At 38.2% G+C, this 144,179-nt stretch overlaps 2 protein-coding genes across 16 annotated transcripts; both read right to left on the bottom strand.

The window, feature by feature from the left end:
• Positions 1-6,712: 6,712 nt before the first annotated feature.
• On the bottom strand, positions 6,713-8,528 carry GALNT4 (polypeptide N-acetylgalactosaminyltransferase 4; the record flags this gene model as incomplete). The annotated part of the gene is made up of 1 exon (XM_084255465.1): positions 6,713-8,528. The coding sequence occupies one exon, from the start codon at positions 8,526-8,528 to the stop codon at positions 6,780-6,782; it is 1,749 nt and encodes a 582-aa protein (XP_084111591.1). The 3' UTR covers positions 6,713-6,779.
• A 63,732-nt stretch (positions 8,529-72,260) lies between these two features.
• On the bottom strand, positions 72,261-131,803 carry ATP2B1 (ATPase plasma membrane Ca2+ transporting 1; the record flags this gene model as incomplete). 15 transcript variants are annotated; one of them, XM_084255449.1, is made up of 21 exons in its annotated part: positions 72,261-72,572; positions 80,372-80,485; positions 80,868-81,050; positions 82,988-83,095; positions 86,715-86,926; positions 87,662-87,875; positions 88,150-88,341; positions 91,700-91,806; positions 92,180-92,267; positions 92,868-93,047; positions 98,045-98,282; positions 100,730-100,971; positions 102,281-102,523; positions 105,369-105,583; positions 107,684-107,845; positions 108,591-108,629; positions 111,037-111,177; positions 114,925-115,050; positions 115,141-115,395; positions 121,333-121,530; positions 131,596-131,803. In XM_084255449.1, 21 exons carry the CDS (start codon positions 131,801-131,803, stop codon positions 72,261-72,263), a joined length of 3,777 nt encoding a protein of 1,258 aa, XP_084111575.1. The 15 variants fall into 15 exon arrangements, with proteins under 15 accessions (XP_084111575.1, XP_084111582.1, XP_084111583.1 ...); XM_084255456.1 differs by having other exon boundaries at positions 80,399-80,485; XM_084255460.1 differs by having other exon boundaries at positions 72,547-72,572; positions 80,332-80,485.
• Positions 131,804-144,179: the final 12,376 nt, after the last annotated feature.

Genomic DNA, 144,179 nt, shown 5'->3' with positions numbered 1-144,179 from the left:
TTAGAAAAGAAATACTGGGCTGCCTTCTTCAGGGGAAAAAAAACAACTAAGGAAATCTTTAAGAAGGTGTTTTCCATAAGCATTTTTAAGAAAAGAAAAAGAAAATAAAATCCCAGGCACACATCTATAAACCTAGATAGAAGGAAGAAGTTTGCACAATAAAGATAATGTTGGAATTTTAATTAGAAAAACTTTAATATCCTATCTAATACTTTCTGAATTAGTTTGTACTACCCAAACACTATATAATAATATAACTAAGTGATGGCACTAACTTAAAATTCCTCTGCTGCTCTGAATGAGGGAATAATTTATCATGTTTTCCTTTTAGCTGACACTAAGTAATTAGCTTGCTACTGTAAGCACAAACTGAAAGGAGCTGTGGGTGCTCTCAAAATAATCTTTAGTAATAACAATCTGGAGAAATTTAATTTTACTTATTCAAATTCCACATGTCTATGAGGACTGACAATAACTTCACTGAGTTATTAGTATGGGTCAAGAAGCTTTAAGGACTATATAAGCATTCTGTTAATTCTCATAATAGGGTATGTAAGTATCATTACTCCTCATCTATAGATGAGGAAATGAGGCTTTGTGAGGTTAAATAACTTGGTCAAGAGCATGGAGGTGGAAGGGACTAGAGTTCCATTTTCAACCCAGTTCTACCACACTCTAAAACCTGGGCATTTCACCAATTAGCCCAAAATGCTGGAATTTATGGACTATCTCCATTAGAATTCTAAGGGACCTTGTCAAAAGCTCATATTACTAGTAAGTTACATTCTTTGGGTAAGATCCATAAATCTCAATTTTTTTCTGCTTTCTCAGTTCATTCTGTTAGCTATTGGAATTAGAGAAACAGCATACTCTACTAGGGCCATATAGAGTACACACTATATTAGCACCTGGGAGTAATTTTTAAAATTATGACAGTAGGAGAGGATTCAATAAAGCTACTACACAGGTTGCCATCAAAAATCATAATAGAAACAGAACTTCTGGCAATTTTTTATTATGGTTTACTGCAGGGAAAATAACTTAAAAATTCCAAATTTCATTCTGTTTATTTTGGTCAGAAAAAGGTGAAATTCTATTTTCCATCATTTATTCTGCAAATATTCTAATGTTAAGTAGGGATTTAGTCAATGACAGGGTAATCTTGAAGGGAAAAAAGGGGAGGGAGTGACAACTTCAATCATATAATTATTTAATTTTAAAATATTAACTTCCAATATGCAGCTTGAAATCTGCAACCCATGTGAACATACTTTTAAAATCTTCTAATATTTATATAAACTCAAGTATGGTCCTCTAGGAAAGGACTGACCTAGCAGTAAAGACCATGGTTCCAGACCAGGATCAGCCAGGCTCTGCTGCTTACTAGCTATATAGCTTCAGAAGCTTCCAAACTTTCTATCTCTGCATCCATAAAAAGGGATGACAACACTTCATTGACTGTTTTCTCCAATCCTCTTCCCTCTCATCACCTCCCAATCATTCTATGGAACTCAAGAACCCAGCACCTTCTAAGAGACTACTGAGACTAAAACCACTACGTTCTGCCTTATTTCCTCTAGCCATGGCCAGAAGTCATCAAGCATCATGCACACTCACTCCCATAATGCTCTGGGCTGCCCTTAGCTGATATGCATGCCATCTCTTCCCCCACAGCTACTACCCACCAGAAGGACATTCAAATGACCTCCCTTATATCTATGTCCTCCTCTTCTGCACTATTTAAACCTTGACTGCTCTTGGGGACACCAAACTTGCTGAAACTCTCAAGTGAAGATCATTTTCTCCATCACGCTTCCTCTACCTCAGATCAGTCTGCCACTCCATTCCAATCCTGGTATCATCGCTTCATTCAACAAATGTCTTATCCATCTTTGGTCTTTGCATGTGCTATTTATTCTCTTTCTAGTCTTTGTGTAACTAATTCCTCCTTTAGGTCTTGAGTGAAATTGAACTTTCACAGAAAAATGTTCTTTGATCCCACAAACTTAAGTAATGTTGCCTCTGTTCTCTGTCCAAAGCACCCTGCTCCTTTTCTTCACAGCATTCGACTATTTTCCTATTTCAAGTTGTGTCTCCACATGATTTTTGAATTTGCAAATATTTGTCTCTATCACTGGGCCATTAATTCTTCATACCATCCTACAAAGCACACCTGTTTTGTTCGCCTCTGTGTTTTCCCAGGGCATACAATACCTCTGGTACATAGTGGCATTACCAGATAAAGGAATATAAAACAAATTGGGCACTTCCCATTTCCCTTCTGAGAGGGATCAGAGAAATGCAAATAAAGGGTAACCAAACAGCTGAGGACACAGCTGGTCTGCAGTAGACATCTCTTCCAGGCTAGCCTGGGAAAGTGATCAAGCTGGGCACAAAAGGAAAAGCAGTACCCGATGATTAGCCAGTTGGAAGCGCTTCTCTAGTCTCAGTTCTGCCATGGACAACCATACAAATCAGGAATATATGTCACCTTTTATAATAATCTCTACTTCCTATTCCAAAGAATTGAATGAGGTTTTTCTGAAACTTTAGGAAAAACTCCAAATTAATTTCCTCTGCAGCCTTATACTAAGTTAGGAGTTTCATGTACACATGCACACACGCACAAGAACATGGCACACACATCTACCTTTCTTAATTCTACTGAACTTCAAAATGACTTGAGTATTAATAAGACCGTATACACAGAGGGAAATGGAAATATTTCCTGAGACATACAGAATTCCCCATCTCGTCTTTTTCCCCCATTTTCTTAAGTGAGGTATAATTCACAAGCCATAAGTTCACCCTTTTGTAGTATATAACTCAGTGCTTTGCTCAAAGTTGTGCAACTATTCTCACTAATTGCAGAACATTCTCATCACCTCCTCGCCCACCCCCCCCCCCAAAAAAAAACTCATCCTCATTAGCAATCATTTATCTGTTCTTTGCTCCCCAGCCCCTGGCAACTACTAATGTACTATCTCTATGAATTTTCCAGTCTTTTTTTACATTCATGAAAGTGAAACAGAGATAAAATGACCTGCACATGGTTGCAGTTGCTGCGTGAGAGCAAGATTATAACACACGTGTTTACAGTGAATGTTTAACTGTATGAGAAACAAGTGAAGATGTTTAACTATTCATATCCTAAATGTGACTATGAAATATCTGCTGTATAAAGCAGAGTCCTTAGAATAGTGATTTTCAGGCTGTGTGTTGGGCCAAGGAGAGGGAGGGGTGTAGGATGTCAGGCAGAAATCACTTAGGAGGAAGAGAGAAGCTACCAGCAAATAGCATTTAGGGACAGGGTGGTTGATACAAAAGGTTTAGGGAAATGTGAGATCATGTAGTTTATAGGGCAGACAGGGTTCTTTTTAGTCCAGGGTTTTGAAATTGTTTTTAATATGACCAGGGAGACCCACTTGCTTCCATTTATAGTGCACCCAATGGATCCCAGAGATTCCTGATCATTTCCATTTCGCTTATGAGTAGTTAATGTATTATTGGTGTTAACACCACTTCAGAAAACTTGCTGCATTATGACATCTGGCAAAATAATGTAGGCACTAACTTTCTGTTAATCCCACTGTCTGCATTTGCATGTAAGTAAAAGAATTACAAGCTTAACTTACTTCTGTTACCATCAGTAAATGTTACCATCAATAAATCACAGAAACATCACAATCCATTTGCAAAAATAATTAGGTACACATTTTATTTTATCTCTTAATCAGCATTGCAAATACCGTTCACAAAAGGAAAAAGAATGAAAACCACTCATCACAGGAAAAAACTCATCATTGAAAAGATGAATTCTGAACTTTAACAATCTCTGCACTCATTTAAAAATATTAGTAAAACAGCAATTCAAGAAAACAAATCAAAATGAGTATTTTATTAAAATCAAGACTCTAAATCAACTGAGACTGGACAACTTAGAAAATAACCTCCTGTCTTCAACCTAGAAATGTTTGATTCACCACCTATGATAATAAATATCCTCAGGAGCCTAGAGCTGGCAGATAAACAAGTTTTCTTTTACAAACAAAGTCATTTTGAGTGACAGAAATTCTGCAGATGACTACATTATGAATTTTTAAATGACTGCTAAAAATGCCTATTTAGATCGTCAATCTATTCATAGAATTGGACACTAAATGACACAGCAACCATTAAGAGTTGAAACTTCTTGTCTAGCAAATATTTTATTACACTGTTATTAACCAAAGGTTCAACTCTTAATTGTCTACAGCAAAAGAGAGCGTTGGTACAAATAAATTAGAATTAGGGACTCGAAGTCTTTTATTTTTAGTTTTACAGTGTTTGTGGAATTGGAAATGCCCACATATGAAAATGTGAAAGTCTTATTCTTCTGTTACTTATAAAATTGTGAGGAATGAAAGCCCACTTGGAATTACTGATGTAATAAAGCACTAGTTTCATTCCAAAAAGATGGATGGGCCATACACTGCAATTTAGGCAAAAGGTAAATAGAGAATTAAGTGTTTTACTATTAAATGCTCCCTTTCCCTGTTGACAGGAATAGCACAATGCTAGAGTAAAATTAATTCCAATAAGTACTTCCTGAATCTATCAGCTTTAATTTTCCCATTTGATTAGAAGGCTAACAACAATAACAAAAAATAAATAACAAAGACATGGTGATTAAAAAAAAAAAAGGCAGACAGGCAAGGGCAGAGGTTTAGGTGACTATCCATTACCAACCAAGCCTTTTGCAAAATTCAGAGCATTATTATAAAACCTTCCATTACACCCAGAGCCACATAAATGGCACACAGAACCTTAGACAATTCTTTGATAAATTTTAAGGTTACGAGATAACCTACAGAACTATTAACACATCATTTTCATTTTAAAAAGGAAAAAAGAATGTAGTCAAGATAATTAGCAATTTTTCTTTTTGAAATGGTGATACTAAAATTTTTTCTTAAATTCAGATTTTACAAATTTCCAAAGTCTCCAAGCCATCAAGAAGACACCAAAAACAACTTTCCTTATGAGTACTGTGAACTAATTCTTTATGAAGTGTGCATGTTTCACAAATCCAGACGAATGTGAACTTAGATTTCATTTTAAATTCAGCCTGTGACTTCTTGATTTAACACTGGGGGAAAAAAAAAAACAGTAAAAATATTTTTATTGAAATGTTTACTTCTCAAATAATTGAGTTTGGGAAATACTTATATCCTTAGCCCAAAAAATTACTTTTAAAGTCTGAAAGATTAAAAACAAAATTGGTTCAACAATTATCAAAATGAAATGACTATAAATATGATCTCAAGAACTTTTCCAGTCAATCCAAAATAAATCACTTCAGTTGAGCTCAGCTCACTTAATTTTTAAAACCATTTTTTCCAGTTTCATAACTGGACTGGATGTTGCTCAACAACATTACCGACATTAAAAGCAAATAGATATAAAAGTTTTCAAAGAATTGCACAGTTACCGAAGCTGATAAGGGTATAATGTACAATCATTATATTTCAGAGCTTGAAGAGAACTTCAAGACCTATTCCAGCAATCACATCTTACAGACGAGGAACCTAAGGCGCAAACTGAGTCAGCTGGTCAAATGCATTGACCAATGTCACATTCCTTGGGCTTAGCCATTCATTCATTCAGTCATTCACTCACCCACTTGCTGAAAGCTGTCCAATGCCCAGCTTGGTGCTAGGTGCTGAAAACAAAGTAGGAGGCAGCATTCACCACTTTGCCAAGGCAGTCTTTTTTTCCTTGTCTAAAGATAAATCCTTAAATGCCCTATTCAGCAAGAACTCCTAGAAGAGTTCTCCAGCCTCCATAGAGGCAGGCCCACTTTCAGTTTTACACATTTTAGTAAACACAGTTGGGTTTAACTTCAGAGAGGCCTCAATTGTGTTTACTTTAAGTGATTAAGCACTAACAAAGGGAAGCATAGTATTCTGAATGAGTCCCTCTCCACTACATTCATCACTTAAGGAAGTGCAATCAGAAAATGCCCTAGACACACAAACAAGTTCACAGAGAGGACAGCCTACAGAATCAGAGGGATTTGAGGTATCAACAAGATCAGTTAAGTCTAACAGCTCAAGTTTACAAAGTGTGGAATGTAAATATCTCCCCAGTTCATTCAGGTGTGGGTAAATTTTCTGAGATGTCTATAAGTTAAAAAAAAAACCTTGAAATGCACATTCAAACTTAATACCCTCTACCAATGACACAAATATCCAGCGCTTTCTCCTTAAGATCAACTTTCCTTGATTTTGATTTGACTAAAGGAAAATTTAGAATTAAAAAATTAACAAAACCTAAAGTTTAATGTGCTGGCAAAAAGAAATTCAGATTCTATGTACAATTAAACACCAATAGCTCAAACTGCACAGTTACGAGTTTTGTCGAAAAAACGGGATGTGCAGTGAACTTACCCTTGAACATAAACCATCCCTCATTCTGCTTGGACTTTTACATTCTTTAACACCAAGTCTGGCTACTAAACTCTTTTGTAATATCAATTCACAGTCAACCTCTTTAAAGAGAAAAGATCCTACTAACAATGCTCTTAAATAAAACAATCCATATGTAAGGCACTTTGAAATATTTAACAGCAGCTCTAGGGGCACCCACTGTCATTGTTCTAGACCCAACTGAAACACAGCTTTGACAGAGCTCTCACAGATGACCACTGGGTGATTTCTGAGACAATACAATCTTCACAGAGGCTCCTCCGTGGTCCTGATGCTACTGTTAGCTCAGGATGAAAGTGCTGTTGTGCTCTTCTATTTCTCGAAGCTCCAGATTTGATTTTTATCTCCAGCAACACAAGTTCTCATCTGAACATCAGGTCGGCCCTCAGGAGTCCGATAAGCACTAAGACACAGTCCTGAGTGTGGATGAAAAATGGTTCCATCGTCTTTAAAATGCCAAATGATGTTTGCTGGAACAGAGACCCCATCTTTGGGACAAGTTTGCATTCCTATATGGTTTTTTTTCTGAGGGACCTCTGCACATAACTCTGTCACAGAATTAAACCTTATCTCCTTGTTTGAAGTATATTCAAAGAATTGATTGCCTCCTTGACCATGGCATCCAAACAGTGAAAGGTTAGCACCTGTGGGGTTGCTGTCAGGAGAGTTATAATCCAAGCATTCAGAAGAAATCCCTAGACTACGAATAGCCCCGTGCCAGCCTGGTCTGTCCTCTGGCACATGTAAAGTAGAAAACACATTTTTCAAATACCAGTCAAAGTTCTTGCAACCCAGACGTTCTCGGAGTAATTTTCTTTCAGAAATATCGCCATAATCTTCTTTCCTTGCTGGAGGGTTTCGATTATAGAAATGTTCTTTGTACTCATCCATCCATACTTCTGCTGCTCGCGCAGTATTCTGCAGGAAATTGGGCCGAGCATAAGGCGCCCGCTTGGGAAATACGTGGCCCACGTGGGAACACGGGTGGATCTCCAATTTGCCACCACATTGCCAAACCCTGAAAGAAAGCTCAAGGTTTTCACCTCCCCAAACTTCCATGCCAGTGTCATAAGTTCCAAGGTAGTGAAAATATTTTTTGCTGACAGCAAACAGTCCTCCTGCCATGGTAGGTGAACTGATTGGGTCAATTCTTGATTTCCGTCTGTCCTTTTCTTCTTTGGGGACAGAATGCCACTGGAATGTTAAGCGCCAATCAAACCCACCAATCATGGGCTCTCCAGTCTGCATATAGAATTCAAAAGTATTCCAATCAATGGTGTCGATAACAGGACAAACAATGGCTGTTTCATCTTCACCAATCCTGTGCAAAAGAGGTTCCAACCAACCAGCATTACACTCACAGTGACAATCCAGGAAAGTGAGGACATCCCCAGTGGCAAAAGTGGCCCCAATCAGACGGGCCCTAACCAGCCCTTCCCGCTTATTTGTTCTTATCAAGCGGACTCTCTGGAGATTACTGATGTAAGTTTCAAGCTGTGTCTTCAAATAAACTCTGTCACTTAAGTCATCAACCAAGATGATTTCCTTCAAAAGGACCGCAGGAGAAGTTTCCAAAACACTGTGGACCGTGCGGAGCAAAGTTGACCAGGCTTCATTATAGAAAGCAATGATAACAGAGGTGGTGGGAAGTTTCCTATAGTTGAACTTCTGGGATTTACACTCATACATTCTTTTATCTTGTATATGGCGGTGCAGGGAAATCCTGTCACTGAGGTATATATTGATAGCATATCTCTCAATCAGTTCTTCTTGCTGCTTCAGCTCACCCTCGCTGAGCTCGAGTTTGCTGGCTTTCCCCCACTCCCCAAGTGCCCAGGAGTCTGCAGGGGGTTTTGCATAGAGAGGTCGAGACAAATCCTCCGCGTATTCCTCCGGGTCTGAGAGCTGTCTTAGCCCCCGCTCCCTGGCAACGCCAGCTCCTGAGGAGGCATGGAAAGTGGAGACCGAGCGTTCCACCAGGATATAGGCCACTGTTAAAAGCGCCAGCAGCAGGCAGCTTTTGCCTGCCCAGGTCCACCTCACGGCCATCCGGATCCTCATGGCTAGGGCGCAGACGCAGCCACCGGAGTCACCAAGCAGGGGAAGGGCTGCAAGCCCCGCAGCTTAGGTTTCTGGTTCAAGCAGAGGCGAACTTCCCAGCAGATCTCTCCTTTCCTGCGGGCGCTCTGCTCCTTTCCAGCCACAGCGTCCACTACGGGGTCACCTGCGACCTCTAAGTCCTCGGCCTCCGGCACAGACCCTATGGCTCTCTGTCCACTTCCTCCAGCTAGTCTCACAACTTTTCACAAACTCTGCAGCCAACACCCCACCCTCCCAGGGCGGAGGGCTAGCTCCGCCCATTCTCACTCACCCCTCCTGGTGGTTAGCTCGCGAAAGTGGCCCTCCAGTTCCGAACCTAAGCGCTACAATGCCCGGCCGGGTTAAGCACAGGTCCGGCGTGAACTAGGCGCCACGGCTCGGGTCCACTCTGCTTTCCATTGCGCCCCGCCACGCTGGGCTCCCAAAGTCTCCAGCCGCCCCTGACCCCCGCACACAGGTCTCCAAGTATTCTCGCGGCGCCCGGTGTGGGCATCGCGGGCTGAGCTTTCCCGACCAGTTACGCGTTTGCTTTGAACAAAAGAAAGAGAATAAAACTTACCAAGTTGTTTGCCATTGGGACTGAAGTCCACGGAGGTGATCGCAGCTTTGTGGCCCTTAAAATAACGTTCCAGAACCGGATCCTCCTGGGAAGGAAAGTTGTCAAGTTTGGAAAGCAGGTGCAGTCCTCTAATTCGGGGGTACAGGGATCGGCGCTGTCTCCTGGCCGGAGTCCGGCCTGGGAACCCCCGCCTGGGCTGCGCGTCTGCAGGGCAGGAGGGCCGTGCCCGGGCGCGCGCGGGCGCTCGCAGGGGGAGACGCCACGCGCCCACTTTTACGCGCAGCGAGGCCAGACGCCTCCATCGCGTGGCCCAGAATCGAGGCCCGGGAGGGAGCCCCCCGCGACAGCTGGTTTGAAATGCACATCCCCGGGACGCGCCCCCTGGGACGAGCGAGCGGCAGGCTTGCACCTGCCTCCCAGGTGATTCTGACGCAGGCGCTCCACGGAACCCCTCCGAGAATTCTGGGGACCGTGAGGTTGCTCGGCTCCGACCCGAGCTCCGCGATGCGACTGGGGCGCCCGGACGCCCGGCCAAGGCTCGGCGCTCCAGACACCCCATTAGCTGAGGGTGAGAGGCGGGCGCCGGGGGCGGAGGACCAGCCCCTCAGGACCCAGCTTGGACACCTGCCTCCACCTCTCCCAGGTGCGGGAGCAGCCCCGACTTGGCCCCGCAACCTTTGGGACTGGCTCCGGGGAGGGTCCCCCAGCCCGTCCTTACCGGGGCGGAGGCCATGGGGGAAGCGGTCGGCGCCGGGCTTCAGCCAGTGGAGGGGGTCGGGGGAAGGGAGGGGGCTGGGGAGGGGGGGACCGTGCGGCTCCCGGAACGGTCTGCCTAGAGTGGCGGCGCCTCCCGGTCACTACAACAACGGCGGCCCAGTCAAACCCCGCGCTTCAGGCGTGGCCAGCCGAGCCCCGAGTTCCGCCGGCACCCGGAAGAGCCCCGCCTCGGTCGCCTGGCCAGTGGGACTCCCCGGGATCAGGTGTGACCAAAATTGGCGTTAACTAACACAGGTGCTCCCCCAGGCTCGACGCCAGAAGGAGGGTTGTGACTGAGGGGGGAATAAGACCGAGGGGAGAGGGAGGGAGGGAGTGTGTGATCGATGCAATCAGAGTTCGATTACAAGTTAAAGAGACAGCGCCCTTTGCGAATTTCAAGCCGGCCCGCCAGCGCTTGTTTGGTTGGGGTTGGGGGTGCTTTGAGCTAAAGTGGGGCGATTTGCTAGTTACTGATATACGCAAAGGAACTAAACTCTTGAAGGGCATTGTTGGATATGTTTAGGCACTGTTTTTCACATAATGCCCTGCGTGATGGATGAACGTGATGAATGAATGTTGGGCTCTGCTTTCTTTTCTTTTTTTAAAAAAGATTTATTTATTCATGATACTAGAACTGGGGTACAGGCCGGAGATGTGGGGGGGTGAGAGGATGCACGAGAGACAGAGTGGGGAGCAGAACAGGCAAATTGACTGAAATACACTGATGAGGGGAGCAGCAGGTGAGACAGGTGAGGTCTGCTGCGCCATGTGGGTAGCTCCCTGACTGGGGCTCGAACTCGTGTTGCAGAGGCTGCAGGGACAGCTTCATAGGATGCATCTTAACCTCTTGTACCACGGGGAGGTCTGAGCTCTACTTTCTGTTTTCATTTGCGAAAGCTGGCGCAGCCAATATACAGTAGCATATTTAAACTCGCCAAGATTTAGAAAGAAACTTTTTTGCTTTGTTTAAAATATTAGGAATAAAATATTAGGCAACATAGTATCGATGACCATTTCTGCAGTACACTTACCATTTGCACTTCAGCAACTTCACGGAAGTTGGTAGAGTTACAAAACGTTACTGTGGGCCTCCTGGGTGGCGCAGCAGTTGAGTGCTGGGTTGTGAAGCTGCCCGCAGCCTCTGCAGCGCCGGTTTGATCCCAGGCTGCTCCCCGGCCACCCGGTGAGGGTCCCACATGGCGCGCAGACCTCTCCTGCCGCCCGCTGCTCCCCTCAGCAGTGTACTTCGATCCTTCTGCCTGCTCTGCTCCCCGCTCTGGCTCGGTGAATTCTCTCACACTCTTGAGCTTCTGACTGTACCCCGTACTTGTATAAATAAATAATAAATCTTTAAAACAAACAAACAAACAAAAAAAAAGTTACTGTAGGGTAAGGAAAAATGTCAGGCTTTTCTGCCCTCCCGCCATCAGGATAGATGATGGATCCTTGTCCTGAATGCATGCCTGATGGCGGGCACCTGGAATAGGGTGTGGGCATAGGTAGATGGGATTCACCTGGGCTAAGACTGGGCTTTTAAGGTCGGCGTCACGGGGACGCCAGCAGAAGCCAAGAAGCTGAGAACGAACAGAAGCCGAGAGAGAGAAGCAGGGAAGACCGGAGAGCCCAGATAGAGTGAAGACTTGCTGGGGGCTGGGAGGCCTGCCAGCCTCCGGGGCCTCCAGCACCCCTGCCTGCTGTGTACCTGGTAATCCCAATAAAAGACCTGCAAAAGCCACTGAGGACTCTGACTCCTCCTTTACCCAGTCTGCTGGATCCTAGACAACCTGCACTATGTATTCCTGCCCTTACAGTTACCAATGCTAACAAACTATATACTTGATTCTGGGGTATTTTACATGTAATTCTCTGAGGATCACACACAAACTACTCTTCTCTTTCCAAGTCTGTATCCTTTTTTACCCTGCCTAAAGCATGAAGGACTCAAATGAATCTTACATATAGAATAAAGATGTTTGGCAGCAGAGGATGGCATAACAGTCCTAGCCCCTAAGAAACAGCTATGCAAATAAAAGGTATATGACACACTTTAATTACAGGTTCTCTAAATCGTCTAATAATTAAATTTATTTTTAATGCATACTGTACAAAAGAAGGAAGCAGATGGGAAATACAGGATTTCAGTATTCATTTAAATCAAGTATACGACTGTTGAATATATGCTACATGTTTGGCTCTAAGGAATACAAATGTGACATATTTTCCCTTCCTTCAAGAACTCAAAAATTTAGGCTTCTGAGTCTCATTTCAGCATGCATAATAATGATTTAGGGAACTCCATTCTCTCAGGTGCTGATTCAACAGCTATGGGGTGAAATCCAGGGTCCTATTGATTATTGTGGGTCTGTTAGACTTAAGCGTCCTGTTCAGCCACCATTATGGTTACCTGCAGTCCTGCATTCCTATACAAAGGTCGAACTGTCCAGTCACAGTCATATGAGCCAAACCTTACAAGATGCCTTTCATATCAATCAAGAGAAGAAAGCTTGACCACTCTGGGAAGGGTATGCATCAAGAGGTATGACTGGGAACACCCAGGGGTGCTGAGGACAGATGCATAAACTTACTCCTGACTCATATATCATGAGGTGTTACCAGGAACACGGTGGGGGAGGGGATCCCGAGGACAGATGTATGACAAGGGACCCCAGAAGCTGATCAGTGGAATGCCTTGTTGATAAGATCAGGACCATAGCCGGGGGTCTGGGGTCTAGTTTCGATTATAACACTTGGTCATCAAGCTGATAACATGGTCAGCAGACTCATGTCCCCCGATTCGTGTCTCCCAAGTCCTAGATAACATTTCTGAGTTTCACCCATCCTTTTCTCCTTGTCCTCCTAACACACGTAACTGATGCTCTATGATTATTCTATCAATAAAGATAGGCAGGATCTTGCTCTCAGCAGCATCCTGCCTTCTGCAGCTGCTCCACGACTCCCGTGTCTTTGTCAGTGTGGTGTTGCCTGATGCAACAGATTATAACAGCCCCTTAAAGTGATGGTTGTGGGGTTCTCAGCTGTGAATAGTGAGAAACATTGGTCTAAGAGGTAATGTGGGAATACCAGCAACTTGTCAGCAAACTAGCAGGACTCTAAGTTTTGCTACTTAAACCTAGTCGGGTTTGACTTTTTAAAAAAACTTAAAATATTTTAAAATAATGGTAGGTACTAGTGGCAATGAAAATGGTTTAGCACTCTGGAATATAGTCTCACAGTTGTTTAAAAGTTAACTACTAGGAATATACCAAAAGTAGTGAAAGTGGGGACTTGAACAGATGCTGTGTGTACACCGTTTTTGATGATGGAGGCCAAGTACTAGGTAGGGTAAACTGATCTTTTAAGTAGTGGTCCTTTTCCAATCCCCTTCAAATCAAATATTGAATCTTTCCACTTGAGCACTATAAATTATTCTTTTTATATTAACAGGCAGTTTTTCCTAGGTTCATCCCTTCAAAGATGGAAAATTCAAGCATGGCACAAATGTGCCACCTACTGTTCACTTTCTTATGTGGCACTAGAATAAAAATACTTTTGACAACTTATTTCTAGAAATTATAACTCCCTTCTGGATATAACTCCCCCACTGAACAATACTATATAACTTTATAACAATAGGATTGTAGGGTAAGTGATTTTCAGGCTTTTCTGCCCTCCTGCCATCAGGATAGAGGATGATCCTTGCAGTCCTGAATGCATGCCTGATGGCGGGCACCTGGAGTAGGGTGTGGGCATAGGTAGATGGGATGCACCTGGGCTAAGACTGGGCTTATGAGGGCGGCATCACGGGGATGCCAGCAAAAGTAGAACCACAGAAGAACCACCAGAGAACACCGGAGAGCCCAGAAAGAGTGAAGACTTGCTGGGGGCTGGGAGGCCTGCCAGCACCCATGCCTGCTCTGTACCTGGTAAATCCCAACAAAAGCCCCAAAAGCCACCGAGGACTCCAGGACTCTTCTCCTTACCCCGTCTGCTCGGATCATAGACATCCTGCACTGCGCCCATTCCTGCCGTTATAAGGATATAACTTTACCTCACTGTCCCTCTATGAGAGGTTTCTTTGGGAATGTTGTTTTGCTGTCTCCTTTTGTTACACAAGGAAATAAATGCCTTTCTTCCTGCACTTCATCTTGTTTTTATTCAATCTTGCTACCTACCAGAACACCACCATTGAGCTGGGTTACAGTTCTTCCCTTGGCCCCTCTACATGCTACTTAGAGTTCTTAGCACTGCTTCATCTGTGTTTATGTGCCTACCAATTTCCACCCTAGAGAAAGTCCACGAAAAACCAGAGCTGTGTTGTATTTATCTTGGTAGCATTCTGTAACCACCACACTCCCTAACACATAATAGAAAATAAAACTTTTCTGTATCGGGGCCTCCCTGGTGGCGCAAGGGGTTAAGACGCAGCACTATGAAGCTATCCACAGCCTCTGCAGCAGGGAAGGTGACCCACATGGTGCAGCAGACCTCTCCCGTTTGTCTGCTGCTCCCCTCAGCAGTGTATTTCAGTCGGTCTGCCTGTTCTGTTCCCCACTCTGTCTCTGGTGAATCCTCTCACCCATCGCATCTCTGACCTACACCCCAGCTCTTGTATGCATAAATAAATAAATCTTTAAAAAAAATAAAACTTTTCTGTATCGATTGAAGATCTGTGGCTTAGCTAGCCAGCAATGTGGTTACTTGAAAGTGAAAATTTACACTTATGAAAGAAAGAGAAAGCATTATCACTGCCCTAGTTGGGGAGACAAGACTCCATAAATCATGTGAAGCAGTAAATCCATAATAACTATGGAAATGTTACCAAATACATATAGTCACTATATTTTGTATTTTTAATTGTCATTTTTATGATGTGATCGGTCTTCTCAGATGATATTTTTGTATCAGGAAAAGTTTTATAGAAGAAGATGGACAATATTTTAGGGGAAAATGGCACTTAAAAATGGCAATTTTAAAATTGTCAGACTAATTGAAACCAGTGGCTCTCAAAGTTCAGTGGATAGTAGACTCATCTGAAAAACTTGTTGAAATGCAGATAACTGTTCATCAGAAATAGCCTTTATGATAGAGAGTTTATTAGCTAATCAAAGGGAGGATTCTAACACCAGAAGCACATTTTACTCCTCCATGGGAGCTGCCCCAATAAAGACAAGCTTGTATTTGGTTTGTACCTAGGAACAGAGTCACTAACTTTAAGAAAGTAATTATTCTTGATAGGAGGGGCTACCCGTTGTAAATTCTCCAGACCTAAAGCTTGGCTGATGCTAGGGGAAGACAATAAAGGGTTAATCTCACCCTTTCTAAAAAAAAATGCCCTGCTGCGCTGCAAAGTACTCACAGTTAAATCTTCTTTATCTGGCTCCTTGTTCTTCAGTGGACACGAAAAGACGGGCTTTACCTTCCCGCAGCAGATTCCTGCATAGGCTATAAGCTTGTTCACACTGTTAAGTTTGTGGAGGTGGCTGGGGGAGGGAAAGGGGTATCCCTGAAAATATCACCATGTGTTCACTAACTAAGTCCTGCCTCAGAGTTTCTGATTAAGAGGTTTGCAGTGGAGGCCCAGGTGTGATACTTGGTGGCTGACAGTCCGTCTGCCTTTCAGCAAGTTTTTCAAATGATTTTAACATTCATTAATGCCATCAATGGCAGCCAACATACAAAAAAAGTAAAAGCATGGAAAGTTCTAGCCAGGGCAATCAGGTAGGAAAAAAAACAAAGCGCGTAAAAAATAAAGGAAGAAACAAAATGGTTTGTTTGCTGGTGACAAGATCCCTTATATAGAAAATCCTAGATTGCAGGGGTGAGAAGTGGCTGCTGCCGGGCAGAGAAGGCAGGCAGCAGAGCTGCAAAGGGAGCTGCAGGGCACCACAGCCCCATCACCACCATCAAGACTGGGAGGGAGCTGAGCTGGCCGCTGCAGGACGAGCGCCTCCTGCTGGGAGTGAAGAGAGAAAGTTCCCCTGGCATAGGCTGAAACTGAGGTGACCTCGGCCTCTTTAAATCATCACTTCCAGCGGGTTGTGGGGTAACTGACCACACTCAGGAGCGCCTCCACTACCCTCTCCAAGCTGGAGGAAGCTGAGAAAACTGCTGATGAGAGCGAGAGATGTGGGAAGGTTATTGAAAACCGAGTCTTAAAAGATGGAACTCCAGGGCCTCCCCTGGTGGTGCAGCGGTTGAGCGCTGGGCTGTGAAGCTGCCCGCAGCCTCTGCAGCACCGGTTCATTCCCCGGCCGCCGGCGAGGGTCCCACCCCACCCCCCAAAAAAAGATGTAACTCCAGGAAATCCAGCTCAAAGAAACTAAGCGAGTTGCACAAGAGGCAGATAGGAATACAGACACTGGGCTCGTAAGTTGGTGGTTATTGAGGGGGACGTGGAGCGCAGAGGGGAGCGAGCTGACCTGGCAGAACCCCACTGCTGGGAGATGGATGAGCAGGTCAGATCGCTGGACCAGAACCTGAAGTGTGCGAGTGCTGCTGAGGAAAACTGCTGTCAAAAAGAAGACAAATATTGGGACAGCTGAGTTAAAGAAATTGTGCGCTGGGGGTGGGGGGGTGGGGGGGTGGGGGGGTGGGGGGGTGGGGGGGTGGGGGGGTGGGGGGGTGGCGCCACCCGGTGGCGCAGCGGTTGAGCGCTGGGTTGCGAAGCTGCCCGCAGCCTCTGCAGCGCCGGTTCGATCCCCGGCTGCTCCCCGGCCACTGGAGGAGGGTCCCACATGGTGTGCAGACCTCTCCTGCCGCCCGCTGCTCCCCTCAGCAGTGTACTTCATCAGTCTGCCTGTTCTGCTCCCCACTCTGGCTCTGGTGAATTCTCTCACCCTCCCGCGCTTCTGACTGTACCCAGTGCTTGCATAAATAAATCTTTAAAAAAATAATAAAAAACAAAAAGGAATTGTGCGCCGGAGGGATGAGTCACCCCAGTCCTGTCTGAACAGGTGGACTGAATCACGGACTGGCGAGCCCTGGCCAAAGGCTCACCACACTGACCACCAGGAGCCATGATAGATAAAAAGTGTTAGATCCTAATGATATCTCACAGTTTCCTGGAGGGGGAGCTGGCGCCCGTGTGCACAGCTGGAATGTCATCCATCTGAGCAGGACAGGACACCCCAGAACAAGCTATCTACTTCATCTGACGGAGGACGAGAATAGAAAAAAAAAAAAATGAAAAGGAGGTGCGCCACAAGACCAGAAAGCTGCCTCACAAGGAGGTGGGGGTCGAAGAGATAGCCATTGACACAGCTGGGCCAGACTGCTTGTAGAGCCTAGAGGTGTAGACACAGCAGACCTTCTCCTGTCTCCCTGACTGCTCCCCTCAACAGTGTGTTTCCATAGATCTGCCTGTTGTGCTCCCTGCCTGTTGTGTCTTTGGTGAATCCGCTCACACTCCCCACTTCTGGCCTATACCCCAGTTCTTGTATGCATAAATGAATTTTTAAAAATCTTTTTAAAAAAATCCCTGTTTTAGTTTTTTGGATTGGCATGAGATATGAGTTTCTATATCCCCCCCTACTGTTATCCAATCACAGTGGGTGTCAGTTAATGGCATATTATGCTACAGAATAAGTAGTATATTTTACACATTTCTAAGCTTGTAGGATTAAATTCTTGAAATAGTACCTGGGAACATGAAAAAGTAAACCTCCTCCTATATTAGCTGATTTATTATCACCAGTGACGTAGTCATTAATTGACTTTTCTCCTGTCAAATGCATGCTGGTCTCTTTCTATGATGAATATTCAGAATAATAAAACACAAATACTAGCTTTGGTAGAGGTCCTGGAGAGCAAGTCTTTCAATCCCTTCCTTTTAGAGATGGGAAATTAGAGGCCCATGAAGCCTCCTGGATCTGCCCAACTCCATTCAACTCCACAGCAACAGAACCAAGCTTACAAGTTCATGCTCCCTGACACCAGCTCAGGGCCAGCCCTCAAAGAACACCAAAAGTGTACTCTTCATTCAAGACAAGCTCAGCAAACACCCTGTATTCATCTTGTGTGGCTCGTGACATACTCTATGGAATATAATTTTGGTCCTCGGGTTATATACTGATATATTCTATTTGGGACCAAGGAGGACATTAGCTATTAACCACATAAAGGTAAGTAAAAGTAAATACAAGTGTCGAGAGAGCTCTCTGCTTTTCTAGGCCCAAGCTCATACAAGAGTGTGACAGACTAGATTGTAGGGTTGACAGATTACTAAGGGGTAGCTGAATTGTATGAATTGCATAGGGCACACTTATACTGAAAAGCAGTAAAAATAAAATTGCTTTTTATCTGAACTTCCACTTTAAATTAGACATCTTAAATTTTTATTTGCTAAATCCAGCCACTCTAGCTAGGTAGGAATTGAGAATTGGAAAGTGCATGCCTCACTGCGGGGAAGCAGCTGCTGCTCAGTCTCAGTCTCAGGAACTGTGGCCACAAGGAAAGCAGTCCCAGAGTGGCCTGGCCAGTGAGATGATCACAGTTAAGCTAGAAATCCAGCATTTTGTTTAAAATCTTCCTAATTTCATGGGTCTTCCTGGTGGCCCAAAGGGTTAAGTCCCTTTGTGGGGACTTAATCACTGCAACAGCCACTATAGCATGAGTTCAGCAGCTACTGCAGCATGAGTTCAATACCCGGCCAGGGAGCTACCCACATGGCACAGCAGACCTCTCCTATGTCACCTGCTGCTCCCCTCAGCAGTGTATTTCAGTAGATCCACCTGTTCTGCTCCCCACTCTGTCTTTGGTGATTCCTCTCACCCCCCACACCTCTGGCCTCTAACCCAGTCTTTGTATGCATAAATACATCTTTAAAACAATTTTGAAAAATAAAATCTTTCTAATTTCAAAAGTTGTAAATGATTTAGAAAGTCTTTCAAGTTGGTGGGCAAAAGAAAAAAAAATCAAAGCTGTGAGATTTTGATGATGTTTAAGGGACCCCCCAAAATAAGACCTCCTTTTCCCACCCAAATGGAGAGGTAGTTGAGCTCTATAAGTTTCAGGCAGTTGGAGTTCAAAATGTCAGCTTTGAGGGCCTCTCTGGTGGCACAAGGGGTCAAGTCTCAGCACTATGAAGCTATAGGCAGCCACTGCACCATGAGTTCGATCCTCAGCCAGGGAGCTAACCCACATGGCAATCCACCTGTTCTGCTCCCCACTCTGTCTGTGGTGATCCTCTCACCCCCCATACCTCTGGCCTACACCCCAGTTCTTGTATGCATAAATAAATAAAATAATTCTTTTTTAAAAAACCTACCAAAATGTCAGCTTTGATATTTATGATGGCTTAATTATACAGCAGACTGCTGAATTGAACTAACCCTCCTATCCTCCAATGCAACCCTTCACCCCAGCAAAACAGTTTACCAACCAGCCAAGAGACAAAGCCAGAAAATTGTCATTGCGGTTTGAAAGATGCGGAAGAGGGGGAGCAGCAGCGACTGTCCGGTAGCTCAAGCTGCTGAAGAGATGCCACAAACCCCACAGGAAGATGGGCTGCCTGAACCCCAGGAACTGGGGAGGAAACAAAAGTGACACACTGAGAAAAATGCATGACCCACCTCACAGGAGTCCAGCTGAATATTTTCAGTGAGGTCCTTGGAGAACCATGAGAACAGTCCCTCTGGGCTCAGACTCAGGGAAAGTTGGTTTTAAACTTTTTTTTTACTCTCCACACCTGTCACCCTCAGGCTGGGGCTTAAAGGGAACTCCCCCACTCCCCCACCCCCGTGTCCTTTAAACCCCAAGTAGGTACAGAACTCATTGAAATCCTGTGTTAAGTGACCTCAGTCATGGCTCTGGGTAGAGGCAAGGCCCTTCCTCCAGGCTAGCTCCTTCCTCAGATGGGCATTCTTCTTGGGCACAAGATGGTTGCCAGAAGTAGCTGTAACTACCTGTTCCCTGTTCACTCTGAAAGGGAGAGCTGTTTCCTGAACCCAGAGAACAAAAACTTAATTTCCTGTTGAATAAAACATCTACTGCCAGGGACCTATTAGCCTCCTGGCACCCAGAACAGAGGGGAAGGATTGGGGAGTAGTTCCAGAGGGGGAGAAATAAAACCCAGATAACACCCAGCACTGGAGCGACAAACACTTGAAAGAACAACAAAAAAAGTATCTGAAAACTTGCTGTGGGTCCTGGAATTTCACCGAAGGTTTCCAAGTAAGGCGCCTGGCAGGCCTCTAGAGGGAGCGCGAGGATTTCTCTCCTTCCACTCGGGCCTGACCTCGGAGAACGATCCGAGGAGGCTAAGGATTAAATAGGCTTCCTGGAAAAAGCCCTGGAATTAGGAGGTGCGGAGGGATTGTTCCTGGAATGGCAGATTTCCCTTTGCACTTACATTTGCTACATTGGGACCCATTTGTAATAATAACAAAGCGAACACTGAGTAGTTTTGTGCCAAGTTCTTGATTTATTTACTGTAACAAAAAATTTGAGGTTAACACCATTGTTATTCCCATTTTATGGAGCCTAGACTTTAGCCCACATTACATAGGACCACTCTGATCCTTTTTACTTCCATCCTACTGATTTAGCCAGTGAGGTCAAAGGTTGTATTTGCTTAAGAGACCTAACACAAACCAGGGCAGGATCCAGGAAAGAACAGACCTAAAATGAGAGGAAACTTTTGATGTTAGGATTTGTCTTCATTTAACATTTTTAAGCACATATATAATGACTGGGCCTTGGCTCCCTGCCAAACTCTGAGCCAAGTCCCAGGGATACCTGGAGGAATAAGCTTAGTGACACCCAAGTACAGCACCTGAGATTTCAGAGCCTGGCTGAGCTCACTTGACTACTTGCTCCCTGTATGATCCAACGCATGTTACTTAAGTCACCTGTTTCCTTGTCCATAAAATATGCATAATAGTGGAATTCAAAGCACTTAGCCAGGCCTGTTGTTGAATTACGAAGGTGTGAGCTGTTATTCTTACAACATACTGTCAGCCTTTGAAGATTTACAGTAGATGGAGAGACTCACACTAGATCAAGTTTTCAGTCAAGTGCAAAGGAGGCAAAAAGGCCACACTGCCTGCTGCTGCTTAAGCAAAGTCCAAGTTTATCAGGGCCAAAGGAATGCTAGAAGTTCTACATGGTTCAGCTCAGTGTTGGGGTTAGGGGACTAAGCTCAAATTCAGAGGTGACAGACAGGTGTCTGGTATTCCAACACCAGCCCACTGGTGCTGGCTACCTGAACTGCTGTGTTAAGTGGGATTCTCAGATTGCATGTAGAATTAATGAGAATGAATGCTGTGGGAGGTGAGTGACATGTGCAAATGGTAGAGGATTGAGAAGTGATAGCACATGATTCTAGAACAGTGTTCTTTTGCCAAGTATGTCCTTTCAGCAGGGGCGTCTGAGCAGGACTCAGAAATACTGATTATAGCCACAGATTAAAGTACCAGCCATCCTAGTTTTTCTAATACTCTCCCAATTGTAGTACTGAAGTCCTTCTTTGTAGAGGCCCTGCACCCTCAGGCCCTGGGGGCAGAGTGCAAGGCCTCCAGGCTGTGTACAAACAGTGTGTCTTCCCCCACTCCCCAAGCTGGACCTCAGTCCCACACCACCCAAGTTGGACCTGAGTGCCTGGTTTGAACGCTGCCCCTGAAGTGCCGGGTGAGGGGGTTGCTGGGAAGGGAGTAGAGCTGAGTCATTTTGGGAGCCTTGAAGGGGGAGCCGAGGACATGGGTTCAATCTTTTGTCACTGGAGCTGCTGCAGACAGCAGCTGACCCTCCAGCCTGACAGAGAATAGGGTGGCCCAGGTGCTGGTAGCATTTGGTCAGCTTTGCCCGAGGGGCTGTAGGCCTTGCTGTGCCAACCTCTACAGCTGCAGCTCCAGCTCACGCTCTGAACAGAGAGCCACTCCCTCTCCCTCTATCCTGTTAGGCTGAGTTTTCTCCTCCTTTTGGCTTCACCAGCGGCCCTTTTGCTTGTATTTGTGAGAGTCGGGGATCAGGTCCAGAACGGTGAGAGAGATTCTGAGTAGATAACAGTTTTTAGTCACTTTTTCCAGAAACACTCACAGGAAATGTCTCAATCTTGAGCACAGCCCAGCTTTTTCTACCTGACAATCTTTTTTTCTTTTAAGAAGTAAATAAATAAGTAAACTAACTATGAACTCTGACCAACAGAGATTATTACTGCTTTTATCTTCAGCCTAGCTTCAGCCTGTGAAAATGCATTGTATTCTGGCCTGTTGTCATACACCAGCCTTATCTCCTCACATTTCCCTCCACCTCATCATAACTGACCACATAGCTCTCTCCTCACCCAGCAATTTTCTTTGCCATTGCCATTGAAGTCTCAGCAGGAAACAGATGGCACCCTCCAATGCCTTTAACTGAAAAGCATTTCATGCAGGGATCATTTACAGAGGCTTGGACAGGGTTAACAGAACCAACAAGATCTGGGGGCACACCCAGGGATTAACCCTCACCCCAAGTGGAGGGAAAGCTGTTACCAGCCTAGTGTGAACTGAGCTGTGCAAGAGAGGCCTGAGTCTGAGCTGGGGCCCCTGACTGAACTGTGGCAGCAGCAAGGAGGGAGCAGTAAAAATCCATGACCTGACTGTCCTTTCCCTGGCTTCTTGCCGACTCCTCCTTGCCAGAGGGCAAGGAAAAGCAAGTGAAACTGCAGGTTTAGTGGACCTCAGCCTCCTGGGCCCATGACATGAAGGTGCAGAGAAGAGATGTAAGAATAACCCATCCAGGGCCTCCCCGGTGGCGCAGCGGTTGAGCGCTGGGTTGCGAAGCTGCCCGTGGCCTCTGCGGCACCGGTTCGATCCCCGGCTGCTCCCCGGCCACCGGAGGAGGGTCCCGCATGGCGCGCAGACTTCTCCTGCCACCCGCTGCTTCCCTCAGCAGTGTACTTCGGTCCTTCTGCCTGCTCTGCTCCCCGCTCTGGCTCTGGTGAATTCTCTCACTCTCCCTCGCTTCTGACTCTACCCAGTGCATGTATAAACAAACAAACAAAACAAAACAAACAAACAAACAAATAAATAAAATGCCTCTATTAAAAAAAAATTAAAAAAAAAAAAGAATAACCCATCCAGATTATGCTAGCCGAGGAAAGTCAGAAGGAAAAAGATAAATACCGGATGCTCTCACTTACATGCAGAATATAGAGAAACCAAACAAAAGATCAAGAAAAAGATAAAACTTGCAGGCTGACCATAGATCCGAGGCATCTGGCAAGGAGACTCACTCGCAGTCAAAGTATGGGGCATCTTAAACACCTCCTTATTTAGCTTTCCTGCAGTGGGTGTCCCTGGATGTCGTCTTCATGGGGCTCAAATAGCTCTGGAGCCTGTAGTCATTCTTGGAGGTTCAGCGTGCAATCTCCCTTGTGCCAATCTTCCAACCATGTTTTAAAATTATGAAGTTCCTGGTAAAGTTACCAGCCCACTAGCCACTGCCCATGAATCAGTGTGTTTCAGAAAAACCCAGGTTATCTCCTTTTTTTTTCTTTTAAGATGTATTTATTTAAGCATGCAAGAGCTGAGGTACAGGCCAGAGGTGCAGGGAGGGTGAGAGGATTCACCAGAGACAGAGTGGGGAGCAGAACAGGCAGATCCACTGAAATACACTGCTGAGGGGAGCAGCGGGCGAGACAGGAGCGGTCCGCTGCACCAGGTGACTCAGCTCCCTGACCGGCTGGGGATTGAACTCGTGCTGCAGTGGCTGCCCATAGCTTCATAGTGCTGAGACTTAACCCTTTGTGCCACCAGGGAGGCCCCATTATCTCCCTTTTATTTCATGCAGCCAGAGGCAGAGTTCAACGAGCTATAATGTTGGAAATTCTGTCTACTGGGAGATTTCCCTGTGGCTTTCAGAGCCACCCATAGAGATGCACCCCGAAACCAGACCAGTACCCCCTCCATCCCCATTCCCTTGTGTCCTCATTAATTGGTCCTAGAGAACTTCCCATGGGACCAAAGGGAAGGTTTGAGGGAAAGGCGGGAAGCTGTAGAAAGTCTGAGTCATCTGCTTCTGCAGGAAAGAGAAGCACTGAGAATAGAAGTGGGGATGTGAAGGAATAAAGAATAACAGCTCACCCACATATGTGCAAGTTCTATACCCTTAAGTTTAAATGGAATGATTCTTCAGCAAGCTTCCTCTTACTTTATGTGAGAAAATCCTTACAGATAAAACAGCATCCATGTATTATAAGTCAATAAGGCAATAAAGGAATATCTTAGCACCCGACATGTATTTCTGACAAATGACATATTTCCCAGTCTTTCCTAAGTGTATCGGAGGCAGAAGTAGATGCATCTCATATCTATTTTTAATTGAGTTGGCCAAAAAGTCTATCTTGAAATGTGAGCTTCTAATACTTGTGCTTTTTAAAAAATATATGTATTTTTTAATTTACTTTTTTGAAAAGATTTATTTTTATTTATGCATACAAGAGCTGGGGCACAGGCCAGAAGTGTGGAGGGTGAGAGGATTCACCAGAGGCAGAGCAGGGAACAGAACAGGCAGACTGACTGTAACACACTGCTGAGGGGAGCAGCAGGAGAGCCAGGGGAGGTCTACTGCGTCATGTGGATCAGCAACCTGGCCAGGGATCGGGATTGAACTCGTGCTGCAGTGGCTGCTGATAGCTTTACAGTGCTGAGACTTACCCCTTGCGCCACCAGGGAGGCCTTATGCTTTTTAAAAACAAGTTCCTTGTAAATATTATCGTAATGAAAGGATTAATAAAAGAAGTTCCATTTTTAATATTCTTTGTCAGTGAGAGGATATCAGCTCAAATCTATAAAATCTGTTTTATATAAGCATGATTTAAACTGTTGAGATCCCGAGAGGGAGTCTTTAAAAGAAAATGTGCTTAAACTAAGTAGAGACATTAGAAGTCAGGAACAGAAGCAGAAGGAGGTGTCTTGGGTCTGATAATGCTGTGTTTCCTCTTCTGGGTTCTAGTGATATGGGAACTTTCATTTTCTGAAATTAGAAGTTGGGCACTTATGACAGACATACTTTTCTATGTGTGTATTATCTTCAATAAGAAGGAAAAAATGAAATGTGTTTTATGTAATGATGACCAACTTGCAAAGGTTGGCATGAACTAGAAACTAAGAAAATTTCATGAATGGCTGGCAATTAGTATATTCTTCCAGCTACAAAATCAGCCCTTCAAGGTCACTGATTGAAGGCTTAGAATGCAAAGAATTGCATCAGATTTAGCCGACAGATTCATGGAGAGGGCAATATATTTACATAAAAGCATTTCATTTACACCAAAAAATATTTATAAAACACCTACTGTGTACTAGACACTAGTATTGATTGTCCCCTGAGATGACACAAGGGAGCAAAACAGACAGAACTCTTATCTTTGTGGAACTTAAGCTCAGTGAGAGGAGCCAGCAAGCCAATTAACAATAATAAGTTGCATATGTTAGAAGGTGATAAGCATTAGAGCGGGGTAAAGGTGACAGTGAGTGTTGTGCAGGCTGGGGAGGTGGGGAGAGAGTTTGCAGTTTTAAGTAGGACATTCACTAAGAAGGTGATAGGCAAAGACTTGAAGGAGAAACTATTAGCTATGAGTATAGCCTGGATCTGGCAAAGGGAACAATGAGACTAGTTAGGACTCACAAGTTCAAGGCCAAGAAGCCACTGTGATTAGGACAAGGTGAGCACAGTAGAGGAAAGCCTATGTGAGGTCAGGGAATTAATGATGGAAAGATAATTGTACTTTATTGTAAGATTTTGGTTTTTCCTTTCAATGAGATTGGACTCTATTATGGGAATTTGAGTAGATTTGAGCAGTGACATGAATTGAGTTAACATTATAAAAGTATCTGGTTGTCATTTTGGGAGTAGACCACAGAGCAGGGCGGTCAATCCGGAGGCTGTTACAATAACCCAGATCAGAAATCATGGTGGCTTGGACCAGGCTGGTCGTAGTGGGTGTGTTTCTGTCAAATATATATTTTCAGAGTTTGGAGAGATTTTGAAAATGGATCCAAGGACTTGTTGAAGGATTAGATGTATGATTTGCGAAAAAAGAGGAGTCAAGTATCATTTTGAGGTTTGGGGCCTGAACAGATTGGAGATGTCATTCACTTAGAGAAGCAGAGAGAGAGAAACTCAGAAGTGATTGTGCCATGGGAATGTTAGCGAGTTATCTACATAAAAAGGGCAGGTTCCATATTCCCTACCCCACATAATGCAGGGTGGAGCTGAACGGACAGGAGGAGCTCAAAGTGACTTGGCAGAGAAGACTGGAGGAGGAGATACGTGCAGCAGATGTGTAAAGGAGTGTGCACTTGCTTCTTGGTTTCAGACTTGCACCAGGGACTTGGAGGACATGGAAGAAGACATGTGGGGTCGAGACATGTAGAGACACTTGGAAGAGACATGGGTGAGGGGTCTGTGGGGAGGCTGACAGTGGAAGCCTTTTAACTTGACTTATACTCTGACTTTGCTTCTTTCACTCCCAATTGTCTGGCCCCTTCTGCCTCTTTCCTGTGGTTTTCTGCCAGAAGGTGCCTTTGATTTGTGGTAAGTTTTCAGGCCTTAGCAGCCCCATTGAGCCAACCCTGTTTGGCTGGGCATTTACCCATGAAAAACGGGGTAACTTTGGTGTTTGATTGGAAAAATTTATCCTTTCTTCTTTTCTTGTTCTTTAAGTCTATTCTATTAAAGTTCTTTCACACTAAGACTATGTTTGTCTTTATGCAGTGGATGGTAGAACCCAGTTAGAGCATGCAAGTTTGGGGGTACCAGTCTACCCCTCAATCTGCTTCCTAACAGGTAGACAAGATTTGGAGAGGAAGATTACAATCTCAGTGTTAAGTATATTAGGTTTGAATTGTCTATTAAATATCCAAATGAAGAGGTCAAGTAGGCAATTAAGTATAAAAAAGTTTAGAGTCCAGAATAAATGTATGGATGCAAATGTAAATTTCCGAATAATAGGCATAGAGATTCTGTTTATAGGACTGGTTGAGTTAACCAAAGAGAGAGTATAAAATAGAGAAGGAAGCTAAAGTCTAGAATCTGGAGTACTCTATGAGGCATACCAAGCAATAGAGGAAGAAGGAATAACTAATTCTGCCCAGGGCATTCCAAATCTGCAACAGGAAAGGTTGACTTAACACTACCACTGTCATGATTACTTCCCAAGAAAACAAGTCCAAAGACATTTTTTTTTCCAGTTTCTATGTTGATATAGAAACTTGATCATGAATAATTTGAAGTTTGAAACTTGATCAGGAATAATTGCACAGTACCTGGCACATAATAAGAGCTTAGTTATTGCAAGCTGTTGACAGAATTATTTCAGGCCTCTGGGATAGACCAAAATCTCATGATGTTTAAGCTCTTATTTATTTAGACTTCTTCCCCTTTGTAGCTGCCAGGCACACTGAGGACCAGATGGGTTGAGGTAGCTCCTATTGGACTAGGCTGACAACCTGTAGACTGCTCCACCCAAAGCATCCATTCTTCCTCCCTAATCAACTCTATCTGGATTCATTCTTTTTTTTTAAGATTTATTTTTATTTATTTATGCATACAAGAACAGGGGTATAGGCCAGAGCTGTGGGGGTGGGGGGGAGTGTGTGTGAGAGGATTCACCAGACACAGAGTGGGGAGAAGAACAGGCAGACTGACTGAAATACACTGCTGAGGGGAGCAGTGGGCGAGACAGGAGAGGTCTGCTGTGCCATGTGGGTCAGCTCATAGGCCGGGATCAAACTCATGTCGCAGTGGTTGGCAATAGCTTTATAGCGCTGAGTCTTAACCTCTGCACCACCAGGGAGGCCCTGGATTCATTCTTTTTGATCCTTACACATCTGTCCTGCTGTTACCAATCATTCTTTTGCCCAAGATCCTCTGTCTTGCTATTCCTGTTGCCTGTCACTACCAACAAGTCAATAAGAAGAGACTGGAATTGAATCTATAATCACGTATTTTCAGACGGCTGGCCATTGATCTGACAGAACAGTGGGCAGAGCACCCTACAGGAACCATTCTGCCATCTCATCTTCAGCTGGCCATTTTATAATGAATAAAACAAATACAGTTCGTCATCAGCAAGCAGCCCTTCAGAACAGCCAATCACAGTTTTGTTCCTGGCATTTGTCACATTCAGCCCCCAGAACTTGCTATCAGCCTCCAGGTTATCTTGACCCTGGTGCATCTGATGGAGTCAATGCCTGTCACTCCTTTAGGCATCATTGGGGCAGGAATCTCAGTGTAAAGCAAGAGTTCTAGTTTAAAGAAAACAGATCATTAGTCAGATAGGATGTACGGGCAGCCTGTGCTCTGTGTGCAGATTCCTGACCTAGTGGTCAGTGCCCTTCTTTTTCTCCCTAGGCCCCAAACACTCCCTCTATCTGATCCTTTTCCCTGTTGCCTCCCTTCACTGAAGCCACTGCTTCAAGTCACCTCTTCAGAGATGCCTATCATGGGTCAACATCAAACTCATCAGTCACTTCCATTTATTCTCATGATACCACTCACTACCACCTACATATAATAAATATTGGGCCTCCCTGGTGGCGCAAGGATTTCAGCACAGCACTATGAAGCTATCCACAGCCTCTGCAGCACAAGTTCAATCCCTGGCCAGGGAGCTAACCCACATGGCGCAGCAGACCTCTCCTGTCTTGTCCGCTGCTCCCTTCAGCAGTGTTCTTCAGTCAGTCTGCCTGTTCTGCTTCCCACTCTCTGTCTAGTGAATCCTCTCAGCCCCTGCACCTCTGGCCTGTACCCCAGTTCTTGTATGCATAAATAAATCTTTAAAAATGTATAATAAATATTATATTTATTTGGTTGGTACTCTGGCCTGTGTGATAACTTCCTAAAATGTATATGTTAAAGTTCTAGATCTCAGTGTGCTATGCATAGTTCGTGTGAGGAAGGAATTTAGGTTAAACAAGGCCGTGAAGGTGGAGCGCTGATAAAACAGGATTAGTGTCCTTATAAGAAGAAACACCACAGCCCATTCTTTCTCTCTCTCTCTGTCTCTCTGTCTCTCTGTCTCTCTCTCTCTCTCTCCCTCTCTCTCTCTCTCCCTCTTTCTCTCTCTCTCTCTCTCTCTCCCCACCCATGTGAGAACATATGATAAGGTAGCAGGTCAGAATGAGGCCCTCACTAGAAGCCGGATCAGTCAGCACCTTGACTTTGGAGACTATGAGAAAACATTTCTCTTGTTTAAGCCACCCAGTCTATGACATGCTACAGCAGTCCAGTTGACTGAGAACATTGGTTACTTTCTGCCTTCCACTGACACTCTTTAAAATGTGATTTCTTTCCTTCTTTCTCTATTCCCCAGTATCTACATCTAGAACAAAGCCTCTCCCAGAGCAAGCAACTCATTAAATGTTGCTGAATGATGATATTGGATTTCTCAGATCTAGCCAAGATACCACTAATTAAATAGTTAGATGGATCACCCACTCTGTGGGGAGATATTTGCTCAACATGAGTAAAAGTGAAGAAAGCCTGATCTCTAGGCACAAAACATCTGCAACCTGGTTGTTCTCTTCAGCATATAGTAATTCACTTCCCCGAACTCCACATTCTGTCTGCTTCTAAGGTCACCAGAGGAGTGACTGAGTTGAGTAATAACAACTCTCATTTAGCGAGATGCCATGGTGTTTTCTGCGAGTCATCTCTGGGCAAACAGTAGGTTTTAGCTTTTCATTTGGGATGAATAGCCTGTATTTTTGTCTTATAAATCATACCCAGCAGTCCTTTTTCTCAGTCTTGGCCTTGAAGAGTGAAGGAAAGGATGTTTCTTACCAAACTAGTTACAGATGGGAGTTCATTATAAAGATACTTGCAGAAAAGTGTGTGGAGAAAAACCTTTGTCTCTCTTGTTCGAGGGCTCCTAATTCAGACTCTTATATCCTTGGTTAAACTTTGACTTTGAAACATTCCCAAGGCATACACACACACACACACACACACATATGCATGCACACACACACACACACACACTCCAGAATTAATACATTCAGACCGAAACCAGTTAACACAGGGCACATTGTATAACAGCTGATCTTCATTGTGACCTAACTATGGATTATGTGGACATGAGAGCCAAATTTAGCTATTTGTGTGGGAAAAGGTAAGGATATTCTGAATGTACAAGGCTCTGAAAGAACAACAACAAAAAGAAAGATAACCAACAAGCAAAGCTTTCAGTCTCACAACTCAGCCCCCTGTTGGGTGGTGAACGGGTTTTATTTCTGTCCCAAGCGTAGGCTTAGGCAAACCCAAGTGCTGTTCTTTGTGGTGGGCTTATGAGCAGGGTAAATGGAAACAGGGAAATTCCTGGCAAGCTCTGGCTTGGAGATGGTACAAAAAAGACCTCAGTAAGTATAGTGCATTTCCTTCTTTCCTGAAGCCATACTGACTCGCCCAGTAAAACTTTCTTTAGTCTTTTACTGATTCCAAAACTTATTTTAATTCTTGCCTTTCACTTCTTATTTCCTTTCCCACAGATGGCACTGGATAAAATATAAGCCTGTAAAAGTGAAGCTTAAAAGACGTTCTTTTCTTTTTTTGGCTTTAAAATCTTTCACATGACTACATGATAGTCCCACCTCATCCACCCACACTTACATTTTCCCTCTTCCTAGCATTAATAAGTCTAAACATTCGGTTAGGCAGGAAATTTAGAATAAGGGAATTCATCCATCATTCTCTTGCTTCTTAAAGGAGTTTTTAAAAATATTGATTCTAGGTATAATCCTGTAAGCACATCACCATTCACCCTGTCCCTTCTACTGAATGCTGCTATAAAACCTGGACAGAATAGGTGGGGCATCTGAGGACTCTGCAAGTTGATAATAGACAGGTTGGAGAAGAGAACCCAAATGATGTGATTATCATGTTTCCTGCCTCTAGTGTCCCTTGAAATGAACACAACTCTGTCTGAAGCCCAGGGTGGGCATTGAGAAAAACAGCTCCAATTCTAATTGAAAGAGTTGGAAAGGACACACCTAGTACTTGGAGACACTGGGGAAAACCATTGTTTTATTTTTTTCTTACTCACCTTTAGCCCCCTAGTTGTACTGCAGCAGAGGCTGTAAAGGTAGCATGCAGGACAAACTCTGAAACAGAGGAGAAATGGTCTCTAACTACAGGAGCTGTGGTCCCAAGAGGATGAGATGACTCATCTGACTAGTTTGTCCTTATGTTCTCTTATCACTTGGTCTCAGAAGTGAGACAGTGGCAGGAGGTGTGTACTGGAGTAGGGCTACCAAAATCCCAGGTTGCTGGCCAGAATAGTTAAAGGGGAGCCCCTGGTTTCCCAAGTATCAAGGAGATCACAGAAAGAAGGGAGCTCAGGATTGCCACCCCATGAAGTTATCTACGAACTCCTGGTTTCACCCTTGACCCTAAGCTACATGTACCATGAGAACTGAATAAAAGGACTGACCACAGCACCCATATCCTGACTGTAGAGTGGGTGGGGTATCCATGGGACAGATCCGATCAGGACTACAAAGACTTAAATAGACTGACATTGGAATCATAATCCACAGGTGACTCAGCAAAGTTTGCAACTTGAACCCTGCTGTGTCAATTGCCTGCGGAAAAAAAAGTATTTAATATTCTTTGTAGGATTTACCTAAAGTCTCCCAACAAATTATTCAAAATGTCTAGCATAAAATACAAAACTATGCAGCATACAAAGAATCAGGGAGATCATGATTCACTGGGAAAAAAGATAAACTACAGACATTTACCCCAAGATGACATAGATATTGGAGTTATCTGATGAAGGCTTGCTGGTGGAGCTTTTGCAAAAACGTTCCACCAAGTAAGGAAGGAAACTGTTATATGAAAGGAGTGATAGAAGACCTTATCCAGGACATAGAAGATGTAAAGTAGTGCCCTTTGAAAATGTCAAAACTGAAAAATACAACTTAAAAATAAAAACGCATTGGATAGGCTTAATAGCAGAAAGAAGCTAACAGAAAAAAAAAAAAGAACTTGAGGATATTTTCAATAGCAATTATCCAATTGGAACAACACAGGAGGAAAATATTGAAAAAATGAACAGAGTCAGGGATGTGGACAACACCAAAAATTCTAACATTTGTATCATCAGTCTCAGGAGAGAAAAAGAATGTAGTGCAGAAAAATTATTGGAAGAATTAGCAACTAAAAATGTCTCAAATTTAGCAAGAGAAAAATAAACTACAGATTTATTCAAGTTCAGCAACCTTCCCAAAAGATAAACTAAGAAATCACTCTCACTTTATAATCCAGCTTCTCAAAACTGAATACAAAGAAAAAGTATTGAAAGAGATGAAGGAAAAGTAATACATCACTTACAGAAAAACAATGATTTAAATGATTGTAGATTTCTCATCAGAAACCAGGAAAAAGAAAGTGGGCCAAAATTTTTAAACTGCTTCTATAACCAGTGGAAATGTTCTTTAGGAACTACGGGAGGAAAAGACATTCTCAGAGAAGAAACACTAAGAGATTCCACTACCAGAAGGCCTGTTCTAAAAAAAAATTGCTAAATGAAGGTCTTTGGACAAAAATAAAACGATGCCAGATAAAAACATAACTTCAGTAATGAAGAAAAACAAAAAGGTGTGGTAAATATCTTAGATAGCACTATTCTTTTTTTTATCAACTATTTAAAATATGCCTGATGGTTGAAAGCAAAAATTATAATATTGTCTGAGAGTTTTTGAAGTATTGAATGTAATATATGAGACAACTGCAAGAAAAACCAAAGAGAGAAACCAAGTCTATGTGGTAGAAAGCGTTCTGTGTTCCACTTCATTTAATAAAATATTGAACCTAAGCAGATTTTGAAAAGTTAACTAGGTGCACAGAAATTTCTAAGATTCAGCAAAAATAGTGCTTAAAAAGAAACTTACAGCACTAAATATTATTATTAGAAAAAAGAGAGCTTTCAAATCAATCATTTAAAATTTGAATTTAGGGAAGAACAGAAGAGCAAAATAAACCCAAACCTAAAGCAAACAGAATGAAGAGTATAAAAATGAGAGCACAGGGCTTCCCCGGTGGCGCTGCGGTTGAGCACTGGGTTGCGAAGCTGCCCGCAGCCTCTGCGGCGGCGGTTCAATCCCCGGCTGCTCCCCGGGCCACAGAAGGAGGGTCCCACATGGCGCGCAGACCTCTCCTGCCGCCCGCTGCTCCCCTCAGCAGTGTACTTCGGTCTTCTGCCTGTTCTGCTCCCCGCTCTGGCTCTGGTGAATTGTCTCACCCTCCCGTGCTTCTGACTGTACCCAGTGCTTGTATAAATAAATAAATAAATCTTTAAAAAAAAAAAAATGAGAGCACACATCAACAAGACTAAATTAGAAAGAAAAAAAACTTGCAAAGTCAATGAAACCAAAAGTGGTTAAAAAAAGATTATATACTTATTATATAGAATATATATATATTTATATACACACACACCTACCTCTAGCAAGATTAAAAAAACCCACAGATTATCAATATTAAGTATGGAAAGGGATGTTACTATAGACTCTACAGACATTAAAAAGGTTATAAGTTTATAAGCAACTCTCTCTCTAGAAGTTGGTAACTTACAAAATAGACTAATTCATAGGAAAAACTAAAAACTACCACATTCACCCCAGAAAAGCAAAGTAATCCAGATAGTCCTATAAGTAATAAAAAAAATAATTCCACATTCAAAACCTCCCCAAAAGACCTATCCAGGTGCAGATGGTTTCACCGGTGAATCTACCAAATATTTGAAGAAGAAATAAGAGCAATTCCACAGAAATATCTTCCATGGAATAGAACTGTAGGTACCATTATCTAACTCATTTTATGAAGTCAACATTGCCTTGACATGAAAACCAAAGGTAATATAAGAAATTAGAGAAAAATATTCCCCGGTGAAAATAGATGTGAAAAATCAAATCCAACAATATGTGAATACAATAATATACTATGCCAAGTGGAAATTATCCTGCAAATGTAAGATTGGGTGGATGTTGAATAGCAGCCAGTGCAATCTACCACATTAATAGTCTACAGTGTTAAAAAAAAAAATGACAGCAAAAGATGATTCATAAAAGAAGAGACTGATAAACTGGATTTCATCAAAATAAAAAAAAATTCTCGGTAAAACACATTAAGAGCATGAAAAGACAAGCTGCAAATTAGGAAAGAATATTTGCAAATTATATCTCCTACAAAGGCTTATCCAGAATATATGAAGAATCCTAAGGTAACAATAGGAAAACAATCCAGTTTTAAAATGGACTGAAGACTTGAATGGGTACTTTATGGCAAATAAGCCCATGAAAAGATGTTCAACATCATCCCCCATAAGGGAAATGCAAATTTAAGCCATCATTACACATCTAATAGAATGATTAAAATAAAGAATACTGAACTACAAAGTGATGGCAAGGATGCAAAAAAAAGGCATTCTGGAAAATAAGTTTTTACTAAAGCTAAACATGTCACTGCCTATCCAGCAATCTCACTCCTGGGGGTTTACCACGGAGAAATAAACTTGTTTCCAAGGGAAAAAGAAAACAAAAAATGTGTACATACATAATTGTTTATATACTTTCTCATCTTCACCCAAAATTAGAAAAACTCCAAACATCTCTCAACTAGTGAATAGGTAAAAACAAACTGAGGAACATCTAAATAATGGATTACTATTAAAAAAATAACAAAACCAGTGATTGAACCATGCAGAGACTTGAATGTATCTCCGAGTCATTAAGCTGAGTGAAAGGGGCCACTCGCAAAAGGTTACATAATAGGTGGTTCCATTTATACAAAATTCTCTAAGGGCAAAATCAGAATGATGGACAATAGATTAAAAAATGAGTACTGATCTCTTAGGGCCTTGGGGTGAGGGGACAGATTGTGATGGCAAAGGGACAACCTAAGGGAGTTTGGGGGGGCTATGATAAAACTGTTCTGTATCTGGATCCTGGTGGTGGTTACATTAATTTATACATGTGTTAAATGTATAGAACTGTACAAATAGAAATGGTCGATTTTACTGCATGTGAATTTTAAAAATAACACTAAGAGACAACACAGGCAATGGCACAGATATATAAAACAGGTGGAATATGATTGCTTTGTTTTATTTTTTAATAGTTAATTATTTTTGTTACATCATTGTTCGTTTTTATTTATTTATTTATTTTTATTTTTTTAAAGATTTATTTACTTATGCATACAAGAGCTGGGGTACAGGTGAGAGATGCAGCGTGGGGGGTTGTGAGAGGAGTCACCAGAGACAGAGCGGGGACCAGAACAGGCAGACTGACGAAATACACTGCTGAGGGGAGCAGCGGGCGAGACAGGAGAGGTCTGCTGCGCCATGTGGGTTTCTCCCTGGCCAGCCGGGGATTGAACTCGTGCTGCAGAGGCTGTGGATTGCTTCATAGTGCGGTGCTTAACCCCTTGCACCACCAGGGAGGCCCCATCATTGCTCATTTTTAAACAATATTTTCTTCCCCACACCCCCTCAGGTGTAGTCCCCATAGAGTTTCCTTCACCAGTGCACCTGTGCACCATCACCTCAGTCCCCTGTGCTCCTCCCTCCCTCCCTGTTTTGCTCAATTTGCCTCTTGTGTTTATCTGGGGTAGAAAACACTTAGTCAATGTACTTTCAGACTGAATACACTACATGTTTGTTCATTCCCAAATTCCATCAAAACATCCGCGCAGCTTGAATCACTGACTGCAGATCTGAACAGATAGTCGGGGAGAGGACAGGCCATCAGAAAGTTAATGACTTGGCATGAGGCCATGGCTTGAAGGAACAAGGAGGATATTTAAACCTTCATGGAAGTATTCGGGGCATGAGACAAGGAGACATGTTTTGTTGTAATCAGCTTCTTCTGTGATATAGTTCAAGAGTTTGCAGGATCAGCATATGACCAACTTCAAGTTGTCAAGCTCACACCAAAGAGAAACCATTATTTTTCTCTGTTCCTCAGGAGAGAACTCTACAAACAACAGAACATATGTGGCCAGACTCAAAGGAAGACAAATTTGTTGCTTTTTATTTTAGTTTAGACTGACACTCCCTGAGAACATATCTCCCTTAGGCACAGCTGTTCCCAGTAGCCAGCACACAATAGATGTTCACTAAGTGTTTATTGGATTAGATTGAATATTAGAAGGTGGATTTAACTTGCTAAGATTATTTTTGGATCTCTAATTCCACACTAGGTTAGCAGTCATACAGAAAATGAAAGGAAATTACCAGATAGGAGAAAAGAGTCTTGGTGAAATGCTTTTTCTGGTTGGAACATTGTGTTCCAGGTCAGAGAAGGGAGAATCCTTTGATATAAGTCTGGAGAACTGTCTTTGACTGAAGTCTGGATTATGGCTCTCCCGCGTTCACAGGGCAGACAGCCACTGCTGGGTTAGCACAGGCAAGAGTTGGCATCTCCCTGGTGACAGGTGGAACAAAAGGCATTATCTTTTGAAAACATTATGAGTGACTTGGGAACTTGCTTTAGCTTGGCTTGCTTATATCTCAGGTTACCTTGGGAGAAGTGGGGGTTGCTGTAAGAACACATAGGCATTCTTTCTGGAAACCATCAGCCTAGACCAAGATTGTCTCAGTGTTATCTGCTATGCTCAATCTTTTGCATCATTTTCCTCTCTCTGCCTACCACATGCTCTGCCTGTGCATTTGCTACACTTCCCTCTACTATAGGGCAAGCCTCTCAGATCCGTCTAGTTCTAGTGTTCCTCAAAAGAGAACTCTACATACAACAGAATGTATGAGCCGTACTGGGCCATAGTAATACGCCAGAGCCTAGTGAATGGATGGATTGCCTTAGGTCAGCAGTGTACCAAGAACACACATAGAAATGTCACCACAAAAAAGGTGGGGCAGTTCCCTTCACAGTGGGGTGTGAAGTCCCTCTGGAGCTTGGGGCTGCAGCTGGTAGTGCTCTGGTGAAAATCTTCTTACTCACTTTTGGAGGGGTGAACAAGGGCTGTGGCTTTCTTTAGGCTGGAAGAACAAAAGCACCAAGAAGTACTGTAATGCGTGCTTGGGCAAGCTAAGGTCCCACACACAAAGAGAATGTTGCTTCTGGAACTGGAGGTGCCTTGTGCTATGTGTTCCTCTGGACACAGTGTGTGTTGGCTAGGAGCATGAGTGAAGTGTTCCTTGGGTTCTCTTTTTTAAAAAAAAATTATTTATGCATACAAGAGCTGGGGTGTAGGCTAGAGGTACAGGTAGGGCGAGGGGGTGAGAGGATTCACCAGAGACAGAGTGGGGAGCAGAACACGCAGACTGACTGAAATACACTGCTGAGAGGAGCAGCAGGCGAGACAGGAGAGGTCTGCTGCGCCATGTGGGTCAGCTCCCTGGCCGGGGATTGAACTCATGCTGCAGAGGCTGTGAATAGCTTCACTGTGCTTAACCCCTTGCTCCACCAGGGAGGCCCTCTTCCTCCTTCTGACTTGCACCACTAAGCATAATCCCCTCCAGTTCCACCCATGTTATGGCAAATGGCAAGAGTTTATATTTTTTTTATAGCTGAATAGGATTATGTATTGCTTCTTCTTAATCTACTAATCGGTCATTGGGCACTTAGGTTATTTCCATAACGTGTAAATAGTGCTGGCATGAACATATGGGTGCATACATATCTTAGAATTAGTTTTTTTGGCATTATTTAGCTTAATACCAAAGACTAGAATTGCAGGATCATGTGATATTTCTAATATTTTGAGAAACCTACATACTGTTTTCCACAGGAGTTGGACCAAGCTACATTTCCACCCACAGTGTTTGAGCGTTCCTTTTTCTCCACACCCTAGCCAACATTTGAAGTTTCTGGGTTGTTTTTTTTTTTTTTAATGGGCCATTCAAATGGAAGTGAGGTGGTAACTCACTGTGGTAACTCACTGTGGTTTTGATTTGTATTTTCTTTATGATAAGTGATGTTGGACATTTTATTTTTTAACATGCCTATAGGTCATCTGTGTGTCTTCTTTGGAGAATTGTCTATTCAGCTCTTCTGCCTATTTTTTTTTTTTATTGGGCTCTTTGTTTTCTTCTTATAGAGTTGTATGAATTCTATGTAGATTTTGGATATGAGCCTTTTGTTGGATGCACGATGTGCAAATATCTTCTTCCATTTGGTGGAAGTCTTTTCATTTGAATGAAACTCTTTTCTTCGTGTAAAACGTTTTAGTTTGTACATAGTCCCGTTTGTCTATTTTTGCTTTTATTTTCCTTGCAAATTTTATGGATTTTGTTTATTCAGAATAACTTAAAAATTAAAGTAATGTGGAGCTGTTGGATGACTATCACATCTACAAATCTGATCTTATCAGAGAAAAATTCTTCTCAAAAACCCATTTAGATCGAACATCTTCTACAGTCTGGCAAGGCAAAAGCTAATTAAAATGTACTAGGTTGTAAAGATGATAATAAACACATACACAGCACCTTCTGTGTACCAAGCACTCTCCTAAGTACTTTACCAACATTAACTCATTAAACCTTATAATAACTCTATGACGTAAGTGTTATAATCATCTCCATTTACAGATAAGAGATATAAAGAACTGAGAAAAAACTGCTTGCAACTACAAGAAATAGGACTGACTGTATTAGCATAACTTTCTATTCTGGGAAGTTCTTGCTTAAGACGATAAAGTTGCAAAATATTTTTTTCAAGGACATCCTGGAAAATCGTTTATCTGAAGACTAGACAGCTCAACTGGGAATACCACATTGCTTATTAAAGGGTTTACTCATCAGGAATAGTTTCAAAATCCATGCCTCCTTGAGTTCACCAATCTCAAATTATTATATTACAAAGTTGGCCCTGTCACAAGCAGGTCCCCACACTGAAAACCCCACCTTAATATAGACAGTTTAAGCTTTGTAAATATCAGCCCCTGAAGTCCTCTTTCTGAGACATACTAAGATCATGTCAATAAGCTGAATAAGCTCTCCCAGCAACAAGAAATACAGTTGACTTTACTTGAAAAAAGGATTATTCTGGTGATCTTTTCTGGGAGTCAGCAGCTAACAGAACCAACCTATAATGCCTTATATCCAGTGATTTGCTATGTGTTCATGATTTTTGTTCATGAAGGGAAAAAAGGCCAGGATTTACAATGCAAGGGCACACCTACCTCACTTGAGTAAAGAAAAGTTCAGTTTTAAGAAAATTGAGGGACGAATTCTTTGTATCTATTACAGAGTTCAGCATTAAATTGAGTTAAACATCAACCAGAAGCAATGATTAAGTAAATATAGCAAAAATATGAAAAATGGTAGTTGACAAGGATGGGTTGAGGAGGGAAGATTTTAGGTACTGTTAGGCACAGAGATTAAAAGTATTGGTTTTGGGTTCAGAAGCAGGTTTAAGTTCTGGCTTTACCATTTACCAGCAATTTGACTTTGGACAATTAGCTACCCTGAATCTCATTAGCTCACCTGTAAAGTAGGAATAATGTTAGTAACTACATAATAGAGTTAATGTGAGGACTGAATGGGATAACACATGCCAAGAGTTTGTCATGGTGTAATTGGTGGTATTTATTGTTATTATTATAATTCACTGCAGGATTTTAGGGCTTGGGAAGAGAGGTGATAAGATCCATGGTACACTTGAACTAGATTGGAGAATTCAAAGAAAAGAAACAAAATGTCTTACAAGCTGGCATTCAGGATTGAAGTTTTCTGTAGTAGTTTGGTATTTTTCCATTAAGATTAGACCAACTAAACTCTCCATTTTTTTTTTAGATTTATTTTATTTATTTATACAAGAACTGGGGTACAGACCAGATGCACGGGAGGGTGAGAGGATTCACCAGAGACAGAGTGGGGAGCAGAACAGGCAGACTGACGAAATACACTGCTGAGGGGAGCAGCGGGCAAGGAAGGAGAGGTCTGCTGCGCCATGTGGGACCCTCACCGGCCAGCCGGGATCGAACTTGTGCTGCAGAGGCTGCGGACTGCTTCACAGCGTGGTGCTCAACTGCCTGCGCCACCAGGGGAGGTCCCATTTTTTTTTAAAATAGATTTACTTATTTATTTATATAAGCACTGGGTACAGTCAGAAGCGCAGGAGGGTGAGAGAATTCACCAGAGCCAGAGCAGAGAGCAGAACAGGCAGACTGATGAAGTACACTGCTGAGGGGAGCAGCGGGCGGCAGGAGAGGTCTGCGCACCAAGTGGGACCCTCACTCGGTGGCTGGGGATGGAACCGGTGCTGCAGGAGGCAGCGGGCAGCTTCGCAACCAAGCGCTCAACTGCTGCGCCGCCGGCGAGGCCCTCTCTCTCCATTTGATACTAAAATGCTTTTTACCTCTCACTGGGGTTTCCTAAGCAGAGTTAAGGACTCTTGCAGAAGTTTGACCTTAAGAGTTTAAGACCTTAGGGCCTCCCTCCCTGGTGGTGCAGGAGTTAAAGTCCCACCATTATCAAGCTTTCACCAGCCACTGAGGCCTGAGCTGGATCCCCAACCAGGGAGCTTACCCACATGGTGTAGCAGACCTCTCCTGTCTCGCCTGCTGCTCCCCTCAGCAGTGTATTTTAGTGCATCTGCCTGTTGTGCTCCCCATGCTATTTCTGGTGAATTCATTCACCACCCCCCGCACACACCTCTGACCTGTACTCCAGTTCTTGTATGCATAAATAAATAAAATAAATCTTAAAAAAAAAAAGTGTAAGACCTTAGATGCTGAGAGAAGAGATGAAACTTGCCAATGAGAAACACCTAAGTGTTTTCTTAAGGATATGTGGAGGTGAGGACTGTTGTTTTTGAGATGTTATCTCCAGTGATACAAAAGAACATGAGCTCACTAAAGGCAAGGCTGTTCTTTCCAAACTTGCTTATTCACCAACCAAGCAAGTCCTGCCCAGAAGTGTGGAGAGGAGGTGTTAAGTGTGTCCATTGCTGCCATACCAGTTTTATGGCCAGCATCCAAAGATGAATAATCTATGGGATGGAGCCGTTTTTCTCATTATTTGTAGAGCTATAGAACTGGAGTTTATTTTGCATTTACCATGTGCCTTTAGGCACTGTGCTTTGCATACGGTTACCCTATTTAATCCTTCTCACCGAACTTCTCAGGTATTATTACCCTCATTATTGAACTCCCACTTGATTTACTTTTGTTTTCTTGTAAGTACTCAGGACTTTGTGAAAGAGCCCTGGGGTCAAGAAAATTCAATGGTTTGTAGCAGACAGGAGAGATGGGGTGTGGTATGTGAATGTGGGACCAGGGAAGAGGATGGAGAATCAATAATAGCAATAAGAACAAGAAGGAAAAATGGCAGGTTGAGGGCCTCCCCAGTGGCGCAGCGGTTGAGCGCTGGGTTGCGAAGCTGCCCGCAGCCTCTGCAGCGCCGGTTCGATCCCCAGCTGCTCCCCGGCCACCGGAGGAGGGTCCCGCATGGCGCGCAGACCTCTCCTGCCGCCCGCTGCTCCCCTCAGCAGTGTACTTCGGTCCTTCTGCCTGCTCTGCTCCCCGCTCTGGCTCTGCTGAATTCTCTCACCCTCCCGCGCTTCTGACTGTACCCCGTGCTTGTATAAATAAATAAATAAATCTTTAAAAAAAAAATAAAAAATAAAAAAAATGGCAGGTTGAACACAAAGAAGGACTAAAAACCTCTACTTCAACATTATGGCCTTGCGTAGTAGGAATGTTCTCTAAATATAAAAACATTTGCCTTAGAGTTGAGCCTGAGATTATGAGACTGTAAAGGGTAAGCTATTTTCTTACTCTCATGACCCATTTGGAAAAATGGGGTGGGGGACTTGCAGACCCAAAAGAATTCTGGGAGTAAGGTTAAAGTTTGCAAAATAGAATATTATTTGTAAATTTTTACACCTCCAATTTTATACCATGTGACTTGATTTTTCCGTTAATACCATCTCAAGATGCAATCCACGTGCATTTTAATAATTTTAATTCCATGTTTTACCTCTTTATACAAGAAATAATAACGGGGCCTACCTGGTGGTGCAGGCAGTTGAGCGCAGTGCTGTGAAGCGGTCCGCAGCCTCTGCAGTGCCAGTTCGATCCCGGCCGGCCTGCGAGAATCCCACATGGCAAGGCAAACCTCTCCTGTCTCACCTGCTGCTCCCCTCAGCAGTGTATTTCGGTCATTCTGCCTGTTCTGTTCCCCACTCTGTCTCTGGTGAATCCTCCCACCCTCCCACACATCTGGCCTGTACCTCGGTTCTTGTATAAATAAACAAAATCTTTAAAAAATAATAATAATGATTCATTTCTGTGGTAGTTAGTACCTGTCTTTTCTCAGAAACAGTAAAACTATCAATAAAAATTCTTCAAAAGTAACCCAAGGGCAGTAGCTGACTGACCCAACGTTGTAATATAAACATAAATCCTTTCACAATTATTCTAACTTGTTGAACTGGCGTATTTTCAAGTTTCAAGCTTAAAGGATCTATTAAACAATCACAAAAAAAGGCACACCACCCTAGAAAAAATGAGATTTGCCAAAGTCTACATACCTCCTCAACAACAACTTAACAAACATTCCATAGCTTCTTGGGTAAGCAACGGTCTGTGTAGGCCTCCGTAGGGATACAAAGATGAACGTACATGAACCTGGACAGAAATTACAAGATGAAGTTGGAAATGAGTCACCTTCATGCCACACAAAGTTTAAATAAAGCAGAAGAGGGAGAGATTGTTAGAGGGAAGGCCTTGTGGAGTAGGTGAGATTTAAATTGGGTCTTGGCTGGGTAAGTGGGATTCGGTGGAGGGACATGGAGTGGGAGTTTGGACGAAGTAACATGGTTAATAGCCTATTTTGACTGAAGTAGGAATGATGGCTCTTGGGGCCTGATAATAGGTGTGATGCTATAAACTTGCTGATTTGCTCTCTAAAAAGAGTCATTAAAAATTAGATACAGGAATGATTTCCTTTGTTGTTGCTAAGTAATGTAGAAGGATCAATGCCAAATACATCCCTCTGCCCTCCAGCTACCCCCTCCACCTAACTCCTCCTATTTTATTCTCCAGCTGGCAGGACAGCGTGGGCTCTAGTATCTAGTTTTGAATCTTCTTTGCCTTCTAGTTTGGCCAACCGGGTGACATGCAGGAATCCAAAGGTGGGATGGTGATGATGTGAGGACATTTATTTTCTAAGCTGCCTCCTGCAGGGCGATCTTGCCGTGTTTTAGCTTATATAAGAATTTCACAACCTCTCATTCTTCCTCCTCCTTCTCTTCCACTTGGGTCTGCAAGTCAAGAAAGCCTGGTGTGGGCGCTACCTTATTCCAATTGCCTACACCCTGCTGCACCACTGTAAGTAGCTCTTTTACTAAGCTTTCCTCATCTAAGATCGGGGTACTAGCTATTCGCTGCAGAGAACAAAGAAGCACTGGAATTCTCACTTTGATCTCAAGAGGGGTTTATGCTGCGTGGCCCCACACTACACCAAAAGTTTACTGCGAAGCGTAGGCTTCCCTCAGATGTCCAGAACAGGCCTTCCAAAATGTGTCACTTTGGCATGTGTACTATTTCAAACAGGTGAATCAAGGCCCTGAAGACTCAAGAGCAATTTTTTAACCATTCCCTTAACTATGTAGAAGAGTGAAAATTGGGGGTATTACCCAGACTTAGGGTTATCTCTAGAAATAAACTTTCTATGATAGAAACCTACCTTTTTTAAAAAAAAGATTGATTTATTTGTGCATACAAGAAGTGGGGTACAGGCCAGAGGTGTGGGTGGTGAGAGAGTTCACCAGAGTCGGAGCGGGGAACAGAACAAGCAGACTGACTGAAATACACTGCTGAAGGGAGAGTGGGCGAAACATAAGAGGATTGCTGTGCCCTGTGGGTCACCTCCCTGGCCGGGGATCGAACTCGTGAGGCAGTAGCTGTGGATAGCTTCATAGTGCTGTGTTTTCTTAACCCCTTGGCCACCAGGGAAGCCCCGGAGAGAAACCAATCTTTTTGCCAGGGCAAATATCTGGTTTTTGTCATTTGAGTTACCCTCCTCTCTTCTTGAAGCTCCAGGTCCCTATCTCATTAGTTAGCTCAGCTTAAATGTCCTTAGTGTCCTTAGGAAAATTGTCTTTTTTCTTTTTTTAAGAATCTGAATCCATGTAGTTCTCCTCATGTATATAATTAAATTTGTTCTTTTCTCTTACTAATCTGCCTGCTGTTAATTTGCTTGTTTTACACCAAAGAGGTAGGGGAAATTTCCTCTCTGCCCATACACTTGGAACGATACACTTTGGACAAGATACACTTTGGACACCTCACCCAAAGACTAATCAGATAATCTTGATGGGAGATCACATTAAGCAATTTTCCATATGAACTGGAGAGAGAGTAGAGGTAAACTCAGGAGTTACTGTGTGTCATTTTCCCACTAAGAGGACTGTTTCCCACCAGAGGAAGTTATTCTGAGAGAAATTCATTTACTGAAATTGTCTGAATTCTGAGCCATTTCTTAGTCTGTTGTTTTAGCTCCTTCTTGGGCACCAGGTAAATTCTTGTTCACAGGTTCATAAGCTAAATCTACTTTATTACAACACACACACACACAAACACATATTTTAAAAATCAATTTACTCAAGTGTGAGGTGTTTACTGTTACTTGCAGTCAAAGAGACTTAAAATAGAAAATTCAGTTCATAAAAATCACAGTTTCTATGTATGGAGTACCTAGCATGTGCCAGACTTCAAGAGACTTATCTTATTCAATCCTCTCAACTACCTTGTATGGGAGAAAAGCAATATTGCGTTAGCCATTTAGGAACCACAAGAAAGGGCTTAAGCAGGTCCCAGAGAGCTAGGATCAAAGGAGACATTTGAAATCAAATTATGCCAAATAATCCACCATGAAGTCAGGACAATGGCTGCCATTGTCTCTGCTGAGGACTGGAGCAGTATTCCATGTGTCTATCACCATGTGTCTCTTCTAAGTCTCCTTCCCAGCAGAGCCAAGGTATAAGTCAGGCCAGAGAAACAAGAAAGTGCACCACCTGCCTTCTGTTACATAGGTCCACCTGGTCACTCAGCTCCACCCCTATTTCCTAGTAGTCCCCCCACTCAGGAAGTCTGGTCCATGGCATACTGGGATTTATAATCCAAGGTAGGTGCATGTTAGTGGGGGCAGGGAAATGTGATTCTCCTTCATGGAAGTGTATCTGTAACAAAACCAAACATAGTTCCCTTTTGTCCATTAGCTTTATTTTATTTTTCTTAAGATTTATTTATTTATGCATATAAGAGCTGGGGTACAGACCAGGGATGAGGGGGTGGGGGGGCACAGGAGTGAGAGGATTCACCAGAGATAGAGTGGGGAGCAGAACATGCAACCTAACTGAAATACACTGCTGAGGGGAGCAGCAGGCGAGACAGAAGTCTGCCACGCCATGTGGGTCACCTCACTGGCCCAGGCTTGAACTGCTGTAGTCGCAGTGGATAGCTTCACAGTGCTGAGACTTAAGCCCTTGTGCTACTAGGGAGGCCCCTAGCTTTAATTAGATATGCTAATTAGAGCTCTTCACCTTTAAAACCTTAATCTATAATTGTAAGTAATTATAAAAATTGTGACATCAGTATCCTTTACAGTATAATTTTCAAGGTGACATAAGACACATTTTACTTCTAGACAAAAGCTAATTTGTCTGCAATAAGAAGCCAAAAGTAAACCTAAAATTCATTAAATAATATTTCAGAAGAACAATTTAGACATCCAATGAATTCCCATTATTAAATTAAGTAAACTTTAAGTTTCCAAAAGAGATTTGGGAAAATACTTAAGTAATGGTAAAATGAACAGATCCAAAATGAGTTCGAGAATGCATTTCTGTGTAAGGGAGAGGAACAGTGTAACACACTCAATGGGCAGTATTTACCCTGCACCCATGTAAATGCAGCCCTCCTGGATTATAATTCCCAGCATTACACAATTAGGAAACCTCAGACTGACTTCAGGGTAATGTGGTTATAGCACAAACAACTCTATCTCAGGCCTTTTATTTCTTGATTACCAGTCACAAAAATGTCATGAGACCAAGTCAGTTATTTTTCTTGGTAGATAGCATAAGCTAATTTTTTTTAAATCAAAATACAGGTAGAATAATAGTATTATAGCCAATATTAAAACCTTTAAAAATATGCACTTTTCTAATGAAACCATTACACTTTAAAGCTAGTTTTTATTACCCCAAAATTATTCTAGATCATGGTCTCTTCAAAAATGGTTTGGGTTAGTTTCTGAGTGTAGAAATGATTTGCTTAGGGAGCTTTCATAACCAAATATATGTGAAGCAATTTTTAACACTACCATCAGAGATAAAACAATAACACATATAGGTAGACACACACACATATAGACAGATGCAGAGATTTCTTAATTTTCAAAAATTTTGCATGTAAAAATGTAAAACTCAGTAATTTATAAGGAACAGTTGAAAAGCTCGATTTATCTCCTCACATGGTTAAGCTTAATAGCTGAGGAGAAGTTTATTCTGTAGTTTATTCTCTATTCCTGTATTTTCCCTTAAGAAATCATGGCAAGGGAAATTTATTTAAACAAGCCTCTTTTCCTCGAACCCCCACCCTCCCAATCTTGTCCAGTTAAACTCGAGGGAAGCTGCTACCTTTTAAACTTGCAATACTGGTTTTGCAAGGGAAAACCCTTGTCTTAGCAGAAAAAGTTTCAGTCTCTGATGTTTTCTAATTTGGCTGAATTTTGAGTCACAGAGTTATTTGAAAAAGTGTCCTTTCAAATATCTTGTCAAGTTTTAGTTAAGGTGAATAGAAAACATTTCTGGTAATGTTAGAAGACTTCAGAATTATTCCAGAGATATCTGAAGAAAAGACTTAGATAATTTCCCTGAAGGTTGGCGATAGTAAAGACATTTTTTATTCAGTCATAATTTTGTGATCAAATCCCAGTTTTCAGGAGTGAAAGACAGTGCCAGAACAGAGAGGAGGACCAGAAAGGGGATAGACTGAGACCTCTTATCTTCTTTTCAGTTGTTTGCTGACTAATCAGTCCATTTAGTTTTTTTTTTTTAAAATCTGCAATCTTGAAGTTAGAATATCTTTGAAACCCATGAGTCCCCACTAGCTGCTGTAACATCAATGGGCCCATGAGGCTAGAATTTTAGATAGACAGCCCAGTGAAGCTAGAATTTTAAAAAGCAAGGCCATAATTACAAGATGTGGTTTTAAGAAATTCCTTGAGGCTAACCAAAGAGACTTTCCCTTTTTTTCTTTTACCAATTTAATTTTCTCTTTTTTAAGATTTATTTTTATTTATTTATGCATACAAGAACTGGGGTACAGGCCAGAGGAGGGGGTGTGTGTGAGAGGAGTCACCAGAGACAGAGCGGGGAACAGAACAGGCAGACTGGTGAAATACACTGCGGAGGGGAGCAGTGGGCAAGTCAGGAGAGGTCTGCTCGCCATGTGGGCCAGCTCTTTGGTCAGGGATTGAACTCATGCTGCAGTGGCTGCTGATTGTTTCATAGTGGTGAGACTTTAGCCCCTGCACCACCAAAGAGGCCCTTTAATCTCTTTTTCTAATGGGAAATTTATAAGAGTTCTCTAAATTTTTCAGAGATCCAATAAGCAATTAAGTTTTCCAATGAGACAGTGACTTAGCCAATCAGTAAGCGCTCACCATTGCTCCCCAGGAAATCCAAAGTGGTTCTTTCCCCTCCCACTGAGGACACAACAAAGGATAGGCTCAATATGCATCAACAGTTCTCAAAAGCCTAGGAGGCAGAATGAAAATCTATGTGCCTTTTTGGTTTTCGACTTTCAATATTTCCTTTTTTTTTTTTTAAAGATTTATTTTATTCATGCATACAAGAACTGGGGTACAGGCCAGAGGTGTGGGGGTTGAGAGGATTTACCAGAGACAGAGTGGGGAACAGAACAGGTAGACTGACTGAAATACACTGCTGAGGGGAGCAGCGGGCAAGACAGGAGGTCTGCTGTGCCATGTGGGTAGCTCCCTGACTGGGAATTTACTTCATGCTGCAGAGGCTGCTGACAGCTTCATAAGTTGCGTCTTAACCCCTTGTGCCACCAGGGAGGCCCCTGCTTTCAATATTTCTTTAGCAATAGCTTTTACCTTCTTATAACAACACTGAAGACAGAGTATGGAGCTAGAAATACCTGCACCCAAACTTCAAGACTGAGAAAATCACGTGGTGAGGAGATGACAAGAATGGAATCCAAAATCCAAATTTCCTACCCATAGGACAGCACAGTACCTAGAGGAGGAAAGATCTTATTACTTTAAACTCAAGTTGGAAATTAACAATGTAAACCGGCACATAACAATATAACACATAGAAAGCACGGGCAGATCTAACTTCTCCAAAAAAGATTCAGAAAAGACAAGTCCTGCTCCTGAGAACTGAAACCAAGACTCAAGAAGGAGATCAAATGAAAAAAATGGGAAGAAAATACCTTCTCTTGAGAGTGAGAGTCAAGGTTCTGGAAGAAATGAAAAGCAATGGCTCAATCGATATTAAAGACAAAATCCTTAAGGTTGTAAGAGTTGCCCAAGAAATTAGCTTTACCACTATCAAAATCTCACTTTCCAAAGGATTGGGGACAGAAAAGTCCCAGGTTACTCAACCAAGAACAAGCAGTGATGCTTGACAGTAAATTCTTAAGGAACAGGAAGGAAAGATGGAAAAGACACACCTTCCTGGGGTGAGCAAGCAATATTAATGGATAAAATCCTTTAATGTCAGAAATTCGAGGGTCATGGTACCAATGGGCCAGTTCACAAAATATTTTCTTTGTCAACCCCAAATTTAGAGAGAGTAAAAAAATCTCACACTTTTCAGCTCTGTGCTTTGTGGACAGAGATTTGGAGCGTGACTACGTTTTCCTTGGGTCTTTGGGGTTTAGACAAGCACACCCTGTCCAGGTAGCTGTAGGCAATGACTGAGCTTAAAAGGAGGATTAGGGCTTGGCCAGCTCTCCTCAAACCAGGACAAGCTCTCTCCGAGTAGAATTGTGCTGCATAATTCTGTTTAATCCTCCATAGTTCCTAGTCAATAATTTACACATAATGAGTTTCTTTCCTTTTTTAAGATTTATTTATTTATATAAGCACTGGGTACAGTCAGAAGCGCAGGAGGGTGAGAGAATTCACCAGAGCCAGAGCAGGGAGCAGAACAGGCAGACTGACGAAATACACTGCTGAGGGGAGCAGCGGGTGGCAGGAGAGGTCTGCGCACCATGTGGGACCCTCGCTGGTGGTCGGGGATCGAACAGGTGCTGCAGAGGCTGCGGGCAGCTTCGCAGCCCAGTGCTCAACCGCTGCACCACCAGGGGAGGCCCCCCCCACCCTTTTTTAACGAACAAATAGTTTTACATGATGACAAATGAGCAGTTTTAATGTCTTCTTAATATCAGTTCTGGGCAAATGCTGGATCCAAAGGCTCAAAATGATACAAGTCAAAGAAGGCTTTAGAGCATCAGCCTCACTCTCCATTTACATGAGGATTCCTGGATCCACCAAAGATTCTGACTCAGGGGCATGGAATAGGGCCAGGACACTCCGTTTGTGGTGAGATTCTGAGTGGATTCTGGGTCTTCAGGCCATACTTGAGAAGCATGACTTCTGAGGAGGATTGCAGAGCACCCCAGCACTCCTTTTCCACCCCCATGTTCAGTAGCATTGTTGTTCCTAATTGAATCTGGCATATCCCGGGACCAAGATTTTTCTAACTTGTGCATATTTTCCTGTCTGCGTTTAAAAATGACAAGGGCCCTAAGAGTAAAGATTGCCTGGAAACTGAAAGAGACATAGAGGTAGATGGGTGGTGTTACCAGCTGAGGTTTGGGTGTGCCAGTTAGCCTCAGTTATACTATGCATGACAGAGGGGTGAATTATTACGAATGTAGTTTAGTTCAGTCCTTGGTCTTCCCAGCTTACTGCTCTGTTCATCTCATGGTCCCCCTCAAGGATAAGCTCATAATCACTTTCTTATTCTTCCAAGTGCATTTCTGATACTTCCTTCCATGAGAACACATGCTTAAATTGCTTACTTAGGGCCTTCATGGTGGCATAAGGGGTTAAGACATAACCGCTGCAGCAAAAGTTTGATCTCTGGCCAGGGAGCTACCCACGTGGCACAGCAGACCTCTCCTGCCTCACCTGCTGCTCCCCTCAGCAGTGTATTTCAGTCAATCTGCCTGTTGTGTTCCCCACTCTGTCTCTGGTGGATCCGGTCAGCCCCCCACACACACCTCTGGTCTGTACCCCAGTTCTTGTATGCATAAAGAAGTCAATCTTTTAAATAAATAAATAAATAAATTGCATACTTTATGCATCTTTTTGATCCATTCTCCTGGAAATTCTTGGGCAATTAAGTGCGTTTCACTTCATCTCTTCATTCTAATGCCTAATTCAGTACCTAGGATGTGCTAGAGGCTCAATTGATGGAATGGGAGGGATGGATGGATGGATGGATGGATGGATGGATGGATGGATGGAAAGAGTGGGAAGAAGCAGTTACAAAAGGGTAAGAAAGAAGTATGGGAAACAGTGGTAAAAACCCTAAAGGTGACCAGCCACCTCTTTGGGACTGCTTCATTTCACTTTACACACCCATATCCAATATCATATTAACTTAAAAATAAGTGGTTATGTCATGGGAATATATATTCATCTACCTTGTGCCTTAAAATATTCTTTAAATGAATTGAAAATATTTATGAGAACATTTTTAAAAAGTAAGACGAAAAATGTTTCCAATCAAAATGAAATTTTAGATTATAGCAGGTAGTGGGACGTAGAGGACTTTGGAACCAATTCATCCGAGGATAAATTCAAACGTTGTTACTTACTGGTTACGTAGTTCAGTATCCTCAGATGTAATATGGGAAAAATAACATTTATATCCTAATAGTTATATAAACTCTAGCCAAATGCCTGTCGCATAGTAAGGACTCAATAAATATTAATTACCTTCTTTTTCTTTGGCCAAAGAAATGGAAACCAAACCATTGTGGTCTTCTTTTTTTAAATTTCTAAATGAATATACATAGATTAGATGCTCAGTAAATACATGTTAGATGAATGAGAAAATTGTTCCATTGCTTCTGGCTTCTTCCAAATTCTAATTTTAGTTCTCTTCAGTGTTAAGAAGCGAATTTAAAAGCATAGCAACATGACTCAAAAGATTAAGAATTTCTATCCAGACATCTTGATTTAAATCTTCAGTGGTTGACTTTTGAGAAGAGTGCAAATGTTGGCATTATCTTCTTTATTAGCAATTTGTAAAGAACTGGAATCTCACACAGCTGTGTGCAGCTCAAAGCTGTACCAAGCAAAGAATAAATTTCCTGCCCACGCAAACTCAAGGCAAAAAAAATCACAAGCTGTCTTATATTATTCTGACAGCCTGAGCAAGGTTTCTTATTTTTCTCATAAAGAAACTTGACAAATTTACAAGAATTTTTCCACTATGTAGAATCTTTACCTTGTGGAATTGTTAAAGTTGATACACTTGTTTTAGGAGAGACTAAAGATTCAGAGAAATGTACAGATCTCAACTCCAGCAATTCAGCAAATAAAAATTCCTCTCATAAGCCTCAAGGTGACTAGGGATATGATCTGGACCTAGCCTGATCACACCCCTCTCCAGGACACATTCCAAAGGGTACAAGGACTTGATCCTCACAGTTGTAGTTTACTCAGAACTGCGGCCCAGGGCAAAGGGAGTCAGGCCTCCCTTGAAACCCGGATGGAGCACACCTTTTATGTAAAGTGGATCACAGTGTCAAGAGTCTTCTTTCCACTTGCAGTTCCATTTATGGGAATCCTTCAATACAGAACACGGAGAGGGGCTGAGAAATCCAATATTCTCATAAGGCTGTGCTAGGCAAAGGCCAAAGGAATCTCATCTACTGGATGTTAATTATTGTGAGTGGCACTTTGCATTATTTTATATTTGTGTACTTCTTTTACTTATACCCTTTCCAGGGCTCATGCTCAGCGAAATAAGCCTAAAAGAAAAAGAAAAATACCGGATGGTCTCACTCATAGCAGGAATCTAGAAAACTTAAATAAGGGGCCAGGAAAATGAATAACTATAAGAAAGTGAAAATCAAAATCAACAAAAAATTATGAACCAGAGACACTTTTAGGGGGGCAGAGGCGGGAGGGGAGGGATTGGGGTCAGAATGGGGCATGTGCAGTTGTATGGGGGAATATAAAAATAAAATTTATTATTTAAAAAAAAATAATTATACCCTTTCCAAAAGGAATATAAAGATGATTCTAAGACAGCGCACAGGGTACCTGGGGACACCATGCAACAAGAAAGAATGATGAAGCCAGTGGGGGGCCTAGGGAACATATCTCCTATCCATTTGCCAGCAGGGGGCTGCAAGCCCATTGGAATTGCCATCAGCCAACACATGAACACTCCAGGCGATTCTGTGTCCAAAGGCAAAAGGAAACCTGCTTCTCTGAGACACACACCAATCCCCTGTGCTAAATCCCAATGGAGATATTTTCTCCCTAAGTTTGTAAAGAGTGGGGATTTTGAGATGTTTGAATCCCACCCTGTCAATACTACCTTGGAATTCCTTCAGGATTCTGTATGTACAAAGGAAAATGACAGGAATGGAATCAAATGGTTTCTTGATTAATAGATGCTCAAGTGCCCAATATTTCCCAACATCTGGTAAAAACCACCTTTGGCACAAATTTTTAAGGCTTGAAGCTCAAGTGAGGTATCCTATGTCCTCCGGGAAATGCAGATGTAGATGTGTCCATTAAAGGGATGAGGACCCCCAAATTTTCTAAATGCTTGAGCCCCCCATAGTGTGTGGAGTGGGAGAAAGAACAGGGCATACTTAATCTGGGAGCTAAGATTGTGTTAGCTTCCTGACAGAACATCCCAACGTGGTGGCATAAAATGACAAAAGTCATTTATTACTATTATATCTCATAGTTCTGAGGATTGCTGGGTTCAGCTGGTTGGTCACCCTCAGATCCATTCAGGTAGTTCACGGCTTCCCACGCAGGTGACTGCTGGTGGATATTGGTCACCATTAGATGGCGGCTGGGGCTGTCAGCTGAACAGCTACAATCCGCATGTCCACACCAGGCTCCTTGGTGTGCCCTGGGCCTCTCCTGCAGCCTGAAAACTGGGACCCAAGAACAGGTACCCCAAGGGAGATAAGACTGAGAGAGGACCTGAGAGCCAGGAGTGGGGGGATTTAGGGGGATGGGAGAGAGAAGGAGAGAGAGAGAGAGAGAAAGAGAGAGAGAGACAGGGAAAGGGAGAGAGAGAGGAAGAGAGAGAAAGAATACAGGGTAAATTTATTTTTATTTTATTTTTTAAAAAGATTTATTTATTTACACATGCAAGAGCTGGGATACAGGCCAGAGGTGTGGGGGGGTGAGAGGATTCACCAGAGACAGAGTGGGGAACAGAACAGGCAGATTGACTGAAACACACTGCTGAGGAGAGCAGCGTGCGAGGTAGGAAATGTCTGCTGCGCCATGTGGGTCACCTCCTTGACTGGGCATTGAACTTGTGCAATAGTGGCTGCAGACAGCTTCATAGTGCTGGCACTCAACCCCTTGCGCCACCAGGGAGGCCCTATAGGGTAAGTTTATCTTGCAAAAATTTTGCAGAGATGCTACAGAGAAAGTTCACAGTATCTATACATCTCTCCACTTTTCAATTTCCCACATGTTAACTTCTTTCTTTACTGTGGTATATTTGTCAAGGTTAAGAAACAAATATTGGCTCATGACTATTAACTGAATTCTAGAGTCTCTTGGATTTTATGTTCCAGAATCCATTTATTTTCATTTAGCTTTCATGTCTCCTTAGGTGTTTTTTTTTTTTTTTGTTTGTTTTTTGGTCTATGACAATTTATCATATCAGTATTATTTATCATGAGCTTACCAGTTTTGAGGGGTACTAACTAGTTATTTGTACAGTCAGTAGGCCATCCCTCAAATTGTATTTGTCTGATGTTCTTCCCAGATTGAGGGGATGCATATTGGGAAAGATGCTATTTTACTGCTCAAATTGTTCCAGCTTTGGGTGTTGGGCGTTCCTTTTGCTTGACTACTATATATCTTCGACATATCCCCATTTTATTTTGAACATTTCCTTACATTCTGGAATGTTTCCAGGAGCACTTGGATCTTCTCTGCCCTATTCTTTAAAATTTCTACAAGGAATACTAGTTCCCTTTCTTGGAGAATGGTATTTTATCTCCTTTATGATCTCACCTAAGTCACACTGTGTCTCTCTGCTGGTTGAAAGAGCCACAAAAATCCACCAACAGGCAGGCCTCCCTGGTGGTGCAAGAGGTTAAGTCTCAGCACTATGAAGCTGTTGGCAGCTACTGCAGCATGAGTTCCATCCCTGGCCAGTGAGCTACCCACATGGCACAGCAGACCTCTCCTGTCTTGCCTGCTGCTCCCCTCAGCAGTGTATTTCAGTCAGTCTGCCTGTTCTGTTCCCCGCTCTGTCTCTAGTGAATCCTCTCACTCCTTGCATCTCTGGCCTGTACCCCAGTTCTTGCATGCATGCATAAATAAATCTTAAAAAAAAATACAATACAACTAAGAGTGTGAGGTGTCTGGGAAGAAAGCTTCATGGAGGAAAGTGCCACCAGCTGTCAAATGTTGCCACTTAGTTCAGTAAGATGGAGATTCGGATCTGACCACTGCATTGGACAATATGGAAGTCCTGGCTTTTTCCTTGACAAGAGCAGTTTATATTATATGAAATGATAGGGTCAAAAGATGAGTGTAGTGGATTTAAGAGAGAGTATGAGGAGGGTAATTGGAGGCAGCATGGCTATCTCTGGTGGCGCAGGAGTTAAAGACACAGTCCTCTCAAGCTATCACCAGCCACTGCAGCAGAAGAGTGTCTTACATGAGGCCAGGCACTGAGTAGGATCCACTGCGTGACTCTGCCCACCTGTAAAATTTAGTATTATGAATATATCAATCATATGCACTGAGAAATTTCCTGGGGAAAAACAAAGATAAACTTGGAGTGAGCAGGAAGACAGAAACATTCATTCTCCTCCCCAATAATATTCACAAAATATAGACACAGTAATAAGTGAAGTTCTTCGTGCAGTTAATGCAAAAATGAGTCCCTAAGCCTTTTTTTCTGGATTCATAGCTCAGACACAGTACTGACACTTGATACTGTCTTATGCTTGTTTCACAGAGGGTGGAATCAGGCTTCCCTAGTGGCGCAAGGGGTTAAGCACCACAATATGAAGCAATCCACACCCCCTGCAGCACGAGTTCGACCCCGGGCCAGCCAGGGAGCTACCCACATGGCGAGGCAGACCTCTCCTGTGGGTAGACAAGGAGACCTCGCCCCTCAGCAGTGTATTTCCGTCAGTCTGCCTGTTCTGTTCCCCACTCTGTCTCTGGTGAATCCTCTCACCCCCCTGCATCTCTGGCCTGTACCCTAGCTCTTGTATGCATAAATAAATAAATCTTAAAAAAAAAACTAACAAACAGAGGGTGGAATCAACACCCCTGACCCAAAATTAGTTCAAATGTTGAGATGGATGATGCTCACAAACACCAAGAGAATATGAAGAGACTTATTACTCACACATTGAGACTTTCTGGGGAGAACATGTGGTCACAGAGTCCAGATGGGGCTGCATAGAAGAAGTGGGTGAGAGTGCTTGAGCGTGTGTGTGTGTGTGTGTGTGTGTGTGTGTGTGTCTGTCTGTCTGTGTTTGTGGTTAGGAAGAAGGGTTAGAGTGAGGCGAACTGCTTTGTTGGCATGAAGGAACGCGTGGGTTTTAGGGGTTGTCCAGATGTGGGGCAAAAAGAAGAGTGACAGGCGGGACCTGAAAGTTGTCAGTTGTCAAACATCAAGGATGGAGTTGGTCTTTATCATAAACATATGCCGCAAATCTTTTAGGCAACAAACACAGCATGGCGCTTGAAATTTTAAGCTGAGGATTCCAGCTGGAGTTTAAATCTCAGCTCTTTAGCTGTGCGATTCTTATTAGCTCTTTGACCTACGATAAATTAGTTTCTCTGCTGTGTTTTAGTTTTCTGGTGTGGACAAGGGCCACAAAGTAAGTTTAATTGTGCTGGCAAACTGCTTTAGCACAGTTTTGCAATTTAGCACACCACATACTAATTTCTGAAAATTCTGTGATTCAGATAGGTGTGATCTTCATGGGGAAACCATGTCCTGTTGCCAATGCATACGAACATGCTGTTTTTCAAATAATTTATTTCTTTAATTTGGAAATTAAACTTTCTATTTTGTGCTCTGTGTAAGCACCTCTTATAGTTCATAGCAAGAAAGCAAAACTGACCACTGGAAAACCCGGGCAAGAAATCTTTGGTGAACCAGTTTGTGAAGCAAAGAGTTCTTTTCAATTCAGGTATTATCTTTAATTTAGTTCAGGAGCTTAATTTTCCATGAATTCTCTTAAATCATGGAACATGTTTAGTTTGTTTTGAGAACGTGAAGACATGACTATCTGACACTGTTTATTGGCCTCTCTTTTATGCTCAACAGTTTACTTATTCATTTAACAAACAAGCATTGGCGCCAACCTTGATGGAAATGATAGGGCTGGGCTGAGGGATCGCACAATGTGAACAAGCAGGTTCAGATCCTGCTCTCCTGAGAGTGGGTTAGATGGACAACCCAGCAATCCTGCTCTGACAATCTGGTATTTATTTGCAAAAGACAGAAGTCACCTCCGATTGCATAAAAAGAAGAGGCAGTTTAGGAGCAATGCTGTGTGACCCACAGCTGACCCTGGGGAGCTTTTCCTGGGAGACTGGGTCGCTGAGCCAGGTCACAGTCTGGTCAGGGCATTCTTTTTACTTTTTAAAATGTGGCTTCCAGAACGTTTACAGTTACCTATGTGGTTCGCATTGTGTTGCTATTGGGCAGTGTGGGCCCAGAGCAGGGAGCACGAGCTGGCTGGGCTGGCTCTCCTCAGCCTGTCTACCCTGGAGGGTGACCTCTGGCTGGAAAGAGGAAGTGAGGTGGTGGAAAGAGACAAGGTTTCTTCCTTCCCAGCAGGAGGCTCTGGCAAAAAGCCAACACTAGCAGCAAGTTCTTCTGGCTCACCAGCTATTTCTTCTGAGATGGGTTATTCCACCATTTTCCAAGGCAGGCTCTGCAGTTTGGACAGAGAAAAAAGGATTGTGTCAGTGGCCCAGTAGTAAGTTCCTCTAGCAGGCTTTCAGAGGATGATGCCCACTTTTCCAGGGCTAGGGGTCACGACAAAGGGCCCACACATTCAACTCCCCGTGACATTGAGGGCAGGTAATTAAAACAGTACCGGTTCCTGCAAACGTGTTGCATTAACTCCTGGTTCACTCAGCAAATCCAAAGGCGTCTCAGACTAAATGAAGAGCAGTAATGAAGATGTCTATAAATTTGACAAAACAATGCATGCAGAAATGAAAGTTTTCCCTTATCATAAGTTACATTATGGTAACCTCACTTCCCCCCAGGCTTGCGGAAAAAAAATTTTTTTAAACCGGCTCAGGCAAATATTTACTTGTAGAATCAGACCTGGCAGCAAATTCAAAGAAAACTACTAAGGCCAGTAAAAGCTGCTTCTGTATCAGAGGTTGGAGACTCCGGGTCTCAATTAACCTTTCTAAATAAGAACTGACAGAGCTGGATGGAAAATGTGGGGGGAGATTAAAATGTTTTGAAGAATGTTTGACTACAAAGTAAACAGTCTGAATAGAAAATATTAACTCAGATGCTGCTTCCACATTCCATAAAACTGAGTACACAATAAAATGTACTGTATAGTTAAAAGCCTTGGATAAATTATGAAACAATTTCAGCTGAGTGAGGATTCAAATGTCATGAAATTAGTTATGTTGGCATAAGAGATTTTTTTCCAATTATGTTCAATCTTGACGTGAACTTATATTGTTGTATTGAAGGTATAACGGATATTTATCTGCATGCTTTCTTGTCACCAAATCAAACCATGAGAAAGTATTTACTAGGCATATTATTCACTAAAGAGCAGAATGCCCTTTTGATGACCAAAACATTGGGTTTCTTTTTTTTTTTTTTTGGCACAAAATAGTACAGTAAATATTTATTATTCAGATTGAGGGTTTATTTTGTGTTAGATGGGTGCAAAAAAAAGGTGAATTTAGCAAATGCATTGTATAATCAAGAATGTAAGGGGAAACATTTAAATGCTAGACTAGACACATTATAAGCACATAGGATTAAGCCAATGAGTCATTGTCAGTTTCCAAAAATCTTGTCATCCAAGTTATCCTCGTTTGAGTGTTTTTTTACATATTTCAAAGAAATACACTCCCACATCGCAAGGAATCTAGTTAAGCTGTCTTTCCCAAATACCTGTCCTAGAGAGATTTTTACTGATTTTTAACATGTGTCATTCAATTAATCTAAAGAGGTAGTGAAATCAGAGCTATTCCTTACCTGATGGCTAGTGGATCACGGAGAAAATTTGTAATTCTTGTTCCTTTGCATTGGCCCTTTATCTCTGGTTCTCTAGGTTGGCCAAGTCTTTTCCATCTCAATTTCTTGCCCAGGGTATTTCCCTGCTCAGCATGCTTTAACCCTGGATTTCCATTCTTATTGGACTTACTCTTCCAACATGCCCTAGTTAGCATCATTATTGCACTGCTAGTTGTGCCAGGATGTGTCCCAGATGCTGGAGCTGGGGCCTTTTTCTTCTTGGGACCCCCTTAAGCCTCACACAGTAGCACAGACACCCACAGCACATTTTAAAACAGGGTTGAATGCATCACTGGAGTTTTTAGTGTAACAGGACTGCTTATTACTTTCAGCGCAGCCTTGCTCGAATCTCCGTCCCGTGGCCCTCAGCCTGGGTCTTCCCCACTGCCTGTTGGAATTACCACCAATTGTCTTGCCTCCTATGAACACAGCTCACTTTCCCTCTTTCACTAGTGGAGAAATGGCTTCTCGGTTTATGAACTCCTTTTGCCTTATGAAAGTCCCGTAAAGAGTGGCTTGGACCACTAGGACCACTGATGGTGTTGCTGCTTTATTCTACAGTCTTCTTGGGAGACCCACTCAATCACAGAGTCACTTTCTCACCTTTGCTTCTTTCTTTCTTTCTTTCTTTCTTTCTTTCTTTCTTTCTTTCTTTCTTTCTTTCTTTCTTTCTTTCTTTCTTTCTTTCTTTCTTTCTTTCTTTCTTTCTTTCTTTCTTTCTTTCTTTCTTTCTTTCTTTCTTTCCTTCCTTCCTTCCTTCCTTCCTTCCTTCCTTCCTTCCTTCCTTCCTTCCTTCCTTCCTTCCTTCCTTCCTTCCTTCCTTCCTTCCTTCCTTCTTTCTTTCTTTCTTTCTTTCTTTCTTTCTTTCTTTTTAAGATTTATTTATTTATGCATACAAGAGCTCTCGGGTACAGGCCAGAGATGTGGGGGGAGGGGAGGTGTTGAGAGGATTCACCAGGGACAGAGTGGGGAACAGAACAGGCAGACTGACTGAAATACACTGCTGAGGGGAGCAGCGGGTGAGTCAGGAGAGGTCTGCTGTGCCGTGGGTTGCTTCCTGGCCGGCCCAGGATCGAACTCATGCTGCAGAGGCTGTGGATTGCTTCATATTGCAGTGCTTAACCCCTTGTGTCACCAGGGAGGCCCACACTTTTTTCTTTCTCAGCAGCCTCCCTGTGAGCCAAGTTCTTTGCTCCTGTCCCCTCAGCTGACCTGGGTACCAGATAGATCGGCCATACTTTTACCTACGTAAATAAATGCTGAATTTATTTTTTCTTTTAGGTGCCCCTTGTCCCTCCCTCCAACTAGGATTGCATTAAGCTATCCTTAAATGCATCAATCAACTTTTTAAAAAATATGTGAAACACCCATTGTAGACAGCTCCCAAAGTTTGGCTAGAGATTGGTGGTGGCGTTAACACATAGAACAAAAGCTTCTAAATATATACACCAATATTTCAAGTCTGGGTCATAGAGTTCAGAGTAGCTTTCCATGTCATTACTTTCCTTATGTTATAATGAGCATGGATTATCCTTATGGCCTGAAATAAAAACAAAAGCTACTTATAGTTGGAATGCTTCATGATAAACATAATCAAAATCTCCCATAAAAAACTTTCCAAACCCGTGGGAAAAAAGGAAGAGAAAGTGTAAAAATATGCTTTCTTAATAAAACTACTAGCTATAGGTCTTTTGTTCTGTTTTCAAATTAACTCAATTAGTCACACAATAAATCTCAAGAGTTTTATATTTTTAGACATAGTAGTAATGCCCCATGTATTTAGTATACAGCCTAGTGTGAACTAACCATGTCATCTTCTTTTCAGCCTCCTTTGGCTGTTTCCCTGTCCAGAAAGTGGAGAGGGGAGGAAAATAAACACAAAAATAAAATATTTTTAAAGAAAATATTTTTTTATTTTTATTGTATAAAATAATGTTTGGGGGAAATCTTGAAATTATTGTTTAAAAGAAATTATATGTATATAGTTAGATCCATTTAGCATATATTTTATATCTGTATGAGTATGGATAGATCTAGAGGTCTTCCAGTTTCACGGGTATTCCAAGAGCTGCTGCAAAGTCTTTTTCAGATAACGGAGCCAAATCTGTTTGGCTACCAAAATTACCTGTTTAAAGGTTGTATGGCCTTCAATGGACAAGCTCTATTCAGGTACTCCATTCCTGAAAAAAGGAAAACCAGTAATGCCTTTCAAATATTCTCTTTAAATTTGCTTTGAGCAACACAGCAAAACTATAGCTTATTAAGCTAGAAAGCTTTTTGAAGTTATCTGAAAATGCAAAACACCTACATTTAGAGAGCCATGTACGTTTCTAAACGTACATTTAGAAAGCCAAACACTTTACATGTGTTTTTGTAAAGATGATTGAACAGTTTGTTTATTCTAAAGAGAATTTATTTACACTAATTTCCACTACTTAAAAATTAAGACAAAAATAATTGAACTTTTAAAAGCCTAATAAATACATGGAAAATCAAAACTCCACATCTAGATTCAGTTTCGACTTCGTTTCTGAACCTTGGGGCAAGTCATGACCTCTTAGGGGTCTTCACGCACTCTCATAAAATGAAGAATATAGTTTAAAAAGAAGAATAAAAGAAATGACTAGTCCAAAGTGCTGGCTCCTTGTTGCTCTAGAATTCTATCAGAGGCTACAGGTTTCACACAAACACCTATGGGTTGAAGCAGGTAACATATATGCATAAAAAAATATTTGAGTGAAGGGAATTTTCCTTGGGAGTGAATTCTTAATCTTTCATTATTCTACACTCGATAACAATAAAAAATTTTCACTTTCCTTAGTTTCATTATGAGAGAAACAGTAAATGACAGTGGTGTGGAGGCAATAGGGAGTGGTGGGACTAGGACAAACTGGAGAGGTAAGTAAAACACCATGCTACTGTTTTCATATGGATTCAGAGTCTGATGTTGCCAGATGCCAGCAACTTGAATGTTTTTAGTGGAACCTAATTTTCAGTGTAGACAATCAATTAAAGAAACATAAAAAAACCCACACCATCCGAACCAAACAAAACACATCAATGTATTGAACAGGGCTCACAGACTACCAGTCTACAACACCTGATCTATCGTGTCTCCCTTGAACTGGGATCAGCACATACTAAGTAATTTGCTAAAAATATCCCTTTAATGATACTATATACTATTATGACCTACAGAATGCTTACTGAGTTTGCACACGCTGTGCTCTGAGCTAGGTCTTTCTGGCTAATCATGAGAGGTAGGTAAATACACTATTATCCTAATTTTACAGAATGAAATGAGGCTCATAGAGATCAAATAACACATCCTTAGTCCCTTAGTCGCACCACTAATTTTTTACAGTGACTAAAATATTGACATGAAATATTTATAACATGCTCAATGAAAAAAAGCAGGTTAAAAAAGTCTGATTTTAAAACTACTTTTAAAAGACATTTTTAGTGATTGGTATTATTTTATCATGAAGTTATACTACAATATATACAAACAAATCTCTTTCATTAACACTTGAGTGGCTATTAAAAATCATGTAGGAAGGTATTTTTTTTAAATCCTGACTTCATTTTTAAAAAATCATTCATTGATGGCCTATATGCCAATTAGTTGATTTCTGCTATCCTCAAAGGGAAGTGTGACTAGTTATGTGATCTCTGGTAAGTACGGTTTAGCTTATTAAAAAAAAATCACAAACAAGCACTTGGGTCAGCTATATAAATTTTTAAGATATCTAAGGACCTCTGAATCCATGGTTAGAATCCAAATTATAACCTCAGTCTCTTGGGTGCAGGAAAGGGAAGTGTCCCCAGACAGCCCAATCTGGGGAATTGTACAATTACAGTGACTTTTTCTGCTAGAAACTTTAGGAGACTTTATTGAGATTTACAAACTGGACTTTGAGAGCTACCCCTACTAAGCAGAATAGTCTCTAAAGTCTCCATTTTTAGAGGACAGTGATTTTTTTTTTTGACTTTCCAATTGTCATAGCAGAACCCCAATTTTACAATTTCATTCAATTCATGTTTTGTTTTTTTTTTAAAGATTTGTTTATTTATTTATACAAACACTGGGTACAGTCAGAAGCACGGGAGGGTGAGAGAATTCACCAGAGCCAGAGCGGAGAGCAGAGCAGGCAGACTGACAAAATACACTGCTGAAGGGAGCAGCGGGCGGCAGGAAAGGTCTGTGCGCCATGCGGGACCCTCCTCCGGTGGCTGGGGAGCGGCCGGGGAGCAGCTGGGGATAGAACCGGCGCTGCAGAGGCTGTGGGCAGCTTCGCAACCCAGCACTCAACCGCTGCGCCACCAGGGAGGCCCACCCAATTTTACAATTTCAAGTAACAGCTACCAGGCTATAGACAGAAGTATATAAACAAATTAGAGGAAAGGGATGAAGATAATGCAACTTGAAAACATAATTTTTATCCATTTAGACACTTTGGAGAGTGAAAGGGGGCCTCTCACGCACCACACTGGAATGGCAGGATCATGCAAAAGGCTGTCCCTGGGAGGTGGGACATTCAGTGACCCTACTCAAAGAACAGTTGCAAAACTGGAGGTGTTGAGCATGGAAAAGAGTAGGTAGGGTGGAGGTTTGGGGGGTGGGGAACAGGAAGGCTGTCTTTAGTTTCTGAAAGACTTAGGAAGATCTGGTTTGATGTGATCTTAATTTTAGTAATTGGAGTGACTGGATCGAACTGAAGAGAAATGATAAAATGGTCCTGAGTTATGAATTCAAATCCCAGATGACACTAACTAGCTGTGTAAATTTCTTCACTTCTTTGTTATAAATGGTAGACAGAGTTGTAATGATTTACTGACTGTCCTGGAACAGAGGCTTTATAAATGTTAGTTCATGTACTGTAACTATACCTTGAAACATTAAGATACAGACACCACCATTAGGTAATGACACAGGATACTTTAGGGATTAAACAGATGGTTGAGACCATTTTTTTTTTTTTGACTAATTTAACATGAAATTGTCCTTAGAAATAGAAAACAAAATCAATTAGTAAATTTTCCCAGGTACAACATAAGGTGATTTTATGTAAGATCTTATTTTAAAGAAATATACTCATATCATAATACAGTAATATTCATCATAAAATGACATTTTCCTGTCAAGTGATACATGCTGATTGCTTTCAACTATGCAAAAAAATGCATAATGCCAGAAATAATTTTTAAAATGGCATGTTAACTATCTACAAATATAGAATTTCAAAAACTTGTTAACTTTCATGACCTGATAAATTTGAAATCCTTTCATTTTACTTTCATAAAATGAACTTGCTTATTGTAAAAATTGGTCACCATTTGTTTTTAAAATAATGAGAAAAAGAGGTTTTAACCTATTAGTATGTTTCCACAAAAATACATTTTAGACTAGCTATTAGTCAATTAAAAAAATACTAAATTTAATGTAATTATCTATATGCTTTCCTTTGACAGTGATTAAAGTACCAGAGACGATCTGATTTTTTAAAAGAATTTTCTCCAAGTAAAGAGAACTTCTGGAACCAAATATTCTCTTGATAGGGAAATTTATAAAATTACTCCTTCCATTTCAGTGTATAGTTCTCCAAACTTCCCTCTGTTTAACCTAAGAGTTGCCAAACATTCCAAGTTCATCTGAACATTCAAAACTGGGCAGGAATTGTAATACTTACAATCCTATTATGGAAAAAAGGGCTCAGGTATGAAAAAGTGGTACAAGGCCTAGTTGGGACCAGAACCCACGTTGGCTAATTTCAGGGTAATTAAGGCCCTTTGGACATAACACTGCTTTTCTCCCCAAGCCTCAGAAATTCACACTTTGAGACTCCTCCAGCGGTGATTTTCTTCTGAAAACAAGGCAAAAAGACACAACTATTTCTCACGTCTGATGTGTTGCGTTTGAAGGACGTTGGGTGGCACATGCGCCGTGAAGAGGCATAAAGCACGAAGTGCCCGGGACATGGAGTGCAACAGAGTGGAATGACAGGAGTCACACAAATAGTGTAAAGGTGGAGAGAAGGGGCAGGTAACAGCTATGGAGCAAATAAGGAGCAAATAAGGAGCAAATAGTCATTCAGCCTTTATTTTCATTTGAGAAGGGGAGGGATACTGAGGGCAAAGTGCTGATTTAGGAAGATTTTGAGTTATGTGATAGACTAACAAGAGTGTACCTGAAGAGTGCCAGGGTACATTACCAAGGAAGAAATATTTTCTAGTCCCAGTAAGACATCATCTACTCTTGGACTGATGGTTATTGGTGCTAGGGATGGCAGAACATCTAATTAGATGATCCTAACTTGTTGAATGATTCCGTTAGCATTAGTATTAACTTGGTACTAATCTTGTAAAGTAAAGCAAAGTTGGCCAATCTAGCTCAGTCTTTCAGTTTTGTTGATACAGTGTTTTCAATGAAGTAGAAGGATAACTAATCTCTGTTGTAGGCAGCATTAAATCAAAAGGGCTGAAAACTGAATAAAATTGAGTCAAAGTGATGAACTGATTAAAACAATTGTTTATTTTATTTATTTATTTATTTTTTTAATAGAGGCATGTTTTATTTATTTATTTGTTTGTTTGTTCGTTTGTTTCGTTTATACATGCACTGGGTACAGTCAGAAGCGCGGGAGGGTGAGAGAATTCACCAGAGCCAGAGCTGGGAGCAGAGCAGGCAGAAGGACCGAAGTACACTGCTGAGGGGAGCAGCGGGCGGCAGGGGAGGTCTGCGCGCCATGTGGGATCCTCCTCCGGTGGCCGGGGAGCAGCCGGGGATCGAACCGGCGTCGCAGAGGCTGCGGGCAGCTTCGCAACCCAGCGCTCAACCGCTGCGCCACCGGGGAGGCCCTAAAACAATTGTTTAATATAGATAGATGTAAAATACTGTTTATTGGCACCAGAAGTCAGTAACAGAAAGTATTAGGAGGGGCAGTTGTGTAGTACAGTATGTGAAAGAACGACAAATTTGGTTGGGAGTGAGAGGGAGAATGGAAAAGTTGCATCAAGTTAGACAAATCACACCTTGAATCCTTATGATTCAAGAAAAACGTAAGGCTTGGAATAAATGCAATGAATGACCCATCAAAAAGGTTGGTTTGAGCATCAGTGGGGAAAAAACAGGATATGGGTGTGAATTTTGGTTGCCAGGAAGTCTGTGAGCGCACACTAACTCTGAGGGGAGGTATGAAGTTGAAGGTGGTTCAGGTATAGGCTCCCAGGTAGTGAAGCATCAAGGAGGCAAAGTCTCCCAGGTCAATGAAGAGCAGGCATGAGGTGGCCAACACAAGATTCTTGGTTAACATACTAAAAAGACTGGGGGGGAGGGGGTGATGGAGGAATCAAGAGACTAGCTTCATGAATAATATAAACATTAAGATGAGCAGGCACAAAGAGCTTTTACAAAGCAGGAATAAGACAGTTTAGAGATGATCATGGAGACTGGACAACAGAGGAATGACCATCTATTTGTGATTATCATGCTGAATAAGAGCGAAAGACAAAGGCTATTATGATCCATGTGGGAAAATGCTTAAAGGCTAAAGGAAATGAGGAAAACGTGTAGGTAGCCCTGTGAGTTGATTGTGAAAAAATGCCAACCTTGCGTCATCTGGATGAGGACAAGCACAAGCATATGAAAGAAACAAGTGATACACAAAAGTCTTAGAAGAGGGTCTGCAAAAGCAGCCAAAAAAGCTAAGTGGGAATGGAACAAGTCTGAAAAAGGCAGTAACTTCTTGAATTGCAACTTTTCATAAAACGGCCAATAATGATTCCACAGGTCAGACATTTCTGCTCCGCTCAGAATCCTCCATTGGCTTTTCATCTCCCTAGGTATGGGAGTCAAATTTCTTGCTTAGGCTTGTTAACTTTAAGATCAGTCAGCACCTGCCATCACCACTCTAAGCCTCTCTCCTACCACTCTCACTAGTTCAGTCCCCACTTGATGTTCCTTGAACTTGCTAAGCACCATCTACTGGAACCTATTCCTGGATTTTGGAGACAAAGTAGTTCCTTCAGGTCTCTGCAAATATTGCCTATTATGTGTCTTTTCTGAATGTTTTACTTAACAGTAGCGTCATCTCCTACCACTCCACACGGGTCACTTCCACCAACTAGAACAAACCTTTTTAGAGGAAGGAACTTATTTGGTCCTGGCCAGAGTCTAGAAGGGTATAAATCCCCTATGACATTTACCAAGTTTTATTTTTTTACCAATTTTTAAAAGAGTGAATAGATGGAGCATGGGAGATGTAGACAAAGGGCATGAAAGCAGCTAACAGATAATATGGAAAAGAGAGACAGACACTAGGGTGACCTTCTTAGAAGTTGACTCTTAAGACTTCAGAAAGTTGTTGGGGTCTTACTGCTATAATCCACCCTCTCCTGCATCAAACACTTTAGATACTGAGCTTTATTACCCATCCTAAATTTACAGCAATGAAAAAGTAAAAGAGTAATGATTTTAGATACTATAGACACTCTTTTGAAATGTCAGAAGCAACTGAAATAAGCAGGCTTATGGTTAAAAGATTTAGAATGCTAGATAAAAGTATCCTAATTTGAATTTCCAACCTCAGATACTACAGGTCTCCATGAGGTAATGTTATTATTTCTTTCTGCACTCATGTGCAAGCAGTTCATTAATCTATGCCTTAGGGAAACTATTTATTTCAAAAGCAACTTTACAGAAAGTGTTTTAAAATATTTTTTCCTAAAATAGATAGTACCTTAAAGATTATAAAAACCACCTAGCATCTCATTTTAGACTATCTGGGAGGCCAACAGATTATACACAAACTATAAGCAAGATTAATATGGTATTAAAATAGTAGCAAAATAATGACTATAATTTTCTTATTTAAAAAATTGTTCATTAAAAATCCACTGTGTAATAGTCTTTCCTTAGGCTAAATATTAAAACATTAAGAATTTTCACCAAGGAAAATAAGCTGAAGGACAAAATAATTCTTCAAACAATGAAAAGCATCTTTAGTTTGGCAAATTTCAAGAAAAAATATGGATTCTTTCAATGTGCACACCTCTTTCCATTCCAAATTATTTAAAATAATGACCTGTTGAAATAGGTTATCTATGAAACTTATAATAAACATACTAAAAGTACCAAAACACAAAATTCGCTAGCCAAACTGTGCTACTAAATACACCGTTCTACTGAGTGTATTGTTGATTCTTCAGCTAGAGGAGGTCTGGCTGTAAGGAAAGCTTGGATTATGTATCTTAACTGGTCATTCTTTGCCTCCATCTCGTCCCATCCTCCAGGAAGGTTGTGAAGATTCGTAAGCTCATCTCTGATATCAGAAAACAACAACAGGAACTCAGACAAGTGGATTTTTAGGCACTGGGCTCTGACCCAGACTAAGCAGTACTGCAATAAAGCCAGTAGTGACCCGCTTGGCTCTAGTGAAGTTCTGCCTTGAGTGTGAATCCCAGCTACACTAACTGCTCATGTGACCTAGAGCAAGGTCACACTGTTTAAGTCTATTTTTACAAAGGGAACTTATTCATATGAAAATGGCAGGAGTTCAGAGTGTTATTATTTACATAATTCACAAAGTACTTAACATATAGCAGGTACTCCATAATGTTTAATTTACACTGTGTCAACATTCCTTTTAATAGCCAAGGAAAGTATCAGTGCTTATACTTAAGGATCTGAAAAATAATTTCAAAATATGTGGTCTTTGGAAGTCTCATTTAAGAGAACCTCAGATACTTCTTGCATTGAACCCAAACCTGAACTTAACACGTGTCTGATTTGGGGACTGGTTTTCCCAGGGCACAGTGCTGGTTAAGGAACATGTCAAGGACTGTTACTGTATACACACATCTGCACCTTTCTTAATGAACTACTTTGGAACCATTAATATTATATTGTTTCATGACATTCTGAAAGCAGAGAATAATTTAACATGCCCACATTTTGGTATACTCACCTATAAGTTAGAGTGTTTTTCAAATACGGAAAATGTCAAAGCAGTAGTTCTTCAGACAACAGTACAAAAATAAACTCAACTGAGAGTTTAAGGGACAAATTATCAAACTGTTGTGAAGGAAATTATGTTCTAAGAATAAAGATAATTTCCTTTTGACAAGTATTGATGAGAGAAGTACAGGAACACAACCACGGCTTCCCTTGCTGCAGGAAACATTCTTCGTGATATTTTTATAATGCTTTATTATTAAAGAAAGTTTATTCTTAAAGGCTTTTTCAAAGATCATTTTTATTTAGATAGTACAACTATCTAAACAAACTACCTTTGGGGGAGTCTAGAAATGAACATTAACACTGTAATCTAAAAAGACTAATCCAAGGTTTGGGCCTCAGAGTCTCAGCATGGCATAGGTTAAATAAATGAAAGAAGGCAGTTGCAATATGACAACTCTCTAAATGCCAACAAGCAAAGACTTACAGAAACTCCTCTTTTCCTACTCAGACAATTTTGCAAAGGGAACTTAATTCAAAATTCAATCCTGATACATAAGACACATATAAAACCTAATTTGTAATCATATTAAGCTCAATCAGTATTTCAACACAGTTGTTAATTTATGTTAGTTAACTTATTGTAAAAACCAACTAAGGGCCATTTTGTTTAATTTTGCTACCAAAGGGCAGATAATTGCTATCGGCAAGTTTGGATTACTTAACGAAAAAATAAGCTCTTACAGTTAATGTGAAAAACTAAGCTTTTCTATAATCAAAAATTATACTCCCACAGACTGCAGCAAGGATTGAAGACCAGGCAGGGGGCAGGAGGGACAAGATACCCACTTTCACGCCAGGGGCAAGACCATGCATATTAGAACACTGATGCACTGTAACACAACATTAACATTCCAAGTACATTATTGAATTTCATTAACCAGATTTTAAAAATTTCAAGTAGGAAAAAGTAATTCCAAAATAGGATGTTCAAAATCAATTTAAATATTCAAAAAGTTCAGTCCCCATTCAGAAACAGATAAACAGTATATTTATTAAATGAGTTAAGACAAATAAACTTTACAAATAGACAAATAATAAAAGGCTCAGTGGCTAAAATAGATGGTAAGCATCACTGAAAGAAATCAACACCATCACGGTATCTCAGTTGGCTTACATGTGTAAAAAGAAATTTTCAAAGAGCAATTTCACAGAAATGAAGCCAGTTTTTTTTTTTTCTTATAAACAAATCACCATTTCTTGGTTCAAAACTGACATCTGTTATGAAATTTACCATATCACATATTTGTAAGATGACAAGGAGTAACTCATCTTCAAAGTGCAAGAAAGTCTATTTATAACCACAAAAAAGGCAATGAAGAGGAGAAAAGGATTTTTAAAAAATATACAAAGATTAAAAACATTTGGGATGCAAAATTAAACAATTTTTTGGTTAGAGGATAAAAGAGAAAAAGTGTTTGAATTACAGATGCTGATTTCAGCTATACATACTATATAATGGGATCCAAGATCTTTAACAGCTTGCTTGCATTTTTTCCTACTTACATAATGCTCTGGGAATTTCTGGTAGAAATTACAGTGTCTCAAAGAGAGAAATACATACTAAGCATGTCTTGCTACTACTTCATGGATGTCATCAGACCCGTTTATGGATTAGAATTGGTGTAAAAAGCCATTGCCTTGAGTTGAAAATGAATACTGTAAAAGCTCAATACAAATCCTCCAAAGCACATGCACTTCTAAATCTTTTGGTAATTACATTCATATTTAAGCATAACCAAAATAAAAAAAAAAAAAACTGAAAACATTTCCCTTTTCTCTATTCCCTATGCCTTGCAGGCTTCTCCAGTTGATAGGGTCAAATTTTAGAGTTGAAAGGGTTCTTCGAGATAATCTAGTCCACCACCCTCATTTAGGGTAAATGATTTTCCCAAGGTCATGCAGCACATTAATGGCAAAACCAAGACTAGAAACCAGGTCTTGACTCCTAGTCTAGTATGCTTTCCAGCATATCATGCTACCTTTTTTTACAGTATGATTCACTATAAATACCTGATGAATAAATGTACAATTACAAATGCTGACAGAGCCAAGTGTTTCTAAGACTTGCAGAGGATTACTGCAAAGGATTGATGGAGAGAAAGAGATTTTCCCCCACCCACCAAAAATATCAAGCACCATCAACTAATGTTTCTTTGCTGGGTCAGCACTCTCAGATGTTGTAGTAGTCCTCGTAAACTTTATGTCAGCCTGAGGATTGTAGATCTGGTGAAATTTGGGCCCTAACACAATGTCAGATCCTAAAAGGCAAAGACAGAGCAAAGAGGGGAGAAAGCAGACAAAAGAAACAAAGAGCTAACGACTACAATTGGTTTAGAAATGGGTATTCCAGCATATGGTTAGTTATTACATCTAAATATATATTTTTAGGACCTGTTCCACCTTTCCATATAATCTCCTTTTACCTAATCTGTTATTTGGCCACTTGAGAATTAAAATAAATGTCAAAGACAATGGTGGTCATATATTTTTTTTTAACTGAGACTATTTTAGACCAACTAGATCTGTCAAATGGTGAAATTACAGTAATTTTCTTAATCTGATTCTATTAGATTACCACCATAGAACTGAAGCAGTACTTCATGGGGCTGTTACCATCTTGAAATTTATTCCAATTGTGATTAAAGAGAACAGACTGATGCACCATATATGCAGAATGGAGTAAAGAAGCTGAAATTTCTTTTAAAAAAACATTGCTGTATATTTATTTAATAAAAGGGCATATTTATGTATGTTACAAACAAGTTTCAAAAACAAAAGGAAAAACATGTATGCTTCTATTTATTAACCTTTTTCAAAATGCCAACAGCCCTCATGCTGTGTGAAGGTTTCTAAAGATTTATTAGAAAAATCAATACAATTCACTCACAGTTCACCAAGACATCACTGAACTAACATGTTTAGACAAAAACAAAAAGGACTAAGGTTCTCTTGTAGTTTGATAATTTGATTTAATTTGATTTGCCTGAAATAACAAAAGCATTTCAAGCATCTTTCATTACGTAGTTGATGTCCCGCATTAAACAATCTACTAAGTTCTGAACAAAAGGTTATTTAGCAAGTTTTCAAAAATTTTAAAAATTAAACAGTTGTTTCAAAACCATTAAGTAGTAAATGTATTTAAGAAACTAATTAGGACAGATGCCATAACTTCATTAGAACACCACTGCTCATGTTTTTTTGTTTTGTTTTGTTTTTATGTTTTTTTAAACAAAGCATTAGTGTTATCTATTTGGCTATTAGTATTAGCAATTTATCTACAATATTTAACAAGGTAAATTGTAGGCAAAAATTTAGTACAGTTTCAATAGAAACACCCCCTTTTTTTTCCTGAAAATACAGCAGTATTTGAAGGACTAATTTTACTCCGCATCAGTTATAAGGAAGCTTCCCATCTATGAACAGGAACGAAAAAAGTATCTACAAACCTTGTAAACAGATCTGTATCATTTATAAACATAAATAATCCAAATTATTAACAGCCAACAGCAGAAATTAAAGTATCAATTCAATGATCCAGGGCTCTTTGCTTGCCCAGCTTTACTCCTCCCTCTCTCCCATCAAGGATTGAGATAAACTAAAGCTCTGCTAATACACTGTTCAGGACCATTCTTAGGTACTACTGATGATCCACAGGTCAACTTATGCTGAGTTACTGTTTATCTGTCAGTTCATTTCTCCCACCCCCCAAAAAGCACCCTCAGTCTGGCAAAGCTTTGCTTTTTTTTTTTAAAAAAATAAATCTACATTCGTACAAGTGTGTCTTCTGTTGAAGTCCAGAGACAAGAATACTATCTTGTCTGTCACAATATGTGAAAAGACCCAGTTTCAATTTGTTTCTTTACAATGCAGCTAGTGTGTTAACATTCAGCTTACAATCAGAGTGATGTTTCCAAACTATGTAGTGGGCTTCCTGGGGATGAAGAGGTAGCAGACTTGTTCATTTCTATTGTAAGATGAATCCCGCTGTCAACAGCATTGTTATTTTTGTTGGGAGAGGGTGGAGGACTGGAGTTACGTTTTGTAGGAGCATCATCTTCAGCATCAGTGTCATCAATAAGGGGGATATGAGGCTCTGAATCTTCTATCCTAAACTCAGGATGTGTCATAAAGTTGTGAATCGAACTTCTTGATTCCGGTTTTTGTAACCCTTCATATAAAGAACTACGAAATGCATTCACCACTCGAATCTGTAAACATCAAAAAAACACAGAAAGATGTCAGTATGCTATTAGCTTAACTTAAAATTGGTTCATTTATGAGTTTGAATCCACAAACAGCTAGGTATGAGTGAATCATATTTGCATGTAATGCAGTGGAACTTGCAATACACTGTAAAAAAAATGATATTTTAGTAGGACACTACAGAATAACAAGACCACATACTCTAAGAATTAAGAGGTATAGAATTCAAAGTAATACTAAGAAAATCTCATCACTGGCTAAAAATTTAATAGCCATTTTATAGGAATTTTTCCCTAAGAAAATAAAAATCAAACAAAAAAACAAACAAGAACTTAACCATACACAAGCTTTGGCTGATTTTTTAAATAAAAGAAATGTAATTATTGAAAACAATTCATTAAGTTAAACAAAGTCAAGCACAGAGGGTTACTATTTATCATGCTAGGAATCAGGGTGTCACCGACTATGAAAAAGCCAAGCAAATATAAGCCGAATGCCACAATGAACTCACATCTACCCCACCAGCCCCTTAATTAAAAAATAAAAATAAAGACCCAAATAAATATCTATAAAATGCCATTAAACAGCTATAAATATTTGAGTATATGCCATTTATCTACAAAGTGTTAATGCTTTTCTCTACAATAGATTAAAATTTAAAATTAATTTACATACTACAGCTCACAGGAAAGAACACACGGGTGACTGGGGGCACAGGGGGACACCAGTAAGCCTTGGGATTCTTCTGTGAAAAATTTCCTGAAAGTATGACACAAACTTTTCCAGTATTTTCACACTGAAATACATCCCCCAACAATTCACCTTCCTTTTAAGAAATCTTCTGTATGGTTGAAAGTGATGGGCAATTAACCAAAATCTATCCCTGAACACAATGACATAAGGTCTCACTAACCCAGTGTCAGGCATACCTTTAAAAAGACAAAATCAAAATAGTTGAGTATCTACTACAGATGAGTAAAAAGGTTTGCTTTTGCTTTGATTCTAATGAATCCTATTCAGTAATGAGCACATCATTTACTCGATGTTGAGATGTGACAATAACATTCCAGAAAAAAAGAGATATAGTCACCAAAGTCATCAAATAAGACAATGGTAATGAACTGATAAATTTCTTCAAATGGACATGACTTTATTTTTTTAAAGTAATATAGTTTATGCCCCCTTAAAACAAAATGATATATTTATGGTAAAGTTGACAATTTGACATAAGCATATCATTTGAAATAATCGCTACAATATAACTATTAAATATATCCATTATTTCACACAGCTACATTTGTGTGTTTGGTGGAAAGAACATTTAGTATTCTATCTCAGCAAATTTCAAGCATTTAGTATAGTATTGTTACCTACAGTCAACATGCTACAGATGGCCAGGTGCAAATCATTTTGTGTAGCTGAAATTTTGTACCCCTTGACCAACATGGCCCCGCTTTCCCCTCCCCCATCCCTTGGTAATCGCCATTCTATTCTCTGCTTCTGTAGGTTTGGCTACTTCAGTTTTCTACTTCTGGGAAATGACCCAAAGGAATGGAAGACAGAGTCTAGATGTCTCCACTCCTACTTTCAGTGCAGCATTATTTGCAATAGCCAAGATATGGAAACAACCTAACTGTTCACTGACAGAAAAACAGATAAAGAAAATGTATATACATACAGTGAAATATTATTGAGTACTAAAAAACACTGTCATTTGCAATAGTTTATGTCCTTTTCTGATTAAAAACCTCTCTTCACGTGGCTTCCCTGATTTGTCAAGTCCTTGTGTCAGACTACTGTTTTCCATGTTCCCTTAACCCTACAGTAAAATGCCTGGATGTGAATTCCATTTCTGCCACTTGCTAACTGAGGAACACTAGGCAAACAGATTCCCTCCAGTCTAAAATGATAAATTACAATGGTATCTACCTTCCAGCATCTATGGGAGATTAAATTACCACAGATGATAAGAGTGTTAGTACATAAAAGCCAATGTTGGGACTTCTCAAATTTTAATGTGTATAAATCACCTTGGGATCTTGTTAAAAAATACAGATTCTGATTCAGGAGCGGTCTGAGATTCTTTTTGAATTTCTAATAAACTCCCAGGTGACACTGAAACTGCTGGTCCATGATTTACACTCTGAGCAGCAAGCGTCTATTTCATGCTGTCTTCTATCACATCCTATTTTACAATCTATTCTTGTGTTTGTACTTGATAGACCAATAGTACAAATATGTATTTTATTATTGTTCTTATTGCCCCTTCACTATGATATAGTGTTTTACATATGGTATTGTAAACGTCTGCTAAATATACCATTAAAATCATTAAGCTTTTTCAAGGTGAAATCTTATGATCCACATTTTATATATGGACATTTAGTCAGATTTCCAGCTATCCTAATAATAAAGTATAGAGTTAAAAAGATATGTTCTTCAGAGCCTCCGCAGTGGCGCAGCGGTTGAGCGCTGGGTTGCGAAGCTGCCTGCAGCCTCTGCAGTGCCGGTTCGATCCCCGGCTGCTCCCCGGCCACCAGAGGAGGGTCCCACATGGCGCGCAGACCTCTCCTGCCGCCGCTGCTCCCCTCAGCAGTGTACTTCGGTCCTTCTGCCTGTTCTACTCTCTGCTCTGTCTCTGGTGAATTCTCTCACCTTCCCGCGCTTCTGACTGTACCCAATACTTGTATAAATAAATAAATAAATCTTAAAAAAAAAAAAAAAAAAGATTTGCTCTTCAAAAATTTTTTTTCATGCTGTCAGTGGTCACCAGGCAAGGAGAAGAGTACAAAATGGAGGGTCCATCAGCAAATCTGATGATGATGAGAGCTGTTCATGGTGATCCTAAAGTTGTTGCTTATTTGACTTGGTTGCTGGTATTGTTGCTAATGGGTCTCAAGAAACAAGTTTCTTTGGATCAGTCTGGGTAGAGAGCAGTAGGGAAGAATTAAGAGGGACATAATTCCAATTTTAGAACATGTTTAATTTGAGAAGCTGTGGAACAACCAAGTAAAAATATACAGAGCTCAGGAGAGAGAAAGGTATGTGGTTTAGAGCCCTGGGCATGAGCAAAGGTCTAAGAGGGGCAGACTGTAAGTGTGAAGAGTGAGGGCAACAAGTATGCATGTGCACGTGCACAAGCAAGCAAGCACGCACCCACGCACGTGCACACACACACCTGTTGCACTAGATTAGTATCCTTTTAACCAAAACTTTTAATTTTGATAAGATTTATTTCTATGTGAAAAAATTTATTTTTGTTATTCTAGAACATCAGAGCTTGAAAGGATATTTGAGATATTTTATTCTATCCCTTTACAAATGATGAAACGAAGCAACTGAAAGGATCGGAGGCTGACTTGTCAAGTCACTCCTAATTAGTGGCAAAGGTCTTAGAAACCAAGGTTTCGGGACTTTCAATTGCAGATTCTTTGGAAGTCAATACAGGAAGAGAATATACCGACATTAACATTACAGTTAATTTCACTAGAATAAAATACACCCTAAGGGTAAGGTTAATGTGAACTTTCTTTGACTCTGCTACTTAGCTTAGGAATGCTCCAAAGCAATAAAGTTTCCAAAGAACCGTTCTCAAGTCAGAGATACACAGTAAAAGATAGATTAACTGGAGTCATCAAATCAGATTTGTTTTACTTTCTACTCATAAACACCACAAATTAGAAGGCATGTCAATCTAAGGCATGGCTTTGGGCTAACAGACACTTGTTCTGTTCTTTATAGTCTTCTCTATGTAAAATTGTCACAGCATAGTTCTAATTCTAAATAAAAAGCAAAGCTGTGTGCCTAATACTTTTCATTTTATCCAGTTTTTTAACTCAATTCCTTTAATGTCCATTGAGATCTATATACAATTACAATTCCTAACATTATTAAAAATAAGAAAATACAGTAATTTTTATGTCAAAATTTTTTTTTTAAAAAGAGCTAATTATTCAACAGAGGAAAACATATCAGGAAAAAATTGTAAGTTGAACAAAAAAAACCTGAAGTGATTATCAGGTAAGTATATTAACTTTACCAAATCAAAACAAGCAAAACAAGCACCCACTTTCCTAATACAACCTATTTTTTTGGTACAGTATTTTTTTTGGTACATTATTATCCAAAACATAGTATACAAAGTGATCAATGAAAACACAGGACTACTTTACAGGTAGCTGATATCTTATCTTCTATAACAGGTTGTAAATAGAAATTCCATTTCTGGAATTTGTATTCATCATTACTTTTACTACATACACTAACTCAAAGAATTGCAATGGTAAAGCAAGCAAAAGATACTTTGCTACAAGAAAGAAAATTCTAGGTTATTTTTTAAAGTTGGGAATTTGCATAGTGAATTTTGTCAAAGTGAGGCTCATTTGCATGATGGGCCTGCAATGTTTTAATCATGTGCACCATAGGCTGGTAAGCCATTTGTGGAAAGTGGTAGACTGTAAATATTTTAGGTTTTGTGAGCCATCCCCTGTTGAAGAACTACTCAACTTTGCTATTATAGTGCAAAAACTACCAAAAATGGCATTTCAGTGAATGAGCATGGCTATATTCCAATAAAAATTTATTTTCAAAACCAGGAGAAAAGCCAGATTTGGCCCATATGACTTTGCCAACCATTCACCTAGAAGACCAAATTTTCTCTCAATTTCTCCTGACCAGGAAGGCTTAACTGTTGACTCAGCAAAAGAATTCATTAATGGTAAACACTATTAAAATGATGTACTATATAGAATGTTTTCTCTAGAAGTACTTAGGTGTAAATATAGCCTAGTATTTGTTGAAGTTAAAATAGATTATCATTTCTTCCATTTAGTAATGACTCAAATGAGAGTCAAAAAATTTGACATCCACAGACATTTCTAAGACTATGCTACATTAGGGTAGGCATGTGAGGAAATTAAGTATTTCTTTGTTAAATTAATCCTATATATTGGTTGGTGTTCCGTATTTAGCACTTAAGATAATGCTTTGCCAGGAAAGTTAGAGGAAATTATAATAGCAATATAATTACTCTGTTAGTGTATAATGATAACCTCATCAACAAAATATGTATTAGTCACTGGATACCTAATGTCCCAAGGACACAGAACAGAGAATAAACATCTTCAAAACTTGATAAAGCAACAAATCTTCCCTTGCCATTCCTGAAGTATATCTCTATTCCTGTGGACACATGGGTCCAGGTTTCAGATATAGTTGTGCATCAGAAAAGATGCTGGGGCAGGTGTGGATGAGTATGTCTTAAAACAGAGTTTGGATTAATGAGATATTTACTATAAAGCCTGGGATACAACTATATGGATAAATACATATAGTATAAGTAAAAATAGTATATATTAAATATGGTATATCTAAGTCATGTGAATACCCCAACAAATAAAGCCAATTATTTAAAATTTTGCTTAGGTAAATAAAGAATATATTTTATCACCCATGAGATAAAATTGTCTAAACATTTAACAAGAAGGAATCATGAGGAAACAGACAAATCTAGAATATATGTGTGACAGTTTATAAGTGGCATGGATTCTTTACAAAAGTCAACATGATCAGAAATAAAGGTAGAGAAACTGGATCCAGTTGCGAAAGAGTAGAGACATAACATACAATACAGAGACCCTTTTCTGGATGTTGGATTAAACATTATAAAAGACATTTTGGGAACAACTGCACAAATCTGAATATGGACTGTGTATTACAGAAAATATTACCAAACTGTAACTTCTTGACATAATATGATTGTTTAGGAGATCTTATTTTTAGGAGGTACATGTTGAAGGATTTAGAGATGAAATATAAGCTACTTAACTTTCAAATGGCTCAGAAAAAATGTTTGTATATATAAAGTATAAAATGCGGTAAACCCAAGCGAGGATATTCACTTATTAAACTGTCTATAGGTTTGAGATTTTTCAAATTTAAAATGTTGAGAGGGAGGGAATCTTTCAGGATAGACTCTTAATTTGGTTCCTTCTTGCTGCATTATAAACAGACCTTTACCTTCCTCCACTCCATACACATCAACTGCTTGTATTTTATTACTCTTTTAGGACCAAACCGTATCATAGAGGCCTGTTTTCCTTTCCAGAGGAAAGGAAAATTCTCTTTATTCTAGAGTATTAAGGGTCAGCTCAGGAGTCATTTCTGTCAGGCAACTGCCGCCAATTCCAGGGTAGGTTAAAGACCCTGTTATAATATTCCGTCTTTCGTTATGCCCATGTAAAAATTCCCACCTGTTTGTTCCCCTTACCATACTCAAGGTCTGGAAATTCTGCCAGTCTTGATAGAGAAGACCTCCCACAAATGTTTACAGTGCACGACTGAAGAAACACTAATATTAAATGAGGACGACGGGCTGAATACTAAGTAGTCTTTGAGAGTCAGGAATAGTGTGAAATTCACAGACAAAGAGGAGGGATATAAATGACATTTAATGTCCCAGGAATATGGCTAGGTAATTCACATCTGCTATCTCATTCAGGCAGATACTAGGATACTTTTTAAAAGGAAGATCCTATCTGTCCACATATATAATTTTAACACTAATATTAGTTGGTTCATCTTACAATACTTTCCGCTCCTTGCTGTATTATCATTTTGACTCTGCTAAGTAAAGTCAGTTTTCATATCTATAAAATGGGGATAGTTTTATCTGCCTATTTTAAAAATTTTGCTAAAAATAAAAAAATGAAAATTAACAAATAGACATCCAATAAGCATTCCTTAAAACAGCATTGTTTTTCTCCTTTTCTCACTTCACTTTCTTCAGCTTCCAAGGTTCCTCTGCTCCTTTACTAGTTGAAGAGCAAATGGAAGGAGAGGTCTTTGGCCAAATAGCAAGATTAAATCTTCTCAGATTTCAGAGGTAGGGGTTAGCAGGGAGGTGAACTGGCAGGTTTGTATCTTTAGTGACTCTAATATACTGAGTATCCACAGTGAAGAGCAGACCTGAATTCATAGTAAGGAATGACAGGTTGTAAGGCTATTAGGAAGTTTGCTATTTATTAAAACCCTGAAAGAAGGCAGTTAAGTGAAAATTTTAACAAGCAACATTCAAAAATTAATCAATAATATACTTTCCCCACTGAGAACTTAAAATAGAACATTTCTCATCTAGGATATGATTTTGTTAAATTGATTATACAAATAAAACAAAGAAACACCAATACATACCCATAGGTCTTTTAAGTTTATACAGGGACCCCTATTCACAAAAGAAAGAGATCCGAGCTAGGCCAAGGAGGCAAACAACTAGCTTTACACTGAGAACTTTCACTCAGGGTACTAACTTACTTTACAAACTGAACAAGAGAAAGTCAAAATGCTAAATTCATTTATAGCTTTTAAAACACAATTATTTTGGTTCTGTTAGATCAGTTTCAAATCACATGCTTGTGGGAATCACATGCAGTATGAACATGTTCAAAGGCATATACTCAAAAATTTATAGTAGTTTCACAAATTCTAAACTCTAGTTTTACTCCCCATGATTGACTATCATAGATAGCATAGAGAGAAGTTCGCAGATTTCATATCTAATCTTTGGTTGTAATTATTTCACCTGTCATCTAACCCTCTAAGAAATAAAACAACAACGACAACACTTTGAGGTCTCAATCCACTTTACGAAAAGAAAGCTTTATGAAAAGCCTGAACAATGAATTTAAACATTAAGGAGAAAATGAGAAACGTTAGGTGTGTGAAGTAGGAAATGTTAATTTCATGCACTTAGGAACACACACTCACACCCCACAGTAGTAGAAGCAGTAGAAGAGGAAAACACTACATGTGTAGGGGTAGAAATATTTGTTACATCATGATGCTGGCTGGCGATGGAGGGTTGCCGCCTTAGAGCCCCCTGAATGGAACTTCCACTCTGGAAAGCATTCACTACATCCATCTGCAAGGAATCAGAGATTGTGACAGCTTGCTCAGCAAGAGAGAGAGAGAACAAGAGAAAGGACCATTCCATCTATCAACATATAAAAAGTAAAGAAAAAGGCACTTTTTACAGAGCAGATAAATAGGCAAGAGTAGCAATTTGAGATGAAGTGGGGAAAAGCTAGGAAAAAAGTTGCTTAGGGGCATATAGACACAGTCTTTCATGATGAGTTAAAACTTTCATTCATTCCAGGCACCAGTACTATTTCTCAAAAGATAAGTTTTATGGTTTGGGAAGGTTAGAAAGAAAGTCAAGGAGCATGGTTTAACCTCCTCCCCAGGTGCAAAAGCCCTCAGCTCCCATTCCCACCATCTTTCCTACCTCTCTACCAGGCTCATACCTGTGTTTGGATTCTGTTCAGACCTCTAAACCACAAGATCTGGCCACGCCGCAATTCCCTTTCAGCGTGATCAATCTCTTCCACATCCTCTGCTAACTCCTCCTCAGGTATTTCCTCCTTTTGTGTTCCATGACCAGCTTCTTTTAGGAATTTTAAACGACTAGTTGGAATTGTTGATATAAGCTACAATATAGGGGAAAGAACTTAGAAATAAATCATAATACAACTAAACTGACCAACTTTAACACAAAAGGTATGAAAAATAACAAGTGTGTCCAACTCTCTTTACCAATGAAGAATGATCCTGTCCATCAGCCTTTCTTTCTCAGAAGAAAAAATATTCTTCTCTTAGCTATACAAAAGATTTAAGCTTGAAGGGTAAAAAAAGATTTCCTGAATGGAAATAACCTGATTATATTTTTCATATTTTAATATGAACATACAAAATAGTAAATTACACAGCCATGCTTGGATGGAGATATTTATATATATATATATGCACATAAACATCTATTTACTTAAATTCATATAAATTTTATTTATAATAAGTAAAACCAAAAATGGCAGGTGATCTGACTGGATATAAAAAACTTCATATTTCATTACTGTTCTAGGAGTTAGATGAGGGGGAAAAAGTATCAAAAACTAAAAAAATCTTTTAAGGTTAAAGTGAAAATTGCCTATTAAAGGTATTTATTATAAAATGAAACTATTAAAAGATAGAACACTGATTGATAATGATACCAAATAAGAACAGGTGCCCGAGAAAACATACAGGGCACAGAGAATGCCAAAAATAGTATTAACTTGTAAATACTGGTAGCCATTTCCTAAGGAAGTGGGGCTCCTTGGGGGGTGCAAGCACACAGTAGGATACAGAACTTTTTGGAGAACTCCTAGACCACCTATCTTGTGCAGAGTATTTTTTTTTTTTTTTAAAAAAAACAAAACAGGCTCAGAGACGCGAGATGTGACTTATTCATGGAGTGACTAAGACCCTAGCTCTACCATGGCACATGTCAATTGATGACGTGCACCAAAGACAGTAACTGATGTCTATTGAGTAAGTGTGCTGCACTATTTCCTCTTCCTGAAATCAGCCAGAATTTTTGGGGGAGGTTGTGGGGTTCAGTTTTGCCTATGAGGGAACATTATGAAATTAGAAAGATAATCAAAAAAGAAAGCTGGCCAAGCGTGGATCCTACTTAAAAGAAGACCTCAATTAAAGAGGTCTTTGAATTGAGTAAGAGGAGAAACCTCAGTACCTAAACACACAATTAAGAAAAATGGGAGATAAAAGGCACATAAAGATTGATTCAAGTTCAAGTGAAACCTGCATGTTTGGTTTGACTAACTTGCAGAAAATAAATTAGCTCACACAAGTTATACATTGTACATGTTAACCTTCATTTAGGAAAATGCTAGAACAAATTTTTATCAGTTAATCTTGCAGTAATGGTAATGAACTTAAAATGAACAATGCACACACCATTACCACTTATCTTTTAAAAAATCGTGACATCCATTTGCAAGTCAGTTGCCTATAATAAAGATGAAGGATATTTCTATACACACAGTATATGTATTCTATACATACACTGTTAAAACCATTCAATCCAAATAATCAAAAATGTCATCTTGTGGTCCCTTTTTCCAGATACAATACTTTTAATGAAAATGTTCTCTAAGAGAGCTGAAACAAAAAAATTTTCCTATGCTAGATTGTGGGTTACATTAAAAAACAATGATGAAAAGTCTAGACATAATTATTTTTATATTTTTGTAAAGCACTCTGAAAACACAAAAATAGGTCTTATGGCAACACATACAGATAATAACATTTGAATCAGTTAAAAATGCATCATCTTAACAACTGCTATAAAATTGGGGAAAAAAACAAGTAAAAATGTAAGAAATTAAGACAGTGGTTTATTGTATAGGCATAAATATAATAAACAAGGAACATTATAAAACATAAACAATATATGTCCTGATTGACTTTTCTTGACCCAGAATGGTGACTATTCAGATTGACGTAACAGAGCTGATTAAAGAAAACACACATCAGAAATTTAAAAATAATCAATATAGATTTGAACAAAGAACATTGAGATTTTTACCTGGCCCCAGAGTAAGGTCCCCATTCCTAGGAATATTGACCATAGCCACTGCTCTACTGAAAGTTCTGAACAACTGAAAGGCTTTCCACCAAACTGCACAATTATTATCTGGAGGAATAATTAAGAGTAAATTTATTGAAATCTTTAAAAATTTACCATTTATATACTTTCAACAATTACCCAAATCTGCCTCTTCAAAAACTCAAGTTGAACAACCACTATTTTGATGTGTGTTATATTCATTCGAAGCTGAAAATAAGACACATTAAATAAAGTAAAATCTCTCTGCTCCCAATTTTAAATGCATTTCATGTTTACATTATGCTTCCAACATCCCCAGTTCTCAGGATCAAGAAGATATTATACACTGTTTCCAATATAACCCTGAGTAACTATGTCTCCCTGCATTGTGTATTTTTTAAAAAAATAATTTAATGTTCTTTTGTAGGAAAGGTATATATGCTATGGGAAAATGGACATATTATTTAATCTTTTTTTGCCCTACAGAGCTGTTCATTCCTAGTTAATATTCAGATGTTAAGACAAATATGAATGGACTGAGAGAGAAGAAATGAAACTTGCAAAGTTCTATGAAATACTGCATTAAGTCAGGAGCGCTTAGAACTTTGTTCTTCCCGGTTGAGTCCAATGATCTGCATAAATACAATTCCTAATACAATGCGTATGTTTCCCTTCTTATTTTAAAGGAGAAACAATGCTTAATAGGATTGGTTGACTGAGTTTCATAATAAAGAATATACCTACCATTTAGAGTTTGAAAAAATAAAACTAATTAGTTGTTTACTTCTAAGAATAAGAAACTAAGCTTCTATATTCTTTAACATATACCTTAGAACAACATGATACTACAGAGCTGTGTTTGTGAGTTGAAGCATTTCCTAAACATGCGCTGAGCGAATGTACAATTAGATGTCTTCTAAATGTATAAGGAGCTGGATTAAACAAAGTTCCACAGGTTTCCAGTAACTGTGGTTACAATATTTCTCAAAGGCTTTGAGTTGCTGATTTAAAAAAGAGAGTAAAGAAATAGCTGACATTTTGCTTCAAGGCACTGAACTTAGCGCTTCACATACATTGTCTCAATGCTTGAGTAATTCTATGATGTGACCCAGAAATATTCTTCTTACTTTATGCACAAAGAAATTTAGCTTATCAAGTCCACACAATGACAAGAGCAGTCTTGCTATGTCCCCAAGACTGATTTTTAAGTTCATACTCGTAAATACTATTATATTGCTTTTAAAGAATCTCAAAGAGGTAAGCAGAGCAGCAATATTTCATAAACTTAGCCCTCTTATCTGCATATGTAAGCAACTCAAAGGACTAGTGTTTCATGTAACATATTTTGAAAACAATGATTCTGTGTTGTCTCAAAGTAGAAAAGAAACTAAAAGTTTTTATGAACAGTTAGTACGGATTACTATGTACTCCGTGATCTGTCAAGGGAAAAAACAAGGTTGAGAATGAGAATTAGCTAGTAAATAAGACACAGAAATAAAATTTAATACAATTTATAAAGCTAGTCCCTTCAAGGTACTGCAGACCTAAAATTAAGGTATTTGCTAGACTGTTTTAGATACAAATGAAATAGGTGTAAATCAATGGTCACTTTTTCCTACCCAACTGATTCTCTACAAAAGAGCTATTCTGAGTGCTAATGCATGACAAAAGGACAAGGAAGATGCACAGGAACGCAAATCAATGCATTGTTTGCACAATAGTGCTGCTACTATTAATACTACTCCACTATAAATAAAGATGAAAATTAAAAAAAGCACAGCTCTCCAGCAATAGTACAAAAACCCTTGACTAACATACATAGTATGATTAATGAAGCTGATTTATATTCTGGCACATACTCCTTATCTCACTGTAGATTTATAATAGTCATGTGTGGGTCCAGAGACCACACTCTGAGTAGCACTGCTTAATTTATAAGGCACTGAAGAACCACACCTCACATTAACACTGTTTTGGGTATACAATATTTGCTGGGAAATGAATTAACAGATTTCCTGATGGAGAGGCAGTTCAATTTCTATAATGGCCATATATTAAAAAAGATTAAAAAAAAAAACAAAACCCTAATTTTACAGCAAGTAAAAGCTATAGTTTTAGCACATGAACAATGAGTTTTTAAAATATTTGCAGACATTACATGGTAAATAAGCAATGTTTCCCCTAAAATTTATAGAAATTAAAAGCTAAAACAAAAAAGTATTATAGAAACAATTAACTCCAGGATTTTGGTATTTATAACACACAAAGTATATGCTGAAAAACTTGTTTAAAATTTTTAGGTCTTCATTTTGAAATAATACCATTACTAATTCCAATATTTAGTTTTTAAATTTTATTAAGTTTACTGACTTCCTGGTGTAATCACGTATCATTCACTTACCTGTTTTGATTATAGATTTTACTATTAACAATCATTTACATAGAAGGTACCACTGAATCCATAATAAATAATATAGGTGTAATATATATTATATAAAATCACCATATGCAAAATGATCCTTAGTTTTGTTCTTAAAGTGATCTCTAAAAACAAGAAAAATTTAAGTCCTTCCTATTAATCTCAATTCCACTCCTGATACTCATTTCTCCACTCCCTTTTCTGCCTTGTTTTGACAATATTACAAAATGAAAACTTGGTAAGGTGCAACCATTTAGAATCACTTACATTTTTAAAAAAATTTTTTATTCTTTTTTTTTTAAAGATTTATTTATTTATTTATACAAGAACTGGGGTATAGGCCAGATGTACAGGAGGGTGAGAGGATTCACCAGAGACACAGTGGGGAACAGAACAGGCAGACTGATGAAATACACCGCTGAGGGGAGCAGCGGGCGAGACAGGAGAGATCTGCTGTGCCATGTGGGACCCTTGCCGGCCGGCCTGGATCAAACCAGTGCTGCAGAGGCTGCTGACAGCTTCACAGCATTGAGCTCAACCCTCTGAGCCACCAGGGGAGGTCTTCACTTGCATTTTAAAATATTCATTCAAAAATCTGATTGTTTAGGGCCACCATGGTGGCGCAAGGGGTTAAGACACAACCTATGGAGCTATCTGCAGCCACTGCAGCTCGAGTTCAATCCCTGGCCAGGGAGCAACCCACATGGTGCAGCAGACCTCTCCTGTCTTGCCTGCTGCTCCCCTCGGCAGTGTATATCAGTCAATCCGCATGTTCTGTTTCCCACTTTGTCTCTGGTGAATCCTCTCACCCCTACACCTCTGGCCTGCACTCCAGTTCTTGTATGCCTCAATAATATTAAAAAAAAGTAAAAATCTGATTGTTTGATTAACAAACTCAATGGCAGAAATACAACTGTTATTAGTTTCTAGACGTAATCACTCTAGCTAGACTATAACATGATGAACTGTAAGATTTATTTTTAATAACATCAAAATTATAACAATTTAATGATGATACAGAATGAACAATCAGAATCAAAGTAATGTGAGTGTCATGACATAGAAACAGTAGTGTGATTAAAGTAGTATTAGCTTGAAGTGCTCTTCTCTCTGAAGGATTTCAGAATCAGGTGTATTTTACTTGTCATTATATTTTTAGATGTCATCGGGGCACTACAAGGAAGCCAAATACATGTAGATTTCAAGTAACTTCTGGATCAAGTCCCCTATTCACCTAACACTATTGACAAAATAATCAAATTGAAACTATCTTTTCCAATTACCCACCTGTACCACAAAAGTGCCTAAAACAATTGTGCAGAAGATGGCATTATTAAAGATTCCTTCAAACACATTTCTTTCACCATGAATTTTCCGGGCATTTATTTCGTTGAAAAGTTGCATCAGCACAAAGGTATTGAAAACAATAGTGTAATGTTCCGAAGGAGGAGCATGCAAAGGAGCATTTCTTCCACTATCAATATCAAAAAACTTTTCTCCTGCAAGAATAAAAAATTACTGTTTTGTATGATAATTATCATTTCAAGGAACTATACAACAAGAAAACCTAGTTGATCCTTTATTTGATAACAAGTGACAGCACTTGTTGGAAGAGATCTGGGATTACCTAGAACTGTCTTGTTTAACAGATAAGCAAACTGAAGTTCCCAAAACTATAGTGAACATTTTTGGAATCATCCTATCTACATTAGTAGCAGACCCAGCGTAAGAAATTAGGACTCTTGGGCCTCCCTGTTGGCGCAAGGGTTAAGACGCAACCTATGAAGCTATCCGCAGCCACTGCAGCACAAGTTCTATTCCTGGCCAATCAGGGAGCAATCCACTGGGCACAGCAGACCTCTCCAGACTCTCCCTGTTGCTCCCCTCAGCAGTGTACTTCAGTCAATCTGCCTTTTCTGTTCCCCACTGTCTCTGGTGAATCCTCTTACCCCCCCCCCCCACCTCTGACCTATACCCCAGCTCTTGTATGCATAAATAAATAAATCTTAAAAAAAAAAAAAAAGAAATCAGGACTCTTTAAATTTCTTCCCACTATTTATCATATGGCCTCCCCAAATTTACTACGCATTCACTAACAAATGAAGAAAGTACAGATAAATGGGGAATCAGGAATAGAACTTATGTTGTTGAAAAACGTATAATATTAAAACATCTGGGATAATATGAGCTTGGAACAGAATCAACAGAAGCCATATGAGGCACTGAAATCTTACCAGCAAACAAGAGTGTAAAGACTACTACAAGTTGATAGAACGCATGACCCAAAATATTCTTCATCATTGTGCGTGAGATGAGAGGCTTATTTCTACCATAAGGTTTCCGAAGCAAGAGGGACTCGGTGGGTGGTTCAGTCGCCAAAGCCAGAGAAGCGAGTGTGTCCATTATGAGGTTTACCCACAGCATCTGCACAGCTTTAAGTGGTGAATCCTAGAAAAGATAGGTTTCCTAATAGACATTCATATCTATTCAGGGATATAGCAATTCTTAGGAAGTCTTAAGTATTCAAAAACTTGAGTTACACAGGATTAATTTTTATATTAGTTAACCTATTTGAATACTTGAATATTTAAGTACTTTAAAAAGCATTTCAGCTTATTTAAATATTTAAGTACCTATTTAAATATTTGAGTATTGTTAAAAGGCAGATTACACACATTTACTTTAAAATAGACAAATTTTAATAACCAAACAGTCAACCTACTTGAGTAATACAGGCACCCGTGAAAGCAACAATCACTGCTACTACATTAACAGTAAGCTGGAACTGAAGGAATTTTGAGATGCTGTCATAGACATTTCGTCCCCACATAACTGCTTTAACAATGCTTGTAAAGTTGTCATCTGTGAGAATAATATCAGATGCTTCCTTAGCTACATCAGTTCCAGCGATGCCCTATTAAAAAAAATTCTGTGAATTAGACTAAATGTGTCAAGTACAACTTTTAAGTATTAAAAGGCTAATATTCAATTAAAAAGCAAAAAAAAATACCATTATACTTAATTATTGATTTAAATTTAATGTAAAAGTTAATACAGTTATTCTAAGATGGTATTTCTCCAAAGATATTCTATCTTAGCAGAAATCAAATGTAAAGAATGAGACACTGAAGACAGGTGAAACTGTGTTAAAAAACAGAGGACTGGACAAAGGCATGAGCCAAGTTCCTTTGAAAATTAACACAAAAAGATAGGTTAAAAAACAAAACCTCTCAAAGACAAAGCTAGTGGGTAAGGAGATAAGCAAGAAAACCTTAAAGGCTGGAAAGCTGAAACCAGCACACCCTGTTTTATTGTGCTTTGCTTCACAGGCATATAATTTTTTTTTTAAAATAAATTGAAGGTTTGTGGCAACCTTGCATTGAGTAAGTCTATGGCACCAGTTTTCCAGCAGTGTGTACTCACTACATGTCCCTGTGTCACCCTTGCCATATTTCAAGTATTCACTGTTACTCTGTTATGGTGGTATGTGACCCGTGATCTTTGATGCCACTGATGTTACCCTCCATGCACATTTCTGTATTAGGTTTAGTGCTTCACTGGCTGCTGCTCTGCTTTGACTATTCAATTCCTTGTTCCCTGAACCTCCAGGAGGCAGCAACTACTCACCTCTAATGTTTCTAGACCATAATACTATACTAAACAGTTTCTTAATGTGTGGAGATTAAACAAATCTCTTATCAATCCGTAGTTTAAAAGACAACATTTTAATTACCTTAAGAAGATTTTACTACCATAGATATATTTGGTTAGAGAAATACACCGGCATTCACTCGCTGATGACAGAAATATCTGTACATGTGGTTAAATGAATTTTGGTAAGAATAACATAATAAAAATAACATAATCCTATTTTAAATGTACCACGGAGGCTTGCTATCTAAAGGAATTCTAAGGGGAGTGACTAAACAGGGGAAAATGCCAGATGTCTTTCCAAACTAATAATATAGTCAACATTAGAGTTCTTTTGTAAATCTTATTATTGTAAATTATATTTCAATGTTGAATTTGCTAAATATGTAGTGTGCGTATAGACACACACACACGGAGAGAATATTATAGTGTTCTAAAATACTACTTCTCCTTGAAAAGTATAGAACAGAAGAATCAATAACAATTTCTTATGGTTAGATCAACAATTCTGTCATTCAGTTTCAAAATATGAAATTGAAGAAATGAATAAATACATAATCAAAGTAAATTGTAGCTTAACCAAGATACTTTCGAGTCCAAAGCACTAAGGTGGTGGTTATTTTTTCACTATTTTTAAAAATAAACATATTTTTTGATGTGCTCCCTTAAAAAAGTGGCACGATGAGTCTAAAACCTTCAGGACTTAAAAATCAAACAAAAGAGCCACTGTACACTGTTTTTGGTTGTTAACTATATTTATTTATATTTAGTTACAGCCCTTAGTTTGTGTCTTACATTTAGTTTTGAGAAGAAACTTGGCATTAACATTCCTGGTCAGCTATACAGAGGAGAGCAGCAAGAAGAATCCTACTAAATGGTTGAAGAAGAGCAGTGAGTGATCTTGCGTTGCTCAACTACAAGAGACTGTTGTTTACAGCAGAAAGAGTAGTGCTGCTTATTGATTCCTTAACTCTTCAGCTATTCTCCTCAGCTCTTCAGAAGTTCCTTACAACTGTTAACCTAGTTAAGTTTGGAATGGTGTATGGTGGGCATCACTGGGGTCACAGCAACTGCTTGAGAAAATGCTGCCCAAATAATTTCCTTTCCCCGCCTCTCTCTCTCCAGTGGAAATGTTGACAGCATGACTATGGTCCTTCTATTTCAGCAGCAAATTATCAGAGGGACAAATTACATAAATAAACATTAGCACACATCAATATTCTTTGACCTGGAACCTATGGGGCTAGACTGTGTTTCAGAATTCAAAGTCTCTCTTATGTGAGAAAGGTAATAACATATATACCTTCAATCACAAATTTTCCTCAAAGAGAAAACTACTAAAAACACATTAGTAGTCCACACTGGCTATCAATATTCATATTCACATTACGTTGGACAAGTAACATTCTCACATCAGATCAAAGTAGGTTTTATAGTCAAATGAGCCTGCTGTGAATCTAGGAAAGAAATTTCGGCTTTCAGAGATTTTTGGATTTGAGATTTATGATTAAGAACCTTTAATTTCCAAAAAATGAAATGTAATTAAATTAAAACCAAGTACAGTAATTTTCTAGGGCAATGACGATACATTCATCTCAACACTGAAAAACTGGAAGAAACTGGTTCAGACACAACAAAACAACCATTACTGAGCATGATCCCTTCCAGCGCCATCCATGTTGCAGCAAATTGCATGTGTTTATCTTTTTTGAATGCTGAGTAATGCTCAGCGAAATAAGCCAAAAAGAAAAAGAAAAATACCGGATGGTCTCACTCATAGCAGGAATCTAGAAAACTTAAATAAGGGACCAGGAAAATGAATAACTATAAGAAAGTGAAAATCAAAATCAACAAAAAACTATGAACCAGAGACACTTTTAGGGGGGCGGGGGCGGGAGGGGAGGGATTGGGGTCAGAATGGGGGGCTGCAATTGTATGGGGAATATAACAATAAAATGTATAAAAAAAAATAAAATAAAATATGGTTCAATACATACAATAAAATTCAATAAATTAAAAAAAAAAAAAAACAAAACAACCATTACTAACCATTTCTATAGAATATGTATTTTATGATATCCACTTTACAATAAACATTTCATCAGTAATATGGCTACAACATAAGAAAGTAATAATGAAATGCTGACATTTTCTAGCACTTTGAAGAATCAAATCTGAGGACTTGTGGGGGAGGAGTACTTTACTTTCAATCACAAAAAGATTACATCTATTATATATTCAGTTACTCTTAGGAGACATTTTCAGTTTAGTGCAAGAGTCTCAATTATACTTTTAATTTAAATGCACATATCTGTTCTAAGCCTGTCTCCTATAAGAGGACTGTTGCATGGTTCAGATGAGATGACATATACATATTTTATAGAGCTTAGGTAAATGTATGGTTTTATTGCAACTGTTTCAAAACAAGTCATTTTCCAGGCATATTGTATAAACCAATTATATTTATGAACCAATTTAGGATTATATAGTAATCCTCAAACTAATCTTGAGGGACAGTGTTTAAAATCAATAGCAATTTTATAAAAACCAACCAACCAACCAACCAACGTAAAAACTAGTCAGTAAACGACATCTGAATATTTGAATAGGTAAATTCGTACCATAGCAAATCCAACATCAGCTTTCTTTAGTGCTGGGCCATCATTTGTACCATCACCAGTTACGGCTACAACCTGGCGTTGTTCTGAGACAGTGCTGTCAATTATACCTGAAATAAAAGTAAATATTTGTGCTGTAAAAACGTTTCCTTTGATTAATAGGGTGATTCTGCAGAACATCCTGACTAGTCAGTTTTATAGACGTAAGGTTAAAATTAAATAATTAAACAAACGGAGAGAAATGGAAATTGCTGAGATGTTGGTCATGGACCAGCTCCAGAAACTAAGGTTATATCAGGAGCAATATCCTGTCTTAATGACTGAACATAAACATAAGTCACCAAAGGTATCGAAAGGAACTGTATTTAAATTTTTATTGGAAAAGAAAATATCCAATCTAATATTCAATATCTAATACTATTTTAGAAAGCAGAATACATTTTTGTATTAAGAAACTTTAAAATAACAGTAAAATCTACTCACCTTTAACCAGTGTATGTTTGTCAGTAGGTGATGATCTTGCAAGAACTCGTAGCTTTGGCCAAATCTTGTCTATCCGCTCTTGCTCAATCTATGAATTTTTGTCAAAGTTAAAATGTGCCCAAACCTAGTTTCACAATTGAAATTAGCTATCTAGCATATATATCAGTGGTTCTCAAAGTGGGGTAACAGATAACAACTCCTGAGAACTTTTTAGAAATGCAAATTCTTGAACAAAGCCTCAGGCCTGTCTTATCAAATCTTCAAGGTGGGGCTGGGACTCAGTATCTTAAGAAGTTCTCCAGGTTTCTGATGCATATTCAAGTTTGAAAACCATTGCTATATGTAAGATTTAAATGTTTAAAAAATTCCCTACCATCTATAAATATGGAAACTTTTTAATTTAGCATAAAAAGTTCAAATACGCTCCACACTAATCTTTCCAAATTCAACTTCCTTACACATTCTGTATTTCTGAAATTAGCTCAAACTGAAAAGAAGTACTGACTTTCTATAGATGAAAATTTCTTTTACCACTTGACTTCTTAGAATGCTAGGTTCTGTTTCTTGGGGGGTGGACTGTATATAAGCACATATGATGCCTAACACACAGTACATACTCTATGGATTTATTGAATGAAATACTAAAAGAATATATTTTTTCAGCATAAAAATCAAAAAGACCTCTTACCTCTCCTTTTTCATTTCGAATTCTTCTGTTGAAATCTTTACCTTCTAGGCACAGGAAATCTTCCCCAGGATGTAAAATACCACACTTGGTAGCAATGGCACGAGCAGTATTAATATTATCACCAGTGACCATTCGCACAGTAATTCCAGCCCTCTGACATTTCTTTATTGCATCTGGTACCTGGTGTGCATGGAAAAAAATATTAAGAAAGAAAATTAGTATTTCCAGAGGGGAAAAATATTCCATTGAACAAATGTGTATGACCTCATAGTTCCACAAATAAAGACAACTTTAATTTCATCTCAAGATACACACTATTTCTTTGAATTAGTCCCAATGATCTCCTTTCCTCTTCCAGTGCCACAGACCTAGTTCAGGCTTCATTTTCAGCTACCATCCTACTTGTTTGCATTATTTACACCAATGGCTTTTCAAAGTGCTTTTTTCCCACCCTGGCAACCATCAGGCAATTCTTTTCTGGTTGGCTATCTACCCTTCTGGTTTTACTGCCCAGTAAAATATTGGCATTGTTTAGGATTACGGGTGGCTCACTTCTCCCCTACTGCTTATCTTGTAAAGGTCATCTGGCTTACTCTCTTACCACCATCTGTGTGCTACTAGCTTGTAAATCATCATCTTTCCTCATCTCAATGTGGGAAGTGGATTCATAGTTCCACCAGAAGAGTGGACATCAGAATTTGGTTGTCCAGAAGTGAGACTATGTTTTCTAGACCTATTTAACAGAAACTTAAAGATCATCTGATCTTCTGTTTCCCCTTTCCTTATACTTTATGAGTAATGAGTCCTGTGGACTGCACCTCAAATCTTCTCTGTACTTGGTCCCCACTGCTTGCTGCCTGAGCACATGCCCATGACCTCTCTATATATACATACATAGCTTAATTGGAAACCCTGTCTTTGTTTATTCCTCCTTTAAAAGACCTCATATACTTGATGAGAGTTTCTTCCCTAATACATCAACGTACTTCTTTAAAATACAGGATACCTCAACTGTAATACTGTAAGTCACAAAAGTTCTTGGTATTACAGGGTACTACAATTCAGCCTCAGAATAGTTTTCTAGACTTATCTAAATTTTTTCTCTACCATATACAAATTGACAGATGAATAATCTATATATTATTTTTGTACCTCTCCTTCTGAAGTTCTCTTTGCAAAGAAAATCCTTTCCAATTCTTCTCTAACAGAAAATTCATATTGATCCTACTACAGCAGAGGCTGCAAATGCCTACAGACACACAGAGCTGTTATGTAACAAATAGGAAAACATGCTGAAAGTGACAAATCTAAGATAAATGGCTAATTGAACAGTCAGCTAGCTACGCAGCACTAGTCAATTTATACCATGGTGGAATGAATGCCCAATGTTGACAATATCAAGAGAGAACCGAAATCCAGGTCTCTATGTACTCTCTCAATACTTTAGTGTTTTACACGTTACACAGTCCAAAGATAACTTGACTGAAGGCTAAATTTGGCCAGCAGGCTGCCTGTTTTTGACATCTATTGTAAATACAGTTTAAATATAATATCGCTGGGAGTTTTCTTGGCCTATTTACACAGAAATCTGCCTTTATACAAATCTTTGCTGTAGCAAATTACACTGTATTATGTTATAGTTATTTGTTTACCTGCGTTTTCGCAAAGTCAATGAGCTTCTTGAAGTTAGAACCCATTATCTCCTCAACAATGCTTAGTACAATGCTTTTCATTCACTTAACAAATACATGCTGGGCATATAACTGGAGGTAGGTTATTTATTGAACTACTAAATTAAGTATCTCTGGGAAAATGTTACCTTTAGGTATTTTCCAAATGGTGCAGGTTCCTGACAGGGTACTCAAGGTACTACTGGGGCTGTGTGTCTCAGAACATGTACATTTTAGTTACTAGCAACATAAATAAGTTTATCTATAAACTTTAAGATTTGCACTATAAAAATATTTCTCTTCACCTAGTCAATTCTGATTCTAATCATTGGAGGGGAATAGCACATGCATTTATTCAAACTATTACTTACTGAATGCCTAATGGTAGTGACAAAGGTGAATGAAAGGACAGAGTCTGCTTGATTACTTAAAAAAAAATCAGTACTTGCTAAGTTTACTCGCAGGTATTGAATTATTTTTGGTGCAACTGTAAATGGGATTGTGTTCTTGATTTTTTTCCTCTTCTAGTTCATTGCTTGCATATAGGAAGGCAACTGATTTTTGGGTATTGGGTTTGTAACCTTCACTTTGCTGAACTGATTTATTGTTACAATTAGTTTTTTAGTGGAGTCTTCAGTGTTTGCTATATTACTATGTTGTCTGCAAATAATGACAGCTTTACTTCTTTCCCTATTTGAATTTATTTTGAAAACATCCATCTATTGTATTTGAGATAAACTAATCCAAATTTGTCCACCTCACTGATTGGGTGATACATAATACAGTGTAATTTGCTACTGAGATCATTTAGAATAGGGGAACAATGAACAAGAGGGAGAAACTGGGTTAGAACTATGTGGCAAATATATATTCTTATCTGTAGGTAAGGAACTGAAGAGAAGCCAAGTAGCTTTATCTTGATCAAGTTCCTAAGCATACGCAATAAAACGACCTAATATAGCTTCTAAATAAATATATTATTATATCTAATTAATCGAGTCCCTAAATCAGAACTGTAGTCACTTAGAAATAATGGAAAAATTAAGTGCCACTTACATTTAAAAAAAGATTAAGCTATCTACCCTCAATGCCAAGACCAAAATAGCAGTATTTTTTACAAAGGATGAAAGCTATATAGACATTTGGATTTATTACTATACATACTTAAGATTTAAGCCATAAGTCAATATATAAAACTTGGCTTTTTCTTTGACGTTATCCATTGGATGCTTCATAAGCATTTGAAACTTCAAATAGGCCTCTTCTTTGACTCTCCTATTACAACAGTTGTACCATCTCACCTACCCAGTTAAGCAAGTTAGAGAATGATTCACTCTCCTCTGTAAGACATCCAGCTGCAGAGAAAACCCAGTCCTAAGTTGTCTTCTCTCAGGAGATGACTTTTGGTCTCATTATGTGAATCCTCCAGTGTAGACCACTTTCAGGCAACTAGTTCCAAATGCCTCTTTGACATGTACTTGAGTGTTTCCAGATACCTCAACAGTGTCAATATGCTATACCAAAATACACTATATATTTGTAATGGTAAAATATACAATCATGTACCTCCCAACCTGCATTTCTCTAGCTATTACCCACTGAATTTTAGAATAAAAATTTTGAATTTTTTTATTGTAATTAAAATTCAGAGCCTGTACTGCCTAGTAAGGCTATATAAATGTTGTCACCTTCCCTTTCCTGTTCAAATGAAACCACACTGGCCTCCTTTCCATCTCTGAAACTGAATATTTTCTCACCTTTAGGGTCCTGTGCTTTTTGATTCACTTGCCTGGATTAGTCTTTTTCCTGCTATTTACATGGGTGGTTCATTTTTGTCATCTGACCTCATCTCAAATATCAAACCCTCAGAAATCTGTAATGCTGTCTTTCTCCACAATCCTACTTCATCACCTGTGCACATCCCTTTTTTTTTTTTTTTTACCTTTATTGCATTTGATTTATCTAATATCGCCATATGAGACCCACCATATGCCAACCAGAAAATAAGTCCTTTGAGGGCAGGGACCCAGTTTTTCTCCTCACAGAATTTATTCTGACTTAGTATACTCTTCATGCGTCTACCATTTTGTCTGTTTGATCATCCTACTTTTCCAGAATATAAATTTCACGACTATTTTGTTTATTGCAGTATTTTTAGTTTCTAAAGGAGTATCTGCTATTACCACTGAGTGTTAAACCGGTTACTTGGAAGTCACTGAACATAGTTGTTTTTGCCTTTGTGTTTCTACTCATGTTGATTCTTGGCTCAGAACGAAGCTATTTCTCTTGGTGTAGTTAATACTTCATCGTTTAAGACTCACACAAGGTAACTAACCCTGAGCAAGTCTTACTTTATCCCTCCAGTGTTAATACAGCACAGCAATCTTTAAAGCATATGTGTTTTAGACAGAGCCAGGATTTGAAACACTAATGCTATCATCCAGAGCCAACCTCTACACATTTCATTTTTACCCCATCTGTCAAGAAATAATATTCATAACTCATAGAGGTGAACATTAAATGAAATAAAACAAAATAAGACACAGTACCTGGCAAACACTAAGGACTTAATAAAATATGCTGTTACTTTACACCACGTTGGAGACTCATGCTCTCTGTTCACATAACATATTCCGTATATATCTAACAATACACTACCACTCTGGGTTATAATTATCATGTTTGTCCACCCTTATCCTGGACGGTGACTTCTTTGAGGCAAAGGATCAGATCTCAAAAATCTTACGTCTCTAATGTCCTAGTATAGTACTTGGCGCATAGTAGCAGCTCAACCAATTTTAAAAAGATGATTAAAGAAGGCAAAGTCTACAGCTACATGCTGTCCAATATGGTAGTAAGATGTTAAAATTCTTCTTCTAAAATTTTACTGATTTGTCAATTTATTTACACAGCTATACAATTTTGGGAGTGCAACTTCGAGCCTCATGTGTGCACATGCATCATGCATTGTCCACCAAAGCTCTAGTGTCAATACCTTTCATATTCCTTCTGCACTCCATGCCTAACCTCTCTGGTAAGTACTACAGTTCTCACAGAGTCTAAGAGTTATTTTTTGTTGTATTTTGTCAGTTTGTTGATATTTATATTTTTAAAATTCAATTTTTTAGTTGCATTACTCACACCTTGAAAATGCAATAATCACACGTGGTTAGTGACTATTGTATTGAACAACATACAGAACATTTTCATCATGTGGACCGTGCTGAAATAGAAACTGTGAAAAGAACTGAATGACACCTATTATTTAATAACAGGTCATGGCTCAGTGCTAGGTTATGGTAATATAAACACACAGAATTCCAAAGAGAAGCTATCTAATCAAAAAATAAAGAGGTAACATATCTATCAAGAGGACTATTAGTTCACTTATTGTGTATTAACATAAGGGGGGGAACCATAAACACAAAGAATTTTACTAAAAAATGGTGCCTAGAGCTTCTATTGTTAAGGGAGTCTTCACATACAGAGTAGAGAATGTTCCATCACCTCAGGTCTCACTGGATCTTCAATCCCCACAACAGCAATGCATGTAAGGCCGGTGACAATATCGTTTTCATTATCCCATTCTGGTTCCGGTTCGCCTGCTGGAAAATCTCTGAATGCAAGACATATGGTTCTCAAGCCTTCTGATGCCATTGGTTCAATCACAGTTTTTACAATATCATCACGGTCCCTGGGTCTGAATACTTTTGCCTCACCATTAGCACTCAAGATTTTGAAACATCTAAAAGGAAATGTGAATCCATATATCAATAATTAACAAACGATAAATGCCATTTAAATGAATTGGAAGGGCTAGAAATCATGGGATCTGATATCTGGAATTTGAAGAATTACATAGTGTGCACTTTTTACAGAATTAAATCATATTCATTTTTCACCCTCCCCTTTATAAAAAAGTTCTTAATCCTTGTGATTATCATTTAATAGCTCTCTACTTTATCAATTACTCCAAAGAATCTCTAAACTTTCTCTTATACAAATGCAGTGCTTTTAAATTTTTACAAAAAAACCTCTAAGTGGCAGAGCAGAACAAATTTGTCCCTTCTGGTACAGAATTTGACAATAATTTTAATTAGCACAAATTCACAAATATTTTCTTCTTTCAAAGTGAAAAGCCAAGTTCAATTAACCCTTTACCTCAGATGCTGTTTCATCACCTATATTGTTTTAGCCATGAAAGAAAAAAAATAACTTATTGTTAAAATAAGTCTTCTATTAAAATGAGATGATGCCTAAATAGTTTTAATTTCAATCAAGCTAACCGCAACCTTTTCAATTATGTAGTAAATAAAAGTCATACTGTCTCCTCTATTTAAAGTTTATTTTTGAAATAGCCTCTCTATGCTCCTCTACCCTGGTGATGTCACCACCTCCAGTTTCTAGACTGATGATTCCCAATTCCACGTCATCCATTTTGTTTGTTTTTCAAGCTGCCTTTCCATCACTGTTGAAGAGTTCCATTCAGAGAAATATACTGCTTACAAGACTAAAAGCTGTCTCATTGTCCACCTAATGGACATAACCTTGCCCCCAATAATTTCGATTTAAGTCTAAAGTCTCACTTATATACTTTTTCTCATCATCTATATAGAAGTAACTCCTAACTCCTATTTGCTCTCTGTTACCTCTCCTTTCATTCCCTGGCCACTGCCTTCTTTTTGGTCCCTACTTGGAACTAGAGCTACTGCAATAGCCTTTTAATGATTTGTTTCCACTCTTGTCTTTTTTCCCGAACCCACCTCATTCCCTGATGCAAGAATTGTTTTTAATCACAGCTTTGACTATTTCACTACCTGATGAAAAAAATATTTCATTGCATTATATGGTCTACAAGTTTTAACTGTTCAGCCTAACATTTAAACCTCAACACTAGCACTAGCACTATTTCTGTATATTTACTCTATATTTCAGAATACATGCTAGATGTTTTATATGCATTACTTTATTTCACCATTACAGAGTTCGGGAAAGCAAGGAAGAAGAAATCTGCACAATATCCCAAAGCTAGTTAGCTTCAGAATTGTCAAATCTCCCCTCTACCATCTGTTACTGAGCAAGCCACAGATTAGAAAGATTTCTAAACTTTCACATGGAAATCAGATTTGTAATAATACTGTGAGGGAAATGCTACATGCCCCGTGAGCCACAAAAGCCCATCACAACTCAAATGAATTGTATGACTAGTTCTCCCTATCTCCTTTCCTCTGATGTGGCTTCTTTCTCTGTGATGTTCTCACTTCATATCAAAACCTATTTAAAATGTAACCTCCTTCACAGAACAACCTCTCATCACAAACTTTGTATCCACTTTTCAAAACTACTTTTTCATTTATTTATATACTTGTCTCATAAATCAGTTAGACTATACCGTCAAGTGTTTACTAAAATAACAGTGGATTATAATCCACAGGTGAACAAATTAAAAGCAGAAATATTTTAAATGTTATAATTTCAAATGAGTTCTAATTTTCCATGATTGCTCTTAAATATTCTTTAAAATTCTTTACTCCTCTACAGGAATTACAGAAACCCAAGTAATTTCAACACCTGTAATAATCGATAAACATTGGAAAATTATACATCATCATGAAATGTCAAAATTGAAGCTATTTGTATAAAAAGGAAAAAAACATTCAAAATGACAGGAGACATTTAAATACAACACTGCAGAAACATAAATATGATACATCTTCTCTCTGATATAAAAGGAGAATTATGAAGATCTATTATAGTTTGTTTTGCTAGTCAAACAAAACATCTTATAATTCACCACACCTTTTTGAGTCTACTATCTACTACAATACAGTGTTGCAGACAGAAATGAGTTTTTCTTCTGAGGAAACTTTTATTTTTCATGAGCCTATATAATAAGGGAAAATCAACATGTTTAGACAAATATCAAAGTTTGTTATATTAAACTTTCCAGATTGAATGTATTTATTTTTCCTTATAGTAAAATGCTAAGAAATGAAAGAAGGCAGAACATGAAAATGGCAAAATACCATGGGCAAATATCTAAATATCATTAACACATACTAAAAAAAAACTCTTAAGGTTCCATCAAATGCCTAATGGTCACAAAAAAGAAAATGCAACAATGACAACATAGTAGATATTCCATAAAGCAACTACAGTAAGCAATTTATCATCTAAGCATTTTACTCTTACTTTTTCAGAATTATTTCAGATGCACCCTTGCTGAATATTCGGTAACTTCCATCTGAATTTTTCAGGACAGTACTCATGGACTTCCTAACAGAATTGAAGGTGTAGACTTTGTACAGTGCTTCTTCTGGTATCTCATTTCTAACATCCTGATAATCCCGCTTTAAATCCAAAAGAAGTCCCAACAAGGCACATTCAGTTTTATTACCAACATGACGAGGTAATCCACCCTCTTTCTCTGGTGGCTATAAGAGAAAAAAAGGTTTAGAAGCTGGTATCATCTTGTTTCTTTATAACAATTTAATTTATAATGTAAAACAGAATTCGACATTCTAGAACAAAATCGTATAGGCAAATTCTAGTAATACAGCATTTCAAAAAGGGACACAGAAAGGTAAGGCGGAAAGGAGCCCTGCGGGGAGAATGACAGGGATTCTAATCTCAGCCCTGCCAGGTACTAGTGACGTGAAATTTTGGCAAGTTACTCAATTGCTGAGGTCCTTGGCTTCAATATCTGGAAAAGAGGAGCAGGACACACAACCCAAGAATGAAATAAGATAATACATGTAAAGTTTAAAGTTGCTTCCTGACACTCAGTGGAATTTAATAAATTTTAATTCCTTTCCTTTCCCTTCCTTGTTTCCACTGAACATTTATATTAAATAATTCAAAATTAAATCTACTTTACAAAATTTTATGGCTCAAAATAATATGCAATAAAATAATGCACTTCTGTCTTACATGTACATAAAACTTTTTTCCCTTCGTAGTATCTTCAGAAATACCTTATATAATCATCACAATAGTGTTGAGGGCAGATGCAACTGTCTTTACTGAACAACTGAAAAAGTAAAGCTCAATTTTGGGCTAGTAAAAGACAAAGCAAGATCTAGAACCAAGATCCCATAACTTTCCAGCCTAATAATCTAATTCATGCATATTTTCACTAAACAACTTTCAATATTAATTTAATACATGGTTTTCATTCATAAACCAGCAGAACATATATCAAATCAAACAGAATTCCTATTTTACCATATAACTAAAACTTTTAAGACTTGCCAGAGTAAAGGTATTTTATTCAAAGGTAGCACCAATCTAGAATTACTCTATTTAGTCCCAAAAGGTCTAAGCTAAGGACCACGTTAAAGGTAGAAACTACTGAGAAGCCAAACAGGACATTTACATAAAACATTATTTTAAGTTGAAATATGGCTTCAAATTTTTCTTTAAAAAACTGAAAGGTGACCTTCTGTAGTAGCACAGACTGGTCATTCACAAAATGAAATTAGTAAGAATTTAAAAATGAGAACGTGTTCTGGTTACATGGCTTGAAAGTTTCAAAATACAGGAGAAAACAAATAAGAGAATGTACATGTTGATAAAGAGATCTCACTTGTACCACAAATACCAAAAGAAACATACCTTACAATGTGATATATGCATTTTAAAAACACAATTCGGTTGTTCTACTTATTTATAGTAATGATAGCTTTGAAGAGCTATCAATACCTAATGTAATGTTAATGTATAAATTATCAAAGGAAATCTTACCAATATTTTTGATGTATAAGCACAATTCACAGAAATTCCTGTTACAAGATAGGAGAGAATATTTGGTGGAATAGCTTCTGGCTCAGGAACCTTTTTATAATGTTTTTCATTTATGTAAGCTTGAACAACTGTCATTCTGTTCATTGTCAATGTTCCTGTTTTATCTGAACAAATAGCTGTAGCATTTCCCATGGTTTCACAAGCATCCAGATGCCTTACTAAGTTATTATCTTTCATCATTTTCTGTGGTGACAAAGAAATAAATCTAGTTAAGTTCCATAAAAAAAATCACCTTATTAAAGGGATTAGAAACTGTTTTAAAATCAGGGCTAAATCTCCCAGCTACATACAACATTTAGTATAGCTCATCAATTCAAGTAAGCAAAGGACAGTGCTAGCTCTCTATGCATTCAGTCACTTTCTCAAGGCGTAACAACATTGTCAATACTACAGATACTGCACCTATTATGTAAGAGTATAGCTTCCGGGCCTCCCTGGTGGAGCAAGGGGTTAAGCACCGCACTATGAAGCAATCCGCAGCCTCTGCAGCATGAGTTTGATCCCCGGCCAGCCAGGGAGCAACCCACATGGCTCATCAGACTTCTCCTGCTGCTCCCCTCAGCAGTGGACTTTGGTCAATTTGCTGTTTTGTTCCCCACTGTCTCTGGTGAATCCTCTCACCCCCCGCATCTCTGGCCTGTACCCCATCTCTTGTAAGCATAGATAAATAAATCTTTAACAACAACAACAACAACAAAAAAGAGGGCCTCCCCTGGTGGCTCAGAGGTTGAGTGCTGGGCTGCAAAGCTGCCCGCAGCCTCTGCAGCGCGGGTTTGATCCCCGGCTGTTGGTGAGGGTCCCACATGGCGTGCAGACCTCTCCTGCCGCACCCGCTGCTCCCCTCAGCAGTGTGTTTCATCAGTCTGCCTGTTCTGTTCCCCGCTCTGGCTCTTGTGAATTCTCTCACCCTCCGGCGCTTCAGACTGTACCCAGTGCTTGTATAAATAAATAAATAAATCTTTAAAAAAAAAAAAAAAAGTACAGCTTCCAACAGTTTCTATGAGGTGTCCTTGCATTCAAGAGCAATGACAATCTATACTCTTAAGTATAGAGATACATAATCATTAAGGACTAAGTCTCTTATCAAGTAGGAAACAAAAGGTTTTATATCAGTCACCAAGAAAAAAGTAGCTTTAATCAGTTAAAATATAATTAAATTATATTTTATCAGTTAGATAGATTCTGAAGGATTGATTTAATATCTCCACATAAGAATGGGTCATTTTTACTATTCCACAGGTTGGCATTCTCATCCTTAGGATCAAATGTGTTTTACCTCCTTCATTTATAACAAAGACCATTTTTAAAAACCTAAGGCTTCTTACAGTAGCCCCTATAGGCATTTAAGTTAAAATACTTGATAATTCTCAATACAAATGTGGAAAAGGTTAAAAACTGTAACTGTTTCACAAAGTGCATTCTATGACTACTAATATACAAAATACTGCAAAAAAAATGGCTTGTAATCTATAATAGTACTGAGTATCAAAGGAATGAAATTCTGCAGTAAGAAAATGTGTTCAATTCTGCAAAGTCATATAACAGAGAGAGAATCCATAATGACTTCAGAGGAAATAACAGCAACTATAACATTTGGGCTAGATAAACACAGTTCTTTCTAACTATAAAAAAGACAAATAGATGATTACACTGTATTTTACAATCACTTGATACATTTACCACTTTGTTTTTGTAATAAAAGATATAAAATGCCTGTAAAGAAATAGTAAGCAAAAAAATACTCTTATGACAGGACTACTGTAAAATATTTGGAAATACTGAAAATAAGCGTGTTGGAGCAAAAACTATGACTAATTACTTTATATTGCTTACTGTCAGCACTACTACTTAAGGAGAACTGCTAATTAGCATTAAAAACTGACAAGAGCAGCATTCTTCTACTAAGTAGGATTTTGCTTGCAATGCCATTTGAAAGATCAAAACTGTCCAAGTTAAACCTTTGTCAAAAAATCCAATTCATCTTTTTCATATAGGACCTAAGTTGATAACAATAAATAATCTTCAGAGAGATTATTCTCTTAGGTAAACAGCACTTAGCAAAGCCACTGTATCTCTCTTTTTAGCATTTTAACTGGAAAACAAGGGTTGAGCTATATAAATCAAATGGTAAGAGAAGGTGATATTTGGAGACCTGAGTAAGACATTATTCTTTTATTTATTTATTTTTTTTTGTGGGACCCTCGCCGGTGGCCAGGGATCGAACTAGTGCTGCAGAGGCTGCGAGCAGCTTTGCAACCCAGCATTCAACCGCGGTGCCACCAGGGGAGGCCCTGAATAAGACATTATTCTAAGGAAGGAACAAGTGAGACCAGAAATGAGGCCGGTTGGGATATATGAGAAGCAGCCTGTAGGCCAGTGAGGCTGGACAAGAGGAAGTGAGAGCTAGGAGATAGGCACTGAAAGGTAAGCAAGGGTCACAGTGAGCAGGGGCTTGCATGTCACAGGAAGAAGTCTGGATTTTATTCTAAGTATGAGAAGCCACTGGAATTTTGCACAAGCTGATCTGAATTGGTTTTTTTGAAACATGAGTCTACCTACTACATGAAGTTAAGTTGTAGGGTAATGAGGATAGGAGAGGGGGTACAAGAGTGGAAACCAAGGAGGCCTTAGAAGCCTGGACTCCAGTGAAATCTTTTTTTTGTTTTTGTACTGTAACAGCAGGTAAATGACAATCATTCTTCCTTTAATTTTATAGATTGGAAAAGAAGGTGACATGACTTGGCAATGTAACTATCAGATAACATAAATTAAGCTGGAACTTTTGCCTAACAAAGTTGTGCTTATATTAAGTCAAGACCACCATGCAAGGTATGATTAGTTCTTAATGTAGAGAGATCTTCACTAGGGGTGATGTGGAGGGAATCAATGACAGTATTTTAAAAGAAAACAGGATAAATTTATGGAAAGCTCCAACTTCCAGAATTTTCTATTTAGAAAAGTGTGCATTTTCTACATAAGCTGAGGTTTTAAACTTATTAGTACATGTACTTAGCTATTTTTTACTTACCTTAACCGAGTAAGCCAGTGAGATAGTGACTGCAAGTGGAAGACCTTCTGGCACTGCTACCACTAAAACTGTAACTCCAATAATAAAGAACTTCACAAAATATTGTATGTAAATTGGTGTGCACTCAGCAAGCCATGGTCTCTTTTGAACCCAGAATGTATCAATTACAAAATATAATACTAGAATGATGACAGTGATGGCCGACATCAACAAACCTTTCAGTGTATTAAAAGAAGAAAAGAAAAATGTAATTACTTAAATATTCCAGACACTACTACCCATTGTCAGTTACATATTAGTCAAAGTGGAATTAAACTGGTTGCATATTTATTTTAATATCTCTGAGAAATTGTTTCTTCTTTTTGGCACTTATCACTTGACATTTCAGAGTTAATTTCTGCTTCCAAGTATAGCCCAGTGCACAAGAGGGGTAAAGCATTTATGCTTCTTTCCAAGACTTATTTTATCTTTGGCTTTTAACTAAAGCTGGTACTAAATAATAGGCAATGACAAAGAAATACCAAAAGCTTAGCATAAACTGGTACATTATATAGCAGCAATTTACCTGATGCTAAAAGAGAAGTCATTTAAGAATCATTTCAATGGGAAACATGGGATGAAATAGTCAACCCTATGCTTTCTATAAAAAATTATAAAATCATCTGAATTATTTCTTAATTATTTTACATCCATCCTCACTGCTTTATTACTTAGAAAACCAAGAGCTAACATTGTGTTACAAAATATTTAACTTTCTATCATATAAATAGAACAATCCTAAAATTTGTACAGAACCTCAAAGACCCCAAAACAGTCAAAGCAATCTTAAGCAAGAGTTGGAGGCATCACGCTTCCAACTTCAAACTACATTACAAAGATATGCTAATGAAAACAGCTTGGTATGGAGATTAAAACAGATCACAGAATACAGAACAGAGTTTTCCCAACAGTGTTGGGAAAACTGCACAGCCACATGTAAAAGAATGAAATGGGAACATTGCTATATTATACACAAACATTAACTCAAAATGGATTAAAGGCTTGAATATAAGACCCAAAGCCTTAAAACTCCTAAATGAAAACATAAGTATAAGTTCCCTGACATAGGTCTTACAGATCATTTTGGGACTCTGACATCTAAAGCAAAAGCAGTAAACAAAAATAAACAAGTGCAACCTCATCAAACTAAAAAGCTTCTGCACAGCAAAGGAAACCAACAAAAAAATCAAAAGGCAACTTCTGAGTGGGAGGATATACTTTCAAATTCTCTGTCTGATAAGGAGCTAATACAACCTGCAGCGCAAACAACTGATTAAAAAGGGAAGAGAAGATTTGGACAGATATTGTCCTAACGACATACAGATGACCAACGGGTATACGAAAAAGTCTTTAATATCACTAACAGGAAAATGAAAATCAAAACCATAATGAGATACTTCTTCATACCTATTAGAATGTCTATTACCAAAAAGACAAGCAATAATAAGTGCTGGTAAGGAATTGGAGAAAAAGGAACCTTTGTGCATTGTTGGTGTTAATCACAGATACTCCTCAAACAATGAAAAGTACAACTACCATATGATACAGAAATTCCACTTCTGGGTAATTACTCTAAGACAAGAAAACTATAATTCAAAAAGCTATAGCTGGGCAGTCTATATATATATATATATATATATATATATATATATATATATATATCGATATAGATATATATAGATATTACTCTATATATACAGTAATAGCACTGCTAGCTGTCTTTCTACTACTCCCAGAAATTCAGGGATGAGAACATGCGGCTAATGAATTGGGCAGGTTTAAGTGCTAATTCGAACTAGGCCACTGATAAGCTAGTTGACAGAAGACACTTCCCTTTAGATAAAATGGATATAAGTCTCTAAACTGCAATGTTATTACGAAGATCTCAGTAACTCAAAAAGCCTGGTACATTGTGGATTAAACTGAAAACATTAAGAAAAATCATTTTTTTTTTTCCAAGAAAATGATTTACAACACAATATGTTTTTGGAGTGTAGGTGAACATCTCTTCAAATGAGTATTATCATACCATGCCCACCATCAGAGTATCAACAACAACCCACCACAGTCCAATGGACACTGTCAACCCATTGCCCCCACTCTGGTAACCTCAATTCTGTAGTCAGAATCTAAAACTTGAAAATATTTTAACTGCTCTCTTACTCATAAAGCAACAATTTCCAATCTTAAATGTTTCAAAAAAAAAAAAAAAATCTCTAAGTAGAAAGTTAGCATATTTTAAAACAAAACACCTTATTTTCTTCTATATATCATACCTGCTTTGCCAATCTGAACAGCCAGTTTTGTAAGCTTTCCTTGTAGAACAGATTTTTCCTTTTTTGGCAAATTTGATTTCTTTTTGTCTTTTTCATCACCATCTCCACCTTCTTCACTCTTTAAAGGCTGCATTTCCATGGCTGCACCATCCTGGGCTTTTGCTACAGTTAAAAGCAAATATAACCTTTACTACATTTTAAAGACATCTATTTATATTTTGAAACAATTTTTCAAAAGATTTAAACATTCAGGTGTGTGTGTGTGTGTGTGTATTCAGAGAAAACACGACAATGGTGACACTAGGTTGTGAAACTGCACCAAATTTGAGAATGTGTGGGAGGTAATAGGGAAATAAGGCATAAAAACAAATACAGGGTCCTTAAACTTAGAACTAAATCATTTAAGAATCAGATAAGAACTAAGTCTTATTTTTTTCTCTGTGTTGTGTTAGATGAGATTTATTCCTAACACTGTACGTCCCTGCCATATAATTTATGACCATAAAGCAGAACAGCATGTATGACCATACTACAGAATGTACATTGTGTAAAAACTCTTAAGTAGATTAAAAAAAACCCTGTTAAATATTTGTTTCTTATACATCTATGAAAGCAATTATACAATAACCAGTCCTAAAATGTCCCAAATACTTAAGATGAAAGTTACCTGTAATTGGGTTTTTCTAAATTTACTACAAGTTGTAATTCAAATCCTACTAGCACTGTAGTAAGTAACAATGCAGCAGGACTAAGGCACAGACAGGAAGAGAGGTTAATGTAAGGTAAGATATAGTGTTGATTTTCCCAGGTTCACCTATTCTACTTATGAAAGAATATAGTACATAGTAGGTATATCCATGGGTATAACTAAAACGAGCTAACCGTCCTCCTAACCTCTTGAATTTACCTTTGTTGCGATTCTCAATAGCTCCATCTTGTTTCTTATCTGTAGGAACAAAATGGGAATTAAAGCTTTCCAAAAGAAATGAATACAGCCATGTTAAATTATGCAAAGGTAGTTCACATTTCTATAACGGGATTGTTACACAATGGTGTATGTGTCTGATACAGATTAGAAAGCATTTAGCTTGTAATGATTGTCTAAGTCAATCACTCTCTAGATCTTATCCATGGGGGGGGGGGGAGAATACTTCAAAATAATTTGGGGCATTTATATGTTTGATTTTGCCACAACACTTTACTCTTTTAAATGCTGTACTAGACCCAAATATGGTACAAGAAGCTTTCAAACTAAAAATAGATATAATCCAAAGAAAGTAGAAAAGGGCAAAGGTAGAGAGGGAGAGGAAGGAATGTCACAGAAAGAACAGGCACACAGGAGAGCTTTGATGGGAATGAGAACAAAGTACTGTATAAGGATAAGAGAGGCAAACAAGGAAGAAAAACTAGAATAATCTGGTAAGAACACAAGTTAAGGTAATTCCCCAAATTAGCTTAGGTTAGGAGAAAACAGAAAGATGAAAATTTTTGGAGCAATAATTAAGGAGAGAATGAGCCTATTGTCTGAAGTACACAGTATAATATTAAAAAAATGACAAAGAAACAGCAAAGCCATTTAGCCTATTTTTTTCCCCAATTCCTCTACCAGGTAAATGATCTTCAAACTGGAAAACGTGGAACAAATATAGTCAAGAAGGAACAGATGCTCAAGATAGAGGAGAAGATAGTAAGAGAATACCTGGCTACTTTCAATGAGCTCAAGTTTGGAGAGAGACCAGACAGCCACCTTCCTGACTAACAGAACAGAAACAGATTGCCCTAGACTGCTTTTGCATAACCAACAAAGCTGTCAAGGGGATGGGAGAAGGGCTGGCAGTCCACAAATGGAAAAATGGTGTACTGTTCTACAAAAACAAGTAAGAATCAAAAAGTAGACAATGAGTTAGATATTAACTCCTGGGGATATTCTTGAATTAATAAAAACAGGGATGTAAGATCTTAGATAATATGGTGGTTACTGAAAAAGACAAAAGAATAAAGTCATAACAAACTTCCCTTTCTTTCTAAACAGGAGTAAGTTGAAATGAGCAGAGTTCAATTTGTCATTTACTACATCTTTGACCGGGACCAAGTTACCCAACCTCCATAAGGCTGTTTATTCAGCAGTAAAAATAGCAGTATTTGCATCATATGGTATGAGAAATGGGAGATAATGAATATAAAGTACTCAATAAATAGTACCACTACTACTAGTTGCCTTCCACTAAGCGGTTGAACTCAGGTGGCACATGGAGGCTGCTATGAGGAGCAGGAGAGGAAAACTGAGAATGTGGGTCTTGTTACCTGCTCCTACAGTCAGAATTTTTCAAACACATTCTTGTTTGAAGTGAAAATTTCATAACTAAAGTCAAAAACCGAAAGAACAAAAGAAATCAACCCAAATAATACTGTAATTTTGGCAAACCAATATTTTAGCAAGGCATCTGTTTCAGAAGATCTCAAAATACTGGTATGACAGAGAAACATGGGCTTACTACCCTAAGTAAAATCAAATAAATCTCGGTGGCTAAACCAGTCAGCTGCTGTCAAACTAAAGGGGGTCGGGGGGAAACACCTCTGGAGGTGAGAAGGGTAGTTCAGCAGACACTAAGAAACAGAATGGGAGGGCAATTAAAAAAAAAAAAATGTCCCTCTTCCCCCACATCCCAACTGGGTGATTCTGAGTTATCTCCCTGTGTTTGACAGAGTTTCTTAAAAGACCTTTATGGATAAACTATGGTTATCAAGTTTGCTGATGATAGGTCACTTGGAGGGACAGCATATACGATAAATCAAAATAAAGCATATCTTGATATTTAAGAATGGGTTATAAATACAAGGCAAGCAAATTGGTGTCGAATTTAAGTCTTGGTCTTATGTTCAAAATTCAACTTTGTAGGTAAGAATGGGAAATGGAATAGCAGGAAACATAAAAAAGATTAAAAGCTTAAGGAGACTAAAATGTGTTATGGCTAACAAACAAAACTACTATTGAAATAGCAAAAAAATAAGCAAAGAAGAGTCAGGATTTAATTCATTTTGCTGGTCAGATGACAGGCATTCTAACTAAAGATTAAACAGAATAAAGTCAACGGAAACATTCAAGATGTTGAATTTGTCTGGCAATGGAAAAGAAATGGAAGTATTCATTAGAGGCCCTTCTTAAACCATTAAATCTAAAAGAAAAACAATACCTTTGTTAATTCTACCACTTGAAAGTACAATATGGTTAATTAACTTTTGATAGACATTTTCATATCAGAATATCATGAAAGAAGTGTTTTTCATACCAGTTCTTGGAAAATAATTGCCCCATTTTCAAATACCAATTCTTAGTCAATGGCTATTCTTACTTTTCTTTTCTTTTTTCTTTTCATCTTTCTTTTCTTCATCTTCGCCTCCGGCTCCAAGTAAGGTAAAGATAATTCCAGTTTGAGAATTTACACCTACAGCAGTAACTACCATTCTTCCAGAACCTTCCATTACATGAGTACCTACAACAGAAAACTTATTTTTTTAATTTCAAATAGGTTTTTCCTCTTAACCACCAAGTTTCAAGCTTCAGTAACAATGTCTTTAATATAGTCAATATTTATTACACTCAGTAAATCATTAAACAAAACCTAAATTCTTATGTTTAAGATTTTAATTCTGTAACTATAAAGGGCCTCCCTGGTGGCGCAAGGAGTTAAGACACAACCTATGAAGCAATCCGTAGCCACTGCAGCATGAGTTCAATCCCCGGCCAGGGAGCAATCCACATGGCGCAGCAGACTTCTCCTGTGTCACCCACTGCTCCCCTCAGCAGTGTATTGCAGTAGATCTGCCTGTTCTATCCCCCTCTCTGTCTCTGATGAATCCTCTCACCCCCTGACACTTCTAGCCTATACCCCAGTTCTTGTATGCATAAATAAATCTTAAAAAAAAAAAAAACCATGAAAATAGGAAGACTCAAATAATCCCATAAATGTAAAGTACTTAGCATACAGTCTAGAATTTATAGTGGTTCAATGAAAGTTCATTATTTTTTATTATAACATCATCATCATCATCATCATCATCAATATTTTTAATATTTCTCTAAGAAATATATTGCTTTTACAGAAACATGCTTATAACCCAAGGATCCCACAGCAACCAAAGCCACCTTTCCCATACTTGACCCCACAACCTGACCTAACACAGGTTTTAATCTCAGCCTTCCTAGATGAAGGTATTAGCCTCTGAGCCATCTATTTCCATTTAATCTTGAAATCAGTTTTAATCTTTCAAAAATGTGATTTCTGTTATCAGTCTCTCACGGCTCAAAACCTTGTGACTCCCCTACCTATACTGCATTAAGTTCATAATCTTCACTGCGAAGCTAACAAACATTTCTAACTTTTTCATCCACTACTCTAACATAAAATTCCATTATAGAAAGCAAGGGAGCAGAGATGGGAAAACCACTGAATTCTGAGTCTGTCCATTACAACAACCCTACAAGTTGGCAGGCATTACAATTCTTATTTGCTAGAAAGTTCCTTGAGATTACACAACTATAAAGTGCAAGGAAAAGATTCAGTTCAGCTTTCTCAGAGGAAACAGGCCATTTTCTTATAATGCCAATAAGTTTGCTTATAATTCTTCAACTAGTGTAACCAAATCTCTGCATCTTTTCTCACTTGTTAAAAGCTTCCCACCCTCTCTATTCTTTTTGTGAATTTTTAATAGCTTTCAAAACCTAACTTAAAAAAATACTCAGTAAAATCCTTACAATTATAACTTATTTATTGGTCCACCACTACCATATGCACCAAGCCAATGCTTAAAGATTATTAGTTGAATAAGATCACAAAGCATAGGCAGTTACTCTAGTACTTAAGAATTTGTTTGGCTATTAATTACTGAGAAAATTATCTAAAATGAACTTTTTAGGCCTTCCTTTGATTTTTTGTTTATAAAACATCTATATTTTGAATAAGTTCTAATTCTTCACTTCTTCACCAGTGATAGTGTAAAGTAGAAATGTAATTAAGGAAAGTAAAATTAAGGATATTGAGCAAGGACTACGTGTAAAAGACTGCTTTAATAATTTTGGCTTTCAGCAGATTTCAATTTTTTATGACAAATCTTCCTTACCAGAGGTAATCGGATGTTGGCAGTTAACGTGCTCAGGCAAAGTAAATAGTTTTTGTTTCTGGCCATATCCCCATTGCTAACAAAATAACTGCTTTTAAAAATCTAAATTTAAGAAGCCAATGAATAGCAGTGAGAGATGGCATCATGAGAATAAATTAAAAATACATGCATTTCATGTCTTTCAGTACATTTTTGGAATAGGGAAATAAAAGCAGAAAAATTTTCCCATCCATATTGAGATAAAGGACTCTACAAAGTTATTTCAGTCTTTTCTTAAACATGGAAAATGTAGAGTCCTCTTAGTATACTTGGTGTTTAAGGAACTCAAGTCTACATAAATTTACCAGCCATCTCTGTTAAAACAAAAAAAGGATCAGTTAAAGATCAGTTAAAGAATGTCAACCTGAAGAATTAAGCATTATATAAATAAGATGGATGTGCATAGAAGTCCATGAAGTATATACGGCAAAGAGGCAAGAGGAGACTATTTTAGTTCACCAAAAATAGTATTCCAGTTACTCTGTGGCAGTAAATCATGATCAGGTAGCTTCCCTTCCCTCTGGAAAGATTATAGATTTTATTTGGCAAACATTAACTAGTTTCTTAGAAGTATGGTGAAGAATACATAAGTATGCATTATACTTAAATACATTATACTCATATGTTCAAGATATTTCTATTTGGAATACAAGCACACCAATGTAGAGAAAATCCAGAGTATGAATGCACTTAATGGTGAAGGATATTAAAGGTACACAAATATCAAGATTTTTGTTTGAAGAAGTCTACACTACAATTGGAACTTCCACTCTATTCTAATGGAGTTATAAATGGTGTATATCTGTATATATAATTACAATGGCTTTTAACGGTGGGATGTTTTGCAATATATTTTTGGGCACATATTTGCAGATCTTAAACAGGTAATGGTTAAACTTACATACGAGTCCTAAAGTTGTGATTCTAACTTACTGAACATTTGCCACAGACTTTGGTTTCTGTAAAATTATGTTCAACTGATTAAATGTAAGTGTATAGAGAAGAACCAAAAGATTAACTGCCCAGTTATTAAATAGCTAAATTAAACAGGAATCGCCTTACATTATATATAACATTAGCAATCTATTAGTATCTGATAATGATAGAACACAGCAACATTTTGCCTCCTCCAAATTCTAGTGCAACTTAGCAAATATATTTAAAACAATTATTCTACAGACAATTCTAAATTAAGATTAGAAACCTAAAAATCAGAAGTTAAAGAACTGGAATACTTTTGGTGTCAAGCTGTGTCCTGGCTTCCTTTTATTTAGTATTTTACAAGACAGCTTGTCATTTTCCCCATATTCAGTACATTTCATTTTCAATCAACCTTAGGTCAAGCTAACACAATCAGACTGTTTTAAGAGTCTCCAAGCAGACACTCATTTCCCCATTTTAAACAATACCAGAATGTATACAAAGCTTTCCTTTTTCCTTTTCAAGACATATCTAATCATGTGCAAATTTAATCCTGCCTAGCACATATGGCACTACTTGAGGACCTACTGCTGATTAATACAATCTTGGATAAGTATCTCAGACTCATCCCTTAGTAGAAAAATGAAGTAGTTGGATTAGGTAAAACATTGAGATTTTAAAAAGTTCTTTTCAAAAATCCTATCCTTTGTAAACCATTGTAGAGAGTTCCTTACTTTGCTTTAAACACAATTGTTCCTTAACTTTATTTCAATGGTTCTTCATAATAAATGTGATAGAGAAAAACAAAATAATTCAATAGTTATCTCTAGGCTTACATTTTAGTTCTATCATTATACTAACAATAACTAACAACTGATTCTTAAATCTTTTGATTTTTTGGACAGGTTCCTCATTTGTAAATTATAGCTCTGGATTCAAAGATAATAAATGTTAACTTTAATGTTAATGTTTGGTAAGCTCTCCCTGCCAGCTTACTAAAAAAAAAAAAAAAAATCTCTCTAAGCTTTACAGGAGTAGAAACTAACATAAAATACAGAATATTCTTCACATTATTGACTCTCAGAGAAACTGTGTTTGCTAACAATGGTAGCAATAGTTGTGGAAAAAAAAGAGTTCAAGGTTATAAAAGAAAGTTATACCTGATAGAAGTAAGGGATCCTTATCTAAAGACTTCTTAACATGATCAGATTCACCAGTCAATGAGCTTTCATCAATTTTAAGATCATTGCCTTGAATAAGAATGCCATCAGCTGGAAGAAGATCACCTAAAACAAAGACCAATGATGGGTTAACCTGTAAACAAGAGTAAAATAATAATCCATCTACTGTTAAGATGTACTGTCTTTCTTACTCACCATATTTCACTTGAGCAATATCTCCAACAGTAATGTCAGCTACAGGTATCTGAATAACCTGACCACCCCTGATGACTGTGAACTTCTGTTCTTGTTCAATTCGACTTTGCAAACCTCTAAACTGTTTTTCCTTACTCCAGTCATTGAAAGCTGTTACTAAGACCACACAGACAACTGACAAGAGGATTGCAGCTCCTTCAATCCAACCAGTTTCACCTTCACCTTCTTCTTCTCCAACAGAAACTTCTCCACAAACTATTTAGAAAGAAAATACTTATTAAAAAGGATTCTGAACTGATGGCAATGGACAGGTAGTAATTACCGTGTTTGTATATCTCGTTAATTTTACTTACAGCTATGAAGGCTTTATTGAAATCAAAGCATTTCATAATGACAACAATGCTTATTACGTCAATTTCAAGTTCCCAACCGACCAGTGAAGATTTGCACCCTCAGGATAAGGAGGCAGTTTAGGGAACTACTTAACAGCAAGGCCACTGGGGAAGATTAAATCTTAGCCCCAAGGCAAGTTACTTATTTTTGAGACTTAGTTTTTTTATCTGTCAAATTAGGATACCACTACCTACCTGGGAGTGAAAGGATATCTGTGTGAAGTACATGGTAGCTGAGACATCCTTTGCAGTCAACAAATGGTTAATGCTATTAATTATTACATACATTAAAAAGTCAAGCATTACTTGCTCCTAGGAAGCATGCTTATTCATTCTATCAATTTACTAGAGTATGAGCAAAGCTTGGCTTTTATAACATGAATAGTTAAGTCAAATGCTACTTACTAACTCAACTATTTGAACACCTAACTCTAGGTACCAGGCATTATTTTAGGAGCTAGGGATAGAGGAGTAACTATGACACACAAGTTCCTTCTCTTTAGGGAATCAATATTCAGACTGGTAGATGTAGATGGTATATGAAGAATTCAGATAATAAAAGATAAATAATTTCTTATCTCATCAAGTCTGTAAGAAAATAACACATGATGATATGAGTATCAGATGAAAAAGAGAGTTAATTGTGGTTGGATGAATAGAGATGGCCCCTCCAAGGTATCCAGGACATCTGAGCTAGGAGCTAAATGATAGAATGGAAGGAAAGAAACCATCAAACAGTAGGGTCAATAAATGGTGAGGAATGAATGGAACAGTGCTTTTTGGACTTTGAGTTATAATCTAGCTGTGAATCAAATCAATTCAGTAGCTCACTGCCAGCATTTTGAAAAATGAAATGGAACAAAACAGAAATGTTATTACATCTCGCAATGGTTAAATATTGCTTCTTCAAAGCTTACTTTGGTTATTAATAAATTCACATGAGGGGATAAGTTCTTCTACGTTCCTATGTAAAGTTATTTTTTATTGATGCTTGATGTGAAATATATTTCACGGTTTTCTTCGGTCAGGCAAAATAGGAAAGAGAACTAATCAGAAGAAAACAATGAGGTAAAATGAAAAATACTGGAAGTGATTAAAGCATATTCCAGACTAGCAAGCATGAACTGAAGGGAGGATTTGTGCAGTAAAAGTATTGAAGAAAGATTCATCTGGGAGAGATACATGTAGAGTAATGAAAAGGAGAGAAGAGAGAGACTGGACTAAGACACACTGGAGATCAAGCAGAGGGATGATGTAAAAAATGACAAAAAATATCCTGAGGACCATCAATAGGATCTGGCCAACAATGGATAGAAGGCACCTTTTTCAAAGGAGGTTAACAGAATGACCCACTGAGAGTGCCAGGCCCCAACCAAATACTAAAACTTCTATTTTAATTGTACTAATGCTGAAAAAATGACCATGTATCAATGCATACAATAACCAGTTAGGTGAATTTATGATATACATTACTTTAAACAAAGCTGTAAGGACAGAGTCCCTTATTACTCCATTCTTTGAACGAGACAGAGCAAGTATATATTCAAGAAAGGATAAAGGTTGAAATACCATGTTGACCACTGTTAACAACTTGGAAACAGCTAAAATACTATTTTCCAAATAAAGTTGTTTAGTGAGTTTTTATTTCATTTGTTAAAAATACAAAAATGCAGTACTTTATTATAGCAATGTGCAAGAACAGAATGACATCAGAAGATGGAGTTTATCAGTTATATTTCAAAAAAACTTTTGCATAACTGGTGGACGGGAGTAAAAATATGTATCACAACTTAGTGAATACAGTTCTTTCACTTGGAATAATTTATGTAATGTCACTGAGGGTTTTTTCCCCCAGCTGTGAGAGATATAAAAACCAAGTTCTGATATAGACCCAAATCAGGTTAAATGAAGACAACAGAGTGCTGCTGAATAATGTATATTCTATCAAGCTTTCAAAAATGATGTTTTATGGCTACTAAAAATATCAATATTTTAAATTTATTTCTAATATTTTAACTTCTACTTTTGTATATGGCTAAAAAAATCCTGTAATTATATCAAGTGATGTATTTATGCATCATAAATGCATCATTTGAAGATAAAGTGCCCAGGATTTTTCCTGTTAAGATAAATAACCAGGGGCCTCCCCGGTGGCGCAGTGGGTTGAGCACAGCACTGTGGAGCTGTCTGCGGCCTCTGCAGTGCAGTTTCGATTGCCATCCAGCCAGAGAGATACCCACATGGAGCAGCAGACCTTTCCTGTCTCGCCCGCTGCTACCCTCAGCAGTGTTTTCAGTCATCTGCCTGTTCTGCTCCCCGCTCTGTCTCTGGTGAATTCTCTCACCCTCCCACAACCCTGGCCTGTACCCCAGTTCTTGTATGTATAAATAAATAAATCTTAAAAAAAAAAATAACCAAAAAAGTTTAAAGATCAATGCAACAAAAGTTAGAGGGAAAGGAAAATATACAGATAAATTTGGAATGATTCTGAAATAGTAAAATATTTCTAGAAATTAATCATGCTCCTATTGATGACCACTACAAATTTTTAGGGAGACGTAGGGGAGGGGAAAAAATCCCTAAATCAAAGTTACACATTATGTTTTTTAAAAGAATTTTAATAATGTTTTCATTAAAATATAGGTGTAAATATAACAATACAGATCTAATTTACCAAAGGTGTTTCCAAGTAAATCGTAACTATATTACAAATATACTTAGCTATTAATTTTAAAATGAAGAAAAATGGTTTTTATTTATTTAAAGATTTATTTATGCATACAAAAACTGGGGTACAGGCCAGAGGTGTGGAGGGTAAGATGATTCACCAGAGACAGAGTGGGGAACAGAACAGGCAGAATGACTGAAATACACTGCTGAGGGGAGCAGCGGGCGAGTCAGGAAAGGTCTGCTGCGCCATGTGAGGAGCTCCCTGGACGGGGATCGAACTTGTGCTGCAGTGGCTGCAAACTGCTTCTTAGGTTGCGTCTTAACCCCCTGCGCCACCAGGGAGGCCCCAGAAAAATGTTTTTAAGTTTCTTAGTTTTAATTTAGAATGGTATTTAACTTATATATATTTAAAAGCTCTTTTGAATTCTCAAAGCTATAAAAATGTAAGGGGGATCTGAGACCAAAAAGTCGAAGAACCACTAGCATTACACTAGTGAGTAGATTTATTTATGATGTGGATTATAGTGCTTATTTTCTAATCAAACAGTACTAGTAAGGAATTTTCATAATTTAGATTTCTGTGAATTTAGTTTTACAACTAATGGGTTTTCTCTGAAGCATGTTATTACTTCTTAGTATTTTTTTTTTTTTAAGATTTATTTATTTATACAAGATCTGAGGTACAGGTCAGAAGCGCAGGAGGATGAGAAAATTCACCAGAGCCAGAGCAGGGAGTATCACAGGCAGACAGACCAAAGACACTGCTGAAGGGAGCAGCGGGCGGGGCAGGAGAAGTCTGCTGTGCCATGTGGGGAGCTCCCTGGCCGGTGGGGAATCGAATCAGCGCTGCAGAGGCTGCCGACAGCTTTGCAGCACGGCATCCAACCGCTGAGCCACCAGGGAGGCCCATTTACTTCTTAGTATTAAAATATAATATGACCATATAGAATACACTAATCAATACACTAATAAATGTTTAAAAATTCAGTGCAAACACTAACTTTTCAACATCAGGCAAAACATCTTTCTATATTTTAAGTAACACCACCTAAAAGATTTTGAATTTTTTTTTATAGCACCTGTGACATCGAGAGTCCTAGATTATCTTCCCAGTAGGATTTCATACCAGTATTTCTTTAAGCAAATTTTGGGAGAGGTCTGTAACTACATGCTACAAATGAAGTGATCCAAATCCTAAAAAGATTTATCCAGACCTATTAGTAACAAAATCCATGCCAATCTTTCTTATAATCTTGGAAAACTTGAAAGTAGTTAAATTTTTCATAATCTAACATACAATTCTAGATTGCCAATTCCTAATAGTCTATCATGATAATTTTGGTAAACTGAACACTAAAGAATTTAGCAGTATATAGCTAAACATGGTATGATGTTCCTTTTTCAGATTTAAAAAAATCTCATTTGGGTCTCCCCTGGTGGCGCAGAGGCTGAACGCTGGGCTGAAGCTGCCCACAGCCTCTGCAGTGCCGGTTTGATCCTCGGCCAACGGCGAGGGTCTCACATGGTGTGACAGACCTCTCCTGCCCCGCCTGCTGCTCCCCTCAGCAGTGTATTTCATCGGTCTGCCTGTTCTGTTCCCAGCTCTGGCTCTGGCAAATTCTCTCACCCTCCCGTGCTTCTGACTGTACCCAGTGCTTGTATAAATAAATAAACAAATCTTTAAAAAATAATAAATAAAAAACACTCATTTATACCACCCCTCATAGCTACCCATGCATGTAAACACACACACACATTAGCACACAGACATATATAAACATTTTTTAAATCTGGGAGGATTTATAACAAAATGGTATTGCAGTTATCTCTAAGAAGTGGGATTTTCAGAGAATATTATTTCCTTTGGATTCTTATCCTCCTAATTTTTCTACAGCAAAATATGTACTGCTTATTTAATAAAAATAAATAAAAGCTTTAAAGATAATCTGGCTCAATACTGGCTGCCTAAATCCCTTCTTATCTACATAAGCGATTCTTAGATAATTTTGCCCTCTATGTGAAACCTGAAAATGTTTGGAGACATTTTTGGTTGCTTCAATTAGGGTAAATGGTACAATAAACCTGGCAAGAAAAAAATATGGTAGTGCAAAATGTCAAGTATAAAGCACCTAGAAACCCTGATCAACAATGATTTCAGGTAAACTGGCTTATTCTGTAACCAACTAGCTCAAGAAAAAAAAGTTTTCACTTGAATTTTAGGCATGAACTCAAGTGAAACTATTTAAGGAAACCATTTAAGGAATTATTTTAAATGATTACCTGAGTCAACTTTTAAGAGTCAGAGTTAGCAAGCATTTATTAAACACTTCTTAACTTGAAAGGCATAAGAATGAAGGCTTCACAAACAAAATATTTTGGTGTGTCATTCTTCTGACATATGAGATACTACTTGACACTCTATAACTACCTAAATATAGAGATCAAAACACAAGGTAGTTTTCTTAATACTTATAGAAGGCATTGGGAACATTCACTTTAAATATTTTATTTAAGAGAAGACATTATTTTTTAGTGTATGTGCTGCCAAAGCAAACTCAGAAGATATTAAAAGAGAAATGAAGGACATAAAAAGGTGCAAGAAAAACAGTCATTTATAGCTACAAGTTAAAACAGATTTTTCTATAATATATTTCTATAATATTTATTTTGTAGTATAGATATTTCTAGACCTTCAAAGGAAATTATAATACATCTCACGGATCTGAAAAATAATAGATTGAGGAAGAGAATAGAATTTTGCTTTCATAATGACATTTGTGAAGACTTTCCACAAAACCCTCAAACTGAAAACTGTAATTACTTAACAACAGAATTCTAAAGGATGGAGAGACTGAAGCATAGAACACATCACATATATGGCTTGATCCTTGCCATACACACAGGATGCAAACCTGTGTTTTGTCCTGCTTTAAAATGGAGAGATTATCATCTCGTGGGGTTGTTGTAAAACGTATTTAAGTTCATATATTTAAAAATCTATTATAGCACTATCAGAATGGTATCCAGCATACAGCAAACAGTCAATAAACACTATTATTATCTATTAAATAAGCAAGCAAGTTGAACTTAGTATCACACATAAAAGTGACCCCCTGCCCCATTTACTTACGTGCATTATCCCCTTCTGGAGGTTGATAAAAAGAAAGGCCCAATGATACTATGGCTGCAATTTCTAATATAATTAAAGTGACATCTTGTAATGCTTCCCATACTAACTGAAGAAAGGTTTTTGGCTTTTTAGGAGGTATAAAATTCTTTCCAAACACTGCTTGTCTTCTTTCTATATCTGCAGGGTTTCCACTTAAACCTAATAAGAAGAAACAAATTTCAGTAAACTGTTTTAATACTTACAAATCGAATATATTTTATTCGGAATACACATTCACGTGTACTTTAAATTTCAATTCATAGGACCCTATCAAAATGGTTTAAAGAATATTTTAAATGTATTAATGAAAACTGGATTGAGATATTCAGAGCCTAAAAATCATTCTTGTTTTGTCTGTTTGTTCTCTTTGATTACTTTTAGCAAAATGAGTGAGGTGCTCTGGTAAACATTCTTTTTTGTTTACACTACCTTATACCATTATATGTCCATTGCAAGAGACCAGCACTGATAATGACAGTTTGATCACTTTTATACTAGAATTAAGTATTTCTCTAACCTTTATTTAAAATGTTTCCCCTCAAAAAATACAGAAAGACTTATATAAAGATATTTGATTTACTTATAAGTAACTTTAAATAGTGAAAGACTTTGATTTTTCACTCTTACTGAAGAACAATGAAAAATTAATCTACTTCGAGTTCTAAAAACTTCTCCACAGAGATATATGCTGTACTTGTGCAAGTCACAAAACACAGAGAATTTAGGATGTCCTTTCTTTCAAGTTTTACTTTTCGGATTCATTTCCAATTGAAGAAATGCTACTGACTGCACCTACTGTCACTGTAAAAGAACAAGTATACTGTCAGACAAAATATTTCTTAGTTGGAACTAGACAGCTATGAGGAAAAAAGAGTTATACTAATTTTGCCTTTCTTTCACCCTATCAAACAAGTCCTCCTCTAATTTAACCTCAACCGATCCTGTCAAACTTAGACATATCATAGTTAGCTAATGCAAAATATGCAGACATACACATTATTGTGGAGGATATGAAAACACAGCCGTGACAAGTGCTATTTTTTTTTCTTAGTCTGTTCAAGAATATTAAAGACAGGGTAGAGACACTAGAATATGAATTTTAATTCACCATCAATTTAAATTTATAATTATTTATTAAGCTTAAATATTTTTTTTTAACAAGAGCTCATTTCTAACAACAGGTGACTAAAAGTTCTCAGCTTTAAGTGTTTTAACTACTAATTTCAATGCAGAGGCAGACATAGAAGACAGAACAAAGAAAGTTGTTAGAATAAATGAAATTGTAATATAAACACTTAAAATAATTATTTTTTTAAATTTATTTTTATTTTTTATTTGTTTGTGGGACCCTCCCCTGTGGCCAGGGAACGAACTAGCACTGTAGAGGCTGCAGGCAGCCTCGCAGCCCAGTGCTCAACCACTGCGTCACCAGGGAGGCCCTGAAAATAATTATTTTTAAAATAATTATTAAAATAATTATTAACCACACTAAAGATAACAAAAGGATTCCAGAGAAAGTTTTCACTAGCAACTGTAACAGTCACTCCAGTGAATGGTTCAGAAGGCATTTTAAGATTCCTGATGACAAACAACTCATCAACTCAAAGTCATCAACTCAAATCTTCTAGAGTTGCAGGCTCTGAGACAGTCAACAAAAAGAAAGGGTGGTGGTAACTGTGATTGGGAAAAACAACACGAGAAAAAAAAATTCTAAATTATTATTTCAAATCCACACAACAGTTTCTCCAAAGTATAGGGGCTATGCCCCCCATTCACAGATGGGTGCTGTTGGGGGAGTCAATGTGGTGAGCTTGCCAAGAAACAAAATTTGTTTTAAGGAACTATACTTTGAGATATTCTAAGACCATGTGCTTGTTGCTTTTCAAATTACATGCCCTTTATTTTACAGAAAGACAATACGACACAATGGATAGTTTTTTTGTTTTATATTCTAATGCCCCTTACTAGCAAGACATTTTTTAAGTCTTCAATTTTGTCTAAGAAATTTGTTTGAAGATATTGGTTATACCAGTTTAACTCACATTAAACAGAGCCTATGATAAATTACCTATGTATAAAACCTGGTAGTTTTAAATATCACCACTTTAACTATAAAAATAATTGATCAAATCTTAACTTACATTGGTTATAACATGGAAAATATTTGATGCTAATGCGGCAAAGATAAACAGCTAAAGGTAGCTTAAAAATACATCTTCGAGGTGGTTAAGGAAGTGAAAAAGCAGTAGGTCTTAAAGGTGGTTCTAATTTTGCTAAACTTAAGTCAAGAGTTTTGCAAAATAGTCTGTTCTCTCACATATATTTACTGAACATCTCAATGCTTCCAGGGACTGTTCTATATATTAAGTCAGTGTGAACAAAATGCATCCTACATTCAGCAAGTTTATTTTATACTGGAGGGAAAGACGTAAATAGACAATTGAAATAATATGGAGAGAGGATTGGCATTTATTTTACTTTCAGTGGAAACCATGATGTTTTAAAGCAGGGTAGTAATAACTAATCTGCCTTCTAGAAAGCTCATTTAAATTGTTGAGAAAAGTAAAGAGTGCAAAAGTGGATGAAAAGACCAGCTACCAGCTGAGAGGTTGTCAGTACAAAGTAAGAGATGATGACGGCTTTTAGAAGTGGAAGCAGAGTGACTGGATCTGACAAGTATCCTGTAAGGAGCTTAGGCAGAACATGCTCAAGCACTGAAAGAAAGAGAGAATAAAGAATAATATCCAGATTTTTTTTGTTGTTCAAACATTTGAGTGGGTAGGTGGTAGAGAATATACCAACACAACAGGCTTTGGGAATTGAAAACTTGGGTGGATAAAGTGACACAGGAGTCAAGGTTTTAAAGATTTAAACATGAGCTACTCATTAAACAATTAAGTGGAAATAACTAGTAGAGAGCTGGCTAGTTGTATTCAGAACTCAGGGAGAGGTCTGAGCTACAGAGACATCAACATACTGATGATTCTGGAGCCATGGGCCTGATCTGCACTCCCGGACCGCTAGAAGTAGTAGAGCAGGGCTGAGGTGAGCACCTTGGAGCACTCAAAAGTTTGTTGGTCAGATAGGGGAAGAGTCAAACTGAGAAGAAATAGTTTCTTGGGGGTGGGGGATACATACAAACAGGTTCATTAGTACTATGGAAGCCTAGAAAAGGAGAGTTTTAAATGAGAGAAAAAGGCAAAAAGAAGTTTAATAACAGGTATATGACTTGAATACATGACTAACTTGCGCGTGTGACTTCAGATACCACCTTAAACAGTTTAGTTAAGACAGAAAGACTTGAGAGGGTAGGAGAAGATCAATTAGGGAACTAATCAGGGAGGATACAGTAGACAAAAGTATGCAGATTAAGTTCTGCCTTAGCAGAGTTTTTTAAAAGATGACAGAACCGACTGTATCAAATGGTGTTACAAGGTTGAGCAGGATAGAGACAGAGAATGGACAATGGGTTTTCCCTAGATGGAGGTTGATGACCTTGATAAGAAATCTTCCAAGAGTGGTATGGAACAAAGTCTGACTATAAAGAATTTAATACAAAATAGGAATGAGTGAGTGGAAACAGTGACTGGATTTTATTTTTTTCCAGGAGAGTGATGCTGTAAGCAGAAATAAAGCAGCTAAGGAGATTAAAAATGGGTAAATAAAACCTGCTTTGTTTTTTGAATGAGTGATATATATTGAGAAAATTTACTTACCAATGGAAATAATAAGGAGAAAATAGAGCATTAATGATACAGGAAACAAAGGCTAGTGCTAGAATAAAGCCTATAAAGAGGCAAGAGGGACTGAATCCAGTGTGTGGGTATTAGCCTATCATAGATGCAGAAAGAGGCTTATACTGTGAGCAAGGAAAAAAGTAGTTTGTGAGAAGAGATAATAGTTAAGCTGGTAGAACTAACATGATTACACAGTCCTAGTTTTAAAAATAAAGATATGATATCAAAGCATTAAGAATATTATGTGAATAAATATAGTAAGAAATCTGCCTAGTCCTACTGGCTCAGCTGAGGACAGTGCAGTGGCAATGAGGTCAGGGCGTGACTGATCTTATGGCCCACTTAGCTTCACAAAGAGAAAATATATTCCAAAAGCGGCCTCAGAATTATATGCTTTTGGAGTCAAGATCCATCACTGTGGGAAGTAAAAAAGCCTATTATTCTATGAATAATGACACAATGGATCTTTACATTTGAAAAGGTCATATTATGGGATAAAATGCAAATATGATCAATAGCTTGAACTTTTACAAGAAAATGTAGCTTCTAAATGACTGGGATTAATACAATCATATCTCAATTTAGGAATGGAATGGGGGTGTGATACTGGAATGCAGCTAGGTTTACTTAAAATCATGGTAAATACACAGAAGATACTATAGCCTTTCCAAATTCTAAACTTGAAATTAATGCTTGTGTTTGTGTGTATGTATGATGAGAGAGTGTGTGCACGCGAGCAGGTACAAGCACACATGCACAAGCCAACAGGAGACAGACAGATGGTGGTGGGGGCAGCAGCCATTCTGACTTCTCCAGGTAAAGGCCACAGGAAAACAATCAGAACTAAAAAATGAAAGTTTATGTCTATGTGTACTGTTCTTGGGAAAGGGTCTTAACATTAAATTATCAATTTTAAAAGAGAATGCCCCCAATATTTAAGAATCATTGGTCTGAAGTCAAACATATATTAATACCTGAATATACACCATAGGGCAGACACTGATAGGCACTAAACATACAAAGGAAAGTGAATCAGGCTCGATACCCTTCTGTGGCACTTGCCCTCAAGGAACTCACAGTTTGGTGGAGGAAACTGACAAGTCACAAGTTAATCACAACCCAGTGTGTGATTAACTCAAAATTACGCAATGCTGCAAACGCTGAGATGAGATTAGAGAGGTAAGCAGAAGCCAGATCACAAGAAAATTTGTTAAACTAAGTGACAAGTCTGAAGTTTAAGGGCAATGTGAAATCACTGCCAGCTTTAAGCAAGAAATCATCAGGCAGCATAAAGGCGACAGGAAAAGATGCCAGTTAATATGTTGCTAATGAATTACTGCAAGGGAAGACATTGGCCTTGACCAGAGTAAATGGAGATAGAGAAAAGCAACCCTTTATAGTTAAGAGAAGTTATGGTATGCAGGTCTTGTCTACCAAGTTGAGTCAGAATTGGTAAAAGATTCCTGTTAAAATCAAGGCCACCTAGCAAGGCTGACAACAGTTTCACCGGTAAAGGAGGAGAGGGAAGAAGTATATTTTCAGAAGGGAAAGACTGGAAAGAGTAAAAAAAAAAGGTGATGATGATGTCTAGAATACCAGGGTTTCAGGACCAAAGCTTGGGGAAAAAACCTGAAGTGGCACTATGGATGTGGGAATCACTAGCATCCAGGTTTAAAAGTGGGTAACACAACTTAGGGAGAAGGCACCGACAAAGGCAGATGTACAGAAGCCTCGGCCCACCTAAAAGATATCATTGAGACTAATGAGACTAGTCAGATATGAGGAATGAAAACCTTACAAGTATAATGTTATGAAAGCAGAAGAGAATGCTTTGAGGAGGAAATGTCTACTGTATTCAGAAAACTGCATTTAAAAAAACTCTAAAGTCATGCTAGTTTAAGTATTATCAAGATGTGCAACTTTAAAAAATAACATTTATGCTACAAAGAGAAGTGGTCAATGTTACAACTATCTTCAAAAGAATTCATTAAGCAAAGAACACTGGAGACACCAGAGCAGGTATGTAATTCTCTAACACAGCAGTAATAATTTCTAGTCAAAGTTAAATATCAAATAGTACATTGCTATAAAGATATCAATGGTAAACTCTATGCAAGTATTAAAACAATTGTGGCTAGCCATTACATCCTTGCAAAATGCCCAAAAGGGCTGTGCCAACCTGTGTAACCAAGCACATCTATCAGGGCATTAGAGCATTCTTGTAGTAGCTTGTAAGTCAATGATAATTTAGCCATGTTCTTGGTAAAAGGCTGATTTTAATCCAGAGTTAGATTTTTAATATATTCTATATTTAAATATGTTATAACATATATATTTCCACATACGTTAATTTCATTTTATCACACGATGAAGGCAATGGTCAAAGCACTCTATCATTAGACAGTCCTACTTCTAGAGTGCAAATAGAAACTGCCACTGAAACATAGAATCATCAGCCAGGACAATTACAGTTGCCTCAACCCCACTTCCTACCACATGCCTCTTTTATTTCTCTCTAACCCTGTTTCCTTTTGTCTTTTTTCCTCTTCTACCTAATTTTAGCAATCACGACATAAAAAGCTTAGTGTCTCATCTGCTTCCTTACCTTTTATAAGTCCATGGAGCCATACCTCTTACAAGTATCGCTCAGTACCTGTCTTCAATTTTTATGATTTTTATCTTTTGTGTAATGAAATACTACTGTACAATAAACATGATACTGGGCCTCCCCGGTGGTGCAGCGGTTGAGTGCTGGGTTGCGAAGCTGCCCGCAGCCTCTGCAGTGCCGGTTTGAACCCCGTCTGCTCCCTGGCCACCGGAGGAGGGTCCCACATGGCGCATAGACCTCTCCTGCCGCCCGCTGCTCCCCTCAGCAGTGTACTTTGGTCCTTCTGCCTGCTCTGCTCCCCGCTCTGGCTCTGGTGAATTCTCTCACCCTCCCATGCTTCTGACTGTACCTAGTGCTTGTATAAATAAATAAATAAATCTTTTTTAAAAACAAAAACAAACAAACAAAAAACATGATACCAGGGTTACAGATCTGTGTTCTAGAAATCTTATTAGAAAGTCTATTCTACCACTCAATGTAAAATATAATACAGTTAACACATAAACACAATAAAAAGGAAAAGATACCAAAAGCTAGTGCAAAAATAAAAGGATCAAGAAATGTGAACTAGAACAAGAATAAGAAAGTCAATGTAGAAAAACAATGAAGACAGAGAACACAAAAACTGTAGTGGTAATTTTATGCTATTAGGAAGTTACAAGCATGTTATTTTGGCATGAAAGTAACATTCTTGGATTCCAAGGACCTCAACCAGGGGCTTATGCTAATAGATAAAGCTAAAAATGAGACGTTACAAAGCCTCAACTCCAGTTAACCTTGAAATAAATAACTTCCAATTATTTTAAGAGTGAGTATTTACTGGGTAAAATACGTAACATTTTTGTGCTGTTGGTTCTTTGGCTGTAAAATAGGATAAAGTTGTTGTGAGAATAAAATCAGTTAATTTTTATAAATTCTAATAACCAACCTGGCACAAAGAGTTATACAAGGGTAACTTACCATCCTTGTAGTGGCTGTTCTTAAGAAAAACTTAAGACTTTATTACAGTAATCGAGTATCAACAACTTCAATATTGGATTTTCCTCATCTCACTTTGAAGTACCTACCATGAACACACTAAACATTTCATTTACTTGTCTTGCGAATTTGTCTCCCACATGTAAAATTATGGCAGAGATTTTTGTTGTATTCATGGATATGTGCTCAGAGCCAAGGAAAGTGCCTGCCACATAGTAGATACCTGCTGAATACAATATTCTACCAATTCTAAGGTACAAATGCTCTTACTTTTTATTAACATCTCTGAAGTTGGAAGGCACATCAATTTGCACTTATAATTATCTTACAATTGTAACTGCCAACACTAATTCTTCTTTCAAAGAGGCTATAAAATATATGACAATTAACAACCTAGGTCTGGTGAAAGACTGTGTCAATGAATGAATTAATGAATAAAAGAACTAAGGGGAATGTCAAACTTTAATATGAACTAGTCAAAATTCATATACTTTGAAGAATCTTTTTAATTTTCCTTTTCCCTGACTATAAGCAGGTAATACTTACAGGTTACTTGTTGTCTAGATAGATCATTTTCTTGGACACTGAAACTCCTAACTGTTCCTGATGATTTACTTATTATTATTTGTCTAGTTGATCAGTGACAAGTGTACATTAGCTCTGGAGTGAATTACTTATAAATGAAACTATCTTTTGGAAATAATACTCCTATGAAGACTGTTTTTATTATTCTTACAACTACACACAAATAAAGTTATTACAATTTTTTTCATATAATTTCAAAATGACAAACTATATATATAAACAGTGAAGACAACAGTTTATACAAATTTTTCAAAGCACAATACTTGGAAGAAAATGAGTAAGTTTTTTTTTTTTTTTTTTTTTTTTTTACCAGGGGAGGCCCTGAGTAAGAATTTTTAAGATTAAGTGAATTGCACAGGCTACCAAGAATACACAAAAAATTTTAGTATTGAGTGTTTCTGAAGATCATCAACAACTTCCATCATGTTGTTAAATGAGGGTATAAAACCACTCCTTCCCAAAATTTTAAAAACCACTGTACTGTACTGGATAAAAAGTTGTCAGTTACCTTAATAAACTTCATTAATTAAACCAAAATTAATGTAAGGAGTACTGCCCAAAATAACAGCGCAAAAGAAACTGCAGTGCAAACTAACGAGAGTCCACTAAAAGTGAGAATGCATCATGGAAAAGTGTTTAGAAAAACAAGAATTCTGATTAATAAGAGAGAAATACCAAGATATGGATGGGAGAAACATAGTTAAATGTAGATTTAATACTGAAGTTCAAATTAAGTAGTTATACTGAAGGTTTTTTATACTGGCAATGTGGTGATGTACCATGTAACAATTAAGTTTTAGATAAATGTAGTAAGTACATGTGGTTGAATTAATGAAGCTACCAACTGAGATATTAATGTACAAATTTCTAAAATGGCTTAGTTAGCTAGTATCTCAAAGTGCTTTTACAAAATGAACAAGTTCTGAATTTTGTCAAATTACTATCTATCAAAGATCATTTCCTCAGTCCCCAAATTTACACCAACAACAGGGATCCCAGCTATCTTAAAATGATACAGCATATTCAAGGTATAACAAAGAAGTCCATTTTTCTAATGGTTTGGACTTGAGAAAAAGATACAGAATATCTGGAAGAGTTAAGAGGTACGGTAGAAAAAGAACATTCCCAAAATGTTAGCAGAAGCAGCCCTTTTATGATATATATGTGTAAATCTAATACTGTTTCATTAAAACAATTAAAACTCCAAGCAGATTTATATAAATTTTTTAAAGAAGCTAGGGCTATGATTTAAAATATATTAATAATTTTTGACATAACTTTTTGCTATTAAAATTTTATCATAAATAGTAACAAGGCACAAGATGTATCAGGAAAAAATGTCAAGAAAAATATTTCTGCATAATTTTCTAGACTTGCCTTTGGAATACATAGTAACATACTTTAAAGTTTCAACATTAATTATTTCCCACACTACTAAAATAAATTGTAATCACCAAACATTCATCTTCATGTATACTCCTCTCCTTTCGTTTGAAATTTAGGAATGTCTTCCTTGGAAGTTCCTAACCCTAATTTCACGTGCAACATGATCAATATATAAAAGGCCATCCCTCTTAAATATCCCTTTTAAATAATTTCAAATACCATAAAAACAAAAAGAAATTATAATGAATTTTCCTTTCCTGATTCTAAAAAAAACAAACAAAAAAAAAAAAAAAACAGTACAAATAAACAATTATGTTTCTTTAAACACAGGGAAATTGAACATGATTCTAAGATTTAAAACTGTTAAATTAAAGGGAATGTCTGCAAAGTCAAATGCCCCCCTCACCCCCGCAAAAAACAAAACAAAACAAAACAAAACAACAAAAACAAAAACCAACAACTGTCTTTCTAATCTATTCCCTTTGCTTAAGATGTTCTGAACAAATTATCAAACGTTTAGGTTAAAAACAGCTCAGTTAGTTACCGGCAGTGACAAGTATTTTAAGCCACCTGGCAAAATGAAGGTTAGCAGGTTTATTTCCACTGAACCCTCTGGAGGCTACCAAGCATGATTCCATCCTCTACAGCTGGAATGGAAAGACAATCTTGCTACAGTAAACAAGCAGCAATAATATGTACAACAGTAGAAAATATTTCCTCCTACCGAACTAAAATATATAAATTAATCTGCAACATTACTTTTTGATCTAGTTACTTTAACTGCACCAATATGAGTAAACCTATCTTTAAATTCACTAAAATTATGACACAATAATACACTAGCTAGCCAAGACAATGTAAGTGTGTTTATGAGTCAAATATACAGTAATCTCCACACAAATGACTGAAAATGAACACAATAAAACTCACCTTCATTAGGAGATGTTTTCAACCTGGTACAAATTCCATAGACATCTCCATAGCTTTCCTGGATTTTTCGTAATGCATCTGTAGACCTGAGCTCCATGAGAGCCCGCAGTTCTGCGAGCGTAATTCCAAAGTCTCCATCATGATTAGCTTCCTTCAAAGAGTTTTTTACTCCACCATAAGCAACTGAGTTGTTAGCCATGTCGCCCATTACAAGTATAATTTATTAGAAGGAAAATGTTTCCCAAAAGACTCTAATTTTCACTTGATATATTTCCAAGATGAAAATCCTTTAAATATGAAAATCTTTCTTAAGCCAAACACTCATTGTCTAACTTTGTAAAGCAGCATCAGCAGCATTTCCCAGAGAAGTATCTTGACCTTTGGCCCATGACTAGTTTCTTCACGTCAATCACGAGATACACACATCTGTAAGAAAAAAATATTTAAAAATAAGTAAAATCCATCTTAGCATATGATACACATAAGCACACTTTCCAACTGTCATGAAGGAGCTAAACACAGTACATCCTTAAATTATAAAAATATATTTTAACTAGTTACGTAACTTTAAAATATTTTGCATGACAAAAGACCAAAGTCTAACTTACTAAATAAAATTGTATACCATAAGACATTAGATCTCACATTAGTAACTGCATTTCACACAACTTAATTTTATAAACCATTCAACATTACTGATATTAATAGTTATCATTAAGCACTTATGTTCCAAGCTTTATGCTAGTTGCTTTAAATTCATTTAATCATCACAATTTAATCCCATGAGGTGTTATTACTCCTTACTCTACTGAGAAGAGTAAGCCTCAGAGTAATTGAGGAGTTTCTGCACAGCCAACAAATGCCTCAAATGGATGAGCTGGGATGTTTCCAAGTCCATGTTCCTTCTGATACATGGACTTCTCTCTCCAAACCTTTCATTTCTAATAGTCCCTAGAAAGTCAAAAAGTACAATAAACCCTCTAATATGCTTTCCTATGACTCTCCTTGGCCACTCTGTGATGGCACCATCTTTTGACTTCTTAAAACTACGATCCACAAATGAATTGTATCAAATGTCACTGCCTCAAGTCTCCCATGACCAGCTATCTAAAGAAATTCTTTACCCCTTATTCTTTCTGGTACTTTATTTTCCTTGCTGGCCTTTATTATCTGATATTGTCTTGTTTATTTATTTCCCGCTACCTATGATATTGGTGCTGAATGCAGAGCATGGGTTTGTTCATTACTACCATCCTGAGAACCTAGAACTCTGCCAGGTATATGGTTGACACTCAGTTAAGTATTAGAGGAATAAGATACATTACTTTAAATTTCTCCACTTATACTACAAAAGGTAAGTGTTCAACTCTTCTTTGTCCATATATGTACTTTTAATAATCACCTCAAAATCAATGTACCCAACACTGAATTCATATTATTCCATAATGAGAGAATTCTCTTCCCCAGTCAGATGGGCTCAAAATCTTATATCAACTTTTATTTCATCCACTGGAGTTTCAGTCACTTACTGAATTTAGTTAATTATTCTTTTGAAAAGCCTCTTCTTCTATAACTTTTTCTTCCTGTTCTTCAGAAGTCCCCCTACATAAATTATAATCACTACCTCCCCTTTGCCCCCTACTCCAGATTCTCCCCCTTTGCTAGTTTCTCCTACATCTAATCCATTGTGCACCTGTTTTTTTTTTTTTTAAATAGGCCATATTTTTAAAAACATGCCACCATATGTAAATTTAGAATATGAAAATACAGTTCTATTGCTCATACCTGTTTGGCATTCATGCTGTTTTACTTTACCCATTAAACCTCTTTGCCCTAAATACCTGCCTCCCCTGTATGTAATAAAGAAAATATTTAATGATTAGGAGCTGGAAATGCAATGAATCTTTAGCTATTAAATTGTTATGAGAATGTTTGCAAATCATGTTATGTGGTTTTCTCATAGGTGATGTTTAAAATCACCTACCAGGCTTATCAAAATATAGATTGCTTGGCCTCATTTCAGAGTTTTAGATCAGGTAGGATTAGGGTGGGTGCTATAATTTGCTTTTTCAACAGATTTTTACAGATTCAGGATGTACACAATGAGAACCACTGGAGAGAATAGTCAAAAAACCGAATTCACACCAGCTGGTTGAGGATGGGCTGGTAAACTAAAAGGTTGCTTGACTTGGGATAAATATGCAAGGATATGATAGCTATGGATTTGGAAAATATTCTTTTTCCTTTCATTGTCTCCTTCCCCCCACATCACAAAACTTTATGCATGTGCAATTATTACCAACTTTACTCATCTGGGCACACGGTGGGTTCTCTCCTACTCACACATTAATTATTATAATAATCTATTTTTTTTTTAAATGGAGAGTAGTTATTTGATAATTTCCCTGAGTTTCCATTCCCAACATCTGCTGACTTCTAAACATACCTGTCCTAAAATGTAATTTGTTTGACAGATAAAATAATTAACATTCATAAGTTTGTGTGTTGGGGGCATGTATGTCAACATTCCTCTGGTTCCTACAAAGAGGAATTTTCCTTGACAACTTCTGGCCTCCTAACCCACCAATTTCCACTAAATTAAAATGAAATGCCTGACAGATTTCCTGCAAGCAACTAGATATATGCAGCCTCTTCACTTCTTGCATGCTATTGGGAGCCTCATGCACTCTTGTCCGTGCTACTAAGGGACACAGGGAATAAATTACTATTTCATTCTAGGTCTAATATTTGAAAACCATTATAATCACACAAAAAGTAACCCCTTCATTTCAGCTTTGGCAGTAGTAAAACTGTCACTTTTATTCCTATGTGCCAGTCTTTCTCTTTTCTCTTGACAGAACTCAAGCGAGAGGAAACAGGTGGTATTTATTGGATGCCCTTAAATTTCCAAACAGAGATACAGAAGTTGAAATGGAAGTTTTGTAGGTTAAAAAAAACCCAAAAAAAACAAAAAAACAAACGTACTAATTTATACAATATTTGTTTGCCATCTTAACATTCTTTCCTCCCATTTCTCGGCAATAGCACTACATGTTGTTTAGGGATCAATTCTTGAAGTAGTCTGTATGAAGTGCCATCCACATCTTCAGATAAGCTCTTGGTTATAATGACAACTTGCTTTGGAATGTGCATGTGACCCAACAAAGGCCAATAAGACAACAATGAAGCTGCTGTGACTGTGGGGCAGAGACTGGTTTCTTATGGAACTTGTGTGGAAAGCCTCTTCAAAAGGATCAAAAAGGACAGAGGGAGAGACAGGAGAGCGACTACTGTTATTGCTGCATCATTTGAAGCTCTTGGTCAATCAATTCCTGAAGTCTGATCTGTCCCTGATATTTTCAGTAACTTAGCCTAAGTTCCTTTTTCGAGGTTGGGTTTTCTATCACTTGCAACCCATAGGGCTTTGCCAAGTACATGATTACCAGTCATGTTTACTTTAAAGGAAGGAAAATCCAAGCAAAAGCACCAAATGCAAATGAACCCTACAAAAAAGTGGACTATCTGAATTACTGATTACTTACAAGTTACAAGTAGTCTGTTTCTAGATCTACAGCCTCTCCCACTATTTTCCTTTCAATCTTCACGCTGCCCTTCCATTCACCTAACTGGTGGATTCACAAAAATGCAGGGCCAATGAAGTTCTGTTTATTACTGGTTAGTTCCAACATGACAAGAGAGAAACACACTATTTGGAACTGAGAGACAACAGAAAGGAGGACTTTTAATCTTGCTTCTTTGTTCTCTAAAAGATTCTGATCTTCTATTTGAAAAGTTTTAAAAATGCTAAATGGAAACTGAGGCCCCCAAAGAGGGAGATTTTAAAGAAATCATATAGCTTCTCTACCTATTGGCCTATGTAACTATCCCAGAATCCTTAGATGATGTCTGTGATCAAGTAACTGTTGACAGTCTTTGAGGGATTACAGAAAAAGACAAAGATGAGTTTAAGAACGAGTTGGACAAACATCATCTTTAAAAAGAATAAGATGGATTCTATCTGACACATAAGTTTTACTGTGAATGGGCAGTGCCCCAGAAGAGCACAAAAGGATGATTGTGAGGTCCCAGTAATGAGTAGAGCTAATAAAGAGACAGCTTTGTTAATTATACAATTTTAATTCCTTCTTTCACAGGGTTACTTGACTTAGAAAGTTTGAAAGTAGAAGTTATCTAGACTTAACAATGATAACAACAAAATCACACATTAAAAAACCTAACAAAAATAAAGAATAGTTAAGGAAATTATGGAATGAAATAAGGAGCTGGATGTAACATGGACCTCTAAAAGTGATTATTATATAATCATTCCTGCAGAAAAGATAATATTTTAGAACAAGAGGAACAATCTATAAGGTGTTTTCAAATGCATTACTGGGTTTCTAATTTCTAAAGACACAGAAGTTTTATTTATCCAATCTGTAGATAACGTAAAATTAAGTAAGTCAGCAAATATGTCAGATGACAGAATCCGGATCCAGAAAGACAGGTTAAATTTAATTGGCACAAAAGAATGGTCTCTTACATCTAATTCTCTAAACATAACTGGAGAAATATGACATATAAAAAAATGCAACAGTATAAATTCAAAGACAAAGCTTCAGTTTACTCAAAGTTTAGTCTCTATTAATAGGATGTTAATCCAGATGATGTGGTTTCCCCTCCCAACCCCAGAGCTGTCTTAGGCAGCAATAACAGGAGTCTAACATCTAACAGAGGTAACAGACCTACTTTGTGTTGAATAAACATCCCTATAATATTACATGCTCATCTGTAAAATAGAGACTCAACAACAGTATACACCTCCTTAAATGTATTAATATATGTAAAACAATTTTAATTTAGTCTGGCTGTACAGTAAATGGGAAATACATGTTAGCTAATTTTTATTATTTAAGAATATCTATAGCTACACTGTGCAGAATATAACCTCTCCCTATATAGGGGAGCCCTCCACCCCCAAGCCACTTCAGATGAGAAATGCTTAAAGAAATAAAACTTCTAAACTTTGAAGAAAAGAGAATGCTGATAGTATAATGTAAATGAAATTCTGTTATAGAAAAAGCATACAATGGACCAAACACATAAAAACGCATAACAATGAAAGATAGGCACCAACTTTTGTTTGTATTATAAATAGACCCACTGAAGTTTGCACTAGTCAGGTCTGAATTACCATGAAATGTATCCCATCAAATACTTAACAAAGAGAATGATGAAAAAGCCAGGAAACCAGCCCACTGAAGAAATGGAAGGAATTTAGTCTAAAGGAGGAATGACATGATAACTACAAATATCTGAAATTTTGTAATGTAGAAGGCTATATATATCCTATAGTGAACTAGAGGGCACAACTAGAATGAGAAGAAATAAAGTTTAACAGAGAGGTAGATTTTGGCTAAAAAAGTAAGGAATAACTTTTTAACAATAAATTATCCAAAATGGACAAATGAGTCTGCAACAGTTAATTTTATGTCAAGTGGACTAGATCACCAGTGGCTGAGATATTTAGCTAAACAGCTTTTCTGGGGGTACCTCTGAGGGTGTTTAGGGATAAGATTAGCACTCAAATAGGTAGATTAAATAAATCACTTTGCCCTTTATGTAGGTGGGCATGACCCAGTCCAATGAGGGTCTGAATAGAGCGAAAGTGAGGGGGACTTTGCATACCCTCTCTACTCAATGGCTGAGCTGAAACATCACTCTTTCCCCATCCTCAGAGTGGGAATTATACCATTGGGTTAGTCTCTAGTTCTCAGGCCTTCAAACTCAGACTGAACTAAACTTTTGGCTCTCCTGGGCTGTCAGTTAGTAGATGGCAAAACATGGAACTTCTGGGCCTCTGTAAATGCTAAGCAAATTGCTAATAATCTCATTATATATGTACTATTTATATATTATATATACATGCATTTTATATATAATATATATAAAAAATATATTCTTACTGATAGGTTTTGTTGTTCCGGAGAACCCTTAATATAGGTCCCTTATACCGAATTAGAACTCCATACCTTTTTGTGACAATTCTAATCTTTAAAAATCTATTCCTATTTTAAAAGGTAAGTATGAGTCCTAATGTAGTAAGTATGGCTTATATATGTAAGCAAGTGACTTCCTGTTCAGCAACCTATTTTCCATTAATCCTGTTCAGCTTTTAAAAATCAAGATTCCTTTTAGACAAGATTTATTTCAAAGATGACACATCCCAGACAGGAAAAGTTGTTCTTTCTTGTATATAGTACATTGTGGGAGCCTTTTAAAAATAGGGCCAGGCAAGCCACGGCAGAAAAATAACTTACTTTCTTCTTTAACCTCACCAGACAGTTGCATTGGGCTAAACTGCCTATATTCAAAATAGACAGCAAGACCAAGGATATCACGTTTGAAAAGTCTGATAAAAGTGAACTTCTACCTGTTTTTACTTTGTGAGACCTCCACCATCTGTTCCTTTCATTCCTTGTGACTCCTTCATCTGACCATTATACCTCATCTGTTACAGTGCCAACTTTCTCCCTCTGTAAAAGAAGCCCCCAACCTCTGTCCCTCCTCAGGACACGCTGGTGTTTTTTTTTTTTTTTTTAATAATTTTTTTAAAAATTTATTTTATTTATATAAGAGCTGGGGTACAGGCCAGAGGTGCAGGAGGGTGAGAGAATTCACCAGAGACAGAGCGGGAAACAGAACAGGGAGATGGACCAAAGACACTGGGGAGGGGAGCAGCGGGCAAGACAGGAGAGGTGTGCTGCGCCATGTGGGAATCTCCCTGGCAGGCTGGGAATCAAACCAGAGCTGCAGAGGCTGTGGACAGCTTCACAGCGCTGCACTCAACCCACTGTGCCACCGGGGTGGCCCAGGACACTCTGGGTTTCTAATGTAAATTCTGCGCTCCCAAAATTTCAATCATTTGACTCCAAGTAAATGCACTTTGCATTTTAATGGCCTCCTGAATTTCTAGATTAACATAAAGATACTACTTAAACTCAGTCATGCTAAATTTGGTCACCCTAAGCTTAGGAAAAATCATTTGATTTCAACCCTAAATTTAAATAAACTGGTAATAAATCAAAAGTAATTTGTTATAAACCAATCATTTCACTTAAAATCTCATCAGTCTTTTAAAATGCCCGTAGAGTCAACTACAAAGATTGCTAGGAAATCTTGATTTTTTTCCCCAAATCACTTTCAATTCTAGTAAAATTTCAAAAGGAAACAAAAAATTATACTCCTAAATCCGACTCTTCAATTTTCTAATGTTTACAGATTTTCTAACTACTTCAGTGCATGAGGTTACTTTCGATTTCACAGATTCTTTCTCAAGAAAATTCAAACAAATTTCTTAAGATAGCCACACTGAAGTAACTCATAGAACTGTCTTTGGGTTTTCATTTGATATACTGAAATAACTTAACATCTATTTACTAGCTTTATTATATATCTTAGTAAATTTTTTAAAAATCAAAGAATAATACTTACAAAGGAGCTTAATCCATGACTGATTCTATATGAACATAAACTATGCATTTGGGGTTTTGACAAAACAAATCCTCTAAAGACGGCTTATTTTCATTCACTTGTTAAGAAAATACTTGTTTAAAATTTGCTAAATCAAAATCAAATATTAACCATTAACAAATTTTAACAAGCCAGAACTTGTTAAAAAATGGTTACAAAGGAAATAACCCCAGAATTTAACAGCTAAGAGGGATGCTGGAGATCAAATCCAACTGCTCATTTTATAGCCAGTGAAACAAAACATGCATATTCATCTACTTCCAAAAAGGATAAAGATGTTTCTAATAAAGAAAGCAAGCATAAAACACTCACAAAATTATTCAAAAGAGTAAATGATCAAAACTTAAATCATGGAATAAATTGTAACAATGTATAGATTTTAAAAGTTTATCAGGGCAGTGACTGGCATTCTACTTCAAATGGATAATACTGATAACTGTTACATTATTTGATTAATAAAAGGCTAAGAACACTCAAGAAATCCCATTTTCTTGGTTGCTTTTCTTTAAACATAAAAAAATCAATTCAACTTCCTTTGTAGACAGGCAGTTGTCAGAAGAGGGATAAGTAAGCCTTTAAGCTGTTCCTCAATGTGGCTGCTACTGGCATTGACAGTGAGTTCTAGCTCATACATTAAAAAAACCAGTCAGTGTCTAAGTGTCACTAATCTGAAACTCTCCACCTTAAATGTCCTCTAGAGGGTAGGCAGTGTAACTACTACAGAACTACCTAAATTTAGGCCTGGTACATGGAAAATTTATTTATTTAAAGGCAGAAACACACCTTCTTCATCTTTGATGTCTATATTTTACAACAGTTAACAATGATCATTTAAATAGCAAAGCAAAATAAAACCTGATAACCCTATGTTTAAATATGCTATGCTAAGTGTATAATGAGTTAAGAGAAAGCTACAGAATTAGAGGAGTTTTCAAACTACCCTGGTATGCAAGATATATAAACTTAATTTTCCTTTACATTCTTTTGAGACTATCAAGTATTTTGGATTTTCTAATGAATTATACAATGTTGTAATGTGGCAATAGTTTTTAACCGGAGTCCTAGATCTGTGAGGCTCTGCAAAGTACTAATAATAAACTTCAGTATTTCATAAAGCCTGGAGGGAAAGATGTACTTACTTGAGAAATAATGTTAGGGGTAGAAATTAAATTTATACCAAATCAATATGCTTAATACAATTAGCAATTCTAAATAATAGAGAGGTAAAAATCTTACCGGTAAAGACTAGTTAGTTAGAAAATCTTACCGGTAAAGACTAGTTTAGTTAGAAAATCCTCATCTCACATCAAATCTGAATAGCTACCATGCTCCCTGAAATTTGCTCATTCTACTTTATTTCCTATTTAAGGACCAAACCATTTTGATCAAGCTTCACTGCTGCAGCACTGAAACTTCAAGGTGACCAATGACCTAAATCTAATGGGTACCTTTAGTCCCTCTTATCCGAGCAGCCTTTGCTATTTCTCACAACCCCCTCACTCTTTTTCTAGTGCTTCCTCTTATGCTGGATTCTTGCTCCTACCACACCTCAGTCCAAGCTGCTTGTTCTCACTTTCCACATCTTGAATAATTGTCAAGGGAGCCAGTGGGGAGGGAGGGACTGGGTGGCAATGCAATCCTGACCATAATTGTTTTCATCTGTTTTTTAGTCAGCGCCTGAGATCAGTTTATAGATAACAGCAAATTTTTATCTACATGTGTATTTACAAGGTTTACTTATTTTTTTCTTTTCTCATATTTCAGAATTTCACAATTCAATTAAAATGGTGAAACCACACTACAGCAGTTTGGCTCAGGGGAAGTGTGAATAAGCTTCCTTATCCTGGCCCCAAACACAGCTCCTATCCCCCCCCCAGCCTTTAGTCTGTAGAGAAATATGCCAGTGAACAGCAGAACAGGTACTCTAAATTGGTGATTCATTTCTCCCCTTGGGGTAGTAAGAAAATTTACTCTGGTTTTTGATACCTGCCATTTCCAGCATAGATTATTTGCATATACCAACAAAGTACTTAATTACACAGAGTATATGATGAAAATTTTAAGGCTAGAATCACTTTATTCCAAACATTGACAACAGCTGTAGCTCTTAAAAAGTCCTAATTTTGCAAGGTTGCACTTTCAAAGTGAAATTCCCCTTACCCCCCAAATACCCTCTGAATTTATAGAACCAGGATAAATTTAAAAGTGCTGAATTACATAATCGATGATTAAAATCGCTTACGTGCTAATTCTACACAGTATGTATCAGTGTTTTCCAAACTTCAGTGTGCAGAAGCACCTGAAAGGCTCCAGGTTGCTGGGTGTCCATCCCAGTGTTTCAATGCAGTAACTGGAATAGGACACAAGAATTACCATTTCTAACAACTTCGCAGACAACAGTGCTGGAGGACCACTACTGTAGACAGTAAATATGCCTTCAACTCTTGACCAAGGAACAAACTGTTGGATTACCAGCTTACTCCAAAACTTCCCAACAATAATATAAGCCAATTACCTGTGGTTCTTTATTATATTATTCTTAATTTGTATGAAAGTAGATCATATTCTAAAAATACTGAGTTGCATCTTTAAATTGTTACAATTTTAAATAGAAGTATATTGATCTTTTTCCTACTTAAAACTGTATTCTACAAACACTGCAATTAATTTATTTCATTCAAAGAAATGTACACCCGTTTTACTAATTTTGAACATATATAAAATGATTTTCAACACTTGTAAGAACTAAACTTAAAACCAATTTAAAATATAATTTAGATACCCATATATTATGGAGAAATATAATTTAGATACCTACCTTTTCCTGTTTTCCCCAAAATAAACTATGCTTTGTTTTTCCCAGTTCTATTGTTCCATTTAAGCATTTCATGAACTTCCTTCCATTTTAACAGCATTAATTTGCCAGTAAAAATTATTTGAAAAGCTCAAAAATAAAGTTAATTTTATATAATCTTACCACCAAATATAAGAACATATTATATCTCCAGTGAAATAGGAGAACAAAATGTTCTATCATATTCTATTCTCACTGGTTTTGAGAATTTCAGCTATAGTCAAGAAAGAGATTTCTAAATTAAAACTGTTTTTTCCCTTCTGTTCAGGAGCTATAAGGCAATATGAACACTTGAATGTCACACCAGCTGCTCCATCAGCCTACTCAGTTCTTAAGAGCTTCTATCCTGTCAGTTCACAAGAACCTACACTTAAATGCTTAAGGAAACAGGATGCTCATTATGTCACTGAATAAGCTCACAAAAATAAAACTGGCAATATTTAGGGAGGCACAGCTCTTATCTGTAAATTTAACATGAGCATTTTGTTTTCTTAATTAAAAATTCTATAGATGTTAAGGATTATTTATCCCAATAACTAAACAACTAAACAAAGAAATAAGGGCAGGAGATACTTGTCTACTTTTTTATCTCCTTTTTATTTATATAGTTTGATAGCTGATGGTCAGCAATTTCTAGCTGTGGTTACTAGAGAACAGCTCAATTAAGTCAACACTCACTTTCACAAATCATTAAAAGAATCTGGTTGAAAAATAAGGTAAGCTATATTTTAAGAGGCTGTTAGGCAATTGATTTAGGGTTAACTAACCAAGTACAAAGAATACAGGCATTAGAAAATGTGTTGAACTGTAACTACTCCATCACATCATGCTGATGATCCTTCAAATTCTGGTTTCACAGAGTTCCTGACCTTCTTTCCAAGAGTTTGACTTGTTATTCCGTGACTGCTATCCAAGGGTAGAGCTGTATACTAAAAGTCATCATCACTTGGAATTGTTTTATTTTCAAGATTTCCTTTCAGCACAGTTTAAATCCCCTCATTTCTCTGCAGTACAAAGAATAGTGGGCATGAGTTCTGACCTCTGGGTTCAGTGGCTTTAAGACTCTTTCTAATCATACTTGTCTGTCTAAAAAAGGCAACTTCTCTATGGTCAGGGACTACAGTTCTGCTCTTAGTCTCACTTGCTCTTTTATCTTTCTACTTTATCTCTGGTTTAATTAGGTACTCCTCAACAGACACACCATCTGGCTGAGCAATACTGGTTAAACTTTTCAAAACTGAATTCTTGATTCTTTTAGAAAATTTTCTCATCACATTCAGGGTTATTACTCTAACTCCAGCATGTTCTTCTTTCCACTCTGATTCTAAGTCACTGTAGCTCCCATCTCTGCCCAGGTTACTCAAGTCTACTCCAAGACTTTATTTCCTTGGTTACTACAGCAAACTACCACCATCACCACCACTTCATATTGGTTCCTTCACTTAGCCTAACCAATATTCAGATATATTGTACTGCATCAAAGACTGTTCCCTCCTCCTCCACCACCACCACCACCACCACCACCACCACCACCACCACCACCACCACCACCACCACCAGAGAGACGATACCTTTCCTAGATTTTGTTAATTAAACAAGTTATCCTTTATTCCCCCTCTTTCTATTATATCTCTAAATAAGGTCTATCTTTAATGCTTCTTTTTGATCATCTACTCTCACCTTGACCCTTGGCAAAGCAGATCCACCCTCCCCTTCCAAATGGCTATTTGCAGTGGTTAATGATCGCTGGACTTTTTCTCAGTCTTCATCCTGTATACCTTTTGTCATTTGACAGTGTTATTTTCTCTTATCCATTACATTACTTAACTGAGTTCTCACAGATCTCTAACCAATCTCCTCAGCCACATTCCATAGCTTTTTAAATCTTTTAAATCTTTCCACGCCCTAAATGAAGCTATCAACCAAGGCTCTATCCACTGACCTCTCTTTCCTATAAGATCTCTCAGCAGCTCATACCACACCACGACCTACATCTAATGCCCTGATCAAGCTCTAGGTCTATGTTTTCAACTGTTAACAGATATGTCCATTTAAATATCTTGCAGGGACTCCCCGGTGGCACAGCGGTTGAGCACTGGGTTGCGAAGCTGCCCGCGGCCTCTGTGGCACTGGTTCAATCCCCAGCTGCTCCCCGGCCACCGGAGGAGGGTCCCACATGACGCGCAGACCTCTCCTG

The sequence above is a fragment of the Talpa europaea genome (assembly GCF_964194135.1).
Source record: "Talpa europaea genome assembly, chromosome: 15".
Classification (NCBI taxonomy): domain Eukaryota; kingdom Metazoa; phylum Chordata; class Mammalia; order Eulipotyphla; family Talpidae; genus Talpa; species Talpa europaea.
The sequence above is the reverse complement of the archived record's forward strand: the minus strand, read 5'-3'. Positions and strand labels throughout refer to the sequence as shown.